This window comes from Silurus meridionalis, chromosome 18 (genome assembly GCF_014805685.1).
Source record: "Silurus meridionalis isolate SWU-2019-XX chromosome 18, ASM1480568v1, whole genome shotgun sequence".
NCBI classification, from domain to species: Eukaryota; Metazoa; Chordata; class Actinopteri; order Siluriformes; family Siluridae; genus Silurus; species Silurus meridionalis.
The window spans coordinates 10028348-10172526 of record NC_060901.1 but is presented as its reverse complement, the minus strand read 5'-3'; the positions used below and the strand labels follow the sequence as shown (position 1 = coordinate 10172526).

At 38.3% G+C, this 144179-nt stretch overlaps 1 protein-coding gene and 1 non-coding gene across 2 annotated transcripts; one reads left to right on the top strand and one right to left on the bottom strand.

Moving 5' to 3' along the window:
* Positions 1–35109: 35109 nt before the first annotated feature.
* On the top strand, positions 35110–35182 carry trnak-cuu. Its single transcript has one exon. It is a non-coding gene; the product is annotated as a tRNA-Lys (tRNA).
* Positions 35183–49043: 13861 nt separating this feature from the next.
* On the bottom strand, positions 49044–141554 carry dock4b (dedicator of cytokinesis 4b). Its single transcript, XM_046872831.1, is given in 54 exon segments — positions 49044–51822; positions 53829–53890; positions 55394–55495; positions 56328–56400; positions 59190–59299; positions 59941–60022; positions 60512–60632; positions 60934–61055; positions 61160–61279; positions 61600–61683; positions 65363–65539; positions 65636–65722; positions 66912–67078; positions 70023–70164; positions 70696–70800; positions 70913–70999; positions 72088–72236; positions 72366–72459; positions 72893–72953; positions 73538–73633; positions 73811–73837; positions 75066–75151; positions 75257–75405; positions 75526–75584; positions 75809–75909; positions 76190–76265; positions 76387–76481; positions 77583–77681; positions 78574–78708; positions 80525–80598; positions 80601–80651; positions 81033–81225; positions 85380–85550; positions 85791–85872; positions 88001–88101; positions 88969–89052; positions 89199–89296; positions 89528–89681; positions 91472–91578; positions 92775–92937; positions 93489–93613; positions 97826–97951; positions 100176–100264; positions 101336–101468; positions 101597–101657; positions 101767–101848; positions 105728–105879; positions 108649–108733; positions 109538–109686; positions 109912–110008; positions 110273–110328; positions 110507–110547; positions 114058–114141; positions 141389–141554. Coding segments are annotated over 54 exon segments (5865 nt in total). The 5' UTR covers positions 141426–141554; the 3' UTR covers positions 49044–51420.
* Between the last annotated feature and the right edge of the window lie 2625 nt (positions 141555–144179).

Sequence of the window (144179 nt, the reverse complement as noted above, 5' to 3'; positions counted from 1 at the left end):
AGGGAAAGAGGAGAAGTGAAAAAAATCACCTATTGATACTGTGTAAATGCATTATTCACTTCTCTCTGCTGCTCTGTGACAAAAATGGATGATTTTTATTAAGAGGCTCAACTTCCTATATGGTGCTTTATACATCTCCTCTCTCAGTGAAGGCTAGTTCCAGAGAGAGCAAGGATAACAAGTGCAGAATTATTGAGGAGAGACAAACTGGAATTTGGGGCTCTTTAGGATTTCTGTCAAGTAAGACAAACTTTTTCAAGTCCAGAATGACTTTGTTTTGTTGCCACTGTTTAAAGATCTTCAGGCAGTCTGTTACATCCCAGTCTAGAGTTGGGGCGCATAGCGTGATTAAAGACACGGGGTGGTGGATGTTAGGTGGATGTGAGTTTATTTGGTATATGAGTGATGAAGAATGGAACACAAACACCGGGGTATCATAAAAACGGGAGGTAAATTGTAAGATGTATAGTACAGCCCCAGGGTAGACATCAGGGTGGACCAAGGCCAAAATAATAAACAAAAAAACACTTTTTTTACAATCACTAAATCACTTACAAACAAACCCAACAGAAAAACAAAACACTTCCCCAACTCCCTCACGAAAAACAGGGAAGAAGCCCACACCCAACAGAAATGGCAGCCACACCCCTACTACCGGTGAACAAACCAACACACATATACATATATTTACAACTGTATAAATCAGAGAGTATTTACAATAAGCTAAGCAAACTAGGTAATTTGTTAAGAAAAGACAACATGGAGATGTTTGTCACTTTACTTTAATGCACAGAAGCTGAAAATAATTTGAGTTCAAATGCAGTATAAAAATAAAACTCTGGCAAATATGAAAACAATGGACAAAACCCACAAGTAGAAATGCCAACCCTGTCAACATGGTCTGTAAATACTGGCTCTGACAGTCCTTCAACCTCCGCTACATCACTTGAGTTTATAATTGGTCTCAACTAGAGAAGCCCTGTGTGCACCTTTCTGGCAAGCTTTCTAAAAAAATGAATAAAAAAAAAAAAAAACAGAGAAAGAAAGAGGAAAAGAAATAAGTAATCATGTCCTGCTTTACTCCTGTCAATCTCCTGTGCTTAGGTGTCCTACTCAACTTTTTCATCCTTCATCCTCACTTAAAAGGTTTTGAGTGAATCTGGTTGAGGAAAGCAGGGGGAGATACAATTAAAAGTAATTAACTTGAAATTTTAGAACGGTAAAAACAAAGCAGATTAGTTTGGTATTTTAAACAGGTCGAGTATAAAACACTTGGGGCCATGCTGTTATGAGACTTTATAAAACAGCCATATGGGAAAGAAAGTGACATGCCTAGAAAGTTAAGGAATCAAACAAACAAAAAAATCAGAATATAGGAATGTGTCCTTCTGCATTTTTGCAAACACGATTTTACCACCATTAACATTTAACTGGTGTACAGCACAGGAAAGAGCTCTTAAAATCCACTTTATTCCAACCGAGACTGAATACACTACTTGAAGAAATGTTTGTGGACACCTGACCATAAGATTGGTATACCATAACCTCCAAGAAGATGTTCCACGGGATTTTGTAGTGTGCTTTTGTAGATTTGTGCTCATTCAGCCACATGGCCAGGTACTGATGTAGGGTGAGGAGGCCTGAGGTGCAGTCAGAAGAAATTTTATATATATTCACCTCATGGTGGTGTCACATTGTCAGATATTGTTACATATTCTAGATATTAAAAAGGGAATCTAATGTTGCCCGATTTTAAGATAAACTGTGATAGACACCACTTAAATGAAAAAAAAAAACTCACTCATAAAAAATGTATACTGTCAGCTGAGATTAAAAATAGTGCTATTAACACTCTTCAAAAAGTGTAAAAAAAATTAATAGAAATGTACAACATCTGCTATGGAGTAAGCAGCTATTAGCAAAAGTACAGTCTGTGGCCTTTATTTCGCTGAGTCTGTGAAGTAAATCTGTAGTATTTCTGAATAATGCTTCAGGTTTTACACTTCAGTGTTGTTCATTAGCATCCAATATGTCATTGGTTACATTTCTAGCACTGAATGTGAGAAAAGAAGACAAGACATTCTCTACATTTCAGTCCAGAATTTACATGATTTGCTCACACTCTGCTCCATTCCCTCTTTCAGAGCCAAGCCCAATGAGGCAGACCTACATAGTCTGCACTCAGAGCCTTCTGGGATTACATCTGGACTAATCAATAATGGCTTTCACTGGGGGAACAAACTACAAGGTGGTGTAAATCTGAGGAGGAAAATGCTTTACAGTTTGCCAAGCATAAATAATCAACGAATAGATTTGGCTCCTGCAGACCTGCCCAGCTAATGGAGGAACTTATTTGCATTACATTATTTATCAGATACCATCCAAAAAAAAAAAAAAAAAAAAATCAACAGCCTGCATCGCAGCAGGATACATAAAGCACTGCGTAAAAAAAAAAAAAAAATACCACTAGTCCCCAGCAGCATCACCAAACGTAGCCTTGGACACCACAAAGCAAATCCAAACAGCAAGAGCGAATCAAACCCACCAGCTGAGGCATAGCATTTAGCCCCCAACTGTGCCTCTTCCACAAAAATCAGCCCCATTCTACCCACTGACTGCACTAGGCACCTTCCACCCCCTGCTGTGTGCCAGAGATGCACACCCACTGCCATCCTTCAAGTCAACCCACACCTATCCCAGCTGCAGCACAGATGGGCATTTCACAGACTGCCAATGCTAGCATGCACTAAACAAACATTTCATTTCCTTTCAAAGTGCTTGAAAGTAACAATTACCAATACAGAGGCATTAAAAAGTTAGCTTTAGCATGTGTAGAGAAAGCCACTCCTTATATTTAAGGACATTTTGGATACAACCCAGACAACAGACACATATTGGATCTTAACAGTGTAGATCTAAGTGGACAGAGCTTGACATATATACATATAAAGACATTCAAAAACACTTCCCAAATATAACACATTTAAATGAGCTCTGGGAATAGAAAGACAAAGAGCAATTTTGCATGTCTTTATAGAGGTGACATCAACTCACAGGGAACTAAACTGCTCACCAAATCTCCTGTGAGTTTCTTCTCATTCTGTCATTTTCAAAGAAAAAACACACCCACAATGCTCCAGTTTAATGAAAAACAAGTGTACACAACTCAAATAACCTTTACTTCATCTTCTGTCTTTTATTCTTGTTTGGCTTTATAGTATTTGGACTTTGCAAAAGTGAATAAAGAGCCATAGGGTAAAGTCATAGTAGGTATATACAGTATATCCCACTGGAGTCATTACATGAGGTCAGGTACATTGATTTTATGGTGGCGAACATAATGACACTGCAATAACTAAAGTCCTATACAAAAGACTACATTTGGAAAGACTCCTTTCCACCTAATATCCTGCAAAATATATCGTCTCCTATTATTGCCCACAAGAGAGTTTGTCCAGAACTCTAATACATTATTACTGAGTTCTCCCAAAAAATGCATTTTTTCAACCAAAAATCCATAAAATCACAAAGCTGTCTGCTGTCAGACGTTACAGGAGCCGGAAACCGCAAGTTGCGGAAAAAGTGCTATGCTGATATATATTTCAGTATTTCATTATTTGAGGAGGACTTTACAAACTCATCATTTTAGATATTATTTCAACATTTTGTCAGTTTATTGGCTTATATGTTATTATTTCTTATTTATCCAAGATGCATATTCTTACTTGTTATTTCATTGGATATGTCATAATTAAATAAAAACGTTTCATACAAGTTATAATTTATACATTTCTTGAAGCTATTTTAACTCATCATTTTGTTATGCACAATCTAGAATTAGTATCTTATGAGGTACCTTAATATTTTGAAATATTAACTTGTTGTTTTTTCTTTACATTTAACACCCCACATTCTATCACTAAAACTATAGAGCATATGTAGAATATTCTTTATTTTGCATGCTACTCTATGGGTAAAAACCAAGCTGGAATTTGGAATTAGTTACTTTATTGGCATTCAGTTCAGACATGTAACCTATACGTCTTAAGGTTGGTAATCTACTGCCTCAAGAAGTAACTCTTAAATCGGTGAAATGGCCTATAATTAGCTTTTTTAAATAACCAAACAGGCCTGTCTAGAAATTTGTTTATCAAATTAGATATTTGATATTTATTATTATTATTATTATTATTATTATTATTATTATTATTATTAATATTATTATATTAATACTACTACTTAATATTACTGGTTTGGTAAGTATAGCCTTGATACATGCTAGCTAGTTAACATAACTAGCTAAGTGGTACAGTACATCTTGCTAATCATTATGTAGTTAAAAGCAAACATTACTTTGTTGTTGACTGATTGTTTTGGCTTGTTATTTAAGTGATAATGAATAGAAGGTATTTCAGCAAGAATACACACCTTTTTACTGTATGGTTGTATGGTAAACCTAGCTAGTCACCATGCAGTAGCTGATTAGGTCGCCACAAATCTTAATATACACAAGTTTTGTCCCCTAATTCATTTTAAGGTTTTATTATGAACTATTGCAATTTTAGCTGTGGTACACTGAGACTGGCAAGAGAAAACCTTCGAACGTTTAAATGTAATTCAAGTCTTTTTTACTCTACTTAATACCCAGAGCACACAATCTGACCAGAGGCATCTATGAGCATCCTTTATTGAGCATAAAATCACACAGTTATTCACCTACTTTAAAGTCGGCCCTCATCTCTCCTGATCTAGCTTCAGAATATGCTGTTTCTGGACCTATATTAAACTTATATACAGTCACAGTAGTCCGATAGACATGATGATGGTGATGATAAAAATGCGAGTGCTTATTACCTCTTTCTACCTACGGTGCACTGGCACAGCAAGATGGTAACAAAAGCTATCATCCGTCAAAAGTAAGGGGTCAGTTGAAGTTAAAATTTATTTAACTGTTTATGAAGACATAAAATGAATGCCTGAAACATAATGCAAAAGCTATTTATTCATCATGATCAACATAAGTAAGTTGATCATGATCATATGTTAGTAACACAACATTAAGCTTTTTTAAATGGCAACATGAATAACAATTAGAGATTGACAACATGGTTCATTTGGACTTCTACATAGTTGCCCGATAAATAACGCAAAAGAGCAACATTTCTGCAATCATGTACTCGTGCAGGTCTGCCAGTATCGGAATTTCAGGCAGCTCATCCAAGCATGGCATACCTTTAAACCTTGTGAAAATATATTTATCAGTCTAACATTATGTTTGTGCCAGGCAGTTTATTCGAAATCAGGTGCCATCTGAATCGATGCCATCACATACATAAATCCTTTCTAATTTAGTCCTGTTTATATGTAATACTTGTTTAGGTTTTTTTCCTAGTCTAGTTATTGATTTTGTATGTCCACAATTTCTGAGTTCGGTACATAGACAGTTTAAAGTGCACAGAGGAATGTGGTTATTGTGACAGGTTTGGAATATGATGTTCTGCTTGTGTCATGGCTCGATGGGAGAATGGCATGCATTTCTTTTTCCAGTTCAATGTGCGTGTCATTCACACAAATGAAAACATCTCCAGCAGCAGGGATAATATTATCTCCACTCACAGCCTCTGAGAGCTCTGTTTAAGGAGCACACAGACGTCTGTTCATCTGATTGTTTTGTAAAACTCAATGCTCTTAATGAAGCAGGCAAAAAACGCTGTTCCTCTGACATTTTTGTTTCTATTTATCTGTAAAAGGAAGCAAAATGATATAACCAGATGAGCTGCTGTAACTTTTAACAATTGTGATAATGACAAGTAAATGGCCATATTTAATTATTCATGTGGAAGAGCTGCTCACCCATCTCTCTCTCTCTCTCTCTCTCTCTCTCTCTCTCTCTTTTTCTCTCTCTCTCTCTCTCTCACACACACACAAACACATACACACGTTATGCAGCATTAAATAAAAAAAAGAAATGAAACTCATGTAAGTGCTGCTGTTTTGCACAGTAAAGCTGAAACATGAAACATGTTAAGCACTGCTAGAAAAAATATAATGTACATTTATGTTACCTTTAAGATATGAATAGTAACATCCAAGATCCTTTAAGGGAAGTCGCAAATCCAGACATTGTTATGAAATGAACAGCAAATTAAGCATTTTTGACTTTATAAGCAGGTTGCATTGAACCATGCTAATACATTATGTAACCTAGCAAAAGATGTTTAGGTGTGTATCACTCTTGAAAGTTAACTGCTAAAAACACTGTCATACATCACTGTTCCTTACTTCTTTTTATTCTGTCATCACTCAACTACCTCTAGCAAACTTTAGATTTGTTATTTTCTTTTTTGGTTTTCTTCCACCACCAGCATACACAATTAATCAATGTAAATTTATATTGATTTAATGTCAGTGATTTACTATTTGAGAATACTCAAAAAGTAGAGCTGCATATCAAAGAAGCAACATTGGTGTAACAGAGTCGAGCTGGATCCAGAGCCCATTCTGGAAACAGTGAGATGGGAATAACACACTAGATGTGACTCCAGTCTATAACATAGGCACATGCTGTATGCCCAATGGAAATTTAGCATTCTATGTTTTTGGGCAGGTCAGAGGAAAGCAGAGAAGAGGAAACATGCATATTGGCAGGACATTCAAAACTCAACATGAGTGATTGCAATGCCACCTGCAGCTGAATTTCATGATTTTTTAATGAAAAGTTTTGTTAGTTTTCTATGAATAAAACAGAATTTTTAAAGATACCATGCCACCATTTACTAAAATAAAAATAAATAACCTTTAACTTCTTTAAAATCTAATCTTTTTATCTCAATGATACTACATACTCAAGAATTTTTAAACTCAAGGTGACCATGTTTGTATTGAATATGCTCATGATGTTACAAGAAAAGATCACTTCAAAAATCATTATATTTTTGTCCACATCAGGAACAGGTTTTTATGGCATATTTACGTTATAAACATTGAGTAATAAAGACAGTGGGCTAGAAAACATTGTGCTGTGAAGATGGGGGTGGAAAAGGCTTGTCGCTGCTTTTATCAGTGCTGCCTTTTAACTTTGTACTATTTGATTACCACTTTTTGATAGATTCTGTTTCACAAACCTAGGTATTTTTCAAGAATAAAGAGGAAGAATAAGTGAAAGGCTTGAGAGTGGGTAGGGCAATGTAGACAGACAGAGGATAGAAGAAGAGATGCTGCAGTTGCATCAGCAATGAATTCTGACATCCTGATGCGGCTCACAGTTTCAATCACAGGCACAAAATGTCCTGCAATCAAGAGCTGAGTTGTGACTGTTTCACGTGCACCTGACAGGAACACCTCCTGGGTATGTATATGTGTTTGTGTATGCTGAACTTCCTCTGAAGACAGAGATGACAGTGCCAGGCTGCCAGTGACAGAAAATCTTTACTAAAAGCATATAATAGCATAACATTCCTCTCCTAAATGCCAGCTCATTGCCATGTGCAAATGTAATGTCAGTAAGTGTGAAAAGTGCATTCCATTCCAACACACTCCACTAGAAAACTAATAAATATGAAAAAGATGCCAGGGCAATGAGATGCCTAACTGATGGTGCATGGATGAACAGATGTCTGGTGTGTTGTAGAAATCTGGGGATAATTAGGAAGTAAAAACAACCACACAAAATATTTAAATCTTGGATTGAAGAAACGTGCAATATGAAACAAGCATTACTGATATTATTGTGATTGGAAAAGCGGAGCCACAAACAAAGAGCAAGAAAAAAAAGAAAGCAGGACCTTTTTTGTATGAAGAGTTTAACATAGGAACTCATACATCATTATATTTGAGCTAATAGATTCATCACTATTTTATTAAAATAAATAAATAAATGACTGCTGAGTGTGCGGAAACATTTTCCGCATTTTGGCCCATACATGAAATTTGCCATCTATATTCTGATGAGTGCCTAACAAGTCCACAAGGATCCTGGCTACTGCCTTGCATTAATCTTTTAATGGACTTTCCACCTTCTAAATTGGCCGAGTTCCCTCTGGATGGGCCGCTACAATTGCGGGGGTCATTTGTTCATGTCCTACAGAAAGATAGGATCAGCCACAAAGGAAAGAGGAAACCTATTCCTGTAAGTATGTGGTCTATACTGTTCTTCACACTAAGATATATATCATTATCTGACACATTAGGCTTGATTTGACGGGAAATATCATAAAAGTTTGTCACCCCTATTAAAACTCCCCCACCCTGCTTGCAGTGTGGGTCATTCTCCTAGGGCCCACCACATGTAACAGGACCCAGAAGGAAATGCACAGAATCCTCTTTTTCTTTATCTTTCAGCTTCTCCCATTTAGGGTTGCCACAGCGGATCATCTGTCTCCATACCCATACTTTTACTCAATGCCACTGTCTCTAAACCGTACAACATCGCAGGTCTCACCACAGTCCTATAAACTTTCCCTTTCACTCTTGCAGATACCCTTCTATCACAAATCACTCCTGCCACTCTGCTCCACCCACTCCATCCTGCCTGCACTCTTTTCTTCACTTCTCTAACACACTCTCCATTACTTTGCACTGTTGACCCCAGATACCTGAACTTCTCCACCTTTACCACCTCTTCTTCCTGCAACCGCACCACTCCACTGCCCTCCCTCTCATTCACACGCATGTACTCTGTCTTACTCCTACTGACTTTCATTCCCCTTCGCTCCAGCACATACCTCCACCTCTCCAGGCTCTTCTCAACCTGCTTTCTACTCTCACCACAAATCAAAATATCATTCGCAAACATCATAGTCCACGGAGACTCCTGTCTGACCTCGTCTGTCAACCTGTCCATCACCACTGCAAACAGGAAAGGGCTCAGAGCTGATCCTTGATGCGATCCAACCTCCACCTTGAACCAGTCTGTCCATTCTACTGCACACTTGACTGCTGTCACACTGTCCATATACATGTCCTGCACACCCTTACATACTGTACTTCTCTGACACACCTGACTTTCTCCTACAATACCACAACTTCTCTCTCAGCACCCTGTCACACGCTTTCTCTAAATCCACAAAGGCAAAATGCAACTCCTCCTGATTTTTTCTATACTTCTTCATCAACATTCTCAAAGCAAATACAGTAATCCCACATTTATCACTGTAGTTATGTGCCAAAAATGCTTTTTTTAAAGCTGTAAATCATCCTCCCACACACTTTAAACACACACAGAAAACATTGGAAAGAATACAGCAAAATCAATTTTGTGTAAATTTGTAGGAATACAGTACATTGTATCACATTTATAGTGAGTACATGTACTATACAGTATAAAAATTTTACTTCACTTTATAATTAATAATTATATTTTTATTAATACATTTCATTATTTCAACATAAAACTCCATTAAAAAACAATTCCCTATAAGTTTTTTGGTCTATCGTGCTTTATATGAGTGACCGAAAATCAGCCAAACAAATTTGTTTTGTATGCAATCCTGTGATAAACCGGAGGCATGAGATTCGAACCGCGGTAAAACAGGGGGTTACTGTATTGCTTCTGTAGTGCTCTTCCATTGCATTAAATCATACTGTTGCTCACAGATGGTCACCTCATCTCTTTACTTGGCTTCCCTTAACCTCCTGGTGTGACTGATAAACTTTATTCCCTTGTAGTTACTGCAGGTCTGCACATCTCCCTTATTCTTAAAGATCGGTACCAGCACACTCCTTTTACATTCCTCAGGCATCCTCTCACCTTCCAGAATCCTGTTAAACAATCTGGTTAAAAACTCCACTGTCATCTCTCCTAAACATCTCCACTAAATGCCATTCTCAAATTAATTCAGTGACCTACATTAATAGGAAATTCATTTGACTTTGTGTCTGTGTCTCTCTATTTAAGAGCTGGAACTATTGACTACTGTTCCAAATAATGCAGAAATTAAATGAAATTACACTGATATTTGGCTCAATTCTCAAAATTGAGTTGCAGTCAAGAACATTTTTATTTTGATGACTTTACATATATTTTTACAAATTAACAAATCTGAACAAGTTTAACGGAATAAACAGTACCATAATCATTTTAATAATTATTTTATTTAAACAAAGGAAAGTATAAACCAGTGATGCGATCTTGGCCACTTTGTTAAATTTAGTGGCTTAATTATATATATATATATATATATATATATATATATATATATATATATATATATATATATATATATATATATATACAGTACAGACCAAAAGTTTGGACACACCTTCTCATTCAAAGAGTTTTCTTTATTTTCATGACTATGAAAATTGTAGATTCACACTGAAGGCATCAAAACTATGAATTAACACAAGTGGAATTATATATGGAATTATATACATAACAAAAAAGTGTGAAACAACTGAAAAATTTCATATTCTAGGTTCTTCAAAGTAGCCACCTTTTGCTTTGATTACTGCTTTGCACACTCTTGGCATTCTCTTGATGAGCTTCAAGAGGTAGTCACCTGAAATGGTCTTCCAACAGTCTTGAAGGAGTTCCCCGAGAGATGCTTGACACTTGTTGGCCCTTTTGCCTTCACTCTGCGGTCCAGCTCACCCCTAAACCATCTCGATTGGGTTCAGGTCCGGTGACTGTGGAGGCCAGGTCATCTGGCGCAGCACCCCATCACTCTCCTTCTTGGTCAAATAGCCCTTGATGCCTTCAGTGTGAATCTACAATTTTCATAGTCATGAAAATAAAGAAAACTCTTTGAATGAGAAGGTGTGTCCAAACTTTTGGTCTGTACTGTACATACATTTGTTTATTTGTATTAAAGACTTTTTCAGGTTTCTATTACTACTACTACTGTGGCCTTGTTTTTTTTTTTTTTGCATCTCCATGTAATATGTTTTGATAGTCAAAGGATCATAACAATGCAATCAATATGCAAACTAGTCAACTACATCATTTGGCAACACAGAGTGTTTTTTTTTTCCCTCAACAAACATTACATTGTTTTAAATGGTACATTGTTCCAGAAGTTAGAAACGGCCTTTGATTTTAAATGCTCTAGATTTCCCAGTAAAACGTTTAGGAAGCTAAGAACCCTTAATTATTCTATATAATAGGATAATAATAACCTGTATAAGGGATAATAATAATTATCCTTTTTCTAAGTGAACACTTATTGATATAGTTTATTAAAAAAATTTCACAACACCTAATGACAGGATTAGAAATATTTATTTACCATGAACGCCAGCCTTCTTTCAGCACAAGAACATCTGGCTCTGTATTCATGTATAGGACACAGATGGAAGTAAAGGCATAGCTTGTTAAATGCTGGAATAGGCAGCAATGTCTGGTACAGATAAGCTTCCAACTGCCCATATAAACTGTGCAGGGCCTCATATAGTGCTGATCGCACCAAATGGTTTTGCTTCTGATTATTTACCATCTCCTATCAACCTCTCGTCCACATTGACATGACATCATTATACCTAAAAAAAAAACCTGTTGTGTTCTGTCCCCCTGTCCTCTAAAATGCAATAACAGCAAAGTCTTCAGTGTGTTTCAACATTCTTTGAAAGCACATTCATTGCAGGCTGAAGTGGGACACTTACAGGGAAATGGCTCTTATGCATGCATATATATTCTGAGAGGGGAAGAGAGACAGGAAGCAGGCTGAGTTCAAGGTCTGTGTATGGAGAGGAGCAGATGTGCCGGCTCTCCTCACACTTAGGGCTCAAGAGGAGGGTGAGCGGGACCCGGTGAGAGCCGATTTCTCACTCCATTTGTCCTCTCCTCCACCGCACTCTTTCATCTCCCGCACATACACCGATCAGTGTCCTGAGGCCTGCTGCAGGTGTGAGTGCACCCATCTGCAGCGTTACAGATGAGCAGTCACTCAGGCAAGGTGTGCTGCACTGCAGAGTTTAAACTGTGGGTCAGGTAAGGTAACAGCAAAAGTAAACCATTCCAATATCAAAGCAATATAAAAACGGTATTTCCACACATGCTGGAAAAAATATAAAGATGAAATAGACATGGCCCTAGAAAAGTTGGCCATTTGTGCCACTGAGAATTAGATTTTTTTCAGAGCCCAAATAGTGTGGCCAATGACCTCTCACACTCCATGCATACTGTATTATTGTCTTATTTATGTTTAAGACTGCCTTTTATACTTTGTTCACTGATAAAGGTATGGATGATTTCTCAGTAATAATTGCTTATGTTTATGTAATCTTCTTTTATAACTTGATACTTCTAAGCATCATTTACATTTTCTGCATGCATAAGCAGCATGAACAAGCCGTTGTTTTACTCAAAAATACATTACAGTAAAGAATCTGAGGGATTAATATTCTGTCATTGTTTTATGGGCTCAAATTTTATCAAATTATACCACGTTTAAAACCTCACATCAATGATGTTTGTGGGTTAATATAATTGTGATAAATCACCTCTAAACAGTGCAAAAACCTATTTTTTATATTTATATTATTTATATTTGATCCTTGATCCATGTGTGTGCTTCACAAATATTTTATTTATATTCATGCCATATATCAAAATCTTTTTCATCAAAAGTTTTAATTAACAGGTCAAATCGAGCCAGATACATGTGGACAAATGACCATCACACCCATATTTTAAAAAACATAATTTTTAAACTAAATAAGACTGAATACTTGAAACCTTATTCACTCACTGATCACTAAGAGAAAGTCTGTATAGTAATGTTTTTTTAATCTTCAAATATATATTACAAACAGTTACTGTGTGAGTGTGGATTTGTATTTCAGTCAGTTACTAGGAGTTGTACTGTTATCTCCTTGCTGTGTACGGTGTCAGGTGATGTCATGACTATCGATGAGCAACAATTGTTATACATTATGTATAAATCATGCATATAAATAATGGACGATAATTTCCTGACTATACAAAGGTAGGCTTTTTTTTCTAGATGTTAACCTTGATTCTAATAGTTAACTTTAGCCACAAATGTCACCTAAGAGCAGATAGCTGATTCATTTCCCCTTTTTGACCCTAACACTGGAACTTGAACACTAACCTCCCAAAAACATAACATTCCACATTCTCATCTTTCTCATTTGCTCACTGTCGCAACTGAGCAAGCAGTTCCCAGCACATCCGTACTTGCTTCATAATGCTGCGTGTTCACAGGCACGGAGACAGGAGTGAGAAAGTGTTAGGGCTGTAATCTCTCTCTCACATGCACCCTCATTCTCTCACTTTCTGCCACATTAAATTAACAAGTGATGAAACGCTCAAGTCTGAGATGAGGGTGAATGTACCCATCTGCTTTTCTCCACAGTTTCATCCAAGCAGTTAATTAGAATAAACTAGTTCATTTTTATCTGTCTTTTTTTCCCTTTTAAATGCAGTGCAATTACATTACTGTACATGTCCTTTGCAGACGCCTTCATTAAAAGTTCAAACAGCACCTCATCGTTTAATGTTGTAAAGTAATGATGTTTGCACTTCCCTGTCAAGCTTATCAGGCCTGAAAGATGTTCCAGTGTTGTACTGGGGCTACACTGTGATGAGCTACGCTGGAACCAAGTAGATTGCATATGGTTTCCTTTGTGACCTGACGGCGCTCATACACAGACAAAGAGGACATATGCTTCTGTGAGTAAAAGTAATATTGAGAGGGCAGGAGGTGCAGGAATATAAGGACAGGGCATTTAAGTGTAGGTTTATTTCCAGGAGCTTAAAACCATTGTTCAGAATGAGCAGTGTATTTTTACTTTATACATATAACTGTATAATAATCCCAGCACTGTCAACTCTGCCTTCCCATGCTTAATAACTGCATTTCTATAGACAAAAAAAGTGCAGCTTGAAAACATGAGATATCATTCTGGGTAAAAAAATAAACCAGCCAAACAGCATGGCTTAGAGAAGAAATTAATTAACCCAAAAATGACACAGAGAAAGCTTTTAGACTCCTGCAATGATACGTAAATTTAATCTTTTCATTTTATTTCCCAGTAAACCATGACACTCATATCAAATGTAGGTGCTAAGTAAACAAAATTCACACAAATGTCTTCAAGATATAGTGCAACATTCTTCTAATTGCACATTTAAAACAAAGAATAATAATAAATCATAAAAAATAGCAGTTGAAGATGATCACAAATGTTCAAGGCCCCCTTTTTTGGCACTGCAAACAAAAAAAATATTACATGGAACAAAAATGATCTCTTATTAATGCTTCTTTGTGTTTGTAAGCCAATCAAAGATGTTCCCTTGGTAGCAAATAATTTATTCCCAAATCCAATCAGTCCAAGTGTTTGTCCTTTGTAGAAAAAAAAAACATCACACTTACAAGCTAAGCTCCAAATGTACTTTACTCCAACCACAATTTATTGTATTACACTTCTATTGATTTTGGACTTGAAAATTTAATTCACTTTCATTCCTCAGCTTAAATACTTGTATTTTTTTTACAATGCTTGAAAATAATCACATGGCATTCGTGTTCTTTTCTGTTGCTTGCAGTTTGCAATAACCCGCATAGCACAATGGAAAAGCTTTGCTTATGTTCTCTTTAATTTTTTTTTACTAGACCTGGGCTTGATAAAACATCTGGACTACCATAAATTCAAGTTTCTAAAGAAGGTTATTTGAGCTACAAGTAATGGCAGTCGGAATGGAAGAATAATAAAAAGGTTTGCTAGTTGCTAATCGGTCAAATAATGCAAAATGCAGTGATACGAGATAAAACTCTACAATACACATATACTCACACATACACACACACACACTAAACAAGCTGCTATACAAACTCATGTTGCTGTCCTTTCTTGACACGCAAAGCGACAGTGTGAGGTCATTAAAGTGCAGTTTTATTTTACTACAACAGCCACAGGCAGAAAATTGGCCAGCAACATTCCATCATTCACCTGCAGTAATTCATTTCAGCATTTTATCTTCGCATGTTTATTAGGAGTGTGTAGACAAGCAGATTGTGAGAGGGTTTCAAACATGTAAAGAGGCTTAACCTGTGTTAAACAGTAACAATCTTACAGGCCAGCATGTAGCAGTGGTCAATTTGGTATAGGGCACATCCCCTTCCATATTCTTCTTACACAATCTTCTAAATGATTAACATTTACACATTCAAATGCAAAAATAGTTTACATTTTAATTTCCTTTTAGAGACAGAAATTCATAGTGGGATATCCACAACTAAACTAAACAAGGTCACCACTGGCTATGCTGAAATCTTAAGCATGTTGGTTTTTATTGTTGGTTTCTGAATTCAGGCAGTTCCAAAGGATATGGTCTTTGCTGTTAAAACTAAATATTCATTAAAAAATATGGGATAAAAATGAACTAAAATGCAGCAGGAGATAAAGAATATATTTTTAAAAAAATGCAGTGGAGAAGTTCTTAAAAAAAGGGAAAACTTTTCATCAGTGAATGGCAAATGGCTGTTTAAATGCTATTTATAAAATGTATATGATGTTTGTGGTGCACTGATAAAACTTTAATTCAGTTTTAAACGGACTAAAATAGTAATGCTGTGAGCATGAAAGCAGATCGGTTGTATTGTATGAAGCTCCATCTTTCTGTCATTGTGCTACACGGCCACTACTTTCTCCACATCCTCTGTGTACACAGCGGCCCCTTGTCAGGGTCAGATCGAAATGGCACCACCAGCTTTGTATTCTATCAACAAATAACCTTGCAAATAAAAATCAATAGCCCACCAACAGGAAATCACTAGCGCTCCAATTAAAGTATGTACTAAAGCAGGAACACTGTTCAAAAGGTTGTTTGGACTGCATTAATACCAAAGCCAGCCGGTTTATAAAACTCTGTACACAAGTGCATTTTTTGGAGCTGCAGCAGGTTTACCTCAAAGCATTATTCATGGTTTCTTTTTTTCTACAATAAAAAAAGAAAAATGGAAAAAACTGGATTTGAAATACTGTAGGTACCTGATTCCAAATGATGCGTGTACAGACCGAAGTGTACCGACGTTCTGACTGGGAATAATTGATTATATAATAGTTCTACAGTAAAAAAAGACCCTTTCACAGTTGATTATTTGGGCCATGAGGAGCAATTCATTATGATGCTTGTTCTTTTTTTTTTCCTTGAGAAGTAATTTAAAAGAAGGATTTTATGAAATACATATTTCTACGCATCACTCCAGTCAGTCTGTTACCTTAGCAACTGCATGACAAATGTCCACCAAGGCCCCAGCAGTATCTCAGGTACAGAGTCACAAAGCTCACAGGCTGAGAGCAGATCTGCTTCTTCTCCACGTACAAAGGATTTCAAACATTTTCATCACAGGCACAAAGGCTTCCTAGGGCAATAGGGAATATGCGTTTGAAGGTGTGATTTGATGTTAACTTGGCACTGCACTGAGAAGAGTGTGAAGGTCTGTATGCATGTGTGTGTGTGTGTGTGTGTGTGTGTGTGTGTGTGTGTGTGTTTGTTTGCTGCTTGTACAGCAGCTTTGGTGTGAGGTGGGTGTAATTGCTGTAAATGTTGAGCATCTGGTGCAAAAGAGGCGTCCACTCCAGGCTCTCTCCATCATTATCTCTCTTTCTCTCTCTCGTTTTCTTACTCTCTCTTGCTCCCTATCCCACACACATTCACTCTCTCTCTTTCTCAGCAGTTAGTTGCCAGTTCATTAGTTACTAGATTGGTAAACTTAATTAACTGGCAACTTAGTGTATATGTATATCTGCATACATTGAGATGCCAATTAAGTGCTGTGTAGTAACTAATGAACTGGCAACTCAGTGTGCTTCATTATCAAGATGTTCATTCGCTAAGATTTTCATAGCCTTTTGTGCCAAATATAGAGACGTAGACCTTTATAGCCATTAGCAGGGTAAAATATTATTCATATAGACTTATTAGCAATAGACCTAGTCAGAAAAGAGCAAGCAAGAGTGGCAAGAAATGGCCAAAAAACTGTCCTGTCATGGCCACAGGGGTTTGCACTGTTATTAATGTGTGTAAGACTCACAGTTCTGTCTGGCTGCAGACCGAGCACTAGTGCTAAAAGTAGATACACTACAGATATGGATCATGTGGGGTAGCTATCAGAGATCAGGAGAGAGAAGCTCTGTGACCTCTGCTCCTCAGAGACCTCTTGGCTCCATTGCTGGTGCTGAAGAAGCCAGCTCACTCTCAGTGTGCTATTAATCAACATTAAGACCAGGCAGGGGTGCTGCTGTGGTGCACCTTCCACCCCATTTAACATCAGGCTCAGCGACTGAGCAGAGAGAAAGCGAAGAGATGCGCACATGGGATGAGCATACTGGAAAATGAAAAAAAAAAAAAGAAAACGAGGGTGGATAAAGAGACATGGTTGCTGGGATAAAGGCAGGACAAAAGAAGGAAAGAGCACGTATGTGACTGAGAGCTTCTAATCAGCATTGCACATTTTGTATACTTAATAAATTGCTTGTGCAATGATTTACGGTGTGAGTGAGCAATAATGCATTCTGAATAACCAAGCTTTATTGGCACACTCGCATTATGGCACCTATTATGGGGACACAAATGCAAACTGCACTGACCAGCCCCCTGATAGAAAAAAGCATTCAGGATCAAAAACCCACCCTTGTCCAAATACAGCAAAGCTCCACTAAAATCGGCCATTTTTCATTCCTATTTCTTAATGTGTTACTAAATTTCTGTGTGTAAAGCAAAACAAAGAAGCTTCATTTCCATGTCAAACCATTGTGAGTGGTACAGCCCAAAAATGGGAACACAGGTGTTACCATGAGCAGTCTCTTCATCCTGGGGGGAAGAAAACATTTTAAGGTTTAACGCTCATTGTCAAGAAATATGGCTTGTGTAGGAAAATAACTTATTCCATTATCAAATGGCTTTATGGCATTAAAAAAACCTCAGCAATACTAATTGCATTGCAACGTTTATATCCCCACCTGTTCATCAGCAGTGCAGTCAGAGAAGGTTTTTAAAAACCAGCAGAGATGCTAAATTATTAAATGTCACAAGACCTCATTAAATCTGTGCAACACCACGACATGCTTGGCAGTGTGTGGACCCTTTACAGCCCGTCAGAAAGATTAATGGAAGAGGGCAGGAAAGGGTCAGGGCCCACTGACTGACTGCCTGTCCCTCATTAAGACTGGAGATCTTCTCACAAGAAAAAACCTCTCATGCATCTTATAATCTCATATAGGTAAGCTTTGATTTTACTTTCAAATTATTCTTATGCAAAAGAGGAGACATGGCACAATGACTCACACATTATTTGTCTGCAGTAATATGCATATTTGTTAAGGGATATTTTAATTTCTATAATTTAAAAAGTCCCATATTCCAGTTAATACTTTTTTTGCTAATTGCATTGCAACATTTATATCCCCACCTGCACATCACATTGTCTATATACACAATAGAGAAAGCATTCAATTTAAATCACTTTTTTTGTGACCTGCAGCATTGTATCTTTATTCCTTTGAAATAAGTGATGATCTGCTTAAGCAAAATTCAGTCATATTGTATAGCACAGGCAGTTTTTGACACCAGGTAAAATGTTCGCTAGAGGAAACACACACACACACACACACACACACACACACACACACACACACACACACACACACACACCAAAGATGCCATATCTATAAGGTCCAGAAAATAAAATACAAATAAAACTTATATATGAGATGATGCTTTGTGCAAAGGCCTGAAGCACTTTCCTGACCTACCTTGCATACAAAGCTCAACAGCACCATTCTAATATGGACTCCATCATCCTTCTCTCACTCTGTCTCTAGTCTCTCTTCCTCCTCTCATCCACTTTTATCTTGTCTCTGCAGAGTCCCTGTGTGCTTTGGTTCCTTTTGAGCCCAAGTCATGGAGGAGATTTAGAGCTGAGAGAATGTAGAGATGCACCCCTGTCCCTAGTGGGCTTTTCTTTTAGGCCAAGAGACATAGAAACAGGGTCTAAAAGCAGCAGAGAATATGGAAAACAATCCATCTTTCAAAGCTTGAAATACCTTATAAAGCCATCAAACATTCAAACAGTCAGCTGCAGTATCTGTGCAAAGATCCAAAGACTCTCAACTTCATTTTCAATTTGTGAATTTATCCACACTCTATCAAAACATGTAAGATTAATCCTTGTCATTTCTCATGTTATGCCTTGCCTCAGAGTAGGAAAGTGGCTCTGTTTTAAGCAGGTAGCATCATGCAGGGAAAACAGATGGGTTGATAGAAAACTGAAATGTGGATGGAAACAGATGGGTTGACGACTGAGTAGAACGGGGGAAAAAAGAGGAATAACTGAATAATGAGAGTTTAAGATCAGAACATAAGTTGACCTGCTGCCTGTCCCAGCAAATACATTGCTAGCACTTAATTTTAAGAATATATAAGAGTTCATTAGAAACTTTTTTCTCTTATTGTTTATTCTCCATGCCTTATTCTTTGATACCTTCTATATATTGCCCCAAAACTGGAAATCAAGTGTGTAATGTGAAATTGAAAAATAATTATATGATTTGTTGATAATAATCGTGATAATTAGCAGCAAATGAAAATAATTGTTATATAAATAATTGAACTTGTATAGAACTGTGCAAAATTCTTGGCTTAATGTAAAGAAACCATGTAAAGTAAGAATACCTTCAAAAAGAATGTATATTATGCATTCTAGAGAAAAATCTGAGGAAGAACAGCAAACTAAACAAAGTCAATATTTGCAGCGACAACCCCTTTCAATGCATCGGAAGTCTCAGGTACATTTTGTGGTTTTTCTGTGCTTGGAGAATCTGCTGCAGTTCCTCTGCAGTTCAATTTTGCAGCCATCAGTCACATCTACAATATATCATCATCTTTACCGACATACATACTTTTTCGTAACATTTAATTTTAGCTTGTATGTAAAAGTTTAATGTTGATATCAAATGAGTTCACTGTAAAACAGAGTCCATGCACTAAAATCTGACTCACTGCACAAGGAAGCAATTCACGGAATGACAAAATCATTCATTTGGCAGGCTGACATATTTACGCTACTGTATTATCACAGTACCAGCTTAAAATGCGTTCTGACACGCAAGTTTGTACCTGTCACTTGTTATTTCTACCTGCAATGATTTCATGCACACACGCACACACATATCCATGGCTAAAAATTATTTGTCATGCACACAACAAAATATAGCCCATGGCCATTACCGTGTCACATCTGAGGATTCACTTTATCCTGTGAGAAACATGCAACAAACTGACCCGTAAACACTGTTACAGCCGAATGGAAATCAAAAACACGAGATATGCACAAGATTTCTCAAACACAATCCTCAATCCTCTAACAAGCTATTAGCAACATGCTTTTATTTTATTATTTGCAGATTACAGGTAGCTGTCACAACACATTACAGCTCAAACAGATCATATATGCTATTTCATGAGTCATTAACCGCTTAAAGACTTGGTTTATTCGCTTATTTAGGTTAATGCACATTTTTTGTAACTACTGTACAGCGAAAATAAAAAGACTATGTATTTATGAGAAGTCTGTGACTCCTCCACGGAGTTTGTGTGGTTAAGCAAAGAGCATATTCACTTTATTACCTGAAAATGTATGCAGACCCGCAATACATACAATTACATGTTTTAAGCATGTGTCATGTTTAAAGGTCAAGCAAGTGGTCTTAAATCACTAAAACGATATCTGCAGATCACAGGAGGATATATTATATTATATTATATTATATTATATTATATTATATTATATTATATTATATTATATTATATTATATTTGAAAAAGTAGAAAACATCTATTTTTGTATATTGCACATTTGCATAAGGAAAATCAATTGAATTTGATGATGAAAATCTGTAAATAATTTGAAGAAAAGTTATTGTTGTTTTGCATAATTGTAAATCTGACTCGTCTAGTTGTATAAAAGTGTACAGGGATATACTTTACATTTAAACTAACATTATTTAATGAGAGAGACTTAAAAATAAAAAAAAATAAAATATGGAAATTCTGTCATAGATAGATAGATAGATAGATAGATAGATAGATAGATAGATAGATAGATAGATAGATAGATAGATAGATAGATAGATAGATAGATAGATAGATAGATAGATAGATCTGACTGAAAACATCCTCTGAAGATCTATCCATCTCCATCAGGATAAAATGTTTTTACCTGCAAAATAAACCTTTCTATTGATTAACAGTAAACCTTCACTGTCAAGTCTGAGCTGGACCCAAAATGAAACACTAATATACTTAAAAAAATATCTAAAATACACGTCTGTTCAGTGCCTGTTCCTGCTGAAACACCAACCAGTGGTTCAGTCTTTGTGACTGGAGCTCCATTCCCAGTAATAAACCTTCTGTCAAAGCCGCTCCGATTTGTTTCTCTTGCCATCTTGATTTAAAAGGGTGGCCAACTGTGCCTGCTCAGCATGTGTATTCACTGCAGAGCATGGTAGGATATTAATTGCAAAATTGCACCATTCTGTGTACTAACTGTTTTCATACAACTGTTTGAAAACATTTGCATGTATTTATCTGTATTTCTTGGTCACTTTTTCAATTAGAAGCACATTTCTTATTTTACTGCCTTCTTTCGAAAGGTACAATTTTCTTGAACCTTATCCGTTTTATCAAGGCATATTTTCAGATATGTGGATTTGATCTAACATAATTTTACACTTATTTGTATAGTGCATGCCTGCTTGAATGAACCCTTTCATTAAAGCAAATGGAGCGCTTACCAAATGCAAAGAAAGTCCCCAAACCCTTACCCTAAGATTCTACTTTTTCCCTGTTATAGCTGATAATATAATTTTTACTGAAAAATATTGTATTGGAATAATTATTGCTGTATGTTGGAGTCTACTGTATTTAGAATGAAAATTAACAAAAGTTAAATTATTAATTAAAAAAAACGTGTTGCATTATTTATCAACATACAAACATTTCTCAATACTATTTCCTGTTATAAGACAAAAATATTTGGAGTTCTACAATTCTACTAACAGATGCAGGACATATAAAATTATCATCAAGATAAATGTAATTAAATACATGTATTAAAATTAGTCTAAAACGATTGCACAGTATGACTTGGAATAAAAAAAAACACACATAAGAAATGAAATACGAAGGATTGAGAACTATACAATGAATAACCTCCAAATGTACCAATCAATCTTATATGTGTCCTTAGTGTGTAGAAACCTGTTCTCTTCTTTCCCTCATTAGCTGGAGACTGATAGAGACTGACAGGTTTTCAGCAGAACAGATCTGTTACCTATGCAGGGTTTGCTGCTTACTGTAGACTCTATCAAGCTACACATGCAAACCACAACTCTCCATCTAATTTGCATTGTAGGTCAGAGAAGGTCAAAGTTGCGTCTATTATTTATTAAACACATTACATGTTTATGTCTCAATTTGGGAGAATCGTTACACTGTAACACGGTCCAAGACCTTGTGATGGTCTGCGATAGTAGTAATATTAGCCTCCCAATCCTGCCTCCACTAATCTTAGCAAAGCTCCTCTCTTTATTAAAGGATTATGGTGTTTGACAGTTGACCCATGCATCTTAATTTGTCCGTGTAATGCAACGTTCATTCTCGTGTCTCATCAGACACACTGGATTTCTGTCCTGTCCTGAACTGACCATATCTCTAATATTCAACACAGCAGCCGGACGACAGCTTGTGCTTTCCAATTGGCTTTTCTCAGTCAGAATGTGACACTGCCAGATGAGTGCCTTCAGCCAGGTACAGAATAATAAGCTAATTTAGAGGAGTTTCAGAGAACTGTCTAGATTTCTGTCTCAGAGATTTTGTATTGCATCTAAGTAAAACACAGTGAATTAGGACTCGGCAAGAGACAAGAACATAAAATAAAGTTTTTTTTCACTGACTAGTTGCTATAGGTGTGCTTTCATTGTGTCCTCAATATGTCAAGGCAGTAATGTGGATGATAACACTGCATGGGAATCAACATCACTTACATTAGAGAACATGCCAGAGTAAAATAAATTCCCTTTCAGCACTTGTGTTCTGACACACTGCATTTCAGCATTTGATGTCTGCTTACTCATTTATGTGTTTACTTATTTCCCATTTTTTATGTATTTTTACCTCATCCTTTTTATTCATTTATGTTGGTCTTCTTATTTATTTGTATTTATTTTATTTATTCTTTTTTTTAAGAAGCTTGCCTATAGGGTTTGGGATGTTAATGGCATGAGGAATATACAGACAAAGACTAGTGAAAAGATTGAAATCATGGGTCAATGTGGAGTAACATGCTAGAGGCAGGGACGCTAGATGCTAAGGCTATCTCAGAGTCAAAGGTCAAGTGAGTTTAGTAAACTGGCTACAGTTACTATATCTATATAGGTGATTCTATGATTGGAGTGCCATTTATAGCAACACCTTATGTATTGCAAAGTTTCTTTGCTGACCATGGAACTATTGCTTTTTTAACAAATACACCAATAGCAACTATGCTAATAAAATGAGGACATTAAGGACTTAATTTGAAAGTCTTTTTCAATCATCATTCAAAATACGACTATCATTTAAACATCTTTTTTCATTACAAGAACTATGAATTATTGTACACATCAATACACATGACAATGCCATAACCTGTAAAGAATGACATATATTAAAGTTACCAAAAAATGTTTTGTAATAATAAAAAATAAATTTTTGTAGTTATTAATGTAAACAGTGAAAGGTAACATGCAGTTCTAGCAGGCTGGAGCAGGCAAAATGCTGTTCTCTAAATTCTGTAATAGATACTGCTCATGTTTTTAGTTTTGTTTATGTTATCAGGAACATGCACATTGTTGTGAGGGTTCCTTTAGCTTTATCGGCTTTACTTTATGTTTACAATGTATTTTATCTTTACATATTTGTCAATGTAATATCAGAGGTACACACACATAATACTCTAATCACTGAATTACTTATATAGCTAGCTAACCTGATAATAGCCGCCTTCAACCTGTCATACAGCTCAATTCATGCATGTGATATTTTTATTTTGTTATCATAAAAAATTCCTTTGACAATATAAAACATCGGTTACTTTGCTAAAATAAATCTTGAAATATTTCTAACTTCACACTTTGATATTATCTGATAAAATATAAGAAGTTGTTGTGTCCAGATCATTGGTGAATAAAATTGTATTTTATTTAATATAAAAGGTCAACATTTATTCAAAATTGTTCTGTAAGTCTTGCCTTCTAGATTTTTTGCAAATTTCGTCCTGTTCATGTGACAGCATTTAGCAACACTGTTATTTATCTCATTTATACAACTGAGTAGTTGAATGTTGCACAAGTAGCAGATATCACATTACATTGTAATTTTTAATTGCACACATATAATCACACTCTTGATGTCACCCAAATGAGGATGTTCCCTTCTGAGTCTGGTTCCTCTCAAGATTTCTTCCTCATAACATCTAAGGGATTTTTTCCTTGCCACAGTCTCCCAGGTTGCTCATCAGGGATAAATACACACATTGTTCACCTTAACTGTTGATTTCAGTAAAGCTGCTTTGAGACAATGTCTGTTGTGAAAAGCGCTTTAGAAATAAACGTGACTTGACTTGACTGTGACTCATTAGCTACTTTAGTTTCATTTGGTTTTCACTTATCCTGTGTTCAGGTTCTGTTATACTTTTTCAAACCAGTCCTGCTTCAAGAACTAACAATCTACTTCAGTTACTAAGCTTCAGCTTAATTCAAGCTTTTTATTATAAACTTTTCTGCTGGGATTTAAGGCATATGTTTTCTTTTGTTACTTTTTTTCACCTTCAATCATTGATTAAATGTTTGGTTCCCTGGTGGTCTAGTGGTTAGGCTGCGGCGCTCTCACCGCTGCAGCCCGGGTTCGATCCCCGGTCAGGGAACCAACCCCAGACACTCTCAGTGCCGGTCCCAAGCCCAGATAAATGGGGAGGGTTACGTAAAAACATGTGCCAAATCAAACATGCGGAGGATCTGCTGTGGCGACCTGAAACGGGAGAAGCCGAAAGAAAGTTTAATTAATGATTAAATGTTACACAATAAATATGTCATTTTGAAAGAAATGCAATGAGTTACTTCTGTTGCTTAGTCTTAGCAAGTGACATAACTAGAGCACAAAACACCCGATCACAAATATTTAAACTGTAAGCATTTTTTCCCTATTAAACTTCATTGTTTTGTAATTAAACTTTGTTACTGGTGGCACCTACAAAGGATTTCTAAGTATTCAAACCAGGAAAACTCTGGAGACTTGAACTAAGAGAAATGCAGCATTTGTATTAATGGATTAAGCTTTATGTTTAAAATAAAATGGTGCTGATTTATTTATTGAATTTGATGAGCTCCAGGGAGACAATTACCACATACAGTAATTCAGCCTTGTATCTTTTTGCATCTTCCCATGTTTTCTCCTGACAGACTCTCTTTCCTAATTACAGGTTTGTTCTCTACAGCACCGGGTCACCTGGAGCAGACAGGGTGCTGAGGATGAGACAAGTGCCAACCCTGTGCTCACACTAATTCTTTTTCAGCAGGGCAAAACCTCACCTCATGAATAAAACATCCAGCAACATGAGCAATAAAGGCAGCCAACAAAATATTAATTGTGCATATACTTTTATCCAGACTCGGAGCCTCACTGGTGTGCATCCCAGCAATTAAAGCACAAATGTACGCTTATGAAATGTAGGCACATCTGACCGCAAAGCACTCCATGATGGAAACGCCATGTGCAGGCAATATCAACCAGACTGTAAGACACTACTCATAATCAATATTTAGGATGGGATGAAATGATATAAGAGCCTTCAGGTGTACAGAGATTTTGTCTGAGCCACTTAGAGTCAGGAACCCAAAACAAACACTTCCACTAATGAGCCGAGGAAAATGAAAAATTTCAAGTTTCAAATGTAAAGTCTCTTGTGTGCATTAAATTGCAGTTAAATAACCATAACTGTAAAAGCTAAGATCTTGAATCTCCTCTGTTGAAAAAAATCCAGCATAGTCTTCCCTGGAGACCTCAAAGCTAGATTAAAGATCCTAATGCTACATCATACACACATTATGTTCTAGAAAATAATCAGTGGTAAATAAATGAACCTCACTAACCTGAGGATAAAAGTAGTTGCTGTAAAATTTACGTATTAACTAACAGTATAAAAAAGAAAAACAAATGTAACATTAGCTGGCTAGACAAATGTCGGACTTTCAGTAGTTTATGACAGCCATTATGTAGTCCATGTTAATGTACTCTATAGTTTCCAAACAAATTGTGCATCTAAGTTCAATTCAATTTTATTAGTATAATTTTTTTTTGTATAAAATCCAGAGATAAAAATATTTTTTTAATACAGCACTTTTAAACTATAGAATGTCAAATACTTTGCCTAGCTAATGTAGCGCTCTCAGCTGGCTTGGTAAGTAAACTAGAAAGCTACTAAACCACCAACAGCATTGGGCAATGTTAGCTAGGCATTGGACTTTGGATTGGAAGGTCAAAGGTTCAAAGCCCACCTTCACCGACCTGCCACTGCTGGGCCCTTGAGCAAGGCCCTTAACCCGCCACTGCTTAGTTGTAAGGCGTGCTGGATAAGGGGGTCTGCCAAAATGCCTTAAATGTAACAATTTACTTTAACTGTTGTTAAAATGTGATGTTCACTTCAGCATAAATTACTTGGATAAATAATCCAAGATAATCGGATAATTTATAAAAATTAAACAAATAATTAGATAATACATATTTAAAAATAGGATTAAAATATCAAATATTTTTATATAAAATATAATATTATACAAAAATAATTGAATAATTAATTAACATTAAAATGTGTTAGATGGTTCCGCAGATGTTGGATGTTACACTGTGAAATGCTGATTTTGTAAAGGTTTAACTCACAATTTGCAGATCATTATTATGCAGTTTCTTTTAAAGCATTTAAAACTGAAGATAAATTTGGCCAGAGTCGCTCATTTATCTCCCCAGTCTCAGACACTGCTGCTGCTGAATAGGCATTCGGCGCCACACGTGCAGATTTTGAGCAAGAAACTGTGGCACAATGAACCATGTATTTTATGTACTGTAACAAGGGTAAATGTAGTTTATTACTTTTCACACTTGGTAAAAGTACAATCAGTAAGACAACTGGAAAATTAGAAAATGCCTTGACCACATTAGTCAAGTAATAACCTGAGATTAATCCATCTGGGTTTTTTACCAAAGTACCAAACCTGGAACTACATTCAAGGTCTAGCTGACAGGCCCCAGGCATCTTGCATAATTATTGTCTCCTGGAAAAATGTGTCTCCTTGGATCCCCAGTCCACTTAATGACCTCAGATAAATCCTTGCTATCACCAATCACCCCTCCCCCATTCCTCATTTACAACACTCCTGTCCACACTTATTCATTGTGAAAAGAACTGGTTACTGTCAGTCGAAAACCAAAGACTGGCATGTTTTTATTTCACACGAGTGACATTGGCAATGGGCTTAAAAGTTTCAGGATTAAAAGGGTTGAATTTGTTCCCCACCCCTTGTTGGCTTTACCTTTAAAAACTATCTGCAAAAGTAAATGCAACTCATACTGGTATACTTAAGCTAATGTCAAAACACACTTCAGCTAACTCTTCATAAACTTTATAATCCGAACAATTTGCTGCACCACCGATTGATGCTATTTTAAGTCACTCTTCCAGTTTTGACCCCAATGAAATTGCCTTTTCAATAACAGTGAATAGAATAGCATGAGGTAGGTATATTGCCTGTTTGCCCATTCATATTTCAACAGCAAAGATATAAATAATTGATCTCCAACTTGGCAAAGAAATAGATAAAACAGCTCAGAGATATAACAGAGCATTAGTTATTCATAGACTAATTTTTTCCACACTGTGCTTAACCCTTGGCCCATATTAAGGCAGTTTGTATGATGCATGATCTTTTTTTTTTATTTCTGACAATATATTAACCACTGTATGATGCGTATGATCAAATCTGCACGTTTATTTTACTGTTAATTTGTATGCTAGAAGAGGCTGAATATATTAAAAATGGCTTGACTGAATAAATTGCTTTGATAGTTTGCTTGAACCTTCGTGCTCCAGGTGACTAATATATTGACAAATACTATTGACTTATAACACTGAGGTCACTACAACAGGGTCACAGTTCAGCACCCCCACACCCACCTCAATTTCTTCATAAAAACGACAAAACATGGAAAGACTTTGAAACCTCTCCGTCTTTGGCTATGTCTGACAGAGAAGACCAGTTCTGAGACTAATTCTGCCATTTCTGTGTCCACAGGCCTGATCCATTATTCCTTGCCTAGAGAGAAGCACAGGTTCATGTGGAGATGAACACACAGCTATGTCCAATAAAAACACACTCCTGCAGCCTAGAGACTGGCAACAAAAAAATTGCACAGTGCATGCTTTCCTCCCTTCCCTCAGCCAAGGCCATATTTGTTTGTTTTGTTGTGCACCAGAGGTGCGTGCGGAGGTAAGAAAGAATGAAAACAAGAGAAATAAACAAACCCTATACTGTACAAAGGATTATACAGCTATCACAAAGGTGTCCTTTTGCTTCTTACCAGTTTAACAAAAATCCTGAATACTTTATTTAGATTGAACAGATAATGTGTTTAGATATTCAGTCGATAAAATACTGCAGTCGTGGTTTTATTTTTGTTTTTTTTTAAATCATGGCAGAAAGGTTTACAGGGCAATCGAATGAGAAGAGCGCGTTGGGACCAAAAGAGACAATGGAAAAGCTGTGCATGTGGCAGGCTTTTAATTCGGTGTGTGTAAATGAGGTGTCACGTATAAAGCTTAGGGGAACAAAGAAAAACAATGTTCCATTATCCTATATATAATGCATTCAAAGCATTTGTTCAGTCTTCTCAGTAACTGCCTGCTGACAGTCGTGGTGGTTTAAATTAGGCGACTAGTTTGGTTGTGTTTTGGAAAATAGAACCAGCCAATAGTTTTGGCAGGCTAAAAAATAAATAAATACATACAACTTCTTATCAACAAGAATTATTTTTCAAAGCAATTCCACACATACTATATGTAGAAAAGTTTCAAATAGAGATATGAATTTTTGTGGTATAAACACTTACAGAGAGTGACATCCTTTATAACCCTGTTTTTCACACATCTGTACTAAGATTTTTCTAAAATACTTTTTTAATGTTTTTATTCACTTGGAAAAGGCACTTTTAATGCATCTGTTAAAATATTGTATTCTGCAAAAAGAAAGAACGCTTATAACACTGAGAACAATAAAATACAAGGTTCGATGCAGAAATAGCAATAAGCCAATGGAATATGTAAACATCTAAGCAAACAGCCCACCCAAGAGGGTGAATGAGACCTCGAAGTACATTAGCAGGTGCTTGATTGTCATCTGCCAGTGCACACACGAAGGTCAGACAGTGTAGGTGTGCGAAGCTGATGACTGGAAAAAGTATAAAAATAATGTGTACACATGAAAAAGCTATGAAATTGTATCACACACTCCTTACAGGACATGAGGAAAAGCCTGCATTTTCTACCAGGCACCAGTTACTTTGACTTAATTAATTTTTCAACATGAATATCAAGCATGTTTGAGAATTATGGTTCTCCAGCTGTTGACCAACATCGAATGTGAAATAGAAACATCACATGAGATTTCTTCAGGAATTTTAAAGTAGCTAAAAAAAAGTCTTATTTGAGAAAAATCCTTACTGGCCATTTGTCAGTCTGGATCCATGTCATATTTAAAGATTCAGCTTTCCATTATAACATGCAGAAAATAAATATCCGGCCACTGTACGGTATGTAGCGCTATTAAGCTGCGGTCTACTGATGTTTCAAGGTCAAAAGGATAAAGAATAAGGTACAGATGTTTGAGATGGTCATCATGCTATCGTGTCAAAGAAAAGAAAAAACGACAAATCCTCATGTAAAATGTGGGAAACCTTATTTTTGCTGGGTTTAAATGCAAACCTGAAATCGCCTCGAAATGAAAGTGAATATGAGATAGAATGGCTGATGGAATGGGACGCCTGAATGTGTGAACATGCCAAAGTGCGGTGTCTGCGTGTGTGTGTTTTCCCACCAATGCAGAAAAAAGACTTTAAAAGAAAAAGGGTGATAAATAGGAGCACAGCATTTATTGGCTGTTTGTCAGAGATGCTTGTTTTCACCTCAGTGAAATGAACGCAATTGTGTGTTATAGCAGAATGTGTGTGTGGGGAGAGAGAGAGAGAGAGAGAGAGAGAGAGAGAGAAATGCAGTGATATTAGTATTCTGCTGTAGCACTAGTTGCACTTTGTCAGGAACAGCTCTCTAATGGAGGATAAACGTCCTGTTTTCATGACCTGCTCTTCCTATTCCCCTGCAGGCACACACTGCCATCTTTGGGCAAGAGAGGTGGAGCTGCCTGTCTCTCTGTCTCTCTCTCTCTCTCTCTCTCTCTCTCTCTCTCTCACACACAAACACAAACACAGGCCCTCTGGTGCTCTTCCATACCGACAGCTGATATAGATGATTCTACATTATTCTGAACAGTCCTGAGGTAACATCCCTTTAAATAGCAGTGCACACATTCATGTTTACATTGCTGTCAAAACAATAGATCATCAACTGAAGAGCTTGTTGGATGCAGCATTACTTGTCACCTGTAATAAGATGAGAAATCTGATTCCGATTTCATTAAGCCCATCGCTGTCTCGATCACTGCAAAGACATGAACATTTCTGCTGCAAATATTTACTTCAATCACAGCTTTCACCACTACAAGTTATCATTTCTCTACTTATACCATAATTACATATAGCACTAATTTACTGTCCCATATTTGGCCATATATATGAGGATTAGCAGCAGGATACAGGGCAGAATTCTTTTTTACAATTGGGATTCCAAAAAAATTAAGTAGAAAATACAGGAGCAATGAAGTACAGTCAAACCTATTCACAGTCAAGTAGAACAGAAGCACAGGTTTGGAATATGGGGGTAATATAATGTAAATAGATATATTAAGAATCATAAAGAACCATTGTGAGACTGCCCTAGAACAGAGGATAAACAGAGAACTTCATTATCAGACAGAGGTCAAGCTCGTTTAAGAAGCTAATAACCCTTGAATATTTGGTTCTATTGTGAGAATGCAGGTCAATATCTAATGCCCTAACATGAAAGATAATTATTTGTGCAAAGCAGACATATTCCTCTCTAAACCACCACTAAAATGCAGCAATTTATTTGCTGCATGCCCCCCCCAAACATTTTGTAAAATAGAAGAGGTATTTATGTTGAAATGAGACTCACCAGATTAGATTGATTGGATTTTTACCATGCAGCCATGAATTTACACCTACAAATCATCTCAGAGACTGACAAAATTACACCTGAATTAAATCAGTGATGACATGTTTAAGGATTTTATCGATTTCCTGTAGTCCTGTAATGGCCATGACCACCCTGCGGCCCATGTACATATAATAACCTGACTTTTTTTTTGTTGTTGTTGTTTTTTTTTAAACCTGATTGAATTGCATATTAAAAGTAATAATTTACCATGTGATCTTACATCAGATTAAATTCAGCACTAAAATCTTTCCTTTCTTGGACCTGCTGGCCTATTTTCATTTTAGTTAAACAGTATCCTACATTACCCACAGTGGTGCCAGTGGGATTTAGCCCTTACTTCTGTACCTAAGGAGAGATTTAGTTCTTTATTCTGTGCCGCTGCCTCACCTTCTCATCTGTACACTCTGCTCAGACAGATCAGATCCCAAAGCTCCAACTTTCATGCTAATACCAGCGCCATTGCCATTGTGCTTGTCATCTCGTTGATCGCTAACAAGCCAAGTTAAGTGTCTGCACAACTGCATCTTATATCTCTTTTGCATACTGCAACATGTGAGTCCAATGTTTGCTGTCTAGACAAGTTTTCAGTGGGCTGGATTTCTCATTACTGTGAAACTGAAAAATGCTGTAAAATGAGTGAACATGATCGCAGTGACACTTTACTCTTAACATAGTAACCATTATTGTAGATGCCTTAGCAACATTCCCCTGTGACATCAGTGTGGCTGATAACTCTTCACATCTCACTGGTGTAATGACAATACAACATTAATCAACTAATTAGCACCAGTATCACTAAACACATCACACATAATTTGATATAAACATACTTAATGTGTTACAGAGGGGTTTCTTTTTTTCGTTACCATCAAGCCGGCTGGTGGAATCAATCCTCAGATACATAAAAAAAAAAGTTCCTCTGATTAATGAAATCATTAGCATGACATCTTTTTGATTTATAAAGCATTACTTTCAAGAGCACAGCAAAATCCAAGACAAATCTAATGCTGACAGCTTTGTTACATATCCCTGACCAATTTTATGTCTCTGAGTAATAAACCTGTGTTTGTTTAACAATTGCAAGAGAATTGAAAAGCATCATCAATAGCCATTGTTAAAAAGCACAATAGATATGTCCTTCTGCAGCATAATGTAGCTCTGCATGATCACGCGCATATATTCAAATAGTGGATGTGAATATGGTGGTTTTTTTCTTTATTAAAATGGTATTTGCCTCTGCATTAACACAAGCATTTCCTTAGGTTTTATAGTATGAGAGCTTCTGCTACTGTGGCTGAAAAGAAATATGGGTGTGGGGGGAGTCAAACCTTTGTAAACCAGTAGTCCTGTCTTATACAGACAGTGTAGAGTATAACACACACACATATGTGTGTCTTGTATATATATCAGGGCTGTCAAAATGAACAAGGCAAATTTTAGCTGTACAAATAGTATATTTTTAATAACGTGCCAAATTTTAGTGGCACTAATTTAATTAATGCAGCGCATATTACTGGGACATTTTTTATTATAAATATAAATAAATAAGCATAAGAAAGGTGAAATTCAAACCTTCAATTCAACACACATTTATTTATGACATCCTTTCTTGACTCAGATATAAAAAAAAAGAATCAACTCTATCGAATTGTTTTTTTTAAATCACTAAACTTTTGTTTTACTTATACACCAAGTCTCAAACCAAGCACCAAAATCTGCATGATGCTCACATCCAGAAATTAAAACTGTAGCTAAATATTTTAATCAGTTGACATAAATACATACAATAGATGACTTGTTATAAAGATTTGGTTTATATACTGTATGCTGCTTATATATATATATATATATATCGCTTTCCAAATCATTTTCATCTCAAACCTTAAATTTCTACTATAACTATAACCATCCACAGAGAAACTCCAGGGTCTTTCAGATTGTACCAGTAAAATATAATGGCTCCTATCATTGTCCACTCACACTGCTAACCTTCTCGATTTATCCGCACACTCTTACGCACACACACAGACACACACACACACATACACATACAGGTAAGAGTCTTGTTTCTCTGAGTTTCAGCCCAACATAGACTCTTCATCTCCCCAGGGGCAGCACAAAACAAATCGCCTCCATCTGTGTAGGTGACATAAGCCTAACAAACACCAGCCGAGTGTGAAGACGCAGGTCAGGACCCTGTTATTTAAAATGTGCTGTTCATTTGGAGAGCATCTGAAACTCTACTTAAGATGCCGCTTTCTCTGTAGGTGATGAAGTTTATTTTTCTCTCCCGGGAGTTTGATGTTGCCATTTTCATGGCCGCCAAGTCTGCGCTGAACTACTTTATCCAGTTTAAAAATACACAGCTCCTCCCATGCTTCCACAACTTCTGTCACACTTCAGAGGGTGGGTTGAGACGAGACTTGCAAACAGCAAGCAAAAAAAGGATGAGGACCTTCAAGGTAATTTGCCAATCCAATACTGTATGAGAATAAAGAGAATATGTGGTATCCACCAAATATAAAGTGTAGCTTGAGAGAGATTTTTTTTTTACTGAAAGTGTTGTTGCTTCTCTCAGGGTCGGTCTTTCATGCAGGGCATCAATTTCTCCAACAATGTCTCTTCTTCATCCTCTAGCCTTCACAAAACTAAACAGGACAGTCAGGGCTGACAAAGAAGTACTAGATGACTGCTTTTCTCTCGCTCTCTCTCTCTTTCTCACTCATATATATATATATATATATATATATATATATATATATATATATATATATTTACCACTTTGCCCTTTTTTGTATAAGAAAATAAAGAGAAACAGAGAAAGAGACAGAAGCTGAGTTTTCCAAGGAAAGCCAGACACTTTGGTGAAAAGATCGATGTGAGCTATAGACAGACATGAAGTCACATGCTCTGGCCTATTTTTGGATGTGCCTGCTCTGGCAACTACCAATCCTCTGCTGTCTGGGCTCTGTGAGTGATAACATTTTATAATAGTATACAAATCTACAAATGAGAATATATTAATACTTGCATGCTAATACATGCACAAATCCTCAGAGCATCAGAAAATAATGAAGCATGTACATAAACAGTCATGTAGGAATAACCAATAATCTTCTTAAACCTTCTATTATAAACACCATGACACTATATATATACTGTATTTATTTCAGGGAGTTACTAAGGATTCTGTAAACGCTGCAAATATTAGTGCACATTCATATCATTATTTATGTTCATTCTTTTTTTTTTTTTTTTTGTGTGTTTTATTTATCATTACATGAAGTAAAACAATGTACAATGCACTAAACAACAGCAATGCCTATGAGTATTGTTATTTTTCCCAAACTGTACAATAAAGTAGCATGAAACCAAAACTAAATCTAGTTTACTAAACCTTTGAACATACAATTTCGAATAGTAGATGTAGTCACTTGTAGATGTCGAGCACAAGAACCTCAACAGCAGGACTAGTTATGAAGGATGCACTATACTATACAGCACATTTGTGGAGAGTAAAGTCAGATAATAAAATCAGGTACTGATGTAGGATGAGGAGGCCTGGAGTGCAGTCTGTATTACAATTCATCCCAAAGTTGTACAATAGGGTTGAGGCCAGAGATCTATATCAGGCCACTCTTGCAATGCGTACTTTTTTGCAATGTATATACTGTATATTATAGTATGTGTATATTATTTTATCTATTTGGTCCCCTGGTGGTCTAGTGGTTAAGATGCAGCACTCTTACTGCTGCGACCCGGGTTCGATTCCCGGTCAGGGAACCATCCCCAGCCACTCTCAGTGCCGGTCCCAAGCCCGGATAAATTGGGGAGGGTTGCGTTAGGAAGGGCATCCAGCGTAAAAACATGTGCCAAATCAAAACGTGCGGAGGATCCGCTGTGGCGACTCCTAACGGGAGAAGCCGAAAGAAAGTTTTATATTATTTTATATATTTGAATTTATTATTATTTTTTTAAATTATTTTTTTTATTTCTTTCCTTTGCTGCTGTAACAAATAAATTTCCCCACTGTGGGATGAATAAAGGTATATCTTATCTTATCTTATCTTATCTTATCTTATCTTATCTTATGTAAAGCATATCTTTATGAATCTCTTCGTGCACAGGGGCATTGTCATGCTGGAACAGATTTGGGACTTGAAATTTTGAATGCTACCACATCCAAAGACATCCTATACAATAGTGTACCTCCAATTATTTGGTAACAGTTTAGGGAAGAAATGTGAGGTGTCCCAATAATTTTGTCTATATAATAATGTTTAAGGCAGATTCAATACACTGGGAAGCTTATGCTCATAATAAGGAGAACATTTTTCTCCTAATATCTTAGACTTGTTAATTGCACCTGCCTAATTATTCTGGTTTCTTGCCATGTTGCACATGACATGATTTGGGATCAAGATCTTGACCATGTGTTTCATTGTGATTCATTTCCTAAAATTTTTTTTCGCTCTCAACCTTGCTACTAATTAGTAAATTCACCTTCATAGTCATACTGCAAGACTGAATTGTGAGTCTGGAGAATATCTAAATGGAAAGGTGCAAATGAGATTAAAAAATGACTGTCAATCAGGCTACACACCTGTGTGTATCTGTAACAGTAATAGACTCGGTGAAAAATCCTGCCTGACTAATTTCTCTGTTTTTTTATACATTATGTCATGTGTCACTCATCATGTGATACAGTAAAGCATCACACTGCTTGTGACATTTCTGCACATAGATTGTTGTTAACATTAGAAGGTTTGATTCGAGAGGTTTAATGAGTGTTCAGCTTCTGCTCAGTGCAGCACAGGGAAGGAGAGCAGTGGTTGTAGCCTTAGTCTGCTTGAGAAACTTAGAGTTCCCGTGTGCTTTTTCCTTGCTGTTAATTAGATCATTCACCTGTATAATCACGATGAAGCAGTGTGTATGTGGATTTTTATTTAATAAGACTGTAAAGTGCAAATCAGACTATAAAAGTATATTCTGGGAAAATGACTATATTTATATGGTGCTGCTGTATCAATAGGATTAAAATACAGGGAAAGGATAATAATATAATAAAAACATTATTCCTGATTTTCTTATTTCTGTCATCTTCAATATATTCTGTCCTAAATGGGATGTGTTTTTTATTTGTATATAAGCCACTGCTGCAACACTGAGAAACTAATTTCTTTATCAGAGCAGTGAAAAAACTGCAGTTTTTAAAAGTGTTTTGCTCCTGTATTGTACAGTGCAAACTACTGCGCATGCTTTTAACTGAAGTGAAATATACTCTATAAAATGCTATTTTGACTTTAAATGAGAAATCATAATTAAACATTAAATGCAGCTTTATATTAGACATGGTAGGACATTAAACATACAACTTGAAAAGAAGTGTGATAGGCTTTTCTTACAGTTTTCATTCCAATCAAGCAGAAGCCACACCTGATTCCAACTGTATAATTACCAACTGTATAATGTTGCTTGTGATTGGTTGGAATAAAAACCTGCACCCAAAACCACCTTTTCTAAGATTGGACCCTTAGTTTAGAAGAAAAACTTACTGTTAGGACTTGTGTTAGAACATTATAAGCATTTACTCAACTGTCTCTTGTTCTATTTGGAGGTTAGAATTTCACAAAAAAAAGTCCACTATGAGGACTTCCACATATAGGAAGACATTAACTTTTAGTTTTACAAAGTGCTGACACTAAAGACTAAGTCTGGAAATAATACACGTCTCCTCACAGATAAATAAATGTCTCCTTGCAGAAAAGAATTAGAGCAAGTGCGTTAATTCAAAGCTTAGAATTGCCCTGCAATGGGCTCTATACTGTCAGAGCTGCTAAAACAGTAAAGTCAATATATTTTACCCAATCAGATTTAAGAATATCATTCCACTACAGAATAATTGTTTCATGAATATATGTTATACATAAATATACATAATTAGTGGTAGTCTTAGTGATAACAGGCTGTGAGAATCAATAAATGGCACTTTTATTAAAAAGTGCAAAAATTGTATTGAATATAATAATTATATCTTAAATATGCTGAATATTATTTTAGAGCAAAAATCTATGGTTTAAAAGCAAACTTGTGGCGTATAGAAAATGTCTGAAATTAATCACATTTATGACGTTGAATGCTGAATGATTAAAGACGGTAATGGAAGTTTGTTTGGATCAGAGGCACCTCTTTTCCCTTGTCAGAAGTAATTAAAACAAACATGTCTTTTATATTTGGGTCACAGTGTTTGTATGGTGCAGACGAAGCCTTATCTCTCCACATTAGCCTTTACTGAAGACCAATGCGCACTGCGCTGCCATTCTTTAGTCTGCTGTGTTCTAATGATAAAGATGTGCCACCAGATCTTTAGGGCAGGGATGAAAGTGATTTGTTATTTTTAGGCCTGTTCTTTAGGGTGCGATTTTTCACAAAAAGAAAGAAGAAACTGGCATGACTTCAAATCAGATTGCAGTTGAAAGGATTAGGGAACGAGATGAACCGTTAGTGAATATGTTCCATGTGATATTTCCGGTATCAAGAGCATTGAGACCACTATTTAGAACACAAATGCAAGCGAGCATCCATTCTCGTCTCTCACAATGGAAATAATTATGCTGGGCCGGCTTTAGATGCTTTCTGTCCACGCATATGTACATAGCTACTATTATAAAAGTCAATGCCAATCAGGACTGCCGAACGAAGCGCAATTACGCTGTTCCGATACGTGCGAATAGCTAAGTGGCCCCTTTGTTTCACAACGCTTGCTGGCTCGGTTGCTAAGCACAGCTGGGAAAAAGAAGCAGCTGGAAAATTACCATCAGGGTACAGTGCTCAAAGACTTTTCTTAGTAATGTTTAGGCGAGTTCAGATGTGCGGATGCATTCCTCTATATTCAGATGTATTTACGGAGCCCCTGCACCATTCAGACAAGACACATGATAATACACAGCAGGAAGCTGCGAAAAAAAGAAAAAAACTTGACAGCATGCATGTTTGCCTGGCAACTGATCTCGTACTGTCTCATTTCTGGTGTGGTAAGCATATCTATATTTTTGTCAACAGTGTTATGGTGTATTGGGCCTTTCTTTCACTGTAGCCCCTGTACGAATCAAGTGCGATGGCATTGGCTAGCACCTCCAGTCACGCTAGCAGAAAACATGCCTCACAGTCAGCAGCACCACTGGACCCCCATGATGCTTTTTTTCACACTGGGACACACATGCTTTATAAAACATGGCACATAGAACTGGCAGCTGATACTGGTAATGTGAAATGTCTTGTTTTTTAACTGTATACACTGCAACAATCTGTTATGTGTTAAAGATGGGGGAAATAAACCAGCATGACAGGGCCATTTAAAGCAACAAACAGGAATACTTAATGCCTTTTTAAAATCCTGGGGTATCTACTTACACATTTATACACCGTTATTTCCGGACTATTAAGCGCACCCATATATAAGCCGCACCCACTGAATTTTACAAATATTTTTATTTTCAACATAAATAAGCCGCAGTGTCTACACTAATGAACTTTACACAGGCTTTAATGAAAGACACGTTACACATGGTGTAACGGGTGAAATATGTTGCGCTTCCTTTAGGAGCATAGCGGTATTTTTGAATAGCATGCCACTGCATTTTTCTGCTATTACTGCGTGTGTTCAAGACGAGAATATGTCCTTATTATTTTCTGATGCTCATTTCTAAGTTTCTTTGACTAACCCGTAACGCTGTTGCCAAGAAAAATAAAAAAGCACGAGTTTTGGAAACCTGTCTGTGCTTATATGATTTCTGTTGCAACTGGAGTTAGCGAGCTCTCCCTTCACCCAGACTCAACACGTTACAACGGCTTGTATCTAAACAGTAGCCGACCAAGTAAGTCATTGTTCACTGTCTTCCTCCTTCCTTTCACAACTATTTCTCTCGAGAGTTTATCTTTTGGCATTGTCGCATGCTTGAAAAAACTTTTTCTCCCGATGCCATGCAGCTCAGAACACAGGTGAGGTGCGTTTTTTCGTTTCCGTTCCAAAATTTATTGGTCTAATGTTATGGGGCTCAGTTTTTTGGCTTAAAGTTTGTGAAACCGGTAAAAACCCAGGAAAAATTCATAAATTAGCTACTTCGTTGTTTAAGCCGCGGGGTTCATAACGTGGGAAAAAAGTAGCGGCTTATAGTCAGAAAAATGCGGTACATTTAGACAAAATAATGTAACCAAATTCAAATTCCTTGAGGTCCTTGAACTCCTCATTGTCTTATTTAATTGTAATAATTGTATGTGATTTGCATACAGAGAAATGAGCATGAATAGTCAGAAGGCAAGTGAGCCCTCACTTCACTGCTTAAACAAGATCTAAATCTCCTAGGGTTTTTTTTTTTTTTTTTTTTTTTTTTTTTTATAAATCCAAGTGATTTAGGAAAGTGAAGTAATGCATAAGGCAGAAATGAAATAATGACAGTGGAAGTTTTATTTTATTTCTGGGCCAAATCAGACTTATCAGACTTTTATTCTGAATATGGCAGATAATGGAACATTTAAAATTCAATATTAAAATTGATTTTTTTTTGTGTGCATTTATGACGCAATTTCTTTTTCTTCTTTGAAATTCAATCTCGTCTCCACCTGGAAAGGTATTTTCATCCCATAAATGTAAACCCCCATCTATTCAACTCGACATCATTACGAGTTATTCTCTTGCAACACCATGCAAGATTCCTTTTCAAAAATACGCGAGAAGTTTACCATTCAAAGCGTTCGCATCATTATCACAGTGTTTATTGGTGCACAAAGGTTTAAATGCAAAAGTGATTTTTAATAACACGCTTAATATGCACAGACTTGACGTGTTAGAGCTGAGAGAACATGGTGGATGTCAGATAATGCTGCTTTCTCACTATCCAGTACAACAGAATACACAGTTCACAAACCTACAAAACAATTTTTTTTTCACACTGCATTTCATCACACAGCAAAGGAGAAGGGAAGAGATGAAAGAAAGGCGAGCGTTAGAAGATACATTTCCAAACGTATTATTGTTATTTCTAAAGGGTTTAAATATCTTTGAAAAACCCTTTAGGGCTGGTCTTTATATTACAAAAACCTCAGCAGTTACACTCATTTCAGAGTTTTTGGATTCATCGTGTTTTGCTTAGAACACTCATTGGGAATCAAAGACAAACATCGATGGTCCAAACCTAAAATTAGCTTTTCTTACATTGGACAGCTCAATACACAGAAGGAGCCAAATACACATAATTATGTGGCTCAGTTATATGAAATGTGGAACTGTGTTCAGACTGTGACACTCAGAAAGTGATAAGAGCCAGCGGTTCCCACCTACATCACACAGTGTGTGCTTCAACATGCTACAATCTTCAACACAAACAACTTCAACAAGCCAGTAAGCTAGAAATATATCCACCATCCACTAGGAATCAGTTTAGTTGATTTAATTTATTTCGGTACATTGTTATACTTACGTAACAGGAGCATTATATATAAACAGGGTTTCCCAGAAGTCTCCATACACAGGGGAATATGCATGGCAGCACCAGGTTGGTTGTATCTTCGTCAGTGGATGTTCATGGACGCCCACTTCCCGGCTGGTCTGCAACACAACATTCTGGTCTTTTTGAATTTGTTAATAAGTTCGGTGTGAGTGCTGTGTGTAATGTTTTGACTCTGTCTCTTCTTAAAATCTATTGCAACCTTGTGGCAGCTTCCCAATCCAGCTATGAGAATGAACTCAGTATGTCCTTCTTTTGTCAAAGGCATTCTTACAGAATGTCTGAATAATTGTATATTATAGATATTAAAATAAAAAATAATTATTTTAAGATCATTCATTCTAAAAAAAAAATGTATCTCCCAATGTATGGAGATTTCTGACAGACCATTTAGAATATAAATATAAACTATATTTATATGTATATAAATATATATACATCTATAAGTATATAAGTCTAAAATGATCTCTGCAGCGCAGCCAAAAAACACTGCTTCTTCCAAAAAACAAATATTAGCATAAATGCACAGAGCCATAAACCTTGGCTATATAATCTAAATAACATAAATTTCCAGCATGTTCCTCATTTTCTAAAAAGGCCCGTGTTTTGATTTACAAATGGAAGTGGGAAATTCATCCTATATGTCAACAGGCGATCCGTTGCGAAGTCTAGGGATGGAAAATGCAAATCCTTGATTATTTGTCCAAAGTGAGGGCAAGGAACAGTACAAAGAAGCTGATCAGAGGAGCTCAGGTGGCCAGCAGGCATGTGGAGATTAGGTAAGATTGGTAGACATGTTAAAGAGGTCTGACTGAGACACACAAGGGCAACATGACACAAACACATGAATCATCTTCACCAAATCAGCAGACAGAATATGTTTAATCTGGTAACTGGATTTTTAAATATGAACTAAACATTTATATGAGATACAGGAGGTATACATATATAGATATAAATACTTTTAGCATCTCATTTTAGATGATAGTCATTATCAGTGCAAATACTCAAATGCAAGTGATATAAAATAATCATCAGAATTTAGGGTTTAAAAAGTGCTATGATTTGCTCTAAAATCTACCCATTATTAAATGTACAGATTAAAGGGTGTCACCTGCTTTCTTCTTTCTCAGGTCATTATTATGGTACACTAGCTAATCTTTTTTTGCAGCCCAGTCATCTTCTTTAATGGTCCTGCCAAGAAGCATCCTCATATCATCAGTATCTATTGTGAATATGGCATTTTTGGTGACGTTGTTTATTGCGGCACGACAGCTCCACTTAAGTGCATTACATTTCATTCCATACACGAGGAGAGTCTACATCAGCCAGGATGTGACAGAATACATTATTGGTCATGGTGGCTGACTCCATGGCATGATACCAGCAGTGGTGCAGGATGTAAAGGCACCACCTGCAATAGCCTTGAGCACTAAGCAGTGGAGTGCATGGAGCAAAAAGCAACAAAAGCATTCCATAAGAGCGCATTAAATGTAACACTAGGAAGGATAGGAGTAGCAATGCAACAAATCACACCTAAGAAGGTAATTACATCGTTTCTGTCTGGGTTAATAAACCTCTGGTTGGTTGACAGAAAAATGCACACTAGCAAGTAAAGAAAGGTTGGAACTGCCTTTTTTTTTACAAGACACTTAGCAAACACGATGTAGTTGAAGTGCCATGCCTGGTTCTGCTGATAGACAGTGTGGATGTTTGGTCTTGATCTTTCCGAGCAATCAATGAAGCCTACGTCTAATTAACATTTGTCAATGATGACTTTAATTGCAACCCCTTTGCTCCAGACCTTAACCTACACCCCACGCTGACTCCAGATGCTCGGATAGTGTAGATCAATGCAGCAGGGGTATCTTTATCCACAGGCTTTTTTTTCCCTGTCCATCTTAAGATTTTTTTCTTACCTACTTAGATCTGGATTTGTTCAGTTCGTAAACATTATGATGGCACTCTGTTCACTTAATGTTAACCTGTGCTTTTATTTATTTTTTAACAAAACAGTCAGTAGTCAATCTTAGAAAATGTTGAGAATTTATACAACCAAAGTGCTTTCCATTTACAGCAGCAATTTTAAAGTGTGTCGTCTACCCTGATAAATAAAAAAAGAACATCATGAATGGCGCTTAAGCTATAGAGCTCTGTGGCAGCAAAATACAGCAATAATATAGACAGGATTTCACAGGAAACAGTACGCTCTCTACTCACCCTGTCTTTTCCTAGTGCTTTAAGCAATCAATTTACTTATAAGAGCAAATCTTAAAGCAAAAAGCAGAATAAAACTTTTCCTTGCACAAAATAATTGCTGACAACCACAGAATGCTATCCAATTTAATAAATGGTAAGTAAAAGCAGCTAATGGTACCAAAAAAATAGAACAGGATCCTTCTCAGAGCGGCCCTCAGTAAATATTTCAGGCCCCACAGTTGGTGGCTATGAGTGAAAAAGAAGGCCAGCAGCTGCTGCGTGCCAAAAGGCTGCACTATCAGCTCCCAATGGCTCCCAGAGACAGATGGAGAGGGCGCATGACCCAGAGTTTAGAGCTGCGCAAAAGACACACTGCCTTTATCTCTGCAGTAACGAAGAAAACTAGAGCTGGGTTTGGGTCTGCTTTGCCTCCAAGCTTGCTGAGACCCAGATCATCAGCATGCACTCAGACTGACTCTATAGCTTAATCAACTTTTAACTGAGGTAAGGAAAAAACCCACTTCTGATAAGATTGCAGTAATCAGAGCCCAGAACAAACTGATAAAGCATCTGTGGTTAACCAAGCCTGCATGCACACTTTTCTTTGGGGTTAATTAACCCTAAAAGTTGATGAAAAGTTAAGCAGGCAGAAACAACACACTGATCCAAATTGGGCATATGATGCCAAAAATCCCAGCTTTAATCAATGTGTTGGTTTCAATAATGTACTGAGACATAGCTGAATTAAGGAAAGCAACTTTAATGCATGGACTGAAAATTGGCTATTAAAAAATGTGCTATTTCCATTACCGGCAAAAATATATCAATTAGAAGAGCCACAAAGATGGTGTCATAAAGTAACATTGTTCCAAGCAGTAAGAAGCATGCCAAGAAAGAGGAGTTAAGTGACCTTAGGTGAGTGTGGTATTGATTTAGTGGATGGAATGAGACAGTGAGGTGGTGCAGGAGTGGTGGGAGAGCAAAGTGGATTGATTTAGCTTGATGAGTGCTTAATTAAGGAGATGGGCCTGTGGTTCCTCATTGCCTGCCTGTGCAATTAGAACTCGGGCCCATTTCATCCACACTTCCCATGCTCTGGCGGAGAGTGTAAGAGTGAGGAACATGAGCATTGATTAAATTGACTGAATAAAGGCCTTACAGACTACTAATTGCAGAGAAAATCAGGGAGTAGCTCTTGATAAGGAACGAAACCAGGAGAGAGAAAGTCTCTTGTTGTTTTTGGATTAGCTAACATAAAGCAGTCAGGAGCATGCAGTAAAATAATAAAGGTTGCACTAATGATGTGAATATAGAGAGGTTGTACCTAAAATCTAAAATAACCCTGCTCGCTCAGCATGCCACTGGGGCACCCACCATGCCAAAGGCACACATCATGCATACACATTGCTGTTTACAGGGTTCTCAAGGTGACTGGGTGTCCTTGAGAGCTGTGTGTTCTACAGCATTAAACAGAAATAGAGCCAGAGTATATCACAAACATATACTGCAAGCATAGGGAAATGTTTTATTTGAGAGTAGTGTTCATAGCAATTAATACACCAAGTGTGTGACAAGTCTATGCAGTTATAAAGATTGTGCCATGCCAGTTGATCTTATAACTACAGGTCGATTAAAACTGTTATGACAACTGACTTTGTATCTGCAGGTTGAGTCCTGAGCACTGAATCTGTGGTATCAAAAAGTTTTGATGAGCATGCACTTGGTCAAGCTGCGGACCTGCCTCACCTTTTCGGTTGTGAAGCTCTTCAAATATTCTTATGGGCTCTTCAAATGTGAAGACTATTGCTTCGTCTCGGGCTCGTACCCGTAAACCCCTGGCATGCTGATGGAGTTCTTTTTAGATCTTTTTTTTTTCTTCGACAAAGTGTTCCTTCTGCCTCTGGGTTGGCAGGCTGGGAATAAACTTGGCAGCAACACGTGAGATCACATGTCAAATCACGTGAGGATTGCATGGCCTGTTCCTTATGACACACTGACAATGGCAGCAATGTTGTGGATAGTTCTCAAACGATCATCATGCAGAAGTTGCTGTATGGTTTCGACATTTTTGGGGGTTGAGCATTAAAGGTTTTCCTGATCTCTCATCGTCTTCCAGCCATGTTTTTCCACTCTTGAAGCATGCGTGCCACTCAAAACATCTCGAACAAAAATCATTGCAGATTTGCCCGTAAACTTGCCGAATCATGTCATACGTCTCTGTGGCAGGTTTGCTCTTTGTTCTTGCTGTCCATTTTTAATTTGCAGACGTGCTCAGAATAGCACCAGTTGCACAGCTCCCGATCTACACAGGACAATGTCTTTTGGCACACTGACCTATTACGGTTGGTGCTCCCTGTGACTGTGTGTGCAGCCTCGTGCCCAAAACTACCCTCTCATATAGCTATAGGCTAACAATAAGTGTCATGGTGAGATGTTAATTATAATTGATGTGTTTTAATGCTTATTTTATTTCTCTTCTGTTTTAATTTCTTACAATTTACTTCATTCTTTTATGATATTGTATATTTTACTACTTTTATGTTAATTCAAATTTTATTACTATTTTACACATTGTTTCTTGCACTTTGTTCAGCACCTAGGTTCTACCTGGTAGATGGTAGGTGCTATATAAATTATGATTGATTGATTGATTGACGATAATTGAGTGCCTTTATTTAGTGACCTTTCATGACACAGCTGACTTCATGACTCCAAGATGACACTGCCAGAACTTCGCCATTGTATTTTGGAATTTGGACCAGAAGGCTGTGGGTTCAGATCTCAGCCCACCTATACTGACACTCCTTGGCCCCTCACTAACCCCTGGCTGTTCACTCGTATAAATGAGATAACTGTAGGTGACTGTGGATGTGTGTCTGCGAAATGTTGTAAATGTAAGTACAGTGAATATCATCAGTCATCATGATGTTGAACATTCCACAAATCTGTCCTTTTTTCCGCACAACATTATATGTAAATGAACACAATAAGGCTTTATATCAGCTGAAACACTGAAATAAGTCTGTCTACATGTTTTATTCAGGCTTATGTAGCCGAGGTTTTCCCAAATATCCTGGGAATGCAAACTAGCTGTAGAAGTTAAATACAATATTTGCAAGATGTTCTTTTGTGCATTTGGTGTTTCGAGCGCTGCTTGGATGATTTCGAGGGTTTCAGAGGCACTATGGGATTTATTCAAACCCACATCTCAGGAAACATGTGCACAAAGCAAATATTCATGGCTCTTTTCTTTTCAGACGATTTATTTATTTATTAAGTTTTTTCAAAAGAACATGCTGCTCCTTCTTTGTTCATGGTCTGTCAGGTGAGACAAGTTCAACATCTGACTTCAATGTTAAGAGGCTAAAATTCTTCCAACCCCAAAAGCTTAGGGGGATTCAGTCTTCAGCAGGCTTCGTGTTTGAAGTACAATGGAAGGAGAATAAAAATACAATATGATATTGGTAAAAGTCCTCGCTCAAGGTCACTGTTTTAAAGTTAAATAGAAAGGAAAATGTGCACAGTTGAAGCTGACAGGCAAACACCATTAAGCCCGAGTACAACAGCACTGATATTGGAAATAAGGAGGATAAAAAGGCAGATCTATTATCCTAAGCTCTCACTGAAATCTTTTTGGATCGATGGACCGGGCTCCCTGCAGAGGTGAAGGTGCCTGTATTCTTCCTCAGGGATTTGTCTGACCAGAAATACACCTCAAGCCTTTCCCAGGCTGTGTGTTATTTTGAATCCACTGAAGGCATTGCAGCACTAAGGTCTCCTTTTCTTTCTCTGTTCTTGCTCCACACACACACACACACACACACACACACACACACACACACACACACACACACGTCTCCAGGTGTTAAGCATCTGGAGGCAAGGTATATAGATTGCTCTGCCTTCGCTAATGTCTGCACTCATACATAATAATCCTGCACGAGTTTGAGATCTCAAATACCACCGACTAACAGGTACCTCAAACATCCCCTACAGTTATGATCTGTACATGATGATCATATTGAAATCTGCACGTTGTTTAGACACTTTACATAATGATTCACACATTTTGGCTCATTAATGCTCAGGTGATTATTTAAGTTTTACACAATTCACTTCTGCGACTAAGACCGATACTTGAACTCCACACTGTTAAAAGGAAAAGGCTTCGTTCTGTTTTTCTTTTTTTATGATTCTCTTATTTTCCTCTTTTCATTACACTATTTATTTTCATTTTTTTTTTTTATTTTCCATATTTGAATAAGAGGCACAAAGTTTTAAAAAATTTTCCTTTATCATGTCACATGATTTTATCTTTTTTCCCACCAGATTCATTTACTTTCACGATTCTATTCCCCTATTCATTTCTTTTTACAAGATCCACCTGATCTATTTTCATGATTACTTTTTCATGCGACATTTTACGAAATGTTCATTATGACTTTTGAAACTTACTGTATGACTTGTGTGACTTCTTTACACACTTCTTTACACAGTTCTTCACACTTGATCACATTTCACTTGATGCCATGTGCAATTTCAGTGCAAAACGAAATATGAAACAGAAATATGCGCTATATAGTTAAAAAACAAACAAACGGAAATCTGACTTCTTAAGCCAAACCCACAAAGTCGGTGGCACACAGGTGTGTATGATGTCTTTGGAATGTGGTTGCATAAAATTTTCCTCAAAATGTGAAGCAGGTTTAGAAAGCACATCTTAAAGAAAATGCACAAAAAAAAGATAACCTGATATATTTTATTTGTATGTATAGATACTGTAAATGAATTACGGTTGCAGCTGTAGATACGCACTTGTCAAGCAAAATGTGTACCGTAATTTCCGGACTATTAAGCGCACCCAAATATAGGCAGCACCCACTGAATTTTACAAAGATTTTTATTTTGAACATAAATACACCTGTCTATAAGCCGCAGGTGTCTACATTAAAACTAATGAACTTTACACAGGCTTTAACAAAAGACAGGGTCTGTTACACGGCTTGTATCTAAACAGTAGCCTACCAAGAAAGTCATTGTTCACTGTCTTCCTGCTTCCTTTCACAACTATTTCTCAAAGTTCAAAGTTTATTTTTTGGCATCATTGTGCGTTTAAAAATCACCATCGGTGAAGCTTTTCTCCCGATGCCGTGCAGCTCAGAACACAGGTGAAGTGTGTTTTTCATGCCCGGTTGTTTTCAGCGTGACGAATGATTCGCATTTCCTGTTGACAGTCTGAGTGAGCGGCAGGTCAAACATCAGAGGAACATCATCTATATTTATGATGTGGTGCGGCCCGATTCAGTGGGAGCGCATCTGATTTAATATAAAGAGTTTCATTGGTTCACCTGAACCCGAATGCCAATTTCATTGGTCTAATGTTATGGCGCTCAGTTTTTTGGCATGAAGTTTGTGAAACCGAGAAAACCCAGGAAAAATCCATAAATTCGCCGCTTTATTGTTTAAAAGCGTGAAAAAAGTAGCAGCTTATAGTCCGGAAAATACGGTAGTTTTACCGAATAATCCTGGAGCAAACCTAAACACAACAGTACCAAGAGCAAGATGCCTCTAGCACAAGATTTCTCACAGAGCTCTAACAACAGCATTAATAATACAAAACTCATCCCCACACACACACACTATAAAAAAGTAGCAGCAATCTCAGTTATATACAATCTATATATGTATCAGTTAATGTAGTGCCCTTGTCTATGTAAAATCTTTTACTGCCATAAAACATCTCTTCAAATAAATAAAAACACTCATTAGGTCACTCACAGACTTTAGTCAGGGAATAAAAATCAATTTCAGTTGGTTTGCTATGATTTCGATCTATAATCTATTGAAATAAATGCATCAGAATATCAAAAGAAACAACCCAATACGTAGAGTAAAAAGGAACAGAAACCGTGGAGAGAGAAACATTCAACCCGAAGATGTGCTTGTTGGAAACATTTTATTACACAGGAATTCATTAGAATGTACATAAAATGTGAGAGATCAACCTCATTTCTTCTACCCCCTACCCCCCCTCAAAAAAATCATAAATATTTAACATTTATAATTATAATTTGTTCTGACATTCAAAGCTGTAAATTTGTTATAGCTACACACTTTCTTTTAAAAACATTGTATTTACAATAGAGAAGGTATTGTATTTGGCATAATTACAAAGACATTATTATATAATTTACACATTTCTTTTTCAAGCATTGATTCATGTGGAGATGTTTGTCCAAAGTTTGAAAATTATTTAAAACGATTTTAATTTTCCTACAAAGAAAAGAAGCAGTGAAAAGAGGTGATCGATACGTTTCTATTTTTCTGTTTATAAATTGAGGAGCTATTGTTCATTTTCAGGGCACAGTAACCAGGCTCTTACAGGACTGCTATAAAGGCCCAAATCTCTAACATTTCTGTGTAAAGGATTATGTCCAGAAAAACCGCAGCCGATGAATAGCCAGATTGAATTATAAATAGGGCGGTGACAATATACAAACGTATACAATACGGTAAATTTGCACATACATGATTTTCAATGTTACAAAATTTTGAACATTAAATGATTCGATACAAAAAAAAAATCTCAACAAAAAAATATAAAAAACTGACACTATATTATAATTATACCACAAGACAATATTGGAATTCTCCAATCTGACTAGTCACAAGGTGTTTATTATTTTCCCAGCATCTCTGGCAGAATCAACGTTTGTAAAGCAATTGACAGTGTGTATATCACTGGCCTTGTTAGCTGTAAAGCTGTTCCTGTAGGTTTTTTGTGTGTTGATGAACGGCTTCGCTGTTTCTTGCCGGTGAACTGTTTCTCTGGTTACTAACCATTATTCTTGTTAACGTCATGAGAAAGAAAATGAGTGGTGGGTGATGGAATGATTGTTTACAGCTGCTATAATTAATAAGCAGTATACAGATTACAATTATGTTCTCAAATAAAAAAAGGAATTTGTCATTTGTTACTAGAAATGTAGATATTTTCGAGCAGGATCACTAACGTTGTACCTGAACACCACCACCTTATTGTGGAGAATTTTTCTCGAACATTACACACAATCATGTTTTTACTTCATATAGTTCATACCTTAAATATGACTGTGAGGCTAATCTATGGAGCAGCTGGGAGACTGTGGGACTGCTCTGAGATCCACTGACACAAAATAGTAATGAATAAGTGTAAATGTATTAAACTTGGTATATTATGAACTCAGTGTGATTATAGTGGTAAATCAGAATCATTATAATTAATCATTACTCAGGTATATTGTCACAGCTCTATAGCTGTGTCCTACTGGCAGTTTTGAGCAACTTGGGTAGATGGACAGTGCATGCAACCGGCATAGTAGAATGTGACTATAAAGAATGGCAGACTTTATTTTTGTAAAGACTCCATCAATTTCAGCACACATTAAAAAAAAAGTCAGTCACTACACACCTTAATTAGGCTGGCTCCTGCTATGCCTATGGGCAGATGCTTCTGCCTTCAGCTCCTTTCCTAAATATTACTCAGCCAGTATAATGAGAGTACCAGCCTGTCACCGGATTTTTCCAGTTACGCCAATGACTATTCCAATTGTACTTTCACATGGCTGTTAAAAATAATAATAAGAGTGTAAAAAATGTTTAAAGCAGAAACTTAATGTCAATCTTGAGCTGGAAAATAAAAATACAGTATGACAGTTTCTCTGTTCCTTTGGCACAATACCAGGTAGACTAACTCGAGCATTCGACTCGTGTGGTTAGGCTTTATTACAAAAGCGTCAGCTGCGAGTGCTGACCAAATCATGTACACCATAAATCTCATCCTAACAAGTAAGTGATGGATGAATGTTTTGTATAAACTGACTGCTGTATTATCTACAAATGTGCTCAAATCAATAAGACCATAACCTCTTAAATTGTTTAGAATAAGTTCTTGCAGATGAATAAAAGGGTTTGGTGATCTAGTGCCGATATGAAAAGCCGAATGGAGGCCTTTAGCACCTCTCTGAGCCATTTAAAAAAGGAGAACGTACTTAAATGTACTTAGAAACGTGCATTACCCAATGGTAAAATATTCTGTTTGCAATACTTAAGGCAAAAACATACGTTTCATATCAGTATTTACACAATGTAAAAATGCTTCTGTTTTCAGAGCATCTTGATCTGTGATTGCTGAAAAGTGCAGGAAAAAGCACTCCCACCCCCCCGCCATATCCTCCCACCTACCCAGTCTGTTTCTTATGTAAATTAAAAGTGTGGGTTATCAACCCAAAGAGAGAAAGTGCAATTAGTGGCACATGGTATTTTCTTCCAGCAGCACTAAAGCTGAGAGATTTTCCTGGGAAGGGGGCGGGGGCGGGGCAGCTGCTCCACTGGCTTAACACTGCGAAGCTGGTGGGGTTTTGGTGGAATGGGTGGAGCATCAGCAGTTGTGGGAATGGAGAGGCTGTGAGGGAGGGGCACCGGTCTCCGCGGGTGGGTGCTGTAAGGGGGCGGAGTCTTGTTTTCTCGCCTATAAAGCTCATCCGAGCCACTGGAGGCAGAGGTGGGAAAGGCGTGGTCAGTGGAGGGTGTGACTTCGGTGCCTGAGACTTCAGAAACACTGCAGCGGCTGAGAGAGGAGATACCGCTGCTGTAGCTGCCAGAGAGCCCTGGGGAGTTGGGTACAAGCCCTGCTGGTAGGCACTCTGTAGGCGAGGGCGTGAAGGGAGGGACAGAGTACTGCACACACACAAATAAACAAAAATGTCACAAGAGGGTAAACATCCGGTAATAGTCATTCAGGGCAATAGTTACAATAATGATTCATGAGCTCTGAAACAGTGAGTTGCATAAGTATTCATTCCTCCTGAAAGACTCTAACTTTCAAAGATGCTACAATAAAAAAAACAATTTGCGCTAAACTGATGCTGACAAACATAAAATGCACCCCCATTATTCTATATATTTACCTTTAGCACTACATCAGTTGTCCACATGACACTAAATGTAGGATAAAATCTCATTTTAATAAGCAAATGTCCGATGAGATGGAGGTGATATGGTTACTTAAAGATTTCATTAACAACTGGGGGAAACGTGTTGCACTAGATTGGACCTACATTAGACTCCTAAATGAAAAATACTGCAGAGAAAATTGGTCTTTACTCATAAAGTAATTTTTTTCCTGCTTAATTCAACCAGCACTGTTAAAGTAGTTCATTGGCCAAGTACATGATCGCATACATATTTCAGAGCAATGTGGAACATGCAATATAATTAGACATTTGAACAGAATTCTAAAGAAATGACTGCTGCTCAATTTTTCATGAAATAACCGCCACAATCAGACCTACTCCAGAGAAAGACTTCCCAATTAATTTAGCAAGTGTATACGCAGACATTTTCACAGCCACCCACTCTTTGGATATTATAAATGATGCATACTCTATGAGATGCCTAATTTAAAACAAACTGCTAGCCAATCCATTTTCAAAGTGCTGTTCAGAGCTTTTCATGGCACTTGAATATACTCGACACTTTTGTCCTTTCACAGTCTGTAACCTGTGAACTGATAACGCAGTGAAGGGCTCTGTGTGGACTCTACATGCACAGTATCCATGTGTGCGAGTCTGTGTCCAGGGCTCGGAAGCTGTCTACACCTGAACCTTGGTCCATTAAATACAAAGAGAGTAAAAAATCTGTTTTAATACAAGCTGATTTTTGCTCACTGTTACAGTGCAATCTATACCAAGCATAGAGCATACACAAAGCTCCCACCACTGCCTCTGAATATCCCATCGCACACATTTTCATTTCTCTACATACTGTTTTTTTAAGGTAACGCACAATGATTAGTGATAATCTGACTTGCAGAAAGGCTGAACTGAAATCGATATGCACTGCTCGATGAAGACATGACAAAGGGAAAAAGGGTACAATTACTTGCTCTGGAACAAATGTGTTCAAAAATGGGGAGAAACGCTGATTAGTCCAAACAGCAAAGAGGATTGTAGTGGTTTTAGCGCCTTCTCACCTCTGAAGGCAAATAAATCGTCTACTCATGCAGTGGAAAGGATTAAGTCGTATGATTTTAAAGTGTACCTACCATGAAAGTTAGTGTGCATAAGGTATTTAAATACTGAAAACTCTTAGATTTTTCGTTTCATCCAGCATGCACATGAATGTGTTTATGCAGAGAGCGCCACTGTGTTGGAGTTCAAATGTGCATTGGGAATGGACAAAGGCTCAGAAGCAGATGCTGTACTCTCATACTGGCAGGAGCAGCTGGCCAGATATGAAGCACGACCCTTGAATCTACTGTCCTGTAGTCTTACACTACAAGGGACATAAATCAGATTTACTAATTTACACCAGAAGCAACAATCAAAGCTGCTGTGACAACTTTCATTTTACGGTGTGCTTGCTTGCGGCTCTCACTCCGTCTTTTCATTTTATACAAAATATATACACTGGTAAGTATAGCATGCAAATACATGTACTGTTCATCAGATTTTTCTAATTGGATACCATAGAAGGTTTGTTAACCCAATTATAATTTCATCATCTATATCATTCTGATGCAGACGTAATTTTAACATAGTCGCTGTTTACTTGCATTTTCTAGTTCAGGCAACTCAATCATACTTTTCACAAGCACAATAGCAAAATCCCTGGATATCACAATTAGCAGTGTCAAATAAAATACATGAAATCTGAAGAAAAAACAAATAGACAAACCAACAAACCTTTTGTGGTGATCTTGATACTGGACCTGGCGACTGTGATCTCATATTTTTAGCAGGAGACCCTGTAAAAAAAAAAAAAAAAGAAACAAACAAACAAACAAAAAAAAAACATTCCTCATTATTTGACACAAACATTTGTGACGATTAACTTAAGCTATCAGCCACATGGCCATAGCCATCTTGGAAGGAAGGAAACATATTGCTATACGCTCAAGGTTCCTGCTAAGTGACTCGCACATCTGGCAGCTGTTTCCTTTTTTGGAAAACAGGCTCCATTAAAAGCCTCCACTGTCAATTTTATAAGATATATGACAGAAGGGACAAACAGCAGATTATGGTCTATAAACTACTTCCTGTCTGGGTTGTGTTCAAAAAACATTGCAAGCTTTGTTACTGGAACACTTGGCTTTAATGACAAGTGAGCATCTGTGCATGTGTTTAGGAAAGAGCCATGCTGATGTAATACAGGTGATACTTAACATGTTAATATAGTCACTGGCAATCCAGTCAAGGCTACTGAACAGACAAAGAGATAAGATCCAATGTCTGCTACCTGCATTGAGGTGTCAATTTCCAGCATTTTGAAATAGAAATATAATAGAATTAATCTTCTTTCCTCATCTACTGGGATAGATTTTTTTTAAACAATAATATAGAACCAGACAGCTACTGAAGCAAAGGAACCAAGGATCTGTAGAATTAATCTTGTTATTCTGAAGGGAATGTCACTTTATTGCTAAATATAAATATAAAAACAGCAAATATTCTGGGCACACAAATGTAGCATTCCACAAGGGGCTGTTCTAGGACCAATGCTGCTTTCAAAACATATATGGTCCTAGTGCATCTTAGAAACTTATTTAATAAAAGCAATGATATGCTAGAAAATGTTTTCTTTACCACATCTAGCTTAGACTTCGGTCAAATCTTATTTTTGTGATATTTAAAAGGCTCTAGTTAACCTAGAACACAGCACACTGCAGAACCTTGCCACATAAATAAGGTTAATCTAAACTCAGGTGCAGATAAACCTGTTGCAAAGTGATGAAAATTGAGGAAAAGAGGATAGAAGCAGAAAAAGGAAAAGGCTAAAGCAGAGGCAGGTTGGAAAGCAGGAGATTCAGATCATCATTTGAGGATTTAATTAAGCCTAGAGGTGTCATGCAGATTAGAAAGAAACGCTATGAGAAGGCTCATCTCTTCAACAAGGATTATATCATGAGTGAGAGCAACTGCAATCCCTTTAAAGTAGATGTGCTTTTCTCCCTTAACACATGCAGGTCAAGTTTACCTTTAGATTCCAACTGACTGATCCACTTAAAACCAGAAAGTCTTGACAGCACAAGCAAATATAAAACCTTTGAAAACATTTTTTTACTGAAGGAATACTAAATAAAAGTCTAGCATTAAGGATAGAGTAGGAATACCGTTAAAGGCCGTGAGAAACCAGAAAGAAGGCAAACCTTATGGTAGACAAAAGTTAAAAGGGTTACGAAAAGTATTAGTGTCGACGAAGGTGGTTAGTGTTATTCGGCACGCTTCTTTAATTAATATTTTTTTTTTACCTGAATACGGAGGCCTAGGAGGGACAGGGGGGCAAAACTGCTTTCCAACAAAGTCAGAGAATGGTGTATCAAGACTCCAGCTGCTTGGGGCAGGCTTGACCACTTTCACACACAAAACATGCAGCTCTGGTCAGTTCAGTTAGCTTAGGATCATCAAAGTCTAACAGCCTACAGAGGGTTCTTATTTACAGCTTTCAAAGAAGAACTGCCATAGGCATGATTTGCTACACACCAGGTAAAGATAGAAAAACACGTCTTTTTTTTTCTTTTCATTTTTCACTGGCTTATTGAACGTGCAGTTGTCACAGGAGACTAACTTCTACTTTCATCCCAGGTTATTAAAGCCTTCTCGTATTAAATTCAATTTCTACCTCATGTCTTCTAATCTTCACCAACAGTTCAAAGAAAACAATCGAAACATTGGTCTTTTTTTTTTAATTAAACAACAGAGTATCTCAAGTAGATTTAACGAATCCCTTTGGAATATGCAATTGTGGATCTATACTCTGGCTTGTACCATTAAAACACATACAGTAAGAATTTATAAATAAACATTTTATTCAAACTACCGGTATGTTTATTCTTCTGTTCAGTTAAACCCAACACAGAGGAAAAACCCACTGCTCTTGAGAATCTAGATCTGCCTCTGCACCCACATCGCATTAAATCCATGAAAATTCCTCGCTCTATTTGAATAGCGAAGACAGCGGCACTGAGGAACTTGTGTGAGTCAGTCACAGTTATAGCTGCAGCAAAAAATAAATAAAAAAACTGTATAAGAAAGTTGAACTGTCAGCTACCATCATATCAAGCTAGATAATCTTAAGAGCGTTTCACAAAACAAACCTTTCAACCACACTGAGACCCAGTGCATGTAGGAAACTGTGTGTGGGCAGGAGCAGTGTAAAGTTGAGCACAGATTAATGCAGCTCACCTTTGTCTGGAATGGAGATGTTGGGATCGCTGCGAGGCAGAGAGGCATCACCTGCTGGGTGTGGGATCATCCTCTGCAGAAGAGCCATAAACTATTTTTAACCATCATTTTTGATGTCACTCTTTGTTAACACAAGCTGTAATAGAAACTGCCGCATAAAACCGCTAGTATGTCCATATACGGTGTTCTGCATCAGTGCCTAAGTGGGTGGTGGGGGTTATATTTGTTGCACATAAAGATATATTTATACCAGGGTTATTCAATATATACAACTGCAAAACTAAAATTTTTTTTTACCTTTGTGTATATGACCATGAACTCTATGGTCATATACTGGGGGGAAGGGAGAAAAACAAAAACATCCACAATTAAGCAAGAACTAAATCACTCCGAATGAATATGTAATATGTATCTACCTTAAAACACAGGGAGGTCTTTGTGCAAATTGCTGAAAGATCATTTTGGGGACAACAATCATATGCACAAATTTTGTCTAGCCAAAGTGCAAGTATTACATTTGCGAAGTTTGTTTCTGCCAGCTGAAAATAAAATTGTATTATTTATGAATATAATGTTTATGTGTTAGGCCTTAATGTTTCTTATAAATCTATGCTTCTCAAAATAATAATTCAATACACTATCAATCGTCCCATACAAACAGCATTTTAAAGGAATTTCATTGCTGTTTATAGTAAACAGAACTTTGATGCACACTATTGTAATCATTTACTGTTGGTTTTAGATTCTGGGTTTAATTTCACTCTTGTAAGAGTCTTGTTTAGATCAGAACTACTGAGGGGAAAAAAAAAAAAAATAAAAAATATATATATATATATATATATATATATATATATATATATATATATATATATATACACACACACACAACAATTTTTTTGGTGGATTTTTCATGCCATAAAATCTCATTCTTAATCAATAAGACGTGATACAGAAAATTGCTTAAATTAACATTAACAGAAAAAAATATAATTTTGATTGATAAATTGCATACAAAAATATCGGTGAAAACAAAATCCAAAAATTGTTCTTCTTTCAGTTTCTCCCATTAGCGGTTGCCACAGCGGATCATCCGTCTCCATACCCCCTGTCCTGTACATCTGCCTCTTTCAACCCAACCACCTGCATGTCTTCCCTCACCACATCCATAAACCTCCTCCTTGGCTTTCCTCTTTTCCTCCTTCCTGGCAACACCATCCTCAGCATTCTCCTACCGATATACCCCATGTCCCTCCTCTGCACATGTCCAAACCATCTCAATCTCACCTTCACCTTGTCCCCAAAACGTCCTGCATGCTCTGTCCCTCTAATAAACTCATTTAATTGCGATATTACATTAAAATACAAATACAGTGTGTTCAAAAAAATCTTTTAAATTAATTTTTATAATCGAATTACTCAAGGAATCATTACAGCGCTAATATAGTTCCAAAAAGTTGCTCTCATTCTCTCTCCAAAAGCAGCATCATATTTAACTATTGTAATACATATGGCTAGATAAAAAAAAAAAAACAAAGGATAAGAATCTAAAGCCTGGTACAGAACAAGCTGATGGACATCCGTCTGGGAATGCCGGGGGGGAGCAGACTGGGTGTTTTAAGTGGCGGTCGGCTTAAGTCTTTAAGTTGGCTCTGGTTGAACGGCATCAGCTGTTTCTCGGCTGATTCTGTATGCCGAATCAGCGGCGGAGCTCGTTGGCGAGAAAGAGAATCTGATTGGCTAATTAGATTATCGACATGGAAAAACTGGAACAATGACTGCTTGTAGTCATTCTTGTTCGTGTTTTTCAAACGTAGCAGACATAATTGAAAAAAAGCTACATGTATCCGTTAGTATTGATGGTGGCGGGTAGAATTGCTGCTTGCTTCAGATATTTTAACTCTCCTGGTTTCCCTGTTTGGATGCCAAATACAGAATACAGACTACTGCCACCGACTGGTATGAGAGAGTTATGTTCTCTCACACAAGCGCAGAACGTACACGCATGGTTTGGCAGCTCAGATGAGCCTGCCTAATAATCACCTGATTTGCAGCACAATCGGCCGACGCCGATTAATTAAAAATACAAAATGCCAAAAACCGGCCAGATTAATTGGCCGGTCAATCAACCTCTAGGTAAAACATTACAGCATTACAACATCTATCAATAGAAAGCCAGCAGGAGCGCTGCTCCAGATATAATTTAGGTAAAGGACCATATTCAGTTTAGCAGTGAAAATGAAATGACATTACGTGTGGTGCTGCGATGATTGTATTTACTAGAGCAGCGCTGCTGGGAGCAACTGGCTACATTATTACACACAGAGACCTTATTGGTCCTCAATAGTTAATTTGCGCATGATGTGTTTATAGCCTTCTCGCCTTGATCACTATCAGGTTCTTATCATGGGACCACGTCTGTTGGCTGGATATTTTTGGTTTCATCCCAGCAGCACAACGAGTTTCTCAGTCTTACGCATACCATGTCAGTATGACTGCTGTGCCGAGAACAGTGCAAATCTGGTCAGTGGTGGTCTTATGGTGGCCCCTGTTCAAATGATGGATGGGATAGACTAGGACTGACAGATTACACATAGCTGTACAAGATAAGACAGTAATTGTTTGCCCTCAATGTGCTCCTATTGGGCCAAGGAATATAGATATATTGTACTTACTGAAGGATAAAAAAGAAAAAAGAAAACACACTGAGCTGGTATTTTGTACTTAAAAAAATAAAAATAAAGCATGAAGTGTATTCTCAGAACAAAGCCGTATACAGTACAAGGTCCAAGGTTTTGCATTAAAAAATTCTGCAGTTAAGGTTGGCTAGAATTCTATATTAAAGAGTATATATAGTATATTTACCTGTGTGGGATCAAGAGGATTGGGAAATACAGCGCTACAGGGTCTATCCCTTGGAGAGAGGCAGGAGTTCTCCCGGACATGCTTGTGTTTCTCTGACAGTTGAGGTGAGCCTGAGAAATATAAAGACAAAGTTAAAAATGAGTCAAACTATATTCTTGTGTACATGACACACAACCGTAACTCCTCCTTTTGTGCTGCATTTCCTGTCTTGCTAAGTAGCCAGACGCAGGAGCAATATTCCTCTCCCCACGTAGCCCTCCTGCCTGGGTGAGAATTGGCCTCCGATGGTGACAGACGGCTATTTGGCAGTGAGATAGAGTTCCAGACAGATGGAACAGCCCGTGCTCTCTCTGCTCCATCACCAGGGAACAGCACTCACATGCCACTTCACCTCAACATGATAGCCACCAGCTACACTGTTCGGACATTGCTGCCTGTAATACTCCTGGACACGACAGGTAGACTTTAGAGGTAAGCTTTAAGCAGGAGTAAAAGCAGGCTGCTAAAATAAAATTTATAAGAGGTCCTGTGTTTATTTTTATTTGAGTATCTTATTACACTGAAGAGCACTGTGGAGCTGAATAGAGAGAGGTTTGTGTGTGTGACCATGCATAGGCATCTAATATACAGACTGTTCTCCCAAAGATCTTCCCTTAGTTGCTGGTTCGATGATAAGGCCTAAGACAGTGTTTTATAAGCCTGTGAAATACACAGTCTGAGCTTTGAGGACATGTGGAATGTGTGCTCTCACCTCGGGCACTGGAGGGGGCTGAGCTGGTCACATTTGGAGAGGCTGAGTGATTGGAGCTGAGACTCGAGGTAGATGGACTGGGCTGAGATTTGAAAAAAAAACAAAACAATGCACAGTTACAAACAATTAATTGTGCCATAGATCGATGTAGCACACCATATCACTGAAGAAGATATAATCCAAGATAAAAGCTTGAGTGCGCTATTATCGTTCTAATCCAGGTTTTCTTTTCCAGCCAAGAATCTTAAGTGTCATAGAGGGGGGAAAATAAACGTGAGAAAAGATTAAGCAGAAGAGTGAAAAAGAAAGAAAAGGAGACAGAGATGAAAATAGCATAAGCACAATTGAGCAGGAGATAAAACTAAAAGTAGGGAGTGTGATTAGTAGAAAAGATGGAAAACTCACTGCAGAGAAGAGAAGAGAAGATAAAGAGATGTAAGAGAAGGGGTAGTTAGGGTTAAGGGGGCATGCTGATTTTGAGCCTGAGAGCTTTCCTGAGCCTGTGTGTGCGTGTGTGTGTGTGTGTGTTGAGCTGTCAGGCAGACAGTGTGTTCTGGGCCAGAGCGCTCACCTGCATGTTGAAGACTTCGTCTGAGCTTTCCGACTGCCCAGTGATGTTGCTCACTTCATTGGAGGCTTGCGATGACAGAGAAGACGAAGAGTACCGGTTTACTGCTGGATAGCTGAGTGGACTGTATGTGCGCACACACACACATACACACAAAAACAGGGTGTTAGAACTCAGTTACCATATGGTGCTTTTATATAAATAAAAAGTAGCAAAGCAGTAGAAATATCTGAATTTAGCTGCTATTACAGCTTGACAATTGTGGTAGGAATTGTGCTAAAACTGAAAAGCTTACAGCTTAATGAATGTAAATGGATATAGACATGGTGCTATCTTCTCATAGCAGTGCTTTGTTTAATCTCCACACTCTCAGAGAATCCTACACTTGTATATCAATCAGATCTTTTAGCCTTTGTGTGTCTCACCTGCGGCGGGGCACGACACGTCCTCCCTCTACATTTAAAATGTTGGGCATTGAGTTTCTCCCGACCCGTGGGCTTCCATTGGAAAAATGGATAGGACTGGCTCTCATGAAGGTTGGGAGCTCCTGAGGGATGTACAAGGAGATAATAGGCATAAGAGGCATACATAATTATCTAACACAAAGCCTCTTCCTGAGCCCCTGTATTTGACAGCAGTTTGAGGGTTTACCTGAATCCCTAGGCTAGACTTCATGAGTTGGAACTGATCCACAAGTTTTTTATGTAGTGGCCGCATGTCCTGTGGAACAAACTTCTCATGGACAGTCAGGCCAAATTCTAGTATTTGTGCCTGGGGGAGAGAGCGAGAGCGAGAGCGAGAGCGAGAGCGAGAGAGAGAGATGCTTGTACATGTTGACATGCATTCCACATTAATTTAACATATTAGAGAGAAGGTACTTTATTTTATGCTATATAGATGATGTAAAAGTAAGCGGAAAAAAAATCAAATAGTTTTTTATTTCCTCTATGTATGCAGTTCATAAATTAATTTCACTCAAGATTTATGTTGCAAATTATGTAATAAAAAAAAAAAAAAAAAAAAAAGATTAAAAGGAGGACTAGAAGGGAAAAGTATATTGCTATTGTGTTAAAAGATGAATCAATACTGACCTGTTCAAACATGAGTTCTCTAAGGCGTCCAATCTTATCTCCGTCCTCCGGGTGATTCATCATGTAGTCTTTCACAAAGAATGCCTGCATAAGACAGACACACACACACACACACACACACACACACACAACACCACAGTTACTTACAATCAATTACCCCACCCAAAAATGACTGATGTTGTGCGCATACACATCCCACACATTCTTCAAAGCAAAAGATGGAGGATGGTAATCTTTCTGGAGCTGCTTCAAAGCTTTGGCTGCTTTATGGACAAAAATTTCTGGACACCCTTCCTTGTGTGCTTTTTAAAAACCATTCCACATCTAGTCTCCATTTGCAGTTATAATAACCTCCACTCTTCTGGGAAGATGTTTCACTAGATTTCAAAGTGTGCTTGTAGAGATTTGTGATCATTCAGCCATGAGAGTGTTAGTAAAGTCAGGTACTGATGTAGGCTGAAGAGGCCTGGGGTGCAGTCAGTGCTCCAATTTATCCCAAAGGTTTTCAGTTTAGAACTTTATAGCAAGCCACAAAAGATCTTCCACTCCAACCCATGTAAACCATATCTTCACAGGGGCATTGTCAAGCTGGAACAGGTCTGAGTCTCCTTAGTCCAAGTGAAGGGAAAATGTAATGCTACCGCATCCAAAGACATGCTGTACAATTGTGTGCCTCCAACTTTGTGATAAAATCAGGTGTTCCAGTACTGGGAGTTTGGAATGGCCTATAGTTAAGAGATAGTGTGTGGTGATCCATGTTTTCAGGAACACTTGTAGAAGCAGAGGTCATTTTCTAGCCTCCAGGTACATTGTCCCATTGTGCTATTTATGAACATTAATTATTTACATTTGAATACTATTTGTCAAGGTGGCAAAAAAAATTTTTCAGTTACTTAAGAAACACAGGGCAAAAAAACAATGCTTTAAAAAAGCACGGCACTTTAATGTAATGCCATTGAGAACAGAGCTCACAGACTTGAAAATAATTGTGTGAAAGAGAGAGCATGAGGGAATCTGGAAAATAGAGCTAGATGTGTTTGCAATCTCTTCCAAGAATAATGGCTGTGTATCTCCAAAGAGCCAGCCAGAGAGGAGAAGCTACAGGAGGGTACGCCATCCTCCCACCACAAAGAGTCACACAGAGAGGCTTCAGTGCTGTAAATCTGATATGGCATATGCTCCGGCATCACTCTCCACATCTGAGGACAAGCTAATAAACTACTACTGTTTGAACTCGTTCAGACTGTTTCCCAGGCAACGATTAAGCCGCTTAATACTTCAAATGACGTTCAGGGAGGAATTACTATTATCACTGCAATTAAGTGCAAGACTTAAGGCTCATTTTGTGCCTGGCTTGACTATGAATTATAAAAAAAAAAAGACTGCAAATGTTCCTTTAAAGTTTGTTTCTCACTTGATGCATATATCAATGTGTTGAAATGCATTACAGAATGGAGATTATTCTTCGTCTTGTTTCGCATCTTTAAAGAATACACACTGATGCTGGTGATTTGTGAATTCACTCATAAGGTGGGGAAAAAAAAACCTTTTAGAGTGTCAATTAAAACTGAGAAGTTTACAAATGTGAGAAAAGAAATAGATTTTCCCTTAAGGGAGAAAATGAAAAAGCAGCAAAAAATCTAAATATTAATAAACAAACAAACAAAAAAGGCAGATCAGTTTAAAACAAGCAGATTCGGGGCTACAATAAAAGATGTAATATTTAAACCGTAACATTTTCTTGCAAATAATTCAGAGTTTTGCAGGCTATGAGAAAAACACATGTCCACTAATGACTCCCTACCAGTACCATGCCTCTATCTACCTACACACAAGCATACATGCATACGGGTGGGCCGTGCCACATACAGACTTGACCCTTTATTAAAACACGGTTGCTATGCAACAGCTTCTATCCACCCTTTAGTCCGTGGCAGTTCTGACCCGACTCAGGTTCATGCAGCTTTCAAGATGTTGAACGCTTTCCAAGAGTTTTAATACCACAGAAAAAGAAAGTGCTTTGAAGGCTACACACTTCGTTCATTTCTCTACTGCACAGCGTGCACTAGGAGAGTGGAAAAACAGCGGGCTATCTAAAAAATTCTATCAAAGAGAAGACACTGCGCTACAAACTACAGAAGCGAGCTGCACCATTCTGCAGTTAATGAGGACGTGTAGAACATCCTAATAAATTTCTAAAGGCTCCAGAGAGCCAACCTTGGGGTCCACAACGTCTGACCTCAAAAGCAATGCCACAGAGCATGGAAATGACAACCTCACTTTGGATTACGGTAGGTGATTAAATACAAAGGTAATGCCTGGTTGTAATATTTACAGGTTTTTGCATGTGTATTTACTATTTATTAAAGGTTGCAGTGCAAAAAATGAAGTGCGCAGAAACATTTGTTCCTAATATTCATGCGTGAAATTGTTAGTGGGATTTAAATTCATGCAAATATTAGATGAATATGCAACATGACCCTGACTAAACCAGCAAACCCAACAATTTGCTAGCACTTAATTATAGGACGCTTGGTTTATAAGAACTTCAAGCCCCTAAAATGGGATCAGTGGCTGCAAACCCCTGGTTTACAGCAAGACCAACTAAACATAAGTCTCATGTAGCCTTTCATATGCACTTTGTATGTATCCTTGGCTTTCAATGTGCCTTCCTAATATTAAACTGCACCATAATTCTGTTTATCAACCCAGAGTACAGTAATACATCGGTGCTCGTCTGTAATTCGTTCTGGAACTTGTAACGTGTGCTGAAACTGACGCGTACCAAACCCAGTAGGTGGTTGCAATTTTGCCCGCTTTAGGATCCGTGATTTATGTTTAAAATGCACATAAAGCACAAGAGAGAACGCGTTCGCGAGCTAACATGAGACTCTTTATGCATCTGTTTGACTGCGAGATCGCGAGAGTTGGTGTCGGGCTCCGAGCATGCGATGAGTACCGAGGTATTACTGTACTAGAAATAATTTCCAACAAAAATGGTAGACCAAATTGTTCCTCGAGAGTATATTGTCAATGTAATGTTATGTACACAAACCAGGGAACACTTTATAGCCACCGATCAGGCACAGCATTATGACCACCTGCATAATATTGTGTTGGTCCCGTCGAGCATTAACACCATTAACTTCTTTAGCAATTTGAGCAACAGTAAGTCGTCTGTTGGATCGCCGGTTCACCACTGTTTCTTCCTTGGATCACTTTTGACAGATACTGACCACTGCAGACGGGGAACATCCCACAAGAGCTGCAGTTTTGGAGATGCTCTGACCCAGCCATCTAGCCATCACAGTTTGGCCCTTGTTGAACTCCGTCAAATCTTTCACTTGCCCATTTTTCCTGCTTCTAACACATCAACTTTAAAAACAAAATGTTCACATGCTGCCAAATAAATATATCCATTCACTAACAGGTGCCATGATGAAGAGATAATATTGTTATTGTAAGAGATAATATTGTATTGAAATGTTATTCACTTCTCCGGTTATCTTTATATTTGTATGTTGTAAATGTGGCTAAACTTCTAGGTTACTGAACAGTAAACCTGTTGTCTTATTTGATATAATGTAATAAGCACAACATACCTACGAGCTTCCAATACATGACTTCTGCCAAGAAAGTCTTTTGCTAAAATGCTGCCCAATTAACAGGAGGTAGTTAATTAGGAACACTGCTAGGATCACTTGAACTATGTCCTCACAATTATGCCTTTTAGTGGGTAAATTTGAAGAAGATTGTTGCACACCTCCTGGTAGCGAGCAAGGCCTCCATTCACAGCAGCGTCGATCACGCCATTTAAGCACATGGTGAGCGGGTTGATGTTCTGCATCTGGCGTGTCTGGCACTGCGTGATCAGTGTCCGCAGCTGCAGGTTCTTGTTTTCAATCACCTCGATGGCATTCTCCAGTGGGCTCACCTCCACCTGCACAAAAACACAAAGCCGTTACCGACGGGCCACTGCAGACGGGCAGTCCAGAAGCATAAAATCAGCAGCGGTGTGGAGGATCCTTTCTCTCACCAGATCTCTCTTCTCCACTTCAAACCAGCGGGAGATCCCTGGGAGACTCTGTACCAGGGTCATCGTTGTTCTCTCCACCCACAGACTCTGTGGGCCAAAGCAAATACACATTAACACATGAGCTGCTTGTGCCCTCAAGCGCAAGGCATCGTAAAAAGGCTAATAACACTGACAGTCTTACACTGACTCATGCACGGAAATACAATAACATCACTCCCTACGCATTCATTATCATCTCTGACTTGACAGCTACTATTAAATGCCGTTCTGCTTATTGAATGCCATTTGTATTGTCTCTCACAATGCATTGTACATTATGCTGGCTCTTTATTATTATTTTTTTTTTTGTAACACGAGTTATTATGTAAAGCAGTTCTACAATATGCCGAGACGCAGCTCTGCGGATTCAACAGATTCCCAGGTTAAATCAATCAGCACTAACAGTTAGATTTTCTAATATTCCTGTAACATTGTTGCTCGAAGTACGCAAGGCTGCAACTCCCATCTTTACCCCTGAGCACTGCATGCAGTCGATTTTCACCAAAACAAAGTTTATCCTCAGTTTGTTTAGTGTTTCTTCTTCATTACATCTCATATCCCATAAGTCTTACTCTGGATCGCATTCTCATCGAGTGTCTTGGGCTCGGTTCACCGATGCATAAAGAACAGGTAATATTACGAAACGAGAACTCGCAGAGAACTTTAGTTACTGAAGATGAGCTTCAAACAAACTGCTGTCTCCGATATAATCGTATCATCTAAATATCATCTCATCTTAACTTAGACTCTTAATGAGATTTCTCGAAAAAATATTACTTCGTGATGAGTGAGGCAGGATGAAACACACCTCAGTGTCAAGGAAAATGTAATATCTGGCAGGCTAAACTGTTTATTTCAAACGTTATACCCACTAGAGGCCGCCGAAAATCTAAACCTTGCGATAGATATGATCCGCGTTTTGGATGTGATTTTCTGGGATGGGTATTGAGCAAGAGAGAGATGAGGGAAATGATATTTGGAATGAGCCCGTCTCCTGGCCTCTAAAACTTTAATTAGCCTCACTGGGCTGCGAGTGAATAATGCAACACATGAGAGCACACCTGAGCTCTACACACATGCTGCACACTGACCCACACACACTACACATTACAGGCATGAATACCCAAGTCACATACGGCGGAAATAGACACAGATTTATCCAAGACTGCAAATGAGAAACGAGAAAGCAGCAGGTAGACGGCAAAGAAACGAGCTAAAGCTTGAAGCACTAGCCCACCTTAAACTCATTCTCCTTGTCTTTGATGCCCTTGTGGAAAGGGCGGTCATAGCGGAAACGCCAGATGTTGTTGACTTTGTAGAAGCTCTTGATGTTGTCCGGAACGCCGTCTCTCTGGAGGACGTCCTGGCTGTCTGGGATTGGAGTCACAGCGTAGATTTGCAGGTCTGAGTCAGGATTGTGTCAAGGATTGTTACAGAGATGTGCTCTGGTCTGAGAATGATAATCAATAAATCAATGGACGCTGTTGCCGATACTGAATACAAAATATGAACGACAGTTTTAGAAGTTAGGTATGACCCAGTGCACCTGTTAAAACTGCACAGGAATTCGCTTTTCCTCCTGACTCAAACATTATCCCTACATGCCCCCTATCTGCTCTAACACTGTCCAGTAACAAGAAAATACATTAGTATTCAAATACCAACTTCTGTGCATTTTCAAATGTTAAAAACCCCATAATTAAAATGGCCATAGTCATAAATCTAGATAGAACAGCCCATAACATTGACGTGTGTATGTGTGTGAGCAGGGGATACGTGTGAGGACAAGTATGAATTATTATTTTTTTTTTTTTACATGCTGTAACAATGATTTATTTTACATTAAATTTTTCTCGCTGCGATTCATTTTTAAATAAATAGTTACTAACAAGCAAAGTGTCTTTCACAATAAACATCTTAAATCAATCCAGTCCTGATAAACAACGAGTGGATTCTTATTCAAAACGAATTCATTCAAAGTTGTAAACTGTTTCTTTTTTCTGTCTAATGAGAGGGAATGTCTGCCCTGCATGAAATTACATGAAAGTAACTGTTTTTCTTTTTATAAATTATTTTTCCATTCCATTAATTGCCTGTTTTATTACTTCCCCTACCAGTGGCTCTTTTCTACCATGAGGCAAATAATTCCCCTCACTGAATTCACTGTTATTTAGTTAAAACTACAGATTTTCTTGTTTTCCCAGAAATGATGGTACCATATACCATATACAAAGAAAAAAGGAGGGAAAAAAGGCTTTGACTTGTCACTTATACATTAAAATGCAGTGAAATTCTTTATTTGCATATACCAGCTTGTTAGGAAGCTGAAGCCAGAGCACAGGGTCAGCAATGTCAGCAATACAGCGCCTCTGGAGCAGAGAAAGTTACAGGACTTGCACAAGGGCCCATCACTGGCAGCTTGGCGATACTGGGGCTTGAACCCCCGACCTTCAGGTCAGTAAAAGAGAGCACACTGAGTGACCACATCCCCAATAAACAACAGGTATATAGGGCCATTCCCAGCCTGAAGCAACCCACCTCTGGAAACTTCAAACATCAGTAACTATCCACCAGTACCTTCTCTCTTTATCAAATGCATCATGTACATTTAATCTCTACCCCACCCTGATCAACCAAACAAAACAAACTCTCATCAGTCCTCGTCATCCTTAACTCTTTCAGCAGAGTTTAACACAGTTTACCAGAAGACCTTCTTTTCCATTTTCATGTTTCTTGGCATTCAGTGATGGTCATATCATGCATCAAGATTTCAAGGTTAAGATAGATGGAATCAACATCCGCTCCTCACCTCTATACCATTTTTCTTGGTGAGGTCATATCCTCACATGGGTTTCATACCACTGCTATACAGGTCACAAACGTATTTCTTCCTTTCCTCCCTCATGTACTTATTTCTTCTCCGATCTCATCATGGATGGCAGCTAATCACTTGAAAATTTGCCTTAACAAAATGGAAATGTTGTTCATTTTAGGAGATTCATCCACATGCCAGCAACTTCTGATCTCCGCAGATCTGAGCATTTGTCACTATAGGCAACCTTGAAGTAACCATGGGCAAATCAACTGTCCTTCTTGTCTCACAGTGCTAAACTCCCATGCCAGTTTGTCCTTTACAACCAACTAAGAGCACTCTGATTCAGTTATCTCTATATACTTATATATTTTGCAACTAACTCCTGGCAGGTCTTCCCCTCAGAACCATTCAAATTCTAAATGCAACTTCACAACGCAGTTTTTAACCTTCAAGTTCTCACACACCACCTCAGAGCTACACACCGTCCACTGACTTCTTGTAGCTGCCAGTATCATGATCCTTTCTGCAAAAGCCAAAAATGGACAAGCACCCATTTAAAGCACTAATCCTCTAGCACTGCTCAGGTAAACACACACACACACACACACACACACACACACACACACACACACACACACACACACACACACACAATCTCAGTCCACAAGGATGGCAGGAATCAGAGCTCTTCTTGGTTCTAAAGTCTAAGTGGTGAAATAAACTTCCCCAGATATCTGAACTTTGCTAATAATACAAATCCTGTGTGAGCCACTATAAGGATGGTTTATTGATAAAAGAATTCAAAGCACTTTTGAAAACCTGACAAATGTAATGCAAAACGTATTCAGGCGCTGCACCCCTTTAAAAAAGTTTCGACTCAACTCGCAACAAAAGCTGCATGCGTTTTCTAATACAAACAAGTCATACATTGAAATGAATGAATTTAACAGTCAAACATGTCCATGCCCCGGAGCACATGTAGACAAGTTCAGCAGACTGTGGGTCACACAACTATGAGAACTCGTCAGCACAGAAACTCGAATTAAATATGGCGGCGATCCAGGAAGGGTACTGATTAATTGCTCGCAAGGATAACAAAGCACTAGGCTAATGCAGTTTGACCGCTCATGTCCGCTCTAATTGCACTCAAGAGAAAGGCCCACATTCGGCATGCTCGAGCCTTCCATATATTTGTCCCGCCAACCGTGCAAGATTGTGTCCACTGCCTGGCGTCTCCTGGAGCCAGCTCGCAGTCGCAGTGGGACAGAATCGATTTTCTGCCACCGAACAGACGCGTATTTACAGCAGTAGTCCTGAGCTTGCACAAAACGCTACGTCCTCTCATCGCGATTGCTATTCGCACCAGAAAAGCGAACGCAAACACAGCTGGGATTCATTTTATTCTACATACACGCATACAAGCATCTGGCCACATGTACAGCTCATAAATAATAAAGCATTTTAATTTGTGAGGGTCATTTTTTTTTAGTTTGTGCGTGCGTGTGTGTGTTTTTGTGTTTAAAAGAAGGATACACTGGGCCTCTGCATGGTAAATAGTCTGGTCTGGCTGGTTGGCATGTTGCATGGCGATGGCATGAGGGAATTCATTGAGCATGCGCTGCTGGAAGGCTTCCAAACGCTCATAGTCATGTCCACGACATACAAACTCCTTATTCTGAAAAGCACACATGCAAATGCATCGACAAACACCCTAGTCAAACATACACAGTGGGTAAGAGTGCCACCAAGTGGTTTTAAAAGCAATAGAAGTCACCGTTGACTGTAAATTATATTAAAAACATGGGAAAAAAAAAAAAGATGGACTTGCAACAGATCATTTTTATACCACTGATTTACATTTAGATCTACAGACGTTTTTTTTTTTTTTTTTGCATGCAACACTGGAGACCCATCATCAATCATTCGCTTCTTGAATTGAGCAGAAAGCCTCGCAATAAATCAAATCTAAATATTCCAGGAAAAATCTGCAATATCATTAGTTTGTCATTCCTAGTAAGTTGGGTGTTTCCAAATATTTCATTTCAGCATAAAAATCTATAATAGTTTAATAGACAATATGAAGTGAGCAGACGTCTCGTATCTGATTGGCTTTTTTATAACAGCATATTCCAGGCTTTAGGAATCTACTCCCCACACCGTCTCAGCTTATGTATTGTATCAGCTTTTGGTAGGTGTTGGCACTTACTCGTAAAAAGAAGGGAAACTTCTTTCCATAGAAGCCCACTCGGAAGAACTCAGGCTCCAGTCTTTGCTGGTCCATGATTTTATCATAAAGGGAGGCCTCCATCATCTGGGCATTTCAGAAAAGCAGCATGTCAGTGCATGTAAATCTGAGCCAGAACAGTTGCTGTGTAAAATAAACAGCTCTTGATTAAAATTTGGAAATCCACAGAAGACCATACCTTCATTTTGCTCAAGTTCCTGTAATCATAATACGCTTCGTATTGATCGGCCAACTCTCGACACAGGAGGATTCCGTTCTCCCAACACTGAGGGCGAAAGATAAAACAGGCCAAGTTAACTTCCAGTGGGGGGCAGCAGATGATCATCGACAATTATTTGCGCTGAAAAACTTCCAGTGTTTCGCAATGACGCTAATTAAACAAAATGTTTTATTCCCTGCTGCTTTCTAATCCGTTCTTATCCAATGATACACTTGATTTGGGAGTACAGAAGGAGACCAGGCAGTGGGAAGCAGTGAGGTTTTATTTTCATTCAAGCTGCTGATGATATGAGGGCTAATTATGCAGATGTCATTTTGTTGTGATGGGTAACTAATGAAAACACGACCTCCAACTGATATTTTGATCGGTGGGTGAAGAACTGGAAGTGATGAGATGCAAATGTTTCTAAGCAACAGGCAGACTACAAACAACCTTGAGAATGTTGAGATAAAAAAAAGTGAAGTGCATGAAGGTACTAGGGCACTTTTAAGAAGATTAAGGTGATTGAGGGATGGCATGTCAGACATATCCTGTGCAAACAACATAAATAAAAAAGCACAGACGTGCAGTTTCTATCTACATTTCCTCCCTACAGAATTTAAAGATTGATGGTATTCTTAGTCTGTGACCTACTGAACCAGTATCAGGATGCATTTACTGATAGAGACTTCAAAACACTTCTGAAAGTCGCTGTGGATAAAGGCATTGAGCAAATACCATAAATGTAAATAAAACAAAACATAGGTGAAAGGAGAGGAGGGAGGTAAGGAAGGAAAAGATAGAACGGCAGAAAAGACAAAGAAAAACAGCAGATAGACAGAGACAGAAAAAAACAAAGGAAAAATGAAATCCAGAAGCAAGAAGAAAGAAACAGGCAAAAGACACAGACAGGCAGAAATCGTGGAACAGAGAAAGACAGATAGAAAAACAATGCGACAGATAGAAAACAGGAATAGAAGAACGGGAAAGAAAACGAGAGAAAGTCAGGAAATGGGAAGTGAGGATGGAAAGGCAAGATAAAGTGAGTCAGAAATATATAATAATAATAATAATAAATAGCAACAGGTCAGTTAAAGTTCAGAAAGGTGAAGTAGAAGAAACCAAGTGAAATATGTAAAAATGAGAGCAGGGACCTTGCCACGTTCAAAGTTTTGGATGATGGTGAGATGCAGGTACTCTTTCCTCTGCCACTCGGTTTGCATGGGATAACTCAGAAACTCCCGCAGTGGCCTTTCTGACCATTCCAGCAGCTCGTCGTACAGCAGCAGCGTGTAAGAAGCCTCTAGACACATAAAAAGCACGCAAAGTCACGACAACACGCCCACCGGGCTGCCATTATTCTCTTTTATTTCCAGCATCCACCCCACGTGCCCCTGCAGAACATCACTCCTCCACCCACACGTGCCATTACCTGTGTAGTTCTGCGCTTTTAAGTGCAGGTCATACAGCTTGTGGATGTAGCGGATATACATCTCCTCCTTATTCAGCTCTGTTTTATAGAAGTTCTGCACAGACAGGAATAAATGAAGGAAGATTGAGAAAGAGAGATTGAGAGAGAGCGAGAAAGAGAGAGAGAAATAGACAACTGGGCCAAAGACCATGTATTTTATAAATTATTGATACCCAAATTGTCCACCCACATACCCAGGTGGTAGCTATCGATTCTTCTATAGGTGTGAACTCAGAAAACAAAATTAACAAACCAGAAATTCGCAAGCTGACGTTCAAAGGCTCCAAAGATGAATAATCTGACGTGTGAAAACTTTTGTTAAATTGGCAGTTTTACAGAAATCAGACCTCCTGGGTGGCCTGTTAGGTTTGGATATGTTTGACAGCTTGTTGTCTCTGCAGCAGAGGGATGCAGTAAAGTGTGGAAGCCCGTGTGGGCAGGCAGGTACAGCCTTAATGCTGGTGATGAGTTTGCAGAAAGAAACTCACCAACAGACTGACAGTACAGCCAATCTTCTTTCCATCCACTTCTCCAAGTTTCATGCAGTCCCTGGAGAAAACACAAAGAAACGCCAGAGACTGTGAAATTAAAACTACACATGCAACTCGTTGCACGGTTCCTGTATACACTTCGGTACACTTGTGTTGTATACTTTTTGTTGTGTACTGAAAGGATACCTTTTGTTGATTTCTGTGACAATATCATTTATATACATTTTCTCATATGTATATATATTATGTAATTATATATATGTATATAACAGTACAATGCAGGTTCTAGCATAATATGATAAACCTTATACAGTCTGTTTAGCATTTGGCCTGAAAATAGCATATTTTTACATGGACTCAAGAAAGCATGAAATATAGTCTTGCTATACATCAGCACTAAGAAAACACTGTAAATAATATAGCAAGCAACTGAAAATAAAAATATCTGTCACAAAATATTCTTGCGCTGCTTACAAAAGTTTTAGCGCGTGCTAATGTTTGCTATCTGGCATATTAGAAACATTTATATTTGCACATTTAAACTTCATAAGTCATCAGAAATGTAAATGCACTTTGAAGGAATCTGGGGGAAGGTTGCGTTTGTGTGTGGGTAAATGAGGGAAATAGAGATGGTGCACTCACCTGTAATCAAGCAGTCTCTCCATTAGGCGTGTTACTGTTGCAATTAATGAGATTCCGCTTTCTCTCCACGTCTCTCTCTCGATCTTCTTTAAGAGGCTGAAACACAAACACAGCCAGCAAAAAGTGAAAGTCGCTGGATTAGTTTTCACCTTGCATCATGCAGCCACTCTCTCCATCTTCCCTTTAAGCATTATTATGCATACAGACGAACACACACAGACGCACACACCCTCTACTCACAGATCTAAGCACAGAAACAGTGAGTGGTCTTACCTAGGGTATGGACCGAACAGAGGAATTCTACTCCCAGGAAAGCAGAGGCGAGACAAAGTCATATTAATAAGTTAAAGTCAGAAACACTCACTCATACAAGTTAGTAACACGGTTAGTACTGTTAGTGCAGATAAGATCAAGAAAAAGGAATAAACATAAGCACGAGAGAGTGTTTAATACAATCACAACTCTGTTCTGAAATCAGAAATTATTGATTTTAGTGCTTTAAAGGAGAGAAATGAAAGGAAGACAGAAGGCGGAGGCTGCTTTAAATGTCACATCGGACATATTGAACACAAATGATATTTTGGGGATTCTTCTGGTTGGCACCTGCTTTAGCAAACAGAACAGTGTAAATACAGCTGCGATGTGCCTGTACGCTATGTGTTCAGAAATCAAAAGCCCCCTCACACACACATTTAAGGGCAAAACATTAGAGCTCACAATCCCCGATTATAAAATAAAAAAAATAAAAAAAGGAGGAGATGAACACTGATCAAGACCAAGCATTTATATACCCTATGAGACAGATATTGATAACTTAAAACCACCATTACATGGGTGTCTGGATGTATGGAAGTAGGACAACATGTCCGGTAAACTTGAGACAAAGTCTGTTCTTGCATTGGCAGTGTGTTTTGGGTCAATGTCTCACTTTAAGACAAAGTTCCTGTAGATTCGATTTTCTCTGAATTTAAGTGTTACAGTTTAATGTGATCCAATGAGGAATCAGTTTTTCTTCTGAATAACCTCGCTTCCTTCAGGCAAGTTTTTAACTTCCACATCTGCATATTTTGATATGAAAAGTTAACGGCATCCTACAAATGATCTTCATAAAAATAGCACAAAAAACAGACTCCGTGGATTCATTGTGGCTCATATTTTCTCTATAAACTTCATCCAGCTCTTTGAAGTGCTCAAGCTCTCAGACTGATACTCTCTTAAGCTCTTTAATGAAGCCCTACTGCTCTCCATTTTGAGTGAATATTAACGTTTTTTTTTTATTTTGTTGTCTTGTTTGTCTCAAAGTTGCACTTTAGTTTTTTTTAGTTTTTTTTATGTGATACAATAGCTAAGTGTAAATCTTTCTTAAACAAATCCTTACAATAAAAGATCAAAATCTCCGATTCTACAACGCTCACACATTATGAATTTAATCAATAGGCCAAAATCGTGATTGTAAATACACTAAACTGTGCAGCCCTCAATGCTTACTCAATACGAGTAATACAAACCAGCATAAGCTCTCACTCACATGCTGTTGAAGAGCTCACGGTAAGTTTCATCACCCTTTCCTTCTGACATCAGACTGTCGAGCTTGTCTATTAGTTTTGCCTCCACCTAAGACAGATCATCATTCAGGGTTACAGGTTCAATTGGCTCGTGCACTTAAGCAGAGTAATGTTTTACACTGGCTCGCTGAAGCAGCAGGGGGCACTGTTGTACCTGTTTAAAGTTGCCGCTTCGCCGCTGTTCCCAGTCCATCATGTCGTGAAAAATGGGGATCATCACGTTCCGCAGATCCGGCTGAGGAACCAGTGTCACCTCGAGAAATGGGCCAATCATAGCAGGGATGAAGTTTAATTTGTGTTCTCCTTTAAAAGCAAGAGCGAGAAGATGATGCGGGGGAAAGGCGGGAACGGCAAATGATATTTTACATTGGCGTCATTTATTAGCGCAGGAAAAGCTTAAAAATTACACCGGCAAACTCATACCTAGATTCTGCCACATACTGAAGATTTCACAGCCCATCATCACCCTCATATCTCCGTACCTACAAACCCACACACATTTATGCATTCACAAATCAAACAAATGCTGAACGAGCACAAAAAGCTCCATGACAAATGTGCATAGATCTCTCACTCGAATGGCAACTGAACACACGTAACATTTACACTGATTGAAATGCCCCATTTTGCAAACATCAACACATTATGCAGTGCATCAAGGTACATTATTCTATCAATAGTGTATAGGAGAGTAGAATTCACTCACTTTTCAAGAATTTTCTTGCGCTTGGAAGGAGAGAACGTTTCAAGCTGGAGGCAGGGCTGATTGATGAAGATTACAGACAGATAAAAGTACGAATCCCAGACCTACAATGCACACACGTGAACACACACAGTGTGAGTAAGAATGTGTTGAACACTGAGACGAATGGTTCATCTGTGATTGTTTTTACAATCAGAGTGTAGCTGTTTCAGTCAACAACACTGAACACTTCCTGTTTTTCCTTAAACATAACTGGCTCAGTGCTGTGTGTGTTGACACCCAGGTGAAGGCTACATTTAACCCCGCTGCAGGAGACCATAGTCTGGACACACACACACACTCTAAGCTACAGGCACATACACAGACACTAGAACACAGACGTACCTTATAATCAAACCTGTCATTCAGAAAGTTTTTCCTCAGAGCATCTGACAGGTAGAGCACCGTTGTGATGATGATACTGGAAAGGAAACGTGGGCATGAATCAGCACGAGCGAAAGCGCTGCCACATTCTATTATGAATTTACCTCCATCTCAGACAAGAGATAGTCAAGAAATCATGATCATGGGACGATTCTTACTTATTAGTGACAAGCCGCATGACTGTCCAATCTTTAGGAAACATTTCCGGCCGGATCAGGATGCGGAATACGGTGAAAATCTGCAGAAGGAAATCCTGCCGAAAACAGAAATACAAAACGACTAATGGATAAATGACAGGTACAGTACTGCAAAATGTTTGATGCGTTTTAGTGATTTAGGGGAAAGAAGGTTTTAGTGAAGTGTAAAACAGCAGTATTTGTTCTTACTATTCTATTTGAAAAATCATATTAATGACTTTAAAGCAGTCGTTTTCTAACCCATTTATTATTTCTGTATTTCAAAAGCCTACCAGTGGTGGACTGAAACAGAATAAATGTAATTCGTTACTCGACTTTAGTAGCTTTTTTATGTATCTGTACTTTATAGAAGTATTTACATTCGGAGAGACTTTTACTTTAACTTCACTACTTATCAAAGTCAAATTTTTTTTTTGACTCAATACATTTTTTGCAAAATCAGTCCTTCCTTTTTATGAGCGAATAAAATCTTAACTGGTCGACAAGCCACCAAACTCCAGACTCGATCTCACCACAACACCAGTGGCCTTAATTGCGTTTTTTTTTTCTTTAAGTAGTTGAAAAGAAGGTTTTTTACTTATTAATATCATTCTATTAATAGATTGTTGTGCTGAGAGTAACAGACTCTTTTCACATACAGTGAGTTGATTAAGAAAAGAGTTTTGTGACAAAAATAATAACAGGAACATTATAGCCATAATAAATAACATATAATATATAATATCATCTAATAATAAACTATGGATACTTAAGTACATTTAAAGGCAAATACTTTTGTACTTTTACTCAAATAAACATTTAAATGTAGCACTTTGTACACTGTATCTCCACTTTAGCTCAACTACACGGATTGTGTCCTCCACTGAAGCCTACTACGGTTCTTTTACGGTTTTTAGCTCTGATGCACTCTGGCACAAGCAGCCAACAAGTTGCAATTATATTCGCGGTAGCTGAACGTCATGGTGTTCGCATGCTCACGAGTATTTAGGAGTATTAGTGCGTTAGGAAGGGCATCCAGCGTAAAAACCTGTGCCAAATCAAACATGCGGATGGTCCGCTGTGGCGACCCCTGACGGGAGAAGCCGAAAGAAATTTAGAGGTGCTGCTAGTGTGTATGAGCACATTCGGTCATAAAAAAGCTCCTAGGCCATTCTCACCCTCAGCTCATCTTTACTGGTGAAACGTTGAAGATGCTGCTGGTAGTGTTTATCTCCCATCTGCTTCAGCAATGCCAAAAGGCATGACACAAACTCCCCCTGAAACACAGATGCATTAACACACATCAGCAAACTGCATCAAAAAGTCTTACGTAAATGTGACCTTGTTTTTGTACTGCATTCCCACAAAAGCCACAAAGTTTGACCAAACCTGCCTGAAGCCAATGTTAATCCTTTTTTTTTAACTGCCTATGAATGGTCTTTATTTCCCATGTGTTGTGTTAGAAGTCGCTCATGCTACAATAACTATGTTAATAAACCTGGCCTTCTGAATTAATCATTCGTACGGAAGTGAACAATGTCCTCGCAAACACCTCTAAACTGATAACGCATGTCTCTTTTAAACATAAAGTGGTGGAAAAACTAATCCGACGTCATCCATATAACGCTGTACCTCACTAATCAGACCAAAAAAGCTAACTTCCCTTTTCAATCTAATGATCCAGATCTAATCTAGATCTGTGTCTACAGTATACCGCAGTTCACCAACTGATGACCCCTGTGCATGAGATCATACAAATTAATACGTATGATTATAAAAACAGCTCTGGTGACTGAAGACAAAAACATCAAAGACCTGAAACAAAATCTCCTCTATTCTTATTGAACACAGCCTGGAGAGTAAATACAGGAGTACATGAGTAGAGCTATTAAAAAGCAGCATTCAGCAGAAACACGGTGAGTTTAGCATCTACAATAGAGCAAAACACACACACACACACACACACACACACACACAATCACAGACACACAAATCCACAGATTTCTCCCACATTTCACCTGATGCAGAGCAGCTTTGAAGTATACAAGAGCTTTGGCTGCTGCACAGTAATTAATTGACCCTCAGGGGCTTTTGTCTTTTTCTTCTCTTTCTCTTTAAGTGCAGTATCGCTCTCACTACAATTCTCATGCTTAATCTATGTTCTCTCACCGTGACATCTTGACTCTGAGGACGCATTGTCGACACTGGGGTTTGAGGACGGTTGGAAATCTCCAGAATAGTCCTCAATAATACACTGAGCAAGCTCTCCACTATCAGATCCACTTCTTCAGACATGGCTGGCTCCTGTACACACACACACACACACACACACATATATATATATTAATTACAGAATACAGAGAACATATGGATTGCTAAAAAAAAAAAAAAAAAAAAAAAAAATTATAGCTGAGTGAATACCCAGTAAAATGAGATAACGTTTCTCCAGAACCCTGGTGCTACATAAAACAACATAGAGCTACAAATGATCTTTTATTTTCATCTTTTGGCAAGGTTTACTTGATGGCATACTGAGTGGCCTGATATCCGAAAAAATTGGTTTTATACTCTTGCTATACAGCTTTTAATAAAAGCTGAAAAATGCGTAGATTAAAAGAGTTTAATTTTGTTATGTAATTTTTAACAGTCAGACATTTTTCGACAAAATCTCAACAATAGCAGTTAAAAACTGAATATAAATTTCAAAGCAGGATGTGTAAGTAGTGAGTGTTTCCTGACAGGGTGATAATGAGAGTGGGGAGAAGAAGCCAGATTGAAAAAGGGAGCAAGTGGAGGTGATGACTCTCTTAAGAGTGGCCCTGCGGAGTGTGTGAAAGCTATTTAACACGTACACACTGTTCATCTCATGCCAATTGTAATCACAACCTCTCCAGGTCAAAGAAACTGTTCTGGTTTAGAGTTAATACTGCACCTCTTGACTTATTTTACTCAACATTTAATCTAATAATATTGATTATCTTGATGATAAATTATATACCCAGTATATTTATTTAGATAGATGTTTTAAGCAACTAATGCTATTACAGAATTGCCGTATCATTGATAATTCTTGGATCAATCAATTACATTATCATGTGTATTCTATTTTTTATTTTTTTTTAGCTAACATTTGGTCAATTAACAAATATATACAATGATCAGGCATAACGCTATGACCACCTGCCTAATATTGTGTTGGTCCCCCTTTTGCTGCCAAAATAGTTCTGACGTGTCGAGAATTAACAGCATGAACTTATTTAGCAATTTGAGCTACAGGAGCTCGTCTGTTGGATCAGACCACACGGACCACCCTTCACTCCACATGTGCATCAATGTGCCTCGGCCGCCCATGACCCACTGTTCCTTTACACTGACCACTGCGGACCGGGAAACATCCCAAAAGAGCTGCAGTTTTGGAGATGCTCTGACCCAGTCGTCTAGACGTCGCAATTTGGCCCTTGTTAAACTCACATCAACTTTGAGGTTGATGAAGAGATAATCAGTGTTATTCTCTTCACCTGTCAGTAGTCATAAGGTTATACCTGATCGGTGTATATGTAATTGATTTTTAACACCCGATTTAACCTGCTTAAATATGCTTGTATATATTATTAACGCAGACAATCATGTGGCTGCAGCACAATGCATAAAATCATGCAGCTAGACTTCACATTACAATCACAGAGATCACACATTTTGCCTATTCTGATGTTTGATGTGAACACTACTGAAGCTCTGAGACCAATAAGGTGCATATCAACACCTGACCGAAAATATTTTTCTTTTTCATTTTTAAAATTTGATTCAAATAGATGTAATACTTGGGGCATAAAGTGGTGCAACCTTGTGTGTGCCACAGTGTGAATTCTTTTTTAATCAAATCAATTTTGCTCAGTGATCAGATTGCTCAAAGAGGCCATTAAACAGCATGAGCTCATGTCTCACTGCCTGCATCCAAGCTCTCATTAATCTCACTTCACAGTAAATCACAGGATGTTTAAAGCCAGTACTCCTGTTTAAAGCCACGACTCCTATTATTTCCAGAGCCATGTTTCTCAGAGGTTGCATCATCTCTCTTCACGCTGAGGGGTCCAGGTCACGTCAGAAGCTGATGTCTTACCGTATCGTATCTTTTTATGATAGACAGCATGCAGGTGAGTATTTGGGCACCCATCACCAGATCTCGTTGCTCTGCAAGTGAGTCTGTAACAAGCGCAAGACCACAGGGAGCAGAACACACCTTGATTCTAAAACACACACAGACAAACGTTCATTAAAGACAGAGTTAGTTAGAAAGATAGGGTAGTTTGTTTGTTTTTTAAATATAAAAGCCTCGACCCCAAAAAACATTATAACTATGCTAAAACTCCTGAAGTTGAGTGCACTTCAATAATTCACAGCTAAGCAGTGAAGTGCCAGGTTAGAAGTTAATGCTTCATGTATTTTTTTTTCATTCATCCAAAATAGCCTGAAGCAAATGTACATTATTTATAGTGCATAAGTATGAGAAGAACTACCCCAAACAGTTACAACTGACCTCACCTTTAATTACTCTTACAATCAGTACTGCTCTAATCTAACTGCATCGTATAAACCAGCAACGTCTGTGCAAGTGTGTGTATATGTACCGGGGTTTGTGTATAGCTGGCTCTCCACAGTTTTGGAAATGCACTGTAGTTTGACAGTCTCTAGGGGGCAGTCTGACTGTGAGATGTCCGGCAGACTCCCCAGTGTCTCCCTTACGAACGAGGCCACCTCAGTGACGGTGAACAGCTTTAGCAGCTCCCCATAGACTGCAGGAAATGCCTGCAAAAACACCGTCTGCATGCACACACACAAAAAACCCACACCCAGACACACGCACATGGTGGATCATTTACTCAAAAAAGCTATACAAACTTTAAAACAGATCAAGCCAAATATTTTTCATCATTAATAAGCTTTTATTTAACCTAAAATCAGTCATGGTTATCCTTTTTTCCTGTCGGTTAGCATGTTTCACCGTTACCAATACTGTAGCTGTCGCGCGAGGTAGTGGGGGGCTTTTAACTCTGAATCATAGCAGCAGTCACACATCTCAAATACCAATAAACATTTTTTATCATTTTATAAAGACCCACTGACAGGCCGACATCAACTGCCTTTAATGGCAGTGGCAAAGAAAAAACTGTCCCAAAACAAGATGATGTCACAAGTCTTAGTTGTGTTTGGGTGATGAGAATCTTCTGTAATCAAGTTCAACACATTTTTCTAGATGTTGGATATTCTGTCATTGGTAATGACACGGATATAATATTCACTGATTGTTCACCCACTGCTACTGGCCTCTGATCAGCTCCTCTAATAACCGTTTTCTTTCTAAATCATCAAAATCCACTTCTTTAGTGTTCGATGATATATTAACAGCAATTTCGAATTCTTCATTACACTATATGGACAAAATAATTGGGGAAACCGGACTTTTCAATCATTATATGGTTCCTCCCCAAACTGTTACCACACAGTTGGACACACAATTGTACTTTGGATGTGTTAGAATTAAAATTTCCCTTTACTTCACTTCAAACTCAGGCAACCCAAACCTCATCCAGCATGACAATGTACCTATGCACAAAACAAGCTCCATGAAGATATGGTTTACATGGGTTGGAGTGGAAGATCTTGGAGTGGCCTGCTATAAAGCTCTGACCTTAACCCTATTGAACAACTTTGGGATGAAATTTTCACACTGACTTCACCCCAAGGCTCCTCACCCTACATAAATACCTGACTTTACTAACTCCCTTGTGGCTGAATGAACACAAATCTCCACAAGCACACTCCAAAATCTAGTGGAACATCTTCCCAGAAGAGTTTAGGTTATTAAAAGCAAATGGGGACTCAATGTGGATTAAAAAGCACATACAAATCTAATGGAATGCAATTTTGAAATATTATCCCATAACTCTTTAGATGTTTTTCATGGACCAAAATTATTTCTGCATCATTCAATAAAAAAACATGTCAATAGAAAATAGCTGAACGACACAGCATGTATTATTTCGAGCCTATAGCGCCAGAACTGTATTAAATTAAGTGATACGAGCCACTATGTTTTGTCTACTCCCTGACTTATAAAGCAAACACACCCTACCAGTCATGGACAATTCATAAACCCATCAGCTAGTCCACTGGGAAAGCGAAAGCTTAAAAAAACCTGCATGTGTTGCTTTCTCTGAACTTATGCTAAAATTAACTAGGCTCCAAACTTTAATAGCATACTGTATGCTGATGTAGTTAAGTGAACACACAACCCTGTACAGCCAGTCATTATGTTTGTCTGATGTGTGTAGTGCAGCAAGTGGTGACTCTCAGAACGAGAAGCTTGTGCTAGTGTTTCATTACAAATATGTGTCACATCAACCTGAAAAGCATTAATCATGCATAGCAAATGAGATAAGACAGTTGAATAATGGAAAAGGGATTTTTTTTCCTAACTGCTGAGAATGTGGTCTGCAAAAAAATCAAATGTGTGTATACAGGATGAAACACCACCAAAGCACTGAAGTTAGAGAAGTATTATAAAGTCCTTGACCATTTTCCAGTAATATTATTGATATTAACTACTGTACTGTATATTCAGAGTATACAGTAGGTTTACTGGTTTGGCGCTATCTTGGGTTATGTGTTTTGTCTTGTGTTGTCTGCACTGTTTGCACTGGGTTGCATTCGATGCACTTTATGTAGCTGTATGTTGTTGTTTAGTGTAGCACCAGGTTTCTGGAGGAAAGTTGTCTCGTTTTTACTGTGTACTGTGTACCACTGTGTATAGTAGAAATGACAATAAAAGCCTCTTGACTTGACTTGATTAAGGGGACAATGATTCAAATCCAGATTATTATTGCCAGAGCACAGATGTTAGAGAAGTATTATGAATCCCTTTAACAATTTTCCAGTAATATTAACAATATTGAGGACACAATGACTAAAATCCAGATTATTAATTTACATTTGCAGGATTAAGCTGACGCACTTGTCCAGAGCGACATACGAAAGTGCTTTGAGTCTCTATCAATAAATAAATCTACACTGGTACGCTGGATTACAAACTTAATATAAATCAGACTATAACTCTTGATTTTTAAAAAGAACTTGGAAAGTGCTAATTTAAGTGTTTTAGGAAGAGGTAGGTCCTCAACCGACCCTTAAAGATAGCCACTGTCTCCGCTGTTCGGACATCTAGGGGAAGTTCATTCCACGACCTCGGTACCAAACCAGAAAAGAGCATTGAAGTATATTTACTTCGACAGTTCAGAATTTGATCATCTCTAACTTCTCTGGTTTAGGTTAAAGCACTTCCAGTGCTGGAATCAAATGAAGAAAGACATTTACAGTGCACTGGTGTGTAACATGGACCGCTGCTTCTACAGCTTGTCTACACTGCTGCGTAGAGAAAGCCAGGGATCAGCACAGATTCTGACCAGTCTGACCCGCATTGTACTGCTGTTTTTATACTGCGCTGTATGAAGATTAAAACCCTCAAGCTTTTATAAAAAAAACAGTTAAAACATAAAAGTTATATAGCAAGACCCAGATTAACACCTACAGATGCTCTTCTTTTGTGCTCTAATAAATAAAGGGATGTCTTGAGCTGTTATTTCTGAGCATAATAAGGACTTGTTTTTCAGAGCATAATAAGGACTTTGTTAAAGAAAGAGGGAAAAAAAATGAACCTAAATGGATTGGACTATTAAAGCATATCTTAAGAAAAATGGAAAGAGAGAAAGTATCTGGAAAATATAAAAATCAACTTTAAGAAAAATTGATGGAGAAAAATTTAACTCAATTTAGCAGCAAAACAAGAACAGAGATGTTTTTCTATTTGGTCCTCTATTCGGTTTTCTGTTGAGGGAGAACGCTCAGAATAATGATGTCGAGTTTGATGAGGTCAGTTTTCTCTCTATTTTCCTTCTCAGTCCTCTCACAAGATTTATCTTTCTCGTGTTTTTGTGTCGCACTGTCTGTGCTGCTTTCTCAGTCCATTTGATTATATTATATTAAAATGGTGTTTATTTGGGCTTATCTTTTCATGAGACCACAATGCAGAGCTGGTGAATGCTGAGTGGTCTTGTGTGAGGACTGAGAGGGTGAGGGAGTGCACTGAACCAAACACCACAATAGAGTCAGGCTGCACACAGAGCTGATAGTGTAATCAAGCTCATTCACAGCTGCCTTCAGCTGCTTTTTCTCAGCCCAGAGAGAGCAACTGTGTTGAGACTGCTCCTCAATCACACCAGAATGCATCAATTATCTCCCTCCTCACCAGAACTGCTTCCATAGCAACTCAAAGAAGTATATTGCACAGGAAAAAATAAATGTTACAATAAACCTTAGTAAAGGAACCTTTCAGCTTGCTTATAGCTCTCAAAGTCTGACAAAGTTTAAATTAACAAACTAATATTAGTAATCTGGTGCTCGTATTGTTTAAACTTGAACATTCCTAATAATTATTTAATTAATGTAAACTATCAGGCGTAACATTATGGCCACCTGCCTGATATTGTGCTGTTCCCCCTTTGCTGGGAAAACAGTTCCGACCCGTCAAGCATCAACAGCATTAACCTTTTCAGCAATTTGAGCTACAGTTGCTCGTCTGGTGGATCGGACCACACAGACCAGCCCTAATGACCTTTAATGACGCCCATGACCCTGTCGCCGGTTTACCGATGTTCCTTTCTTGGACCACTTTTGATAGATACTGACCACTGCAGACAGGAAAAACCACGTCTGGCCCTTGTCAAACTCGTTTAAATCCTTCCACATGCCCATTTTTCCTGCTTCTAACACATCAACCTTGAGGGCAAAATGTTCACTTGCTGCCTAATAAATATATCCCACCCACTAACAGGTGCCATGATGAAGAGAGAATCTGTGTTGTTCACTTTACAGCTCATAACGTTACAATGTTCAAACAGTAAGCAGTTTACAGTCCTCACCTGTGTGTGGGAGATTGGGCTGGACCCTTTGCTCTCCTGCGACAAGAAGAAGCGGATGGACATGAAGAGCTCGTGCATACAGCAGCGAAACTCTTCCTCATTCTGGCCCCCTGTCGCGATTGCATAAAGCCTCCGAGACTGTATAATGTACTTAAATATGTACTCTGTCGCCTGCAAAAAAAAAAGCATCATTCATCCAGTTAGAGCAGAGTGCAATAAAACAGTGGGTTTATTGCACTAATTGCACATGCAGGAGCCACTGTAAGTGATACAACATAGAGGCCCTTAATGTCCAGAAGAAAAAAAAGCACTGTTATTAAAGAATAGGGAACACAATATTAATTTTACAGCCTTAGGGAAGAAGCACCCAAAGCTAAAAATAGCACGGTAAGAAATTGCTTAAGCTCCTACCTTGAGAACTCGCTGAATGTGGTCCTGGTGTTCGGCGTCAATGATGCGGTCCACATACCATTTCAGGACCTTAATCAGATCTCTAAAGATGAGACATGGTGGTGTCATGATCAGTAATGCAATTTTCAAGGTATGCTGTCATTCTTACAATGTTGAGAGCCGACTAATCAACGTGCACTTATTCGCTTTCACATTCAAAGGATACATGTCGGGAAGAGGCACTGGCAATGCTAAACCTCTTCCAGAGAAAACGGAACTCAGTTCACCAAAAACACTCGAACTCTGTGCGAGTTATATAAATTGTTGTATAATGCAAGAGACCGTGTGGGAGTGTGAGCCTGATAAATCCATCACTAAAACAGTGTGTTCGTGATGAGGCCTTTATGAGACATTGTGTAGTGGAGAGTACATTAAGGGGCAGGAGAAAAGTTAGAAAAGTGATTGATATAAGAGCTGAGGAAACATCTGCCTTCCGGACAGGAAAAGACTCTGGTTGTGTGTGAAGTGTGCTTCTGGTTGCCATTTGTATATGTCTGCATGTGCATCTGAACCCATGATGAGTGTGCAGGTCTGGCAGGAAAATAAAAAATTTAATAAATTAATGAATTCCTAAATATCCCAGAAACGTTTGCTGTGATTGTCTTTTTAAATTATACAAATAATTATTTTATTAACTAGCATTTTTGGACGAAGTACACAAACCATGTAGTTGAGTTAAAGTAGAGATATGATAGGTAAAATATTACTCCAGTAAAAGTGCTTCTTTTTAACTTTAACCCGAGAAAAATCACCTAAAGTATTTGCCTTCATATGTACTTAATAATATGATTTATGATGGCTATAATGTTCCTATCATTTTTGCCTCTTGCGTAATCAACTCAGATTATATGAAAAAAACTGTTACTCTCAGCACACCAGTCTATTAATAGAAGGATATTAATGAGTTAAACACTGACTGATATCTAATAAAATGATCCAGAGCCCGAAACCCTCTTTTCAACTACTATAAAAAGAATTGTGCAAATAAGGCCACGAGTGTCGTGGCACGTGAGAGACAGGAGTTTTTTCACACAGTTTATTACTCGCAAAATGTTCTGCTTGCTGTTATACTGACGCTAAACCACCAAGTGGCAAGCAAAACAAGTTCAAACCAGTGCGTGCGCTCTACACTGATTGGTGGCTTGCTACATGTTTTTATGTGCTCATAGATAAAAAAGGAACGACTGGTTTCTCAAAATGTAGTCGCATGAAAAAGTAAAATATTTGACTTTGAAATGTTGTGAAGTTAAAGTAAGTCTCCAAATGAAAATACTTTACTCAAGTACAAATATGCGAAAAAGGTACTTAAGTACAGTAATAAATTACATTTATATATATATATATATATATATATATATATATATATATATATATATATATATATATATATACAATTATAAAATATATAAGGGTTATTTTACTGCCATTGGCTGAAAATGTCATCTAATTGGTCACAGTGACAGAAGACCATAAAAATGCAGTCTATAGTGTAGACAGGTAACCTAAAAACATGCGAGGTTGACCACATCCTGCACATCAGCATTAAAGTGACGATGTAATACTACTAAATATAAATCTCAAGTGTAATAACAATAATGTGCAACCACCAAATATTTGCTTTAATATGTGGCACATAAAGGCAGGATTTCCTAAAGACATACTTGAATAATCTGTCACATGCACAGGAAGTTTTACAAACACATTCAAAACAAAAACCCACAGACTTGATGCTGTAAGATTTTTGTCAATGGGACACAGTTGGCTATATAATAACAGCAAGATCACGCCCTCTCTAGTCTATTTCTGATTTATAATGTTACATTTATATGTAAATAATGCTGGATGTCGCCCAGGAGAAGGGACACTATGCATGGCTGTGTGTCTAAGAGAGAAATTGTTTTGGGGAATGGTTGAGGAGGAAGAACAGAATGTAGCATCACACCGAGATCCAGACTTGTGAGGTGAGTTTAGGAACAGACTGTTTCTGCATACAGTTGGTGGTATGCAGGTGAACAGTTCACACGATAATGAACAGTCACGCAGATTCAGTAGCAGCCACTCAACACTTTCAGCGGCTCATTTTTCTCAATTTAATTCAGAGGTATTATATATACTAGCTGCATGTGGGCAGATATCAGGAACACGTGTACTTCAGCTTAAGCACGGCATACCTGTAGGACAAAGCTCCTGCAAAGTGGCCCTCGATGTAGGTGTCCATGACAGGTTTAAAGTGCTGGAACTTGCTGTCCTGGAGTAAGTTTATAATGTGCACCTGGGGGCAGGAATAGAAACTGGTTTAGAATGAGAAAATACACTGACCGGGCACAACATCATGACCACCTTCCTAATATTGTGTTGGTCCCCCTTTTGCCGCCAAAACAGTCCAGACCCATAAACCATGAACTTCTTAAAAAATTTGAGCCTCGGCCGCTCATGACCCTGTCGCCAATTCACCACTGTTGCTTTCTTGGACCATTTTTGATAGATACTGACCAGGAGACTGGGAACATCCCACAAGAGCTGCAGTTTTGGAGATGCTCTGACCCAGTCGTCTAGACATCACAATTTGGCCCTTGGTAAACTCACTCAAATCCTTACACTTGCCCATTTTTCCTGCTTCTAACACATCAGCATTGAGGATTAAATGTTCACGTGTTGCCTGATACATTCCACCTGCTAACAGGTGCCATGATGAAGAGATAATCAGTGTTATTCACCGCATTGAGTATAATGTTATAAGATCATAATGTTATGCCCGATGTGTGTATATATTTCAAAACTTTTAATGTATTCGGATTTTAAAGCCAAGATAAAGTGTATGTAAAGCATTTCCTCATCGAAGGACCAAGTATCAACATATCAATACATAATAAAACAAATAAATTACACAAGTGTGCATTTGATAAAGAATAAAAATGTCCATCGCACAAATGTTTCGACTCTGATGAACCAAACTCCACAAGCATGTGCAAGACAGATCCACAAAAGCTCTCTGTTAAACATTAATAGAATACTAAGCAGGAAATTTGCGAGAGGACACATGTTTTATAATTTCCTTTTTGAAACAATTTATGTCCATTTTTTAAGGTTAATGTTTCACACAGCTGTAGGTACAACTGGCACTGATTTCAAAACTTACAAGAGAATCAAAGACTTTGAGGCTGAATCTCTGCGAGCTCTCGTCCAAAATCCCAAAGAGCGCATCCAGAGTGTCCTGTAAGAACTGGGAGACAGTCGATTGCAGTTAGAATAGTAAGACATAATTAAGTACAAAAATGTGTATCCCTGTGGTTTGACGAAGTCATTCTGTAGCAGAGAGCACAACTGGTGACATGCCCATTAGTGAAGTTTAATTGCACTGTATTCTACCTTAACTATTTCAGAGCCATCAATCTCCTTCAGTTTGGACAGGCTCTCACTGATCCTATCAGGGTGCATCCTCCATTTCAGCAGGTCCAGCATTTCACCTGCACACAGCAAGAAGTGCAATATGTTTTCTTTATCACTGATACTCCTGCTGCTGTTCAGCGTTAAAATCCCTCACTATAACACACCAACAATTCAGAAAGTATAAAGTTATAAAAACACTGTATAATGTTCTCATACAATAAAAGGTATTCCTGTGTGTGTGTGTGTGTGTGTGTGTGTGTGTGTGTGTGTGTGTGTGTGTGTGTATATATAAAATGAGAAAAGTCTACCATTTTGAGTGAGTTTGGTGGAACAGAGGAATGAGGTGATCCAGAAAGACTCCTTGCTGTTTTTCACAGCCTGGTTGTTGCCTGACAGATTGGTTTTGAAACAGGCCAGACTGAGGTAGCGAGCACAATCTTGAAGATTAGCGTTTTCCTCACACTGGGGAGAAAAGAACAGGAGACATCAACTCTTGCACCTTGAAATGCACACCTCCCACCACCCTCAAGCTTGTTCGAGAGCAAAAAACAGCCTCTCCTACCAAAAGAGTAAAAATACACTAAATTCTGCCTCCATGAGAGGGGAAAAACTACCCTAATCAAGAAACTTTACCACCCACTCCTGCCTCGATTAGAGTAATAACCCACTTCCACTGGCACTAGAGTTTGACACAAAAGTAAATATGCCCACTCTTTGCCCACTTAAAAGCAAAAACACCCAAAACTAGCCTACTCAAGAGCAAAAATGCCCACTTCTTGCCCATACAAGAGGAAAAAATGGCAACTCCTGCTGGCACAAAAGTAAGACCATTACTTTTGCCCATACAGGAGTTAAAATTGCCTACTCCTGAGCACACAAAAGTAAAAAAAGAAAAGAAAAACACCCACTCCAACCAACATGACACTAAAAACAAACTCCTGCCAATCAAAAAGTAAAAACTACGCAAGCCTGCCCAAAAGAGTAAAAAACAAACAAACAAAAATAAAAAACTGCCCACTTCCACCCATGCGAGTATAAAACCCACTCATAAGAGTAAAAATGCTCCGACTCTCACGCACATCAAGGGCTGTAACTGCAGTCAATAAACTAATAATAAAACACAATACTGAATATAATATGCTGTAAAGTTAAAAAGAAAATGACCAGAATATGCTAAAAATAGATAATAAAAAACAACAAAAAAAACAGCAACAATCCACCACACATACTTTGTAATTCATTTTTAATGACTTTTTTCTTCAGGAAATTGCCTGAAGTGTATTTTGTTGGAGAAAGGTAATGTTTATATATTTACTGTGGTACAGTAGCTTGGCTATAATGTCTAGCATTAGCCTGTGCTGTCATCTCAAGCACTGAGGCAAAGCAGATATTATAGAATAAGCAAATACATTTCCTTTTTTTGCAGTGTCTCTACTTATAGTTACCGGTATCGAGTGTAAACCTCATCACTGTGCTGACACTAAGAAGAAAAATGACGACATATTTTCGACATAATGACGATTTCTGCACAGCATGTGCAGCTGTGTGTTATTTGAAAGGTGGCCACATGCTCAGAGAAATTAGAGGATGTGGTTAAACTATTGATGACTAATGTTTTTACTTATGTTTACAGATACACGTCTTCTTTTATTCTTCTACACAGTGCTTAAAGTGAAAATCTGTTTATTGCATTATAGCAGTTTGAATGTAATGCTGAATGCTCGGCTCAGCAGAAAAAATACTTTGTGCATGGAGCCACTCCCGTGCAAGTAAAACCATTACTGCAGGCAAAGATAAGCATAAGTTTGGGGGGGTTTTATTATAGTGGAAGTAAAAGGCGAGAGGTTTGCTTGCCCATTGGTCTCTTCTCTCACGGCTACGTATTTCTACTATCATGTGTTAGTTTTTAATCACAAGAGAAACTATTCTCAAATGTGATTTTTTTTTTTTCTAAAAGACGACTGCAGATGTGTGCAATACACTACCATCGGAGCACATCAGGATACAAATATAGATAGAATGTCTGCTTGTTTCTGTAAATTTATACTGTAGTCCTAAATCCAAGGGGTTCCTGTGGTGTATTTTTTTTTACTTAAACCTGCCATAGTGGCAAAATCTATAAACAATCAGCATTCAATGACAGATTATATATATATATATATATATATATATATATATATATATATATATATATATATATATATACACACACACACACACACACACACACACACACACACACACACACACACCTTATAGACAATGAGCTCATGGGTGCCATCTGGTAGAGTTCGTCCATCTTCCTGCATTAAATGGACAAACGAGAAGCCAAATAGCTTCTTCTCCGCTTTGTCTTTTGCTGAGAAACAGACACACACAAACACACAGACACACACATATATCTTACAAGCTGCATTTTTCAGATTACAGGGAAAGGGTGTCGAAATTTTACCTGCAGAAGATACAGGTACTAATGCCAATAAAGTGAAATCCAAACAATAATCCGCCTGTTTTAGCTTTTAATCACCTGTTTGGTGTTTCAACTGACCATGAATAGTGGCTTCTGCTTGTTTAAAATGAAAGTCTGCACACACACCCACACGCTGTCTGGATAGGATTATACTCCCATGCACTACATGGAACTCGTATGTAGAAATTGTCGTCAGGGCATGAAATATACTGTCTTTAATTGAACACACTAAAGATACTACAGGGAACAACCACAACCAATTAAAGAGTAACATTGATTTTAAACAGGCAAAGGATCATATGTTTTAGAACTAAGTTCTGTTAGATTGAATACGCTGATGGTTCTCTTTCTCTCTTTTCAATCCTCATTTAAAAAGCAAAAAGTTGTAATTAAAAAAACTAATAAAAATTATGGAATTATTTGCTACTAACTGACAGCCACAACAATGAACACTAAAATTACAGACTACCAAGTGAGCCGTAGTCCACTTTATATTAAAAAAAAAAAATGACTGCAAGGAACAAAATCTAAACTGGAAATCTTGGAAATCCCTGGAAGTAAATAAACTTGCATCCTCTGGCATATTGGAATTATTTTTTTAGTGACTGGTAGTGTGTGTTACAATCTGCATTTTGCACAATTTATTCTGTATGTGTGAAATATTTTAAATACAGCTTGTACACATGGCCATGTTATTTTCTTTTGTTCTCTATTAGATTTGTCAAATTTTGTTTCAGTAAAAGCGTTATATTTTACTGAATCTAATCTAATTAATCTATATAGCAGTGTGTACAATTAGAAATGTTTTTCCGAAGAAAAAAAAGATAGAGAACACAAGCAAAAGAAAGAAAGAGAACAAAAACGCAGCTTATGATGGCTCTCAAAAACTTTTATCATGTGAAGCTATAAGCTTCTATAAACTCTCTGCATGACACTTAGCTGAGGAGACTCTGGACATTTTGTACACTTCATATATGATAAAGCCAGACAGATGCTGAATTTACATAAATCATGTTCTACAGAGCTCAAACGTTCAGCTGTTTGTACTTGAAGTGTCGGTGTTCTGATCTAGCAGGTCTTCTTACTTGAGCAGTGGCGAAACTCGAAGCGGACATGGGAGCCGCGGAACACATCGACGGGGATGGGCAGCTTGATCTGCTCGGCCCAGCGTGGGCTGTTGTTGTGGTACAGCACAAAGGAATGGTATTCGTCAGACCCCGGCTCACCCGAACCCGCTAAAACATAGCCCTGCAGACCAACACACACACACACACACACACACACACACACACACACACACACACACACATATATATATATATATATATATATATATATATATATATATATATATATATATATACATATATATATATATATATATATATATATATATATATATATATATATATATATATATACATATATATATATATATATATATATATATATATATATATATATATATATATATATATATATATATATATATATATATATACACACACACGCACAAATACACACAAGCATCACAGGTTGAAATGATGCATGCTGCCCATCAGCTCTTATTTTCCATTGAACCAGGAAAACCACAAGACAACAATAGCACCACTTACAAGTGTGAAAAAAACGGCTGTGCTGCTCAGATTGGCTGCACTGATGCACTGATGTATAGTTATGGTATTGCATGCTTGCAGTTACTATAAATACCTATAATATGTTAGCAGAGGTAGCCTGAGCAGAGGTGTTTTATGTACAATGTCGAAAAACATTAATTGAAACCAGTTAAAAAGGAATACCCTGAGAATCTGTCCATCGGCATCCAGTGCATAAACTGTGATTTCCACATTTCTGGCTACAGTCTTTCCTCCTTTCTCAAACTCTCCTTTCTCCAAAATGATGTACAGATCATTCCTCATATCCCCTAAAAAAAAGCAAACAGATGAAGAGGGTTAAGCTTACATCATGTGGCTTTATAAGGAGTATGTTGCTGTAAAGGTATTAGCGATGGTCAGATTTACCAATTCGAAACGGTGCATTGGCATTTCAGTTAACTATGTCGTGCATTGTTTTAAAAAAGTGTGCAAGTTGGCATTGTAATGCAGAATTTTTCAACAGATTTGCATCAGTAAAAAAATATATATATATATTTTTTTTTATATAATTATTAGTAGATGCTGGTATTGCATGAGGAAGTCAGGTGTGTCAGTATGTGAGGGTGGTGCAGGACATGCAGTAGGAATGACAGACTGGTTAAAAGTGGACTGCATCAAGGATTGGCTCTGAGCCCTTTCCTGTTTGCAGTGGTGATGGACAGGTTGACGGACGAGGTCAGACAGGAGTCTCCCTGGACTATGATGTTTGCGGACGAGATTGTGATTTGTGGTGAGAGTAGGGAACAGGTTGAGAAGAGCCTGTAGAGCTGGAGGTACATGCTTGAGAGAAGGGGAATTAAAGTCAGTAGGAGTAAGACAGAGTACGTGTGTGTAAATGAGAGGGAGGGCAGTGGAGTAGTGCAGTTGCAGGGAGAAGAGGTGCAGAAGGTGGAGGAGTTCAGGTACCTGGGGTCAACAGTGCAAAGTAATGGAGAGTGTGTTAGAGAAGTGAAGAAAAGAGTGCAGGCAGGGTGGAGAAGAGTGATAGCAGGAGTGATTTGTGATAGAAGAGTATCTGCAAGAGTGAAAGGGAAAGTTTATAGGACTGTGGTGAGACCTGCGATGATGTATGGTTTAGAGACAGTGACATTGAGTAAAAGACAGGAGGTGGAGCTGGAGTTAGCAGAGCTGAAGATGTTGAGGTCGATGGACAGGATTAGAAATGATTTTATTAGAGGAACAGCGCATGTAGGATGTTTTGAGACAAGGTGAGGGAGGCGAGATTGAGATGGTTTGGACATGTGCAGAGGAGGGACATGGGGTATATCGGTAGGAGAATGCTGGATGGAGTCACCAGGAAGGAGGAAAAGAGGAAAGCCAAAGAGGAGGTTTATGGATGTGGTGAGGGAAGACATGCAGGTAGTTGTGTTGTAAGAGGCCGATGTAGAGGACAGTGGGGTATGAAGACGGATGATCCGCTGTGGCGACCCCTAATGGGAGAAGCCGAAAGAAGAAGAAGATTTATTAGAAGATGCGTTATACTTCTATTAGTTAAAAAATTATAAATAATTTGCAATATTTTCTAGAGATATTTGTAGATTGATTGATTGATTTCTCCTCGTTAAACTGTTTCTCAAGCGCGTTCTCTCAGCACCGCTGCTGCTACGTGAATATGACGTATCACAACACTACAGAGACCGAGGCGTCACATAAATTAACATGGCAGAGGTAGAGCTGCATCTTCTTGAAGAAAGAACATGGAAAAGAACTTTTTCTAGTTTAATTTCAGCTTTATTTTTTTTTTGCACTACACAGGCCTCTTTGTGAAAGGGCCATCCATTAGAATTCAGGAGACACTTAAGTAAATTTATGATTTGCTGTCTGTCTGAACCAAAGAAATAAAAGCAAACTATCTTTACCATAGTGAATTGCTTTGCATCACATTTTTTCCATTGCATCGGCCTATTTACAGTATTTTTTCTTTCAGCACGTTAATAAGAAATAGTGTTTTTTCGCAGTAAAAAAAAAACACCAGAGTTTACTATTTTCTTCACCCTGTGGTACATTAGAAAACATTCAAGAACTGTCACTACTACTACATCTAGCACACATACACACCCATGGCATGCACGCAATACCACAATGACCTACAACAGAGCTATCAACAGGTGCGTCCTGTGCCTCACTAGACACCACACAATATTCATACTGACAGGAAGAAGGCCTCCGTTATCACACCTCCATTCTCATTGCCCATCCACATAGAACGAAAGTGCTGCACAAGCACTCTTCCTCTGCTAGGTTTTAAAAACATGATAAATAAATGAGGGCCAAAGGTTTGGTCTAATTCTAGAAGCATGTCACTTCACTGTAGCAAAGAGCGGCACTATCCCACTAAAGAGGAAGCACTGAGAAAGCCCGCTGGCCAGAGGGGAGAATAATTATAAACCAGACAGCTCCATACATGGGTGGCCAGTCAGCTTGGGTTAAAGGGGAAGATCAACACTAGACAAAACAGAACTAGGGTAAACTTCCCTAAATAAATAGTTTCTGGAGAAGCACAGCACTGAGGGGATCAGTATTAGAGCTGATAGGATTTCTTGAGTACAAAAAATCATTGAGGCAAATTATTATATGCATTGTGTTTCCCATCTGACCATTATTACTGACGCACCACCTACAAAACTCTGGACAGGTAAACACACGAAAGATGCTGTAGAATAAAAAAGATGGAGAAATGGGTAGAACTGAGCAAGGGGAACATTCCTATAGAAGTCTGTTTCCGCCTCATGGGGAAAAAAAAGTTTGAATTGAATATTGCTTAAACATTTCTCACAATTCCGATGTTTTTTTTGTTCATTTGTTTTTTTTTTGTCACTCGTACAGCGTTATCCCTCTGTAGTGCCAGAAAGCTTTACACATGGAGAATGAAATGGGCTACAATCGATAGTCTCCGAACCCTAAAGAGAAGTCTGTCTAACAATCAGCTCTGTAGGAGATGGAACAAGACAGATGAAGCAGAGAAGCCTCTTACATACACCAACAGCTTCAAACTTCATGGTTATCGGTGGATGCACCGGAAATGTTGGATGTTTACGAGACAGAATTGCGGAGGAGAAAAAAATTACTCGGAATTGCGAAAAAAAACTTGGCAAACTTGTTTTTGTGAAGGAAACATGCTTCCATAGGATTCAGGCAAAAAACTGACAAAAAGGTTGCGATCATTTTAAACTAAAACAAAGAAATCACCGTACAGTACAGTTTTTGTTTTTTGAGTAATCTGAATAATAATTCATTTTTACAATTTAATTCATTTATATATTTGTATTTGATGTAATATAGCAATTAAATGCACTAGATAGGTTTAGTTTTCACAGATATTCTTCTATGAAATTTCAGCAAAAAAAAAAAAAGAGAAAAAAAGGAAAAAGGAAACAAGTTTTAATTTTAATTTTAAGAGACCTGTCTTATTTTCTCTAATATATTTAATATTGCTCTTTTAAAAAAATTAATAAATAAATAATGTACTTCTGATCCAATTGCTCGATTAATCGTTGGAATAATCATTCGAATACTCGATTACTAAAAACACTCGATAGCTACAGCCCTAATCGGTTTATAAAACACAACCCCTGCTCCTGTGTCCCCCCAGTTACTGTCTGCTCCCTGCCTTATACTGACAATGTAGTTGCCATACCAACCATTGCTGAGGTAATGGCCAAATGCACATATATCTATCTACATATAGATATATATATTACATTAAGAGTGTACATTTTTATTGCATGCACCAGGCAAATATATCAAGCAACACACAACCTGAAATTACTCACTAAGAACACTTTTTCCTCTGCACATCATTCAAATCAGCTCATATATAGCTTATATTAACCCAGCATTAACCTGCATATTGCATACACTGCCTGAATTAGTTTATCATTGTGCCAAATAAAATTTTGTACTTCTAATATCAGAATGTTAAATCAGAATATTAAGACCATTAAGAATGTAATTTCATTTGATTTCAGACCTCACAACATCAAAAACACACACACAAATATGTTGTTAGCAAATTAACCAGCCTAACTTCATTTTTTTCAAACTGAGTATCGCTAAACTTGTTGCATTGTGGTCTCATTTGTAGTCGTAAGACAGGGAATTATATTTAAACTAGCGAAAGAAAGAACTGCAACACCACGGAAACCACAAAAAAACATTCTAAAGTGCTAAAGGAAGCATTTCAGTGGAAATTAGAGGTAGCGGTACATGGACATCAGAAAATTAAGACCTGTAGAAGATGACTTAAGACCTAGAACAGTGAATTTAAGAGTTTTTAATGCTTTTTAAGACTCTCAGTAGCAGGAAGCAGTGCAGCACATTACTGTGAATGTTAATACAGTGAAATGTATTCTCAAAAGACACTGCTTTCTGTTTTTTTTTTCATTTCCAGTACAGTTTTGGTGTATCTGTGTACATGTAAATACATCTTGAACTTCATATAGTCCAACAATGATCTATAACTGACAGATGGCTTTCTGTACCTGGCATAATGACATCAGAGAATCCTAGCTTCCTGGTGATGGATACACCCCGAGAGAAAATGGCCATGTACTCCCTCCGCAGCTGCTCGATGTCCCCGTGAAGTAACTGGAGAGTCACTGCAAGGCCTACAGACAAAACAAACATACCACTTATAGAGTATCTATGTACTGTATGTTTTAAACTTTTAGCTGTGTGTAAAAGAAATGCTGTGTTTTTAAATTCTGACATGCGCTATATTGGCAAAAGTTTGCGGACACCTTGTCATAAATATGACGGGGTTTTGGAGCATCGCATTCCACATTCAGTCCCAATTTGCTCTTACAATTCCTCAAGATTTTCCTCTAGATTTTGAGATGTGCTTGTGGAGATTTGTGTTCATTCAGACACAAGGACGTTAGGAAAGTCAGGTACTGACTGCAGTCAGTGTTCCAATTTATCCCAAAGGTGTTCGATAGGGTTGAGGTCAGAGCTCTATAGCAGAAGATCTTCCACTCCAAACTATGAAAAGGATATCTTCAAGGAGTTTGGTTTGTGCACAGGGGCACTGTCAATGCTGGATCAGGTGTGGGTCTGCTAGTTCAAGTGAATGGAAAATGTCATGCTACCACATTCAGTTTGGAAACGAACCACAAGTGTCCCAAAACTTTTGTCCATATAGTGAACAGAGTGTCACACAAAATTTCTCAGAACATTGTCTTGAAAACGGATTACATTATAACTATAATCATTTTTAGGCATTCTAGTTTCATAATGTAAAACTGAGTCAGCTGGAATATGAGAAAAAGCATCGGCATAAATCAGTTGGACTGGCACTGGTGGTCCCTAGTCACTTCGATTTCAGAGCTTTTCTCTTTTTCTCAGGTCAGTGTCTGAGTGTCTCTTCCATGGCCAGGAGTTACCAATGAAACAATGACTAAAATTGACGGTTTATGCCAGAAAAAAAAACATTGTGGTTTTAACATTATGTACAATGTAACTGCAAAAGTAGCACTTGCAGGGTGTTGGTCATGTTAAATCAATTTGAAAAAAGAGCAGCACGGCATCAGAGTTAAACAGGAAGTTTGCTTGCCCCCTTTCCTGTCTGCCGCTTTTGCTCTCCTGTGCTTCTTATACACTTTCATTTCTCTTTTTTAGCGTCTGGTAGAAGGTTCACATAATTCAGGCCTGTGCACACAGCAATTATTTTTTTTTTTTATATCCCAGTGTGAAAGACAGATGCTTAAGCAAAGGGCAGTGCAGCCAAGCATTTCTAGCTTTTCTCATTTCCCCTGAAATGGCAGGTATGCTAATTAACCATATACAAGACTACAAGTTTCACGTCCTATTTAAACAGAGAGAATGCAAATTCCTCATTATTCAGAATAAATCACAACCTGGACCAACAAACCCTTTTATATGACATGAATCTAGAGATGATTTATATGCATGTCATGCGTACCCAATGAAAAGGTTCAGAGAGTCTAAATATGACGTCTTAATACAATTATAAGCTTCAACTTATTAAATCCGATAATGGCGTTAAGATCAAATTACGTTCCCATCATTGCCTACAATACAGCGTGTAATATGTTTGGAGGTTAATGTCACAATGCCGAAATGATAGATAAGTAATTATTAATCCGTTCTCATTACGTTTTTTCTAGTCAATGGTTAATTAAAATAAGTACAAATTTTCTACCCATCAATTCCCATTTGATGAAATCATATCTCTGTTTATTTAGAATGAATCAGTCAGAGGGGATTTTGCAAGACGAGTTATTGTTGCTTGCCATGTGTATGATACGCATCAATGCTGATAAGACGGTCGAGAAAATGACTTTGTGCCAGTCACTGGGATTAATGTATTCACACATACAGCTTGTGATTATTCAGGGCCCATGCTTTTGATGCTGCAAATAATTATAGGAGAGAGTCAAAACCGCATGAAACTGCAGACTCTAACTGATAGAGCCATTCTGCACACATCATATGTATATCCTTTAAGGTGTCTAACATATCTCGCTCTGTGTTTGTGAAATGCGACACTTGCATAGCTTTAATTAGCAGAAATAATTACAAACTTTCAAGCATGCCTGAGCCACCATGAAACATTTTTATTCAAGTTTCCAACTAAATCCTCTAATCAAGTGAAATCAAGCTTGTGCCAGAAATGTTCTGCCACTAAATCCTACATGCCTCATGCTGTTGCTAAGTGAAGTCTTCGCTGAGTAAATACTGCTCTATGAACTGCAAGAAGAAACTCCATAGCAACTCCAAAAGAAAGCTTCTCCGGCTACTAGCGCTGCGAAACACATGTCCATACTGAGTGTGTACTTTCAGACCATTTCTCAGTGTGGATCTAGAACTTACCCGTGTTGGATCCTGACAGGTTATATCTGGAGTTCACTTTCTTTATTATGCTGTCATGGATTTGACTCCAATCACTCTCAGTGTTACATCTGCAATACAGAGTGTTGGTAAGAGTGTTAAAAGAAAAAAAAATGTTATTGCACCACAGCAAATATCATTATACAAGTGTGTGTGTGGTTGTACAGTCAGAATTCGTGGCATATTCTGGCCTGTTCAATGAAATGAAGGTCAGGCTACTACAGTGTCTATAATAAGTTCAGTGCCACTGAAGGGTCACTGGGTGTGTTGGCTTTATATTTTCCCGTATACATATTAGTTTTCTGTTATGCTAATGTATGTGTCTGTATATTTATGTCTGTGTGTCTCCAAATGCATCTGTGGCTCACTCACACACACACACACACACACACACACACACACACACACACACACACAAACATATGTAGGGTCAAACGCTATTAAAGTGTAAGCTGTGTTTATAATAATTTCTCTTTGACAATTTTTGTTAAAAATATAGATCATTAAATATATAAGAGCCTAAATTAAAACCTTAAATGCAACCCTGTCCTTTCTTTACTCAGATATAAAAAAAAAAAGTATAAACTACACCAAAAAATGTAAAAACATTTATGAGAATATTTTGTCTTCATGCTCTATGTAGAGTTTGGTTTCACTAATAATAAACAAACATTTGCATAGAGCATCAATATATGTCTATTTTTATGTTGATTAGAGTATTAAAAACATGAAAAGTATTTAAGGTAAATTTGTAATCGATAAAAACGTGCGATTAAGTTGAGATTAATCACGGCATAACTCGTGATTAATTGCGATTAAATATTTGAATCGATTGACAGCCCTAATAAAACACAATGTCATTGAATCTGCTGTTTGAGCTTCAAGAAACTGGAGTTCACTGGAATTTTGCAGGAAGTGTATCAGAGGGCTTTAAAGTAGATGTTTGCCAAAATGTACATTAAATATTTAATTAATATTCAATTTTACAAAGACGAGTGAATAAAATAGAAACATTTATACATTTAATACATAAACACGATCACTACGAGTGGAATTTTAGGGGGCTTTGGGTTTCACAGATGTCTTTGTTTGCACTTATGTCTATGTAATGAATAAAGCATCAGAGATGGTGCTCTACTCACGCGTAGACTTTAAGGATCTGGTCGTCCTTCGTGTCAGCAGTGAGGAGATCCGCGATGCTGAACACGGCACAGCCAAACGGACGCCTGTACTGCACGCTGCATGTGTTCTTCTTCTCACCCGCACACATCCTCCCTACATACACACACACACACAACTAATTTACTCCCACTCTGACCACTGCTAATGGGCATCAGATGAATATGTACAGTTAAAAGAGCTGTATTAATCGTTAAATGCATGCAAATAAATGAGCACTTTACCTATCCTAATGATGTGAACAACAATATACACATCTTTTCTCAGGTCACTGCTCCCCAAGTCCTGAATGGAAACAGAGCAGGCTTTAATGGACACAAATTGCTGCAGTGCTGCACAAGCTTTCTCTTTGTGCAATTAGTAGAATTGTTTTGACACTCTCTTTAACACTCACCACAAAAAGGGTACAGTGCGTCTCTGTCTTCTCTGGAGACCTGGGCACTCCGTTCTTATTAAGCTTCACAAAGAACCTTTCACTGCAAGGAAGGGAGGCAAAGAAGGAGGAATGAAAAGAAAGAATAAGAGACAAATTGCATCGGAGAGACAATGAGGACCAATGAGGACCAATGAGGTCCCAGAGCTTCACAAAGCAACATGTTTTTCCATCGCTGGGACGAATGGCTTTTACACTTACACACACACACACACACACACACACACACACACACACACACACACACACACACACACAAAACTGATTGCTCTGAAAATAACCCACAGGGGAGAAGAATCACTGCAGCTCAATTATTTACTAGTCAGAATCAAATCATTTCAAATAGGTCTAGAATTGAAAATTTAACAATTTAATTCTCTAGTTCTGAAATATTCATTGAGTTAATCTCATGTCCCTGGACAATCTTCCTACATTGATGTTGAGACGTCAAAAAACTGGAACAGACGTCAGATTAAATGCTCATTTTTAAATAAGAGGGAAAGCAAATCGGTAAACACAGAGCTCTGAATGGTATCAGAAATACCACTGTGTGTCTTCAGGCAACTTGCCAGCATCAAATGATTCTTTATGCATCACAGTATTTATAATTGATCTATCTTTCCCCAGTATGAAGATTTTGCTGCTTTTAAAGCATATGATAAAAGTTATGTCTTGTGCAACAGAGCACGAGAGAAAAAAAAATGGTTTTTTTGTTTGATCTTTTTTTAGATGCGAGTCATTTTAGTAAACATATGAAGAAGTTCATAACACATCACACTGTGAATTTAAAATGTGAGAAATACTGAAGTGTGTACAGGACATCTGGCATGCAGTACACTCCAGTGCTGTCCAGTTTCCTTATTCATTACAGAATTGTACAAAGACACACATGGACTCTCTCTCTCTCACACACACACACACACACAGCAACATACACTTGAACACAGAGAATGATTGAGAAAGGCAGGAAATATTTCTGTTTGTGTGTGTGTGTGTGTGTGTGTGTGTGTGTGTGTGTGTGTGTGTGTGTGTGTGTGTATATATATATATATATATATATATATATATATATATATATATATATATATATATATATACACACATACATTCATATATATATATATATATATATATATATATATATATATATATATGTATGTATATATATATATATATATATATATATATATATATATATATATATATATATATATATATATATATATATATATATATATATATACAGTACAGACACACTTCTCATTCAAAGAGTTTTCTTTATTTTTTTTAAATTGTAGAGTCACACTGAAGGCATCAAGGGCTATTTGACCAAGAAGGAGAATGATGGGGTGCTGCGCCAGATGACCTGGCCTCCACAGTCACCGGACCTGAACCCAATTGAGATGGTTTAGGGGTGAGCTGGACCGCAGAGTGAAGGCAAAAGGGCCAACAAGTGCCAGGCATCTCTCGGGGAACTCCTTCAAGACTGTTGGAAGACCATTTCAGGTGACTACCTCTTGAAGCTCATCAAGAGAATGCCAAGAGTGTGCAAAGCAGTAATCAAAGCAAAAGGTGGCTACTTTGAAGAACCTAGAATATGACATTTTTAAGTTTCACACTTTTTTGTTATGTATACAATTCCACATGTGTTAATTCATAGTTTTGATGCCTTCAGTGTGAATCTACAATTTTCTTAGTCATTACAATATAGAAAACTCTTTGAATGAGAAGCTGTGTCCAAACTTTTGGTCTGTACTGTATATATATATATATATATATATATATATATATATATATATATATATATATATATATATATATATATATACATATATACATACACACACACACACAGACACACACACACACACACACATCGAAATGCACACAAAACAGACACAGTGACACACAGGCTCCTGCCAAGTGCTCATGTAATCCAGTTATGTGACTTTCACAGCAGTGTGATAAGCAGTCTGCTCATGTAGTAGATCCCATTATAGACTGTAATAGCAACCAATACCACAATTACACCTCTAAAACACATATACACACAAAGCAAGATTGTCTCTTGCACACTGCACATAACCTAAAGCAAACAGATAAACATGCACTCCTGCAGACCAACAAACACACAGCTGCTAATTAACTGTGCATTATTGAATTCCCAGTTTTCAATTAAGTCGAAGTGCAGTGTGTGGGTGTGTGGCCGGGGATAACGCTTCAGTATCACTTCCTGAACAGCAGTCTGTGGTCACTGAAGGATTCTTATTACACAATACCACGGTCTGATTTCCATAAATGAATCGCGTATTCCCCAAGCATTTCTGCCGGAACTTGATATTTATTCCCCTGATGTGTGTGTGATTGTCAGGAAACGCGTTCAGACAGGAGCCCCGAATTAAATTACCTCTGCGGACACGGTTCGGCAAATTAAGCATGCCCATGACTGATTCCCCATGCTGAAGATAAAAACCATGACCAAAAAAACAGTCTCATGGGAAAAGAGAGGGCGAGTCATTATTCTGAAGGCTGTCACTCAGTGCTAGCGATAGATCTGGTTCTGTGCTACTCAGACACAAGGCTCTCAAACACCAACACAAACAACAGTTGTTCCTCCCTGTTGGTCTCTGTATGAGAAGGCTGAGGTTCCACATCTTAATCTCTCTGTGGATGGAGAGAAAGTGGATTGCCTTTTCCACCATCTGCACACGCACACAGCTTTGTGTGTATGTGTGTGTGTGTGTGTGTGTGTGTGTGTGTGTGAGAGAGAGAGAGAGAGAGAGAGAGAGCCATGAGGAGATGGGATTAGGCTTGCAGCAAAACTCATCCGAAGCTCTGCGGAGAAAGATGATAATGTGTGTCTAAGAGTAAACATGCTGCGCTCGAGAGCTGGGATGTGAGTCAGAAGTGTAGATCATTTCAGCATGAGGGTTAGGGCTGGACGTCACAACCTGCCTGGTTTGAACCCGAGTGTCTCTGGCAGCATCTGGGAAAAATCGGGAGCTGTCACACCATCTGGACCCAAACGCCAAATTCACGCTATAGCCGAGAGAATAATTAGCTGGAAGCCAGCCAGCCGAGCAGCCATCCTGGAAGTGAGCCATTAGCAGATTTTCCTTGAAGGCAACAGCAGGCTGAGATACAAACCCCCAACACACAAGCACACGAAGATGAGCCGGGGCGGCCGCATCGGTCCACTAAGTCTGCCAGAGTCAGTAATTAACAATAGCTGGGAGAGCTTAACCCAATCACGCATTGTGAAAGATTCAGCTCGTTTTGCACATCTTCTCCAAGGTGAGAAGATTTCCTGCGGTTTTGACAACACTCTCTAATCCAGCAAACATTGACCTGTTCATTATCCAAAGAAATGTAAAAAGGAAGAGGAATCCTCTAACAATTGGCTGTCGTGCCTTTTCTGACTACCAATTACCGGAATTTGTCCTCTGACAAGATGGAAATTGCAAATTGATCCACATGCCTGCAAGTCAGTAAACACTGTCCTGCTTTAATATGACGAGCTTCAGATTAATGTGAAGCTGCATAACAATTTTTTATTTATTTATTAAAGTCCAGACTTTTCATTTTAAAGATGGAATAATGTATTACTTTTAAGGGCATGAATCTGATTGGCCGATTTACATAATAAGTCGATCGTCATTGATGATTTATCAGAGGAAATGTATGTAAAGCTAGCTAACTCCCATGCAGCAGAGAAATGCTGCAACAATGCTTGAACATGATCTCATGATAGTCCTTGTGAATCCGAACTCCAGCTGAACTTAAGGGAGCTTATTTTGCCTAATGCACCTTTAAGAAACAAAATCAAATCACCCACATTCAGCACTAATCTCATCTAATTGCTGATGAATGACTGCGTAATGAAAGTATAGCTCCTCGGTGTTGTGATGTGACGGTAGCTCACCTGAGAGGTCGACTCTCTCTGCTGTCGTAGATGTAGAAGAAAACCTCCAGCTCCTCGCCCAGGTTCAAGCTCATCAGACTCTTCATCTGCACAAACAGGTGATGTGTGCTGGCTGGGACGGGCGTGTCCTTTTTACGGTGACGATGTTCCATCTGAGATTGTTTGCACAGGCACAGACAAACATACATAAAATATTATTTTTTACCAACAGCTTATCCGTTTCAATTCAATACCGTTTGTGTAGCTTTTTTAACCGATATTGCCTCATAGCAGTAAAATCTAAATCATCATCATCATCATCTTCTTTCAGCTGCTCTTATTAGGGGTCACCACAGCGGATCATCCGTCTCCACACCCCCCTGTGCTCTACAGCTGCCTCTTTCAACCCAACTACCTGCATGTCTTCCTTCACTACATCCATAAACCTCCTCTTCTCCTTCTTCCTGGTGGTTCCATCCTCAGCATTCTCCTACCGATATACCCCATGTCCCTCCTCTGCACATGTCCAAACCATCAAATTCGGGAAAGTCAGGAACCTCTCTCACTTTGTCCCCAAAACGTCCTGATAATCTCAACATCTTCAACTCTGCTACCTCCAGCGCCACCTTCTGTATTTAAGTCAAAGCAGCCAAATCTGAATATAGATTGGGAAGTTGAGCTCTACCTGGACAGCCAGAGGCAACAGAATGAAAATCTCCCTGAGGTGACATGGAGAATCAATGAAAGGAATCCGACTCAAAAGAAAATCATTACAGTACACAGTATAAACAAAACTGAGCAGGATAACGCTGTGGTAGCTGAAAGTTTCCTTTCAACTCGAGTCTTTTTAAAACAACATACCCCAAATGACTGATGCCACAAGGCTTTATAAAAAGTAGCGCTACACACACGCCACAGCCACATCCTGAATTCCCACTATGTGTGTACAGAAACAGTAATAGTTAGCTTTGAGGGATTCGGCCAAGAACATTGCCCCCTACTTTTCCAGATGGCCTGGGAGAAAGATGCCAACAAGCAGCTCTGCTTCCTTTTCCCTCAACTACTATACAGCTGAGAGACACAGAGTCAGATAGAAAGAATGAGAAGAGGCCAGGAAGAGAATACTGCAGATATCCAGGGATGAGGTGATATAAATAAAGGCGATGTAATGGAGGAACGGTTATGCAACATCTAAAATGAACTGGATTATGTGATGAAGTGGGTGGAATTTCATCATAGATTTCACCTCCTTCTTTACAGAACTGAGAACTGTACCTAGTCCTTAAAACTTCTCATTTGCTCTGTTATTCGTTGTCTAAAAGGCAGCAGGGCTTTTGCCTTATTCTCCTAACCTCAATGACTACATTCGGTGACCAGTGAGGAGGTGGGAAGCTTTTCAGTGCCAAGATCACTTCCAAAAAGCATGTGAGAAGAAAAGAAAAACAGGACCTGAAACTAGGTTGACATATTCCATGATGTCAAACATCTTTTCCATGTAGTGTCTTTCTTCCTCTATTACCCTCCCACTTGCGTGCAAACACACCCACATACTCTTACTCTAGTGATTCCTCAATGCCTAATAGAAATGTGTGGGTAGAGTGTGGGACCTGCTTTAGACCTGTACCATCTATCACGCGTTGCTGAACGTGTGTCATTGTTAATGAGTCAGTGAGCACAAATATTTAAGTTGCACTTCACCGGAGGACTCAAACCCACACTACACCAACAGATGCACACATTCACACACAGCAATGCCAATGAATCAGCAAGGGCAAGGGCAGTGGCGAGGCAGGGGGTTACACCCTAGGTGACCACCTAGTTTGCCTATGCCTGGAAACGGTGTTGTCTTCATGACATCATGACATCATGGCCTTATTCCAGTCAGACATTCTTACATTACCATTCCCTAACAATAATTAATAAAAGGAAGCCGTCTCAGGACAGTCCTGAAGGATTTTTGAAGCGATTATTTTCATAACTTAAGATGCGCTTGTATTGGTGGTGGATGCAGAAGTACCAAAGAAATGTATTCTGTCTTAGCAGTGGACTGTTTTTAGCTCGGTGCTTCTGTTCTCGCAAGCATAGTAACATGCGCCGTGACATCATCTCTTTACAGATTTCACAGCTATAAATATAATCACACATTTCTTCACTCTGAGAAGTCATTCGAAAGAATAGCATTAAAAAAAGTCCTATTTTGGTGTCCATAAGCTGAACAAAAGTTTCAAAAAGGTGCAGCAGAAAAGCGGCAGGAAGTAACAAGTTCAACATCTGTGTGGGATCGATGGGTATTAAGTTCTCACTCCTTATCAGTAACAATGACACTAGTTAATCAGAAGCATCTGTTAGATCATGTATGTAAAGCCTACTGCAGTTAATAATCTTAAGAAAATATCAATGATTGTATCAATGGGGGAGAGAACAATCTTCTTAACATGGCATTTTTACAGTTAAATGTTTTAAGTGTCATCAATACAAATTGAAATGCTGCTACAGATGGGAAATTATGTTCAGAGAAGTCAGGGAGGTTTCTACTGACTACCAGAAGTCTGAACCACTCCTATTACAATGTGTATAGTCATTAATAACTGGGAGTTTACTAGGGTTGGTCCCTGTAGGCCATGACTAGATAAAACATTCCTATAAATTGCATTAGGCTAGTGATAAAGAGTCTCTAGGTCGCATGTTTCATACGAGCTGCAATCAGGAAGAGCAGCATGTGCCCCACAATTGAATTACATAACACAGAAGACTCCCCGCTGTCATTCATGCAATTATGCAGTACTCGATTCGTCTCTGTAATGGAGATGTATTCTTCATTTTCAGCTTCTTGTGTTAAGAGATTAAGAGGATAGTTTATGTCCGGATACCGAGTGATAAAACCCTGAGGCAGTAAAAGATGCGGTTGCCGTGGCAATGCGATTTCCTGAGAAGGAACGTACCAGTCTGTACAGCTCAGTGACGCTGATATCATCAGGATCCACCATGCTAAACTCTTTCCTGGGAACCAGATCCAGACCCAGCTGCCTATAAACACAAACACACAAACAACTTGAGTCTCATTAGGACCACACATCACAACTATTGAGACAGAGTTAGAGCTGCCAGAACAAATGTCATTATTATAAACAGTGATTTTTTTGTTTGTTTTTTTGTTTTTGTTTTTGGTGTTTGACAGAAAAGGACTCACAATAAATTATGTTTAAACTTAACATAATAAGAACAAAAATCACTGAAGTTCAAGGTCAAAATTATTTTAATGAATTGTTTGCTTAGGAAATGTGTGACAGTTTTTACTTTCCATTGTACATGTGATAAAAACACACAGTTTACAACAGGCCACTCCACGAATTCAATTGCATTCCATGAGCACCCATATTTTTTTTAAAACCAAAAGTGTGCACTCGTATGGGTAAAACATGTCAAAACCCACTTCCTAATTCGGAGCAGGTATGGTAGACTTGGCAACATCACCAGCAGAAATGTCCGACTTTTGCCTTAAAATTTCAAAGCTTATCAGTTTAAGGTTAAAAGAAAGACAGCTGGCGATTATTACCACAAGCACCTCTAATGTGAACATACAAATCAATATGACCTAGCTAGCTAGCCGCCATGCTATCAGTGAATCTAGTTCCACTAGCAGAGCAAAAATAAACTGATTATTTGCCCATACTGGGTCTGAAATGTCATTTACTTGATATTGATTTCTTGTTTATAGAACACTTGTACAAAAGCGATATCACAGTGATAAATCAGTATGACTGCAGTTTTGCTTGTGCGCTCCTGCTAGAGAAAGTAATTAAGAAAGATCAAGAGCAGAGTGAGACTCACTCATTTCCCCAGTCCAGACGGGCAGTGATGTGTTGTTTGACATCCTTCATACGGTCGTGGGTCAGGTGACCAACCAAAACCTGCCGCCGCAGATCCAAGATCTCATTCATCACATGCCATAATCTGTGGAACAGATCTCCCTCGTTCTTCTGTGGAGTAGAGAGATACTGTAACTGAGTGACAACAGTGAAAGGTGAAGAAATCTGAACAAACCCTCAGTCATTTCCTCTTGGCTCAGGTGGTAATATAACAGGGTTTATAAATAAATTAAGAATGCGCCATAAAGCTTGCCGGCGCTGGCAGCAGTTTACAGAGAGATGTTTTTAAAATAGACATTTCTCTTAGGGTGTGTTAAACTAGAGCACACAATTTACCACATAAAGCTGCTTCCATATAATGCCCCATTCCCGTAAAGTGGACGTCATCTCTGTAATGACCGTGTCTTCTGTGGGCACCACGGTCTCAAACTGCCTGCAGGTCAAAATGAAAACAGCACTCAGATACACAACATCACACAATGCCTGCTAGATTTCTTGTTTTTGCTTTAGGAGACATCTGAACTTCAGTATAAGGAAATAAAAATCAGTTGGAAATTAGACATCTCATGATTTACATTTACTGAAAGTAGAATTAATCCTATTTAAGGGGAATAATTAGTTAATATTGTCTATGATTTAAATATTTAAATACCGGTTTGCATAAACAGACTTGAACGGTACCATCCAGTTTACTTACCCCTTGTTCTTTATCTGAGCATTTTTCAAATGAATGTAACTGCATGGGAAAATCCCCTGCAAAAGGTAAGAGACATGTGAGTAATGGTAATGAGGATGCTTGAATGCTTAACGAAAGGCTATAAACTAATAGTGTCTCGACAGATACATGTATACGGAAACACATATATTTATCCGTCGACAAATAGTTCAGACAAAGGCAGGCAGTATAAAAACCAAGTGTCTATCCGATTACCTTGGCGTTTGGGTTCTTGAGCACGAAGCCTCTGTACCAGCCTACAGAGACAAAACAGTCACATTTACATTTATGGGTATTTAGTAAACTCTGAACTGAGCAGCTGAGGGTTGCACAATGTCAATGGAACAACCTTTTTTTTTTAATGGCAGTGCTTTTATAGGACCACTGTTTATATTTCACTATAATTATAATACCCTTCAAATTTTTTGAATCTCACTGGTCAGAAGTAGATTTTCTTTTTCTGACAATAGTAATGGCTGTAATAATAATAATAATAATAATAATAATAATAATAATAATAATAACAATAATAACATGCTTATATTAATGAGCTTATTCTAATACATTATTCTAATAGTAAGAACTCCTTCAGAAAGACATGATAAGCAAGACACCACCAAACTAATAAAATGTGCAACTGTTGACACAATAAAGCATTTTATACAAAGAGATTTATGTAACACTTATGCAAGAAGCCTCCAGTGTCAACCCTTAAAGGTGGACCCGTGTTTACAGTTACTATAAAGCAGAGATAAGAAGTGATGAAGTACTAATACTTCGTTACTGTACTTAAGTAGATTGATTTTTTATTTTTACTCCACTATTCATTTTTCTGACTTTTTACTTTCACTCATGACTTTAATCTATTTGGTGACATGATCAATATTTTTTCTTCTTTATTGCGCACCATTTTCAGCCTATTAAACTATTTCTTGTCATTGCACAGTTTTTTCAATCTACCACTGGAGTATAATTTCCTGGCTCTTACACACCACAGGCGTTGACTAGTTTACAAAGCGAACAATGAGAAGGCAACAAGAAGTATGGGGTTACTGTGGATGAGACAGAGGGAGTCAGTGATGTAAACATGACTGAAAACAGAAACATTTCTGATCAACTGATAATTATCATCTTTTCCTCTGATGTGTTTTATATGGTGGATGTTCAGCCTGGATACATTCATCAGGTAACAACATTTGAAATTCTTTTATATTAATATATTACACTTACCAGCTTGAGACTAAAACAGGTATTAGTAATGGTTACTTTTTTTTTTTTTTTTTTTAGCATGTGATGTTACAGGAAACCAACCAGCATATGCCAGGGATTATTTTGCGAACAGTAGCACAATCTCCAATGTGTAAAATTACTATTTATATAGTTGGGATTTCACACACAATGCATATTTGTGTGTATTCTGGCTTGACTGATATTGTCCTTTTAATAAATAAAGTTACTGTTGATGGTTGTGCCAAATACCATGACACTTCCTGACTGAAGTCTTCTTGGCCCACAGAGAGAGAAGTGATGAACAAAATGCAACAAAATTCAACACTCAGCATATCAGACACACATTCATCATTGTCAGCTGTCTCACTGTCACTAGCTTGACACTAGCTGGTCTCAGAAGCCTGAATTTCTTTGTTGTAAATACAACGCATGTAATTTGTGTAAATCTGAGTGAGGTACAGATTAACAAAAAAATTAAAGAACACGAGATATAGCCTTTTTTTTTTTCCTCTCTGCCCATGTTTGCACAGTAATACAATAAAAGTTCCAAAGTTTAGAGGAAGTTAAATGCATACTATGTTAAATACATAGTTAAAGAATTACAGGAAGATACATTTTTCTGACAGTGTTGATTTTGCAGTCAAACAAAAAATATATTAAAATCCTATATTTCATTATTTATTTTAACAACTGTACACATTTTGTCCCAAAAAGTAATAAATGATGACAGAGTGATGAATCTACTAATCTCCTAATTGTTACTCATTTCAAACACAAATCTAGTGTGAGACACTTCCTTTCCTTGTAATTGTGGTTATACAGTCCAACCAACAGTCACCTTTCTATCATTCGAAAACAGGAAGTCAGACGTGTGCACCCGAGCAGGGAGGAGTACGCCTTCAAAGAGTGGAAACAGGAAACAAGGACGAACAGCGGAGGCAAGATGAGGTCAAAAAGTAGCAAACCTGAGTAGTGAAACCAACCTGAGTGTCTAAGAACTATACTGTGTGATTATTATTACTGTAGTCTATTATAGATTACACATTAAGGCATTTTGTACAGTGGAACAAATTCTATAAGTTTTTAAGCATGTACCGTAATTTCCGCACCCTTATATAAGCACTGAATTTTACAAATATTTTAATTTTTAACATAAGTATATTATTAGTACTATATACCTGTGTATGTGATTTTTTAACATTTCATTCCTTATTTAATCCACATTTCCTGTTATGATAACCTTCACTCATCAGGGAAGATGTTCTGCTAGATTTTGGAGTGAGGTTGTAGAGATTTGGATGCCCTTGTTGGCTCATTCAGCCAACAAGGGCATTAGTAAAGTCAGGAATTGATGATACAGTAAGTAAAATGTTACTCCACTAAAAGTGCTTCCTTTAAACTTTTACTTGAGTAAAAGTACAAAAGTATTTGCCTTCAAATGTACTTATGTATCCAAGTTCTATGATTTATCATGGCTATAATGTCTTATAGCCATAATAGTAAAGTAAAGTACAGATATGCAAATAAAAACTACTCAAGTACAGTAACGAATTAAATTTACTTCGTTACTGTCCACCACTGGTACACAAAGTGTTCAACAAGGTTGAAGTCAGAGCTCCACAGTACACCACTCAATATCTTTCACTCCAAACCCATATCTCAATGGAGATGGCTTTTTACACAGTGGCATTGTCATGCTGGAACAGGTTTGGGTCTCCTAGCTGAAGTGAAGATGAAAATGTAAAGCTATCCCTCCCAAAGGCATTCTATACAATTGTGTGCCTCCAACTTTGTGTAAGAGTTTGGGGAAGAATCACATATGGATGGAAAGGCCAGGTGTCTTAATACATTTGTCCATATAAAATCTATATTATAGGGGGGAAATATTGCAAGGTGTTTTGAACGCATGTCATGTTGACTGATGCCACGGAGTGATTGTTGGAAAGTGTTTTGTTATCAGCGTTACAGCTCTCCAACATGTCTGACTATCAGGAAAATCCTGATACCACTGTGGATTAATCTATGCTATCTTGTAAATGTAAATATTTTGAAGAAAAGCCCATGCTGGGCAATGAGGCAGTTTAAAAACATGGGGTAAAACCAGTCAAAATATCTGTCACACTCCTGCGCCGTGTGATCAGAGAACAGTCGGGGGATGAGCCGACCATGAAGCTATTGTTAAGTATGAAATGAAAAGGAAGGCACTGTGTGTTTTGGAGGGACTGAAATAAAAAAAAATAATGCAATTTGCAAAATGCAAAAAAAAAAAAAAAAAACTTATTTTGGGTACCCGAGTAGTGGGAAACATATATTCAAAAAAACAAAACATATTTCCATTCAGGAAAGCAAGTAGTTTCAGAACTAGATTGTGGTTTCACAATGTGTAGGGTTTTCCCATGCCTCCACACATTCAGTATGTGCAAAAAAATGAAAATGCTTGGTAAGGCCTTGTATAGTATCATGTCAGCTTAAACACTGCTCCCTCGATGTACCAGCGGATACGACGGCGCTCTCACGGGTCTAAAGCATCGTCATACCTTCACATTTCTCCAGGATCTGCACCGTGTCACCGATCTCCAGGGGCAAGCCGTGCTGTACCGTCCCCCGAAAACTGGCCAGCACTGCAATGCACAAACAGACACAGACAGCGAGGGTAAACAAACAGCTCATAAATCAGTCCACTCACCTCTGTAGAAAAGTAGGTTCCTGTAAACTCAATAACCCAGCTGCAGTACTGTACAGCAAGCTTTGTGTGTTACTGGGCTCGTGTGGGTGTCGGCGAGCCTGCAGCACTCTCCCTGCAATTAAATAGGCCAGACAGCCTACAGTGAAGAGCGGAGAGCGGTGTGAACAGGAGAGCTCTAACCCCAGAGTCATACAGAGCTCCTGTTTTCATCTTTTTACACTGAGCAATACACACTACAAGCATCTGGATACGTACAAAGGGTTTATATTATTAGAAATATGCTACAGTATAACACGATTTAACCGTATGATGGTTTTTCAGACCTGCAGCATGCTAAATGATTGAGCCGAGGCGTGATATTCAGAGCTCACTTCCTTCCTGCTATTCCGCATCCCAGCTGTTGTCTGGATGCTAAGTAGGCTGGCTGGCAAGCATCCAACCATGAGGACACTTGAACAGTAGTCTCGCAACAGGGATTCTTTTTTTTTTCCCAGGAGACGTTAGATGCAGGCATGCAGGGAAAGTACAAAGTCGAGCAAGACCTCTGGATCAGATGAGTATCAAACCACAAAAACAGAACAGCACAAACCATCAGCTTACGAGCTCGCTGGTGTGACGGTCACACATGCTCACGAACTCCGTTTCCATGTGACTTACTGTGAACAAACAGTGTGTCACAACATACACACAAAAACACACAACCACACAGTGATGATGTAACAAGTTAAACAGGAAGACTGACCCTGACCCACGAGAGAGAGAGAGAGAGAGAGAGAGAGAGAGAGAGAGAGAGAGAGAGGTGTGTGTGGGAGAGAAAGGGGAGAGAGAGGGGGAGAGACAGAGAGAGAAAGACAGACAGATAGAGAAAGAGAGAGTGGGTGAATTTATGCTATGCATGTGTTTTAAAAATTTCTGTGTAACCTATTGAGATAACTACCTGAAAGAAGATCATGCTTTAGAAGTTGTTGATTTCATGGGTTCTTTAATACTTTCTTCCTTATTCAATTATTCAATTATTAATGTATGATAATTATAAATTATTAGTAATAAATGTAAAGAAAATAAATATATAGTTCTGTGGGGTTTCATCAGGTTTAATGTCAGATTTAAATTTAAGACCCTTTTGAGACCCTTAAGCCCGAAATTTAAGACCTATACCACAACATCGAAAACACACACAAATACGTTGTTAGCAACTGTCCTTAACCGAGCCCTAAATTAATTTAAGCCAAGTATCGCTAAACTTGCACTTCCCCATAGCTGAAATAAAAATCCATTTTCCAAGAGAGATTCATGCCACCAGAAATCTGATTGGCTGTTGCATGTTGGTCTCATTTGTAGTCTTAATACAGCGAATAATTTTGGGACTACACCACCACAGAAACTAACAAACAAAGAAAATAAATATTCTGTGCTGCAGGAGCATTTCAATGAGCATTAGAGTTGGAGTTACATGGAAAACGGAAAAGCAAGAACGGTTTAAAATTCTTTAAGACCCTGAACAGCGAATTTATGGCTTTTTAAGGCTCAGCAGAAACCCTGTTCCGACTCAATACGCATTTCAAAAAACAAACAATACAAATAAAACAGGCAGTCAACAATAAAGAATACAGAGGGTACGATAGAAAAAAGACACATTATACAGTATATATAGTATATATATATATATATATATATATATATATATATATATATATATATATATATATATATATATATATATATATATATATATATATGACGGCAAGAGAAAAAGAGGAAGAGAGAAGAGAGGGGTGAGGGGCGGAAAATGCCATATATATATATAGAGAGAGAGAGAGAGAGAGAGAGAGAGAGAGAGAGAGAGAGAGAGCGCCTATATGAGCTTTAAAGCAGGAAAGATGTGCTTGAGCAAAAAAACATCAGGTTTTGTTTTACATCGTCTTTCTTTTATGTCCTACTTCATTACTGTAACAGAAGCACAAAACTCTAAACCACTTGGCATAAACAGGTGCCAAAGTCAAAGACGTGAAATTAAACTCTACATGGCAAAACTGTTAAAGTTTCCCTTCACTGCCCATCCTCCCTGAAGACTCGTCCAAAAAGAGGATTGTTTAGTGCTTCAGTGCTTCTTTGTACCCTCCAGGTCCGTTCTTGACAGGGTCAGGCCTCATCAGGAATAAGTAACTTCGTAATAAGCAGATCTTTAGATACAGTGCATTGCAAAAGTATTTATACCCCTTTACTATTTCCACATTTTGTCACATTATAACCACAAACATTTTATTGGGATTTTATTTGAGAGACCAACACAAAGTATCACATAATTGTGAAGTGAAAGGAAAATGATACATGGTGGTAAAGATTTTTTACAAATAAAAATCTGAAAAGTGTGGTGTGCATATGTATTCATCCCCCCGAGACAAACACCTTTCGCTGCAAATACAGCTGCAAGTCTTTTTGTGTATCTCTCTACCTGCTTTGCACTTTTAAAGACTGTAATTTTTGCCCAATCTTCTTTGCAAACCAGCTCCAGTTGAATCAGATTGGATGGAGAACGTATGCGAACAGCAATTTTCAAATCTTGCAATAGGATTTAGGTCTGAACTTTGACTGGGCCTTTCTAGCACATAAATATGCTTTGATTTTTAAACCACTCTACTGTAGCTCTGGCTGTATGTTTAGGGTGGTTGTCCTGCTAAAAGGTGAACCTCTCCCCCAGTCTCAAGTCTCTTGCAGTCTCTAATATCTATCTTTCCATCAACTCTGACCAGCTTCCCTGTCCCTGCTGAAGAAAGCATCCCCACAGCATGATGCTTCCTCCACCATGTTTCACGGTATGAATGGTGTGTTAAGGCTGATGTGCAGTGTATGCCACACATAGCGTTTTGCATGTAGAACAAAAAGTTTAATTTTGGTCTCATCTGAACACAGCTCCTTCTTCCACGTTTGCTGTGTCCCCTACATGGCGTGTGGCAAACTGCAAACTGCAAACTAAACTTCTATTTTTAGATGATGGATTAAACAGTGCTCTGTGAGATGTTCAAAGCTTGGGATACGTTTTATAACCTAACCCTGCTTGAAACTTCTCCACAACTTTATTCCTGACCTGTCTGGTGCGTTCTTTAGTCTTCATGATGCAGTTTGCTCACTAATGTTCTCTAAAACACCTTTAAAGCCTTCACAGAACAGCTGTAATTATACTGGGAATAAAGTACACACAGTTAGACTCTAATTACTAATTAGGCGACTTCTGGAGGCAGTTGATTTGCAAAAAATCTTTAACACCATGTATCTGTTTCTTCCATTTCACAATTATGCAATACTTTGTGTTGGTCTCATATAAAAACCCAATAAAATACATTTAAGTTTCTGGTTTTAACGTGACAAAATGTGGAAATATTGAAGGGGTATGAATACTTTTGCAATGCACTGTAAGTGAAAGATCTCATGTGCTCACCCACTCTTTGTGTTTGGATGGAAACTAAAGTTAACACACACAGCAACATAAAAAAAAAAAAAAACTGAGCCACTTGTTATATACATACACTCATTTAGTGCCTTTCTACTGAAAAACCCAGAGTCATATTTAGCATCTGCATCTTCGATTTCAGTTCTACATCTTTAGAGTAGCACTATACAAACACTTTTCAACAAAATTTCCCATGATTTCAGGGTTGTTTCGAATCGTTTCATTTAAACCACGCATGCATATTGGCACGAAGGCTGAATGGTTTTCTCTCTGTTAAGTGCGAGAAGATGAATTTTTAGGGGAAACATTAAAGTTACAACAAAGACTCGGACAGTAGTGCTCAAGCTGGATCGAAAGAAAGCTCCGAATCGCACACCGCTTACGCCTGGTTTAGGAAACCCTCTACACGTGGAAAGAAAGTCTATACATACAGTAAATCTGAGGCGTGAATGCTGATGTGTGATTTCTATGGTAAATACTTAGTACACAAAAAAAATCCTCTCAACAGAGTTGTAGGCTGATTTATCTCAAGTTTGTAATCTAGCGTACCAGTGTAGATTTATTCATTGCTAAAGATTTAAAGCACTTTTGTACGTCGCTCTGAACAAGTGCGTATGCTAAGTGCCATCATTTTATATGTAAATGTACATAACTTAAATCTGAACATGGCCCAAAACAATCAGATTTTACCCTGAAGCCATAACTGTATTAAGAAAGTTCTAACGTGATCAAAAACAGGTTTATGTATGTACTAATTTAGCAGGAAATACACTACAGACAAAAGTATTGGGACACAACCGTTTGTGTTTACATTTTGTGTTTATTTAAAAGTACACTTGTGTACAGTTCTCTTTTGCACACTGTACACTACTACTACTACTAGCACCAGGGTTCTGGAGAAATATTGTCTCGTTTCACTGTGTACTGCGTCCGCTATTTATGGTTGATAAGACAATTAAAGCTTCTTGACTTCACAAGACCTCAGCATTATTGAACACCTTGAATGACCTGGAATGCTGACTGCCCCCCAGGCTTCCTCACCTCACCTACATCAGAACCCGACTCCACAACTACGCTCCAAAATCTAACCTAAGATGTAATGGGATATTGAAAAAGCACATACAAATATTACAGTCAGGTGTCCATAAACCTTAGTCAGTATAGTGTTATTGTCTGTTGAAATCGCAGCTTTATCGATTAGAAAGCAACAATGAATTGAATAGAACAATTAAGCTAAATATTTGCAGTTCAAATTAAATATTGCACATTTTGAGACATCTAAAGGGTCGTTTGAGTTCACCTAAATGTATTTTTTTTTCCCAAAAATTGTCTTCAGCCTCGAACTCTAAAAAGGGATTAGGAAAAGAAATACTGCCATCATATAAACGTGGATTATTCTAAACTCAGAGATGACTTACAGAATAAACAATGATCTGTGACCAAGCAAAGAAAAAATACATGAGGGATTAAGGTGGCAAGAGCAGAGCCACGGGGAGGGAAGAGTGTGTTGAAACTCTATAAGGTATTAGGTCTTTCCATCAACAGAGAAGCAGAATGAAGCATGAAAGTTGGCCAGGTTTAGCTGTAAAGCCGAAGCAGTGGTTGGTCTAAGCTCTGTACAGCATGCTACAGTGAGCAGAGTGATGAGATTTAGCTGCTCAGTCCCCAAGACAGGCCGCATGTGTAACGCTCCCAGAGCTTTGTTTTCGTCTGGGCCTTTCTGCAAAAACAGTTTCAAATCCAGGGCTGTATGCTGATGACTGAAAAACCATCACACTGTTTTCATGCTGGGAGTGCACCATATTTGCATCAGCCCCAAAAGCAAACAAGAAGATCCCCGTTCTCTTAATCCCTCACACACACCCACATTTGCTATCTTAAGTAAACTGAACGTGTGGATTTGAATGTACCTCTAAATGTCCGTTTACACTCAAAGACCAAACAACCCTGTCTCCTAATTTGTGACCCATCCTGCACCCCTGCTAATCATTTACCATTCAGCTCATTAAATATTCATGAGTTCATTAAAATGCAAGAAATGAGAGGATCATTGACAATTAAATAGTCATAAATTATTAACACATAATTTGTAGGTATACACACACACACACACACACACACACACACACACACACACGCTAGCCCTCTGGAATGTGCTAAATTAGAGGATTCGTGCGGCTTTGGGGTACAGCCCTGTGGTTGTACTGGTTTAGAAGTTGTTAAACAATTAATCAGCAGCAAATGGTATTAGATGTGTGATGTGATGGACTCCTCCTCACGCAAAGCCTGGCAGTTTGTACTCTGCCATCAGCAATCTGGGGAATTTGCATGTTAGCCCACAGGCATCTCGATCCTATAAACCGTTACCACACTGAGGAGCATTCATGTAACACACGCTTTAAAATGTACTGCTTTGAATGCACTGCCAGGAACACAAACTGGTGATTCATGTGGGCTTTCTAACAGGAGGCTCTTTGGCATTTGGCAGCACTGATTGTGCCATCGCTGAAGATGAGCAAAGTCTCACAAAGACACGTGCAAGCTATGAAAGCCCCTTTCACAGACGCCCTTCTTCAAGGCATCGAATTTGCAAATAAATCATTAGAAAAGTGGACACAGAATGGCCGATATTGCTTAGAAGACAGAAATACAGAATTGTACCACAAACGCTTTATGCTAACGGCAAAAACGATGTGCTCTGCTGGTAAAAAAAAACGGGTTACATAACTGCATTTTGCAGAGATTTCGCAAGCCGTAACACAATATATTCAACACTTGTAATAAGCGATTTTAAAAGCAGACTGCATAATGAAATATGAGAAATGACAACATCTAGCAGTGTACTCCCTATGCATTTTTCCTACAGTCTATATTTTTAATAAAAAAAACAAAATAATAAGGTTGCATACATTTAGCCAATTTCCAGTACTAAGATCCAGTCTTTTTGGGAGCCAGCAGACTAATTAATCACATGACTTCATAAAGCGATACATATACAACAATATATTAGGTGACCACCATATCACATGTGCTACATCCATTTCTCCTATCTCTGGTTTCCTACTGGCAACAAGAGCAATTTTTGTAAATTTATACTACAAAAAATACCAAGATAAAATTGTGAGGTTTCATTTGAACAGATCTCAATTCATTAATTTCCAGGACAAAGGCTGCTAATGATTATTTATCCTAAAATGGACCGATATCTTTTAGGGCAAGTGACTGAAAAGTCAACAAAATGAAGCAACAATAGGAGGAAAAGTCTGAAGATTACCAGGAGAAATCTCTAAAAAATGGAAAAGATGCAGAGATTTTTGGCAATCATTTAAAAAAACAATGGCACAGCACAACATGAGGTCATTACCGGGTCTAAAAAAGACTGTAATAAGAAACAAATAAACTTTTAAATGCAGATTTAACCAAATCTGTTCATTCATTTTATATCAAATCCTTTATATAACTTAAACCTTCTTTTAAAGGCTTGAATGTTTGAAACTTTGAACATCACCTTCAAAGGTATTGTGATAATGTCCTTGGTTTCAAGTGTGAAAGTACTAAAACAGTGTGCACACTGAAACACAGCCACAATTTTCAGTACTTGAGTCAAAGACAGCAGCCTCGGTCTGGCATCTGTTTCAGAATGGAATGTTCCACTTAGAGTGTTTTCCAGTCTGGAAATGTGCTAAAAGCACAATCCTACAGAAATAACTTTGTCAAGCAATGGAAAATTCTATATAAAAAAGTAGTTCTATATAAAAAGAAGGGAAAAAAGCATTAGATAAATATCCAGTGTCTATTTAATAAGAGAGAATATGATTCATCCAGTCTGTGTATTCCAGAAAGAAAGGCGAGAGGTATGAGGAGTCATGTGGCTCCTAATTTTTACACATCTGGATTTCAGAGATAAATTCAGATGGACACAGTGAGTAAAATCAAGAGTCTGTCTACTATAAGCACCATAAAGCATCCTGAACGTCCACAGTGCATCAACTTGTCCTCTATAGCTGCATTCCACTAAAGGTGGCATGACCTCTACATCTATATCCTAGTTAAGGAAGTGTTGCCTTAAGTTAAGGTGGCTTTGCTTTTATGTCTGTATCCCAGTGAAAGAGGCGTGGCCTCTACATCGATCACAGTGAAAGAGGCGTGGCCTCTACATGTTTATCCTAGTGAAGGTGTGGCCTCTATGGCTGTATCCCAGCGAAAGAGGCGTGGCCTCTACGGCTGTATACCAGTGAAAGAGGCGTGGCCTCTAAATCTTTATCCCAGTAAAGTAGGCATGGCCTCTACGGCTGCAACCCAGTGAAAGAGGCTTGGCCTCTACATCTTTATCCCAGTGAAAGAGGTGTGGCCTCTATGTATGTATCCCAGTGAAATAGTCATGGCCTCTACATAAGTATTGCAGTAAATGAGGTGTGGCCTCTACATCTGTATCGCAGTAAAGGAGGCTTAGCCTCTACGTATGTATCCCAGTGAAGGAGGCGTGGCCTCTACGTATGTATCCCAGTGAAGGAGGCGTGGCCTCTACGTATGTATCCCAGTGAAGGAGGCGTGGCCTCTACGGCTGTATCCCAGTGAAGGAGGCGTGGTTTTAACTGTATGTCTAGATCACAGTGAAGGAGGTATGGACTGCTCTAATAAGAAAGGGTGGATGAATAACTAGCATGGTTGGCTGAAAACAAGCAAACTGGATGCCCAGATGTGTACAGCATTTTTTTTTATTAATGTAAACACAACGCAATTAGTATTTCCTGGTGCACGTGCGCAGCTCATAACATCTTATTCTAGCAGTCATACAAATATTTAGAGGAAGAAAGAAGACTATATGCCATCGACTAAAATGTTTTCCATGTTGTACCTACAGGTACAACATGCCGCATCAGATACATTACCAGGATAGAATACAGACAATGTTGTCCTTCGCCAGAGAGCTTCTCAATGTGCGGAGGCAGAGCTGAATTTATTCGCAAATCCCCGTATGAAATTTATATTCGTAGAATGACTCATAGTAAAAGCTGAGAGACAAAGTATTACTATCTTAAACTTACTTTTTCATTCTTTCTTTCTATTATTTTTCTTTCTTTTTCTCTCTCTATTTGTGTGTGTAATGATGGCTTCCCTTTTCTCAGAACTCATAAAACTTTCAAATCCTCAATGTGTTCTCCATGCCCAAAATGTGACAAAAAATAATGAAAGCGCTCATAACAACACCAGGATACGATTCATCTGAAGTCAAAATGTCAACAAATACGTAGTCCACACAGAAGAAATCAAAAAGCTTTACATCAATGAGTCAACGGAGTGGGGGTGAAAGGTAGAAAGGAGCGGGAGAAAAAGTGTAGGTCTATTTGAAAAGAAAAGAGTTAAGAATGGGCGGGAAAGATAAAAGCTCGTCAGATCATTTCATCTTCCAAGCCCAGCAGCCATTCCACTGAAAAGCACCTGGCTCATGTGGCTCACACAGTGATATGTTCCAGACACAAAAGGAAAAACAGGACAGTGTGTTTCAGACAGAAAAAAACAAACCAACCGCAGCTCCGGAACTGGGACATCAATTGTGTTTTCCATCCATGTTAAGAATTACTTCAGTTTTACTTCTAGAGTTTCTAGGAAACAACCAGGTTGGCAAGATTTATGTGGCTACTATATGTCCCACAGCAACACAGATTCCATGAGATGTTTGGTTTATGAGAAATAAAGATCGTCCAGCCATGTGTAGATCTTTAACAGAACTTTACGGAACATTAATTGGCTAAAAGTGATGATCAACAAGCAGCTCAAGTCTGAGAAGCAAATGATTTTAGGATTTGCACAGGATTCTTCTCAGATCTGGCACCAAAGTGGTGGAACAAACTTCCACTTGATGTCCAAACAGCTGAGTCTCTAGCAGCCTTCAATTGATGCCAAGAAGAAATAGCTCTTTCAGAGGATTCTCTGCTTAAAAAAACAAAAGTGATTTCTAAATATTTTCTCTCCCAACAGAGATTCTTAGTCTGTGAACCAGTATTAGAAAGTATTTATTGATGGAGAATTCAAAAGCCCTTTGAAGGTCAGGCTGGATAAAGGCATCTGCCAAAAGCCATAAATGTAAAATATCTAATCTATATAGATGGCCAGCTCATGAATTCTAAACGAACACTGATTTCTAATATAGCGCAATCCATCAGAAATAACCACACTTAGATTGTTTACCTCAAAATAATATTACACAATCTCCCTATCTTACAAAACTATTTCAGGAATAAAACAGAAAATGAAGTTGGTGTGACGCAGCCCAGAGCATGGCAGTAAACTGATTCATTTCCTATAACAGCAAAGTGGTTTATTCCTTTATACCTCAGAACTTAAAAAATACATAACACCATATTGTAATGTTTTAAGATTTCTAATCACAAATCTTGTGGCATCTGCAAAAGAAGTTAGTTCTTGTTATGACTATAAACAGTTATTCTTTTAGACTTTTCTCTTTTTTCCCTCTTTTTCTTAAAGACAGTAAACATGTTTACTGTGTAACAAACAAACAGCTGTTTTTGCAAAACAACAAAACCGAGGTCTCCTTTCAAAAAAAAAAAAAAAAAAGGCAGCTTCGTAATCATCATTATGTGAAGCGACTGCTAAGGTCCCTATGTTAGCTGTTACTGGAAACAATAATGCATTAGAACATTAACATAAAACTGATTTGCCTTGCATGAGGCACTACTGCTCTGTCAGATCTGATGTTACAGAATATTAATCAACACCTACTGACCAATCAGATTCAAGACCGCTGTGGTGCGAAATTCATCACACCACATCTTGTAGCATCTTTTATAAAACACAGGAACTTCTAAGGTGCACCACAATCAATCAGTATTTACTCTCAGCTGAAATGAACTACACATAATTGGTTGTTTTGGCATGACTATGTGCCCCATCGCCATTCCTTTACCATCCCTCTCCACACCTGGTTTATCTGGTTCATCTGAAGTGAAGATAAATGAAGGTGAATTGAGAAGGCAGCTGCTGCAATGTGACAGAAGGTTCAGCAACAGCAGCAGATCCAATACTGGAGGCCACGGTCAGGGCACTGCTGCCTAATCTGGTTAGAAACACTGCCTCCAGGCGATATAATGCAGACTACGATTTAAACACAGCGGCTATGAGCTCTTTTCAGGAGGCAATATCGTCCAGGACCAAGTTGGACAATTATGTTGCTTTTGCCTATTGTCTAAAAGCTGTGTAATGACGCATGTGCTCTGTTGTTGAATTTATACGCGGTGGAATTGTACGTAATTGATAACGCTAGCTGGCACATTATTTGTGGTAAGGAGGTTACAGATAATCCCGAAAAGCAATTCTCATATTGTGGCCTTGCTGAGAGACAATAACTGGTTTGACGCAAAGAGCCACTAGATAGTAGTGGTTAGATTAGATAGCCTCAATCAATGCTTGTACAAGACTATCCAATCACAGCAGGCTCCTGTCTCCGATCCAATCTCCCTCCACACACACACACACACACACACACACACACACACACACACACACACTGCCCAGAGCTACTGGCAGCCACCATCTCACTGGAGATTACAAAATATATATCACCCTAATCATTATCACCATCTTCATCTCAATCATCATTCATCATTACTGACATCCTGATAATCAGCTTATAGCCAGAGGGCTTGAAAGAAAGCAAATTGTCGCCACAACAGAAATATGAATTAAAAAAATGGCAAATATCAAGTCAGTAAAGGCACATGTTAATTGTTTATTTGAACAAATAGCTGACAGTCATAAAGCTGAACCAGGATGAGATTCAGACCCAATGAGAGAAATGCTCAGGTATAAGGACAAAGACAAATCACAAGACCTTGAGAAAGAACACAAAGAGACACACAAATACAGACGCGCACACACACACCCCTTTTTTCAGTTTCTATGTCTCTCTTTCACTGCCCTACCCCAGAATGCCCCAGCTGGCAGGCCACTGTCCTCCCTGCTCCCTGCAGAAGCCTTTAGACACGAGCATTGCGCATGATCAACCTGACTGACCTCCAGAACTGAACAATCCACGGTTACAATTCCACATACACACCTCCCTCCTGCTTTGCTGTCATATAAAAAGTTTAAAAGCAGCCAAGCAGCACATAACAGCAAAGGCTGACACTTGGTCTCATGCAATATTTCATCCAAATACATTAACCATCGGACAGACAAGAATGCAATCTACGCAAGGCCTCGAACACAGAGTGCTGATAAGGAACATGACTGTAACAGGTGAATAGGCGAATCATGTGACCGGGTCAGTTGTCCATATGTTGGTGAACAGACAGCGGGACCGGTGGTGTTCCGGAGGCCTGCGATCAGCATGTGTTTTGGCTAAACACATGGTCATTGAAGACACAGCCATTTCAGCTGCTCCTGATTTGAATTGAAGAAAATGTTGATGTGCCTGAGCCTAACAGAGCCCAACACTGTCCAGATATTCAGTTTTAAACAGACAAGAGAGCTCTTACAGGGGAAAAAAAAGCACAACCACTACCCAACTAGATTTGATTCCTGTATTCGATGGCACATGGACAAAAGCAATAAGGGTCCAGCTTGGCAATGCCATAGGAAGAGTTGACCGGAGAGTGTCATACCGCAGCTCACAGAGGGAGCATGACCGTGAGATTGAGCGCTTGAAACACTTCAGTCATTCCTGCTATTGTAATCTGATGCTCTTTTGCCTTGGGATAAACAACGAGCATTTGTGTGTTTTGTCAGTAAGCAGTCGGCTTGTCGGCGAGAAGCACAGGCATGGATCACAAATGGGCCAGTAATGGCTTACTGTTTTATTGGCTAAGAGATGCTTATAACCCACACTGAAGCCATAAACTCGTCTGCACCATCAAAAACTAAAAAAAAAGACGCTTTACACCAGAAGCAATGCAGCAAGGACGACAAGCCAGAACCACTCAGCTGTGCTTTTTAATTCACACTGTGTGCATCTCATAAACAGTAGTTCTGTGCTTTCTCGCCATGCAAATCTGCTAATTAACTGCCTGATCTGTTTAAACCTGTTTTTATACACACACACACACACACACACACACACACACACACACACACACACACACACACACATATATATATACACACACACATATATATACACTTGTATACTCATCTGTATTACCCAAATAGGGTAAACTATTTAATTTAACGTTTACATTTATTAAATTATATTTAATCAATTAAATTTGTGCCAATTTAATCAATGACTCAATGTAATGAATATAAAAAGTGTATTGCATTAATTTGATTTTTTTTATTTTATTTTGATAAAATATTTCATTTCAAATTATTTTAAAAATGTTTTTAAAAACTGTTCAAATGCTGATCACGTGTTAATAAAAATAAACTGCGTTAATAAATCGCCAAGCAATTGTATGTTTTGCATTTCTTCCCCCTAATCGAACCAAACCGTGACTTACAAACTGAGGTACGTAGCGAACCGTGAATTTTGTGTACCGTTACACCCCTCATGTATACACACAGTGGAACCTTGACACTCGTGACCTCTATAGTTCGAGACTTTTCATTTGGGAGCAGACTAAGAGTATCTCACGGAAATGCTGACAGTTCGATGGCGCGAAAGTTCTGAGTAACATTTCAAAACAGAGTTTGTACTAAAAGATTATATAAAAATGTTTAAAAAACTATTATTGTAAAATTCATTTAAAGTAGTAAATAAAACATAATTCACAATTTTTGTTGTGTTTACAGTAAAGTACATGTACATTTCCCCTTGAAAAGGGAACCATAAAAAAGGATCAAAACTGCGCCATTTTTTGTTACTCGCAAGGGGTCATAGAACGTAACCCCCACGAGTAACAAAATATCGCGAGGTTTTGACTCTTCTTTTGACTCTCTCCTTGTTTCATAACACCACTGCACAGATTCGACTGAAAGTCTGAGTCGACTCTTAGTAGAATCTGTGCAGTGGTTTTTGAAACAAGGATCATGCCATTTTGGTTATATGGGGGTGCTCAATGTCTGATTTCACATAGAACTACCAGTTTTTTCCCAATAAGTTAATATACAGCCCATTATGATAATTCTGTTAATAAAAATGTAAAAAGAAAGGAATTTTTTTTCCCAAATATTTTTGTGTGCGTGAATCAATCCAACCACCCCGTGTGACTGATTTAAGTTTCCTGATCCGTGACCAACACAGGAGCATCTTGGCAGCAGGGATTTAAATATTTAGGTACATTTTGTTCTAATTTAATTTTGTTCATTAATTCATTTTGATTGTTTTTCAGTGCATCGATGTTGCGCTGTACTCACAACACACAAACACACACGGTTTGACTACAGGCACAGCTTGACCAATCAGATTCGACTGTGTAAATCCTTAGTTGAGGACGCCCCTAATATTCATACTTGCTGACATAAACAGAGATCCACATTGTTAATGGGTCACCACAGAGATGAGTTTAAGCATACAGTATATTTAAATAGCTGCCCAAATTACTTTACCAAATTATTCAAATGTCTCAAAATCTCTGGCGCCACCTTTAATCCATCCATCACAGCTGGAAACTGCAGTATAGAAGGAATGAATGCTTAGGGACAATGTAGTCAATAAAATCAAATAACTGTTTTCTTTGGAGACGCACGACTTACTATACCTCCAGCTTTTTTGCTTTAAGATTCCTACAAACTGCAGAACACATACCACAGTCATCCGTGCAGCCTGTCCAAGATGAGTCCGCGTCCAGTGTTTTTTTCCCCCCTCCAGCCGCAGAGAATAAAACCGCAGCAGCATTGTGAGTGTGCCTGTCATTTTTTCCTTGTGGAGCGCTTGTGTAAGTTGCGCTGGGCAGCAGCGAGAGCGTAAGCCACTGGCATGCCAGGGTCGCCCTCAACATCTGCTTCAGCTTAAAAAGAGTCAATAAACTCCCAACCATCCAACTGCTAGGATCTGATCGGCCAGAGACCAGAAAGACAGCAGTGGATAACGTTGAATGCAATGTATCCAGCCAAGCACAGAAAACAAAGTATTCTGGCTCACAATCAGGGGGTAAATCCTTCATCAGAGACACAGGTTTGCTTCAAAGAAGTGAGGGGGAAAAAAACGATGTAATACTTAAGTGATGTGCAGGAGTGGAGGTCTAAGGTATAAAGGTGAGCAGGCACACATGGTGTGTTGGCTTAAAATTCCACAGAGGCTAAATGCTTCAGCTGTCTGCTTATCTTGCTGCCTTTTGAGGAGTCGCACACGACCTGTTTTCAAGAGACAGAAAGAGTGTGTGTGTGTGTGTGTGTGTGTGTGTGTGTGTGTGTGTGTGTGTGTGTGTGTGTGAGTGAGAAAGAGAGAGAGGCCCTGTATGAGGTTTCAATGCAATCTGAGGTCATCCTTTTGTAAATGAGCTCTTCAAAGCACTTCATTATCTACTCTGCTGTCCATGAGACACATGTACTGTTTGCTTATAACCTGACCACAGAAAACAAGCGTACTACACTGCATTCACTGGGGTACCTCAGGAGTTTAGAGTGCAGTACTTTCTAATCAGGTTATTAAAGCTTTTGATTAAACTGACTGGAGAGTGTTTTAGTTTTATTTGCTTTAAAAGCAACTGCCCTGTACACTTTTTAGGCTAAACTTGGCTAATGTGTTCCCGCCGAACAGAAATCGACCGGGTGAAGCCAGCTAATATCCCAGTTTCCACCTTAAAGTGGGTCAACAGCAACCATTTACACCCTCTTTAAACAGCTAGAAAAACCAAACCTGATGGGGAAAAAATACAGAACTAAAAGACAGAATTAAAAGGGTGAAACCGTCCAGGGTGCATGAGGTGACTGTGAATTTGCATCCTCTAGTTTGGAAATCCAGAATCAACAAAATGGTAAAATAGCCTCATTTGGGCAAACGTCCCATCTTTACACATCCCCGGAGGCCAGGAAAAATAGAAGCTTTAATGAGGTGTTACTGCAAGCATTCACAATTGAAGAGAAAAAAAAGAAGAAGAAAAAAACAGCATGCGCTAGTGCAGAAATCTCTGGTGTTGGACTGGTGCTGCATCACTGCCAGGCAGGATTCAATGCTGACCTGTAAAATGGTAGCAATTATTACATTAACAGTGAGATAAATAATTACAATTATATCTAATCATAATAAACTAAATGCCTGTGCATGTTCGGTATACAGCTCCAGTCAGTTCTATTCAGCTATCAAATTTTGAGCACAGCCGAGAACAGTTCACTTGAATACAGTATTATTATTCAATTAAAAGCATTAAGAACTCGCCTCATTAAACAAAAATAGCTGACAAGTCGGAATAAACAACTCTGATGTAGTCGCATGGCACATTTTAATAATAGCTCTGAACCCTTTTTTCCTCAGTGTTTTATTAAACAGAGCTTCATTTTAAAGCAGAGAGGTTTTTTTATAGATAGAAATACCTTATATAGACTAACGTGTATTCAATTTGACTTATTTACTTAATATCTGGATGGAAGGCCTGTATGTTTTCCGCCTGCACTGCTGCTAACACAGCTCCATCTTTCTCTGGGATGTTCTAGATCGACCTTCTGAATACATTTATTGTATGGGACACTGTATGTTTGATGAAACTGCTGAAGCACTGTAATTTAACAATGAAATGCACATCATAAATACAATCCTCTTAGCAAAAAATGTCAAAAATTAATAACCCTGTCCACCATTCCAGCTCTTTAGAACATGTTTCACCAACCACCAAACAAGTCAATATTCAGTATGTGAGCTACTCAACCAATATCCGAATATAAGCATAAGGTGTGCACTTTGAGACACTGAACGTTTTCACTTATTTCTGAGAAAATACCACACAGGATCTTGTTCAGATACTTTTGCAGAGTCTTTGTGGAAATGTCTATTGCTGTATCTGTACACCAAATAAAAGTAGGTGAAAGCGCTACTGAAGTCTGGCCCGTGTGGTCCGATCCAACAGACGAGCTCCTGTAGCTAGTTAATGCTGTTCATGTTCGAATTGTTCAGGATTGTTTTGGCAGCAAAAGGGAGAACAAAGCAATATTGGGCAGGTGATCATAATGTTACGTCTGATCGGTGTACACTGTGTATTTCTCTGTACTGCTGTATTTACAACGTACGTCTCACACTGTAAATGTTTTATATTGTGCCTTATATACATTAAATTGTAATTTTCACCCATTTTATACACATATATAATATACTTCTCTTGCTCAACAGCTTCCGGGCAATTTTTCAAAAAATTGTATTTGCTCTAAATATATTTACATATTTATTTGCTGGCAAATTTATACACGATGTTCTGAAGAATGCTGCTTCTTTGATGAGTGCCACAGTGCGCTATTTGAGGCCAGTGTAGTTGTCGAGGACACATATGTGTGATGCAGAGTGTCCCATTTGCACTTCAGTATTTTTAGCCTCGCCACTCTCTATGCTAACCAGGCTACACAGCCAGACTGAGTCTCTGTGCTGACCTCAAAAACACACTGCCTCGGCATACGATCATTCTAAACAGCGTCCAAACCATGAAGCTGATAATTAAACCGTCCTCTAAAAATTTAATAGGGCTACTATTCGAAATGGGGTTTCGTTTAGCGGTGTATTGATCCTACACAATGTATTAGCAGTGAAGCTAACAGTAAAAATGCTGGCTCAGTACTGGAACAAACTGACTTCAATGTATTTTATGGCTTTGACTGGCATGGAAATCCATTGTATTCTGAATAAAGCTGGCTGCCCTTGTTTCCTTGATGTTTTGCATACGTTTGCAGGAGGATATTTGCAGAAAGTGTTCCAGGTTTTTAAAGTGCAGTCACACCTACAGCTTCTTTTGGCTGAGCATGGGAAATATAGACTCTGAATAAATTGTTATACAATTACAGCCATGGCTAATGTGAAAGATTTTGCGCCTCGTGTGCAGAGCAATTCACATTTATGAATGTACAGCTCACTTCCCCTTCAGTTCTCTTCTAAACACGGCTTATTTGGTTCGGTCCCTGCGGTTGGCTCGACTCAAAGGTCTAATCACTTTAACTTTCTTTGCAATCAAACCACATGAATGCTTGGTTTCTGATTCTTTTGCTCTCCCGAGTTGTGAGATCTCATCAGCGTAAATCAATTCGGACAACAGGGAAAACAGACCAAACTCGCTTCATATGTGGAAACGCCCTTAAAGGACGTCAAAGAATGTATCAGGTATCGAACAACTTTACTACTGCACTGAAATCTGGAACTCTGAATTTTATTAGGAGTAGTCTGCTCATGGAGCCGAGTTGTGTTTTGAAATCCAATCCACCGCACTGCTTTCCCATCGAAGCAAGACGGTTTCAACACCTCAAGTTTCTCTATCTTTATCCTCAGATGACCTTAAGGATGCAAACTTGTTCCACAGCACACTTGTACAGCAGGAAGCAGACGGCTCACTGCCAATGTTATGTGTCAATTCTTCCAAACAGTGGCGAGTAAATGAGATTGGGGTCAGGGCTATTTTTATCTTGAGAACTCTGCACACGACGCAAGTAGCCCTGTAGTTATACGGCAGTTTGCACTGCATTAGACGGCAATGGGAGAATGGGTTGCAATAACTCACTGTATCAGAGACCTCCCTGTGGGGACAGAGCAGACTTACACAACCCTTCACACACACACTAAAGAGATTCAGCACAGCTCCTTATGCTGAGTGGCAGCATGTACCCCGAGGGAGCCGAAGAAAAGGAAAACTGTCGAAAAAAACGAGTCGAGGTCTGACGAAACAGCTGGTGTCGAACAAAACAGAAACAAATGTAAAGCCGACTGACACGCATGTGGCTATATCTGGCCCTTCAATAAGCACTGCCATATTTAAAAAAAATCAGTGATAAGTAGCAGCACAGGACAAACCTGTTCCGGGAAATTCAATCTGCGACTTCCCTGTAACTCAAAACACAAAACAAAAGCACACTGATTTATTAGAGAAGTGAAGGAAGTGACAGTACAGATTCACAGAACTAATTATATAACCCAGTACCAGAGGTGCTGGATGATCATGACGAAAGATTTCACCATAAAGTTGAAGGTTTGGAACGGATACACCACTAAAACTGCTTAATGAGCAAACACTCGTGCTGTAGACGCAACAAAAAGTCCATCTCAATCTCAAGGTGTGTGTACAACTGGCCACTAGGACTTTCTCTTGCACTTTTAAAGGTAGTTTTAAGTTGTCATCTTCACCTCAATATCAATAAGCCATAAAGGAATTACTGAAAGTAAGTGACTGATACCATGTTACATTAAGCTGTTTTTCAGTTCTGTTTTTTTTTTTTCCTTGTGGTTTAATCTTAAATGTTATGCACTGAATGTTGAGCACTACACAGTGTGCACCTCTGAGAGCACATGTAATTAATGAACAAAGATGATCTTTGGGATTTGGCATAACTATTTGTTTTAGTGGGACATGAATACAAAACATCCCAGTGTTAATATGCACTGATGACACTGCACATCTAGGCATAGTTTTATATACAAGTAGTAACTTTTATTTCCATTAATGATTGACAACAGAATATATTTATGCTTTTAAAAAAAAATAGTGTAAAGGTCATATTTTTATTGAAATAAAACGTCTTTGCCACATATTATTTAACCCTTTTTTCATGACATAAAGGAAGGAATGACTGACTGAATGAGTAACTTTACAACGGTACATTACATTTAAACCTATTTAGTTAGTTAAGTTTGGAAGACTACAAAAGAACTGACATCTAAGAAGCAGTACAACGTTAGCCTGTGATCCCAAGTGAAGTGATTTCAACATGGCGTATCTTTTGTATGATTTTGTCTGATATATTTCCTGAATGCGGAATCAGACCTGGACTGTATATACAGTATGATGAACAAATGCTGCCGATATGGTTAAGCAGGTTTGAAGAAAACAAAAGCGTGAGAGCAATTTGATGCTCCTTTCAACCATTTATTTACTTCCAGTATGTGCTTTATTCTAGTCATTGTAGTGGTGCTGGGAACAAAGCAGTAATGTACACTGGATAGGACACCTGCTCATTACAGAGCATCATTCACACGCATGTTCATGCGGTTAAAAGGCATTTTTTATTTTTTTTTTTATACCTTTATTTAACCAGGAGGTCCCATTGAATTAAATTAAACTGTATTCTATTCATAAAATAAGCAAAAAATAATCAAATATAAACAAATGCTTCTTCGGTTATTACTACTGAAAACTGTTACATGAGAACAGAGCAGCAACACCGCAATGCTTCAATTCGAGAAACTGGCAGAATGTATTTAAAACATTTGTTAATATGCATGCTCTCAGTTGCGTTTTCTCAGGTACATTGAAACTATATAAACTTTCACTACACTACCAAAAAAGACCCCTTCCAAGATTGCTGGACCAATTCCACCCAGTCTCACAGTAATTATAACCAATTCCTAAAACAAAGTTTGACCAACTCCATCCACTAATGCAAAAAGCTTGGTCTAATCCTGCTCACGCCTGCACTTTTTTATTTTATTTAATTTAGCTACTTAAACTAGTGACCCATAGGACAAAACTCCACTGCATCCCTCCAAACACCTGAAACACTCGACAAAAATTAAACATTTGAGTGGGTTTTTTCACTACTTGGTTGTAATTTTAGTAAATGGAAACATTTTTACAAGCTACTGAATTAAAAAATTCAGTAAAGCTCAACCAATTCCAACCTACTTCTATATGTCGATGCTGCTCGGTCACTAAGGAAACAGGCGCAACATTCGGACGTCTGTGCAAGTAACGTTTTCAAACGTGCTTTCGAACACTTCGGTGATGAGATTGGAAGAGAACATACACCAGCCTTAACTAGTAAAACAATTTAACACCAAAATCAAAAAAGCAGAACTCGTGTGTGTGTGTGTGTGTGTGTGTGTGTGTGTGTGTGTGTGTGTGTGTGTGTGAGAAAATAGTGTGAGCTCGTTCCAGTGCGGTGAACTTGAGAGCTGAAGCCAAGTGAAGCTGAGTGAATGTGAAATTCCACACCTGCCAGGTAAGATCTCCGAGTTCGCTGCCATCAGACAAAAACGATGAGGGGAACTAGGGACATATAAGGAAATGTGTGTGTGTAGAAAAATTCAGACCCAAAGATATCAAAGACTTCCTGTCTACACGTCTGCATCCCTGGTGCTGAACGCATGCCCATTGTCACTGCTGCTGAATGAGTGAAACGCTGTGTGATGGTGCACCTCACGCAGGCAGAAGATCTTAATGAGGGAGCTGTGATTATACACAACCTCGCCCACGTGCCCAATGTTCTTCATCACAGACGGCAGGAGAAGTCGACATAACAAGTCCCCTGAAGTCTATGTTTATGGCAGAGCTGCAAAAGAGCAGGTTTTGGGCCCAAAACGCTGCATGTTATGTTAAAAACGAGCGGCTTGATATTAGGATAATTAGGGCCTCGCAGCCCTGAGGAAAAATACTCAACTGTCTGGATTCATACTTTTATTTTTACACGGTCTTGCGATAGCAGCTGAGGGACATCTGGCTTTATCATCCAAATACACGGTTTCTGTCTGTGTGAGGGAGGACAACATACAAACTTCATGCTGCAGGGGAGGAAGAACAGAGAGCACTGGGAAAACAGGAAAGAAGTAGCACTGAAGAGAAGCACATGCTCGCTTACAAAATGCATGAGAAAAGACAGATTAAGATGATTGAAGCTTTTAGAAAGGATTTAATCAGCAATATCTGACAGGCTAAAGAAGCAGAAGCGGATGGGAAGATGTCATGATATTAATCAGCTGTGCAGTCAGGAACTGCTTGCTGGCAGCAACGATCACAAAAACTGGTGGATTGGAAAAATCGGGCTGGTGGATTTCTAGATGAATCTACATTTTTTTTTAAATTCATTCGTCATAATCTGATCTGATAATCTTTTAACAACTAGATGTCCAAATGACTGACCTCTGATCATATACACTAACCTTCTTTAACTGTATTTGTTGGACTTGCAGTTTTATCACATCTTTTTACGGCAAAAATGTTCTTTATCTCTGTACGACAAAATCCCAGCTCGTGTCGGATTTTTAAGTGGCAACTCGTTGAAGCATACTGATGATACACTACGATAGGCCTACACTAAATTCATAAGGGTGTAAATCAGAGTAAATGTCACTGGATATCATGGACATGTATTGGCATATAGAGATGATTAAACTGGTGTATTGTACAAACTTAGCCAGGAGGAAAAAAAGCAGAAACGCAGCTCAAAAAAAAAAAAAGAAAAAAAACACAGAAGGAAAGAAGACAAAGAATGGGGAAACAATAAGAGGAAGGAAAAGTCGGGACAGAATGTATTCTCCCCTCACCCTCTCTCGGACTGAAAGCACTCAGAAGTAGAAGGACAGATGTGAAGAGCAGAGCACGGCCTGGAGCACCACCCCCGTCTTGCAAAGAAATATTAATTTTAAAAAAATTAATATTTGTTTTTAAAACAGGATTGTATGGTAGCTAGCTTTGGTCAGTCAAACGTTTTCATAAAAAATTTCCATTCCAAAATGAGCCATTTCTTCCCTGTATACATGACAAATGTGCATTTCTTCTAATGTATAAAACGTGGAATCATAAGTCTCCAATCTTTAGATGCTGAACAAAATGCTACAACAAACAGACACACAGACATGAAAGACTGACCGAAAGAAGAACAGACATGTGACAAGAGTACAGAACCAAGTATATGGAAAAACATATACACACACAAATAAATCAACACACTCAAAATTTTATAAATATCATCAGCTAAGAATTTGCCAAAATACATTTTCCCATCTAAAACAACAGTGAACATTTTAGCCTTATTTAGCACATATATAAAAAAAGAAATGTATTAATAAAAAATAAAAAGTTGTAATAAGAATGCTGGTAAATGATGACGATACTGCTGGATTATATGTAGATGAAATGGAAGCTCAGTGCTTAAAACGCTGGACTTTTGTTCAGAAGGTTCTCAGTTCAAATCCCAGCACCATCAAACCCTGCCCCTGCTGGGCCCTGGAGCAAGTCCATTACACCTTAAATGCTCAGAGTATAAATGAGATAACAGTTAATCGATTTGCCCAATAGCACCGGCCAAACGAAATAAATGGAAATGCATAAAATCAAGAAAAAAGCCTCTGTTGTAAAAAAAAAAAATAAAAATTAAATACAATAAACAAACAGTATTTTGTCTCACTGATGACATGGAGAAAACATGAAAAACTAAATCTTTATGGCTCTTATGAGGGGAAAAAATGTTCTGTCTGTAAACTTGATATTCACACGATCGTCACAAACACAACAATGGGTTTAATTGGGCATTGGGGGGGAGGGGGCAGGTCACAGAGTCAGGTCACTGCAAGCAGATTAGGATTAATATAAAAACCAATTCAGGGACAATAAAATGGTTTCATGCTCAGAATGATGCAGGCGTTCTGATTAAACACAATCGCTAGTCTGCGAGTCGGATTTGTCCTTGTGTTCGTACTTTAGTCGCTGTGGTCACACTGTGCTGTGGGTGACAGATTATCACCCTCTGCCCAGCCACACAGTGTGACTGTAGCAGTAGGAAACACAGCTACCACAACAACATATCCCTGTTCCTTCAACATGTGGCTGCGTGAATCTGAGGTCCTTTAAATAAGAAAACAACACATGGTGCTCAAGTGAAACAAAACAGCATTTTGTTTAGATGTTCAAAGAAAATCAGGGGCATTCCGTTTTTTGATCTCGTCAGTATACAGTAGTGTATTTTTTCCATATTGTTGCAGTGACATCATCCTTATCATCCAACTTTAATAATGTATATACAGCCATTGATATTAAACATATAAGCAACTATCCAAGTAATTATGATATAACAAAAAAGATCTATAACCCGTCTCACAAGGACATTAAAATCATTGAGACTTGACCTTGGTAAGCCTGATTGTGCTGTTTCTCATCTATGGAATAGAAAGCAGGAAATCTGACCTTTCATCCGCAAAGCATGAAAACAGGTAGAGCAGACTGTACTGAGGTCTAAACCACAAAAGTCCCAAATAATACAGTACACAGATTCAGACAATCCTTCAACATTCATCAAGTTCTTCAAAATCAATACGGTTCATTCTTAAGTGATGAGATTCAACAAATTCATATATTTGAACTGGAAGTATCTCTTAAAATAACGCCCGTTTTTCTCCTCATGGTACAAAGTAATTAGTGACTGTTTACGAGGCAGATATGCAAAAGAGACAGAAAATAGACATTCGGTTTCTACAATATAAAAGCAATTCCTTAACATGGGCAAGCTGAGATTAATCGTTTGGCTTGTTACCCTTGTCAACCACCGAATTTACATTTATGACCTGTAAAGTCACGCATTTACATATCGGTGCCATGGAGTGTAAATCTCCATTTCCTCCTTTCCTAATTATAGACTAGCAATGATTCATAAAAAAGGAAAATAGCACAATACAATGGGGGACAACCTCCAAAAGCATGATTTTGTACCTTCTTTCCTTAAATCCTGCCTCCCGAATATCACAAAAACACACGCGACATAAAACTGGCACTATTTGTACTGCAGAATGAGGTTAAGCGTGTCAGGATTTGCAAAAACAAAACAAAAAAAACACCATGAGAAGAGAAAGCAGTTTCCTGAAAAAGCACCACCTCCAAATATGTGGTTCAACTAAGCAGATGAAGAGGCAATTACACATGGGGGAGGTGTTTGTTTGGACCCACCCTCCCCCGACCTCAGGACCCCAGTCATTACAGCACACGATGTGTAATGAAGGAATGGCCCAGAGCACTGCCAAACAACCTGCTAATCCCACAGGGCATCGTGCAGGGTGGCCGCTTACACAATGAGCCCAAATTACACGCTGCCAACCCTCTCGGATAACTCTGCCCTCCCCGGGAGGCGGGAAGGAAATCCACAGCATTGTGAAGGAGGTCACAAAAGTCCCCAACTTCTCCTGACTGTTATGAATATTCAGAGGAACTTTATTGAAAGCTTTTTCATTTCCCTGCCAGAGTCTCCTACGGTTCTGCCGCATTCGCATCGCTTCACACAACGTCGAATCGACCCAGAGAAACTAAAGATCATTTGAATTTTGGAATTCTTAAAGAGCTATCAGAAACTAAACACACACACGCACACACACACACGCAAATCAGTGATGCATCCCAAGGAGGGAGTGTGGTACTAAATTATGATGAGCTATAACATGCTTGACTGACTGCAATATAACACCTAATGAAAGACAATTCTTCTTACTTCAGTGCTCAGATGTCAAACAATAAATGTTCTGGACAAACACCTCCCACTACACAGTCCTACGGAGGTCATGTCTCACGTTCAGTCTATTCAGAGCCACTTCCAGCTCATAACGGCTTGGGAAGCTGAAGGAGGAGGAAAACATTAAACATAGGGTTTTTCCAACCGTCTAATCAGAGCATGACGCTGCTTCGCCTTTGTCCGAGTCGAGTTCACCTAGAGCAGCAAACCATCCATCACTTCTCTTTTTTCCAGGGAAGTGGATTCATTGAAGTGTAGTTTTATTGTTTTGTAGTTAAATTCTCACAGAGCTTTATTTACTGTTTACTTCAATTGAACATCTTAATGGAAATTTTGATTTTGAGAGTTTTGAGAACCCCTCAGATGGACAGGTGGATTATCTGTCTGTAGAAGTTGCTCAATCTCAAGGAAGAGAAAGAGAGAGAGAGAGAGAGAGAGAGAGAGAGAGAGAGAGAGAGAGAGAGAGAGTGTTTGTGTGACCCAGTCTAGGGGTATCATTTGTGCTCATTTAGTCATAGTCATAGTCATATTTCATCAATAGCTGGCTGTTGGCTCACTTCCACTACTCGCACATCAAACACCAGTAGCTCAAACTAAACACTGGAACATGAATAATTTTTTATCTTTGGTGACATTTGAAGCTTTAAGATCGCAGGCCCATTTAAATCAGATAAAAGATCACAGTGTGGCGGGAAAACAACAGAGTTTTCACTTCACTAACAGATGAACTTGATCAGGAACGATGCGAAATCTTCGATTCCTGTGGATGGAAAGTCACCTAATCACGACGAAGTGATTTAATCACAGAGCCTCAGATAAAAACGTCTACACATGTGACGTCCCTCCTTTATTCGCACGTTACCGCTAATATGCACCGAAACACACCTGCACACACACACACAGACACACAGGAGATGGAGTGAGCAGAAAACATGTCGAAAACATGTTACAGTGGGTTTTTAACGTGGGTTTGATGGCAACAAGCTGATCATCATCTACAGCGCTCACTTAAAGTTCCCACAAAATCTGACAGAACTCGTAATTGTCTCGCCGTGTAAGTGTGTCCTGCCGCAACGTGCAAACGTTTCTGATTTTATGATTTTAGACTGCACTCTAAAAAGCACAAACAGCATAAACTCCTCCCCCAAATCCTTCTCATCAAAAAAAGAAGAAAAAACACAAAACAGGCATCATAGCGTGTGTTAAAACAATGCAGCAATGCCTCGGCTCAATCATTCATTAAACATCTCAACCACGTATGATTGCCATCAGGCATGAAAATAACATCAAGGAAAACAATCTCAAAACCTGTTTCTAAACCTGCGCTGCTGATCAACATTTCACTCGTTCTCTGTCTGCCTATAAGCATAAAGGGGAAAAATAGACAACAAAAGCAGACATTTAGCACAGGAAACAGGCGGAAGTCTTCGGTTTAACTCTTACATGGCAGCAAATCAGCTCTCAGGGGGAAAATTACGCTCTGAGAAGATCAGTGAAACGTCGTGTGGATTATGTCTCGTTTATCTGAGACGATGCATGTGGTGGTTATTAAGATCACATTTTTAGGTAAAAGGTACAAGATACAAAAAGATGTCCCATAGATACAAGGACAGTTTGGGGTCCATTTCTGAGAGGGAAGAGAAAAAGTGTCACCGTTCAACAACTGAATGAGTAACTGAATGGAGAGATGAACTGATGGATGAAAGAAAAGATCAGACAGATGAGACTCGACAATGAAGCGTCACATGTGGGCATGTTTTTGGATCATAGTGAGGACCAAATGTCCCAACAATGAGAGGACCATCTGACAGTTCTGACCTTGTAGGAACATCTGTTCAACAGCATCTTTTTTTAATTTTATTTACTGGGGTAAAATGTCACTGGAAGGCTTTTACATGGTTTCAGTGTGTGTGTGTGTGTGTGTGTGTGTGTGTGTTTTCCTCCCACTGATTTGGTTGAGGGTCCATGCTGAAGCACACGAGCTCCGGGATGCTGCTGAAACAATGCTCAGGGTTTTGCTGTAAATCCGGTGTGTGTGTGTGTGTGTGTGTGTGTGTGTGTGTGTTTTGGGTTTTAACTTTTAAACGGAATCATAAAACCAATAATAGACGAAATCAAAAAACAAATCCTAACAAACTACCAAAATAAATAAATAAATAAATAAACACACGCGTCCTCCAAACACTTCTGACCCGCGTACCAAACGACCCAAAGCGTTCCTGGGAAATAAACCAAACCAAACCAAACCGGGATAAACTCCACTTAGGCTGCGTGTCTTCTACTTGTTTTTCCCAGTAAGAAACAACAAAAATCAGCAGATATTCTTCAAACTCACTGCCATCATCTGACCTGCGCTGCTCCGCTCTCCGGCTCGAGCTCAACGCGCACTTTACACTTGTGTCCTAAAGGACGGAGAGGGAATCCCGCAGTTACTCACCCACTCCGAGCTTCTCGTGCTCCGTCGGGATCCACATGGTTCCGGTTTTTAGCCCGCTGAAAGACCGCACGAGCTTGAGCGCTGTAACAAATCCCCGCGCGCTCACATTCTCCGGGCTCCTCGCGCTCCGCTTACACTCATTGTTCAGAGTGCGCGAGCCAGCGAGCGAGTAACACTGGAGGAGCGCGAGAGCGTGCACGCCGGCGTAGCGGTGCATTCTGGGAGCTGTAGTGAAACGACGCCTCTGACTGAGGGGGGCAGTGATTTCCCTGAAAATATTTAATGTCATTTATCCACATAATTGTGTCGTTAACAACACAGATTACTGTCCTGACGTGTACCACTGTGGCACTGGTGAGGGGACTAGGATAGATAGATAGATAGATAGATAGATAGATAGATAGATAGATAGATAGATAGATAGATAGATAGATAGATAGATAGATAGATAGATAGATAGATAGATGGATGGATGGATGGATGGATGGATGCATGGATGGATGCATGGATGGAAGGACGGACGGACGGACTGACGGACAGACAGACAGACAGACAGACAGACAGACAGACAGACAGATAGATAGATAGATAGATAGATAGATAGATAGATAGATAGATAGATAGATAGATGGATGGATGGATGGATGGATGGATGCATGGATGGATGCATGGATGGAGGGAGGGAGGGACGGACGGACGGACGGACAGACAGACAGACAGACAGACAGACAGACAGACAGACAGACAGATAGATAGATAGATAGATAGATAGATAGATAGATAGATAGATAGATAGATAGATAGATAGATAGATAGATAGTACAGGTACACAGCAACTCAATGAAGTTTAGCATCCACCTGAAGTGCAAACATTAGCAATTGTGCACACTCACAAGTGCAGATAAATATATAAATACTGTATATGTACAATAAATAGAAATAAATGAATTTAATCAATTTTCACACACAAACACACACACACACACACACACAAAATGTAATTTGTACATCGAAAATTAACTTACTGTAGTTTATATATCTTCAGTTTATTCTCCAAAAATAGTTTAGGGAAAAGAGAAGATTAGTTATTATTAAATGAAAATGAACTACATAAATCCATTTTAATGAATTTTATTTGGAGCCAGATAGTTAAAATCAACAATCACAAACACTTATAAGAAGAAGTTTTGAGAAAAGATCTGGCATCATCTGTTTGCACAATGAAGACCACTCTACATTTGCCAGCTTATTTTTCCTCCCCCGCAGTTGGATGTATTGTAATAAAACTGCAAAGGTAAAGGGTATGTGAATAAAAAATATACAGGAATATACAGAGAGAATTGTAAGTGAAATTAAGAAAGAACTGCCAGAAACAGCAGCAGACTGCTTTAGGTATCAAAAACAATTATCAGATACCATTTAGTGGACAATCTGAAACAGGATCAGTGAGAAAACATTTATTAGCGCTTCAAAAATAAGAAAGAAAGAAGTACATTTGCAAAAGAACTAAAATGGAACGACAGAAGGTTCTCGAAGACTTTATTTTGTCTTATTCAGATAAAACTTGGATAGAGCTGATGATAGAGTGATAAATCAGGAAATCATGAAGGTGGATAAGGGTTGTTTTTTCTCCACTGAGATTGTGTTTATTAATGGCTTAGTGGTCTAAGATGAGTGCAGAGGTGTTTTGCTTGTAGACAAAATAATTTAAATGTCAAAAGTGGATTTTTCTGCAGGATTATGATCCAAAGCAAGTCAGCGTCCATTAAATTGTATTAATTCAATTCAATTCATTTTTATTTGTATAGCACTTTTAACAATGAACATTGTTTCAAAGCAGCTTTACACAGATAATGTGGTGATTAAAACTGAATATGTTCTTTATAAGTAAGTTTGTCCCTGATGAACAAGCTGGAGGCGACTGTGGCAAGGAAAAACTCCCCGAGATGGCATAAGGAAGAAACCTTGAGAGGAACCAGACTCAAGAGGGAACCCATCCTTATCTGGGTTGCACCGAATGTCCATTTATAGCAGATATACGATGTTGCGGGGTACAGTGATGGTGATCAGAAACAAAAAGTAGTCCTGAGTCAGTGTAGCAGTCTGGTGACATTAACTACAGTCCAATCCATCCTCATAGCGCCCGTTCTTACTGCGGAATTTCATGGAATCACCCAAGGCATTGATGAGAAACCGTCCCAAGCTGCACAGAGTGGCCTCCAGTCGAAGAGAACACTATCCAGAGGCAGGTCTGGACGAAGTGGGAAGATCCACGGAGGGGAGAGTGGCAGGAACAGTCCTCAATAGGCATCCTTCTTAGAGCACCTGACATGAACCTTTGAAAGCTTGGAGAAGATTTTTGGTTATTGAAACTCAAGTGTGAATTGATAACTGAACTGAGAAACTGCTTCACCACAACTGAAACAACTGCCTGCTTAGACATTGTCAAACAAAACACTGTAACTGTAATTATTAATGAACCCATTAGTCAGTGTCCAAATCCTTTATTTTGTCTCATTTTGAACAGAATATCTATTATTGTTTTTGTATTTTTAAATAAGTTACATTTTTAAAGTGTGCTTTTGGTATTGTTTTTTAAAATAAATAAATGCTGTGACACTCTCACAATTATCAGTCTGCCTTAAGGGTCCAAATCCTTTTTGGGACCCTCCCTATTTCCAGTATATCTACTGTGGAATAATGGATAGCAGGTGAAAGAAAAAAAGTTGTTAGCCAGCCAAATTTTATAATAATACAAATGTAAAATAAATATAAAAACCTCTGGCAAAGA